Source organism: Phaseolus vulgaris, chromosome 6 (assembly GCF_000499845.2).
Source record: "Phaseolus vulgaris cultivar G19833 chromosome 6, P. vulgaris v2.0, whole genome shotgun sequence".
NCBI classification, from domain to species: domain Eukaryota; kingdom Viridiplantae; phylum Streptophyta; class Magnoliopsida; order Fabales; family Fabaceae; genus Phaseolus; species Phaseolus vulgaris.
The window spans coordinates 24,605,776-24,735,105 of record NC_023754.2 but is presented as its reverse complement, the minus strand read 5'-3'; the positions used below and the strand labels follow the sequence as shown (position 1 = coordinate 24,735,105).

General features: G+C 30.9%; 17 protein-coding genes and 2 long non-coding RNA genes across 24 annotated transcripts; 12 read left to right on the top strand and 7 right to left on the bottom strand.

The window, feature by feature from the left end:
• Nucleotides 1–5,158: 5,158 nt before the first annotated feature.
• On the top strand, nucleotides 5,159–7,053 carry LOC137833144 (uncharacterized). The gene is made up of 2 exons (XM_068641508.1): nucleotides 5,159–5,517; nucleotides 6,917–7,053. Exon 1 carries the CDS (start codon nucleotides 5,182–5,184, stop codon nucleotides 5,488–5,490), a length of 309 nt encoding a protein of 102 aa, XP_068497609.1. The 5' UTR covers nucleotides 5,159–5,181; the 3' UTR covers nucleotides 5,491–5,517; nucleotides 6,917–7,053.
• Nucleotides 7,054–9,263: 2,210 nt separating this feature from the next.
• Nucleotides 9,264–10,375, top strand: LOC137832147 (uncharacterized). Its single transcript, XM_068640169.1, has one exon. The coding sequence runs from the start codon at nucleotides 9,441–9,443 to the stop codon at nucleotides 10,146–10,148; it is 708 nt and encodes a 235-aa protein (XP_068496270.1). The 5' UTR covers nucleotides 9,264–9,440; the 3' UTR covers nucleotides 10,149–10,375.
• Nucleotides 10,376–13,472: 3,097 nt separating this feature from the next.
• LOC137832146 (putative protein FAR1-RELATED SEQUENCE 10) lies at nucleotides 13,473–16,320 on the bottom strand. Of its 2 annotated transcripts, XM_068640168.1 has the most exons (5): nucleotides 16,209–16,320; nucleotides 14,867–15,920; nucleotides 14,337–14,780; nucleotides 13,956–14,254; nucleotides 13,473–13,893 (listed from the first exon to the last, which is right to left on the bottom strand). In XM_068640168.1, exons 2-5 carry the CDS (start codon nucleotides 15,884–15,886, stop codon nucleotides 13,890–13,892), a joined length of 1,767 nt encoding a protein of 588 aa, XP_068496269.1. In that variant the 5' UTR covers nucleotides 15,887–15,920; nucleotides 16,209–16,320; the 3' UTR covers nucleotides 13,473–13,889. The 2 variants fall into 2 exon arrangements, with proteins under 2 accessions (XP_068496269.1, XP_068496268.1); XM_068640167.1 differs by having other exon boundaries at nucleotides 13,473–14,254.
• Nucleotides 16,321–23,976: 7,656 nt separating this feature from the next.
• On the top strand, nucleotides 23,977–30,726 carry LOC137832145 (microtubule-associated protein 70-5). Of its 2 annotated transcripts, XM_068640165.1 has the most exons (12): nucleotides 23,977–24,087; nucleotides 24,205–24,450; nucleotides 27,633–27,718; nucleotides 27,994–28,059; nucleotides 28,152–28,322; nucleotides 28,414–28,584; nucleotides 28,669–28,824; nucleotides 28,932–29,078; nucleotides 29,371–29,442; nucleotides 29,521–30,099; nucleotides 30,179–30,327; nucleotides 30,425–30,726. In XM_068640165.1, the coding sequence occupies exons 2-12, from the start codon at nucleotides 24,351–24,353 to the stop codon at nucleotides 30,441–30,443; spliced, it is 1,716 nt and encodes a 571-aa protein (XP_068496266.1). In that variant the 5' UTR covers nucleotides 23,977–24,087; nucleotides 24,205–24,350; the 3' UTR covers nucleotides 30,444–30,726. The 2 variants fall into 2 exon arrangements, with proteins under 2 accessions (XP_068496266.1, XP_068496267.1); XM_068640166.1 differs by lacking the exon at nucleotides 23,977–24,087 and having other exon boundaries at nucleotides 24,303–24,450; nucleotides 27,954–28,059.
• A 1,948-nt stretch (nucleotides 30,727–32,674) lies between these two features.
• Nucleotides 32,675–35,175, bottom strand: LOC137832144 (pentatricopeptide repeat-containing protein At4g16390, chloroplastic-like). Its single transcript, XM_068640164.1, has one exon. It carries the CDS (start codon nucleotides 35,057–35,059, stop codon nucleotides 32,936–32,938), a length of 2,124 nt encoding a protein of 707 aa, XP_068496265.1. The 5' UTR covers nucleotides 35,060–35,175; the 3' UTR covers nucleotides 32,675–32,935.
• A 3,288-nt stretch (nucleotides 35,176–38,463) lies between these two features.
• LOC137832143 (pentatricopeptide repeat-containing protein At4g16390, chloroplastic-like) lies at nucleotides 38,464–40,955 on the bottom strand. The gene has a single exon (XM_068640162.1). The coding sequence runs from the start codon at nucleotides 40,844–40,846 to the stop codon at nucleotides 38,696–38,698; it is 2,151 nt and encodes a 716-aa protein (XP_068496263.1). The 5' UTR covers nucleotides 40,847–40,955; the 3' UTR covers nucleotides 38,464–38,695.
• A 4,982-nt stretch (nucleotides 40,956–45,937) lies between these two features.
• On the bottom strand, nucleotides 45,938–47,944 carry LOC137832153 (heavy metal-associated isoprenylated plant protein 39-like). Its single transcript, XM_068640174.1, has 4 exons — nucleotides 47,770–47,944; nucleotides 47,320–47,636; nucleotides 46,989–47,070; nucleotides 45,938–46,815 (listed from the first exon to the last, which is right to left on the bottom strand). Exons 2-4 carry the CDS (start codon nucleotides 47,329–47,331, stop codon nucleotides 46,154–46,156), a joined length of 756 nt encoding a protein of 251 aa, XP_068496275.1. The 5' UTR covers nucleotides 47,332–47,636; nucleotides 47,770–47,944; the 3' UTR covers nucleotides 45,938–46,153.
• A 5,049-nt stretch (nucleotides 47,945–52,993) lies between these two features.
• LOC137832142 (heavy metal-associated isoprenylated plant protein 7-like) lies at nucleotides 52,994–57,194 on the top strand. Its single transcript, XM_068640161.1, has 5 exons — nucleotides 52,994–53,188; nucleotides 53,395–53,545; nucleotides 53,965–54,161; nucleotides 55,383–55,473; nucleotides 56,503–57,194. Exons 1-5 carry the CDS (start codon nucleotides 53,180–53,182, stop codon nucleotides 56,853–56,855), a joined length of 801 nt encoding a protein of 266 aa, XP_068496262.1. The 5' UTR covers nucleotides 52,994–53,179; the 3' UTR covers nucleotides 56,856–57,194.
• Nucleotides 57,195–59,146: 1,952 nt separating this feature from the next.
• Nucleotides 59,147–62,350, bottom strand: LOC137832141 (SNF1-related protein kinase regulatory subunit beta-2-like). Its single transcript, XM_068640160.1, has 4 exons — nucleotides 61,704–62,350; nucleotides 60,747–60,925; nucleotides 60,304–60,466; nucleotides 59,147–59,660 (listed from the first exon to the last, which is right to left on the bottom strand). The coding sequence occupies exons 1-4, from the start codon at nucleotides 61,917–61,919 to the stop codon at nucleotides 59,334–59,336; spliced, it is 885 nt and encodes a 294-aa protein (XP_068496261.1). The 5' UTR covers nucleotides 61,920–62,350; the 3' UTR covers nucleotides 59,147–59,333.
• Nucleotides 62,351–64,937: 2,587 nt separating this feature from the next.
• Nucleotides 64,938–66,987, top strand: LOC137832140 (acyl carrier protein 3, mitochondrial). 3 transcript variants are annotated; one of them, XM_068640158.1, is made up of 3 exons: nucleotides 64,938–65,117; nucleotides 66,045–66,276; nucleotides 66,467–66,987. In XM_068640158.1, exons 2-3 carry the CDS (start codon nucleotides 66,082–66,084, stop codon nucleotides 66,653–66,655), a joined length of 384 nt encoding a protein of 127 aa, XP_068496259.1. In that variant the 5' UTR covers nucleotides 64,938–65,117; nucleotides 66,045–66,081; the 3' UTR covers nucleotides 66,656–66,987. The 3 variants fall into 3 exon arrangements, with proteins under 3 accessions (XP_068496259.1, XP_068496258.1, XP_068496260.1); XM_068640157.1 differs by lacking the exon at nucleotides 64,938–65,117 and adding an exon at nucleotides 65,194–65,222; XM_068640159.1 differs by lacking the exon at nucleotides 64,938–65,117 and adding an exon at nucleotides 65,301–65,576.
• Nucleotides 66,988–71,089: 4,102 nt separating this feature from the next.
• LOC137832139 (nuclear transcription factor Y subunit B-3-like) lies at nucleotides 71,090–72,514 on the top strand. The gene has a single exon (XM_068640156.1). The coding sequence runs from the start codon at nucleotides 71,761–71,763 to the stop codon at nucleotides 72,301–72,303; it is 543 nt and encodes a 180-aa protein (XP_068496257.1). The 5' UTR covers nucleotides 71,090–71,760; the 3' UTR covers nucleotides 72,304–72,514.
• Nucleotides 72,515–75,198: 2,684 nt separating this feature from the next.
• LOC137832138 (nudix hydrolase 2) lies at nucleotides 75,199–79,774 on the bottom strand. Its single transcript, XM_068640154.1, has 9 exons — nucleotides 79,324–79,774; nucleotides 78,264–78,460; nucleotides 77,504–77,569; nucleotides 77,230–77,367; nucleotides 76,710–76,787; nucleotides 76,572–76,622; nucleotides 76,414–76,448; nucleotides 75,852–75,960; nucleotides 75,199–75,444 (listed from the first exon to the last, which is right to left on the bottom strand). The coding sequence occupies exons 1-9, from the start codon at nucleotides 79,433–79,435 to the stop codon at nucleotides 75,244–75,246; spliced, it is 987 nt and encodes a 328-aa protein (XP_068496255.1). The 5' UTR covers nucleotides 79,436–79,774; the 3' UTR covers nucleotides 75,199–75,243.
• Nucleotides 79,775–81,192: 1,418 nt separating this feature from the next.
• Nucleotides 81,193–83,530, top strand: LOC137832137 (trihelix transcription factor GTL1). Of its 2 annotated transcripts, none has more exons than XM_068640152.1 (2): nucleotides 81,193–81,642; nucleotides 82,546–83,530. In XM_068640152.1, exons 1-2 carry the CDS (start codon nucleotides 81,425–81,427, stop codon nucleotides 83,315–83,317), a joined length of 990 nt encoding a protein of 329 aa, XP_068496253.1. In that variant the 5' UTR covers nucleotides 81,193–81,424; the 3' UTR covers nucleotides 83,318–83,530. The 2 variants fall into 2 exon arrangements, with proteins under 2 accessions (XP_068496253.1, XP_068496254.1); XM_068640153.1 differs by lacking the exon at nucleotides 81,193–81,642 and adding an exon at nucleotides 81,817–82,053.
• Nucleotides 83,531–87,623: 4,093 nt separating this feature from the next.
• On the top strand, nucleotides 87,624–87,998 carry LOC137833546 (14 kDa proline-rich protein DC2.15-like). Its single transcript, XM_068641889.1, has one exon. It carries the CDS (start codon nucleotides 87,624–87,626, stop codon nucleotides 87,996–87,998), a length of 375 nt encoding a protein of 124 aa, XP_068497990.1.
• Nucleotides 87,999–91,621: 3,623 nt separating this feature from the next.
• On the top strand, nucleotides 91,622–93,776 carry LOC137833545 (uncharacterized). The gene is made up of 3 exons (XM_068641888.1): nucleotides 91,622–91,952; nucleotides 92,037–92,876; nucleotides 92,952–93,776. Exons 1-3 carry the CDS (start codon nucleotides 91,622–91,624, stop codon nucleotides 93,653–93,655), a joined length of 1,875 nt encoding a protein of 624 aa, XP_068497989.1. The 3' UTR covers nucleotides 93,656–93,776.
• Nucleotides 93,777–108,835: 15,059 nt separating this feature from the next.
• LOC137833143 (uncharacterized) lies at nucleotides 108,836–111,182 on the bottom strand. Its single transcript, XR_011084686.1, has 3 exons — nucleotides 110,830–111,182; nucleotides 109,784–109,899; nucleotides 108,836–109,090 (listed from the first exon to the last, which is right to left on the bottom strand). It is a non-coding gene; the product is annotated as an uncharacterized lncRNA (long non-coding RNA).
• A 3,223-nt stretch (nucleotides 111,183–114,405) lies between these two features.
• LOC137833544 (14 kDa proline-rich protein DC2.15-like) lies at nucleotides 114,406–114,738 on the top strand. The gene has a single exon (XM_068641887.1). The coding sequence runs from the start codon at nucleotides 114,406–114,408 to the stop codon at nucleotides 114,736–114,738; it is 333 nt and encodes a 110-aa protein (XP_068497988.1).
• Nucleotides 114,739–118,477: 3,739 nt separating this feature from the next.
• Nucleotides 118,478–118,789, top strand: LOC137833543 (uncharacterized). Its single transcript, XM_068641886.1, has one exon. The coding sequence runs from the start codon at nucleotides 118,478–118,480 to the stop codon at nucleotides 118,787–118,789; it is 312 nt and encodes a 103-aa protein (XP_068497987.1).
• Nucleotides 118,790–120,266: 1,477 nt separating this feature from the next.
• On the top strand, nucleotides 120,267–121,566 carry LOC137833142 (uncharacterized). Its single transcript, XR_011084685.1, has 3 exons — nucleotides 120,267–120,346; nucleotides 120,498–120,572; nucleotides 121,397–121,566. It is a non-coding gene; the product is annotated as an uncharacterized lncRNA (long non-coding RNA).
• Nucleotides 121,567–129,330: the final 7,764 nt, after the last annotated feature.

The following is a 129,330-nucleotide window of genomic DNA, read 5'->3' as shown; positions in this document are numbered from 1 at the left end:
ACTGGTTTTACCTACAAATTAAACTACTGTTTTAACTAAAAGATATTTTTTTAAAAAAATCTTATTATTTTATAAATATAATTATGTTATAGTTTGGTTTTAATTAAAAGAAACTTTATAGCCTTTTACTTTTTTATTTATTTAAAGTTAAACTTGAAGATGAATATTAGTATAGACATTATATTATGTACATTAAGTTCTTTTGTAAGTCTTATAGCATTTTGAATAAAAATTACGTATTTATAAATAAAAATATTAATTTAATGTGAATCACACGTATAAAATTCCTTAAAATTTAAGAAAGTTGTTAACAATTTTCTTTAAATTTAAGTAACCACTAATATATGACTTATATTAAAATAATAATTTAATTTATGAACAATAATTCCCATCAATTCTCGTTAGAGAATTTATAATTTTTTTAGTTATACTTTTTTATTATTATTATTTGTAAAGGATTACAATAACACCTATGATTCCTGTAATTTTAAAATATATACATATTTTTATAACTTTTAAATAAATATTTAATTTTCACAAATTTTAAATAAAAATTATACGAATTATATTTATATTTTATTTAAAAATTAGTCGAAACATATATGTGTAATTATCTCTGTGTCTAATTTTTTATGATTATATAAAAACAATTGAAATGATTAAAAATTTAGTTATTATAATAATTATAAAAAATATAAAGAATAAAATCACAAGAAAATATGTAAAATATCCTTTTTTTTGGTAGATAAGATATTAATCATATAAATTGAGAATTAAAAATTAAAAGTTTTAAAATAAAATTTTAAAGATTATAATAAAAAAGGATTTAGTTGTAGAGAAGTTACATTTATCTTTCACAAAGTCCTTTATTTAGAAACACTTTAATTTTTTAAATTACTAATAAATTAACATTTGCGATCTTTTTTTATTGTATTTATACTTTACTGAACATGCATAAATATAATGATAAGCTAATAAATATAGTTATATATTTTATATTTGTTTAATTAATTTATATTATTTTTATATATGTTTATAAGACATTTGGTGGCTATACAATTTTAATGACATATTTATTATATAATAATTAAAATAATTCAAAAAAAAATTATAGCAAATTCTTTAATAAATGTATCTATTTAATAGTATAGCAAAAATAAATGTCATTTACTAATTTCTACAAAGTGAACACGTGTTTTTTTACCTTTTAATAAAATCATTTTATAATTTAAAATTTGGTGATTAACTTTTTACGTATTATCATCATTAATTATTTTTTTTATTTCAAGTAACAACTTCTATTTTGTTTTCCTCAATTGTTTCTTCTATTTTTTTTCTCCCTCATACTTTTTTTTTTAAATCTTACTTTCATACCTTATATATTTTAAAATCTAATCATATTTTGTATTTTTTATTATATTTTAAATAAAGTAAGTTCATCTTTATTTTAGATATTTCTTGTCTCGTTCTTTTCATTGTGCTTTGACCATTAATTTTGTTGGAATTAGATAGTGTTTCTCTCAACTTGGTTAAAGTTATTCTAAAATTTAATGATGTTTGGATATCTTATTTTAGGATTCTAAACTTTGGAGTGATTTTCCTACTTGAGTTAAAATTTCCTTGAAATAAGAAATTACAAGGTAAACTGGTTTTGTCTTTCAATAAAATCTTAGGTTAAAAGATTTCTAGATAAAGGTGATGCGGTCACAAGTTTCAAATTTTTTTTGAGAGTTTGTTTTATTAATAATTTTAAAGTTTAAACAATTTGAAAAGTGATGGATTGTTTATATTTATGTAATGTATCTAGATATCAAATAGTACTTATGAGAGTACACAATATTTATTGAAAAATAATAAATATATCCTTAAGAAAATATCAAACTCAAATTTACATAAATATTTATAAAACAATAAAAAAAACAAAATATTTTTTATAAGTTAAAATAAATTATACTTAATTTATTCATAAAATAAAAATTATAACTAACTAATATAAAAAACTTTTTATAAACTAGCTTGCATATAAATTAATTTAAAGTTTTTAAAAACGCAATGTACTTTTCCTTTTTATGAATATTTTTATAAAGGAAAGTATCCAAACATGGCATATATATGTATTGAAAGCAGTTCAGTTTTTCACAAAAATGGAAGGAAAAAAAAGGACATGATGATGGGGTGGTGGGCTCCAGAGGGTTAATGAGAATGAAGGAAGGGAAAGATAAGGGATGAAGAAGATAAGGTTTGGTGAATTGTAGGTAGCAGTAGTATGGTTGCTGTCAACAACACCTTCATTTTCATCCACAAAACACTTAGTGCTATACACCACAATTTTAATGGGACACTATGAGAAGCACCAGAACATGAAAAACCTTCAAAATCACTCCTTAAGACCTTCTCACCTTCTATCATATATACCTAACAACACATGCATCTTCAAAACATTTCAAAACATCTTCAAAACGTTTGGGGTCTGCCACTGCAAAAATGAGCATTTGAGGTTTGTGAATCCTTAATTCAGTCTCAGTTGTGGAAGAGGTTTGGAAGAACATCAAACGATATGGACAGTTTTGAGTTGGTTAACAATTAACCTCTTTTCTGCTATTCTCAACTACAGTTGTCTTTAGGATACCATTCATAGTAGATAGTTGGAACATGTTTGTTGTTTTCTTAGTTTTTCCAACTTAGTATGAAATGTGAGATGCACATAAATTTTACGCCGTGAAGTTGAGAATATTTAAGACAGAGATAAGAAGAAGAAAAAAAAGAACAAAGTTGAGAAACGAGTAATGCGATAGAAGTAAGAAACAGTAATTATAAAATTATTGTAAAAACTTGTTACTAATTAGTGTAATATCCCCGTTTTCAAAGTCGTAATTTGAATAAGACAGAGGGAGGATACAATGATAAAAATAATTTAAATAATATGTTTGTGTGAATGAATGTATTATATAATATTATTTATATTTTAGAATGATTTATAATATAATATCATTACATATTTTGAAATATATTCATATATATATATATATCATTTAAAAAAATAACAGCTGTGACTTTTATTTTTTGGATTGGTGAATCCAAAATCTAGAATTACACTTGAGATTATTACCAATCCAAAAACTTAAAGAAAACCAAATTGGTACAGAAATAAAATTTTAGATTGCTAAAAGCAAGTGACCTTTGGTTGTAAATTAGGTTCAGACTGGCCCAGTAATAGAACATAACCTCAAAAGCCCACTGGACTAATGATTATAGATATTCAGTTTGGGAAATTGTCAAATAGACATGCCTTACATTTTAGTGTTATATAACGCTACTTGGTTAAATATATATTAAAATTTTAAGCAAGGCTAAATGGATTTTAATTTTTGATAAAATATATCAAAATTTAAATATATAAAAGTAGGAACGATAATAAAATGATATAAATTTGAAATATATGTATATCACCTAAATATTTCTTAAAATAAAATCACAACAAAATATTACAATATTATAAAAAAATTAATTAAAACTGGTATATATATAATAATAATAATAAAGAAGTCGTTTAGGTTTAGGTTCAGAATGATAATAATTCCATTTCATTATTTGGGCTATTTTCATAATTAACGTGCTAACGTTAAATTGATTTAACTTTTTTTGGAAAAATATATTAGAAGTATTTAATTTATTTTAATTTAAATTCTTATACATTTAATCAAATTTATTTGATGAAAAATTAATTTTATTCAATTGGAGTAGAAAATTTGAAAAACGAAAATCATTGAAAAATTTAATAATTAACATTTATAAATCAATAAAAAATTAAAAAGGCAAATTTTACATTGATTTTTTTTAAGAACATTTTATAAGTTAACATTCAATTTTTTTTGTTTCCACCAGTGAAAGTTTATGTTTATAAGATATAAAATTAATATTTTGTCCTTAATTCATTTTCGTATTTTATTGTTTTTATTTTAAATTAAGATGTCTAGTGTACTAATATATTATTATAGTTATTGACTTTTTCTTTTTGAATTTGAAACCAATCTGGTAAAAAAATCCCAAAAAACTATAAATTAACATTTAATCTTCCTTTCATTCTTATAATTTTTTAAATTATTTTTTTATTTTATATAAGTAGAAGAAAATCATTAAATATAAACTAATATTAAAAAAAATAATTAGTATAAATTCTAAAATTGATAGCTAATTAGATACCGATTAACTAATTAAATATCAATTTATAAATTTAGAAACTACATATAATATCAATAATTTTTTTAAGTTTATAAAAGAGTATTTTGTTAGTGACTAATTTTTTTTTCTAAAATTAGTTTTTATTTAATGATTTTTCAGTAATATGTTATATAGTAAATTATTTTTAAATTTTATTTTATCAAGAAAAAACAATAAAAATTATTATTTATAACTTTATAAAGAAAATTTTCAGAATAGAAATATTTAGTTTATTATATATTTAATTTATATAATTTCATATTGTCACTAAAATTTTTATTAATAATTTTTAGTTTTATATTTATCTTTTTACTTTTAATATTTTCATGAATATCTATTTTTTTACATTGTATTGTCCATCATCTAGTTTGACCTTAAAAAATTTATGAATTGCGGAAAAAATATATTTTCTCTAAAAATAAACAGACCCATAAAAAATATTCTGATCGTAATTAGAAAGCTATTGATATATAAAGCCACGGTCATGGACATACATTTGCTATAGCATTAGGCAAATATCAATCAAAATACCAAAATTTAATTAAATAATAGAAAGTTTTAAATTCTTAATATCTGAAATACTTTATTATTTTCTTAATTCTTTAACAAGAAGCAGCGTCCATAAAGTAATCATTGATAACAGCACATAATAAGGTAGCAATTAAAAAATAGATGAAGAACCAGCGAGGACAACTTGACCTATTAAGATACTCCAAGCATCCCCACCCACATATTTCATATATGATAGCTCTCAGGGCAAGTAACAACCCAATTTCAAACATCACATAAAATATACGAATACTAAATTCATAGACATGTCGTAAGGTTCTTAATTTCCTTAATTAACGCGAATAATGCGCACTTTTTTGTCTCACACAGATTACATTGTGCACCTTCTCCTATATATATTGCTTGTGTCCATGCAGTATCCGTTTTTCATAGGAACATAGAATTTATAAAATGGCTCTTAGATGGCTTCTCCACTCAGCTTGCCATCTTGTGGGGTACCCTACGGAAGAAGAGAAGAGGAAGGAGAATGAAGGGGACCCTAATGGAGAGGTGAAGAGGGGGTTGTGTCCTTCAAACAATTTGAAGGAGCCTTGTTCAGGGTTTCAAATGCCACTTCACTATCCACGCTACACCAAACAGGAGTATGAGAGCATGGAGGAGTGGAAGGTGGAGTTGCTTCTTAAGCAATATGGATTAAGTATAAAGGGCAGTGTTGATGAGAAGAGAGCTTTTGCAATGGGAGCATTCTTGTGGCCATGATCATCATCAACACTGTGTTTTTTCTCTGTAAGTTTTCAAGTTTTGTGTACTTGACCGTGGTATCTGATGATAATGGTATGGTAATATGTGTCCTTGTCCACGTACGCTTGTGTTTGTTACTGTGTTTATGTTGTGTTTTTGGGTTGAGGTTGTTCATGGTGATACGTGTCGGTAATGGGGCACTTCTGTTTATGTATGGCTAACTTTTCTTGTTCCCCATTATTGCTGTCTTACGTAGTTTATGGTGAATAACACTAGAAACTAGTCTTTTTTTTTATTATTATCAAGAGTAATTTTAATGATGGTTTGTTTAAGGTAGAAATCAAATGTTAGAAAAACGTAATAATGGAGTGATCCTACAGGACATTTAATTTTTTTATTTATAAAAAATGTATATTACAAATAATCTAAGTTTTTTTAAAATATTTATATTTGAACTCGAATAGAATTGTGTTTGAAAGATTGGTGGTACTTGTCATGATACTTGTTATCACAAAGCAAATATAACTGTGACAAATCTTAAATTCCAATATCGAAATATTTGGTAGAAGAAAGAATTATAATTTTCTAAAAATATGAGATTTAAAAATTATATATATCTTTCATCTTGTGGTTTTAATTTATTGTTCTCAAGAATGATTATTTTCTCACAAAAAAAATAAATTCTACAAACATGTGAGAGTGTAACTTTTCTAAATTTAAATAAAAAATTTAATGAAGAAATTCCGTATTACTCTTATTAAATATTTTAATATGGTAATAAAATAAAAAAAATAAGATTTCTAGAATTTTACTTAAATATTCTTCTTAATAATATTTTTGGTTAACCAAATAAAATCTAATTATTTTTATTGCAAGTAATCGCGATTTTCAAATATGAAAAAGATTCTCTATCATCACACGTTCTTTATTAGTAATTTAAAATCCCGAATGATATTTTTACCATATCTCTCATGTTAAAAACAAGGGAGCAATGACAATTTTTTCCATACATGAGAAACGTATAATGTTCTTAAAAAAATTATTTTGAATTAAAATATCTACAATTCTGATTATTTATCACATTAAATAATTTAATAAATATAATATGATAGTTTTATCGGAATAACCGGGAACAATTCCGTGATACGCTTGACTAAAAAGTTAAAAAAAGACTAATTTCCTAAGAGTGTTATTTCTATAACACAAACGAAACATGAAAAATAGCATTCTCTTCGAAAAATTAGACGTTTAAGCACTCTCTACAAGCAAAAATATGATAATTTGAACAGTTATTTTATTATCAAAGTATCATTTAATTGGTTTGAGTTGAAGAAGATTATTGATAAGCACAACAACTCAACAAGTGAAAAAAACAATGCTCACAATCTGTGAACAGAAAAGTTAAAAATTGTATTAACGTTACGTTCCTTTCTATTTATAACAGAGTTCCCATTGATGAACTTGTTACGAAAGAGTTAGTTGTTGTGGTTGGGACAAGTGTATGGGGTTGGATAATAATGGAATCATTGTGCATGATTCAAGGATTCAAGCTTCAAATATTTGGTTCCAATTGGAGGGGTTGATTAAACTATTTACAGCACAAACATGACACGTGGTGACATATTGAAAAGCTTTTGGCTAGAGAAGCTTCAACATTGATGATTAAACTATAATTATTGTACCAAAAATATCTCAATAATTGTGGAATGACTACGTGGTGCTACATTTCATCAGAATTGCCTTAGACCATTTATCAACTAAGATTAATTTCCTTTATAAAGTTTTTAGTTGTTCTTACCTTCACATGTGCATTGATCGAGCCTATTTAAGTGAAATGCCATTTTCTTTGCTCATGCATTTGCACCTTTCTATAAATTTTCTATACTTTAGAATTTGTAAATACATTTTGGAAATTGAACAATGCTTTTATTTACAAAATTAGTCCTCTATTATCTTCAAAATTTGGTTTTAATCTCCCACAAAGTCTTTCGTAAAAGAAAAGTTTTTCTTAATGTTTATTTTCCATTTAGATACTTGTAATACTTTTTTAAAGTTGTATTAATTTTATTTACAATTGCTATCTTATTTTCGGCGTGGGATGAGGAAAATGTATGTCTATATGTACTTTTATATATATATATATTATTTTTTTTTTATCAACAATAAAAATTAAAAAATATGAAGCTCTCAGTACTTCAATCCATATATAGTACAGAAGAAAACCACTTAAAAAACCACGTTAAAATCAACAAAAATCAGAAAAAATTGGCTTTCGGATAAGTGATCCAAGCCCAAGATTTTTTCTAGATCAGAGTAAAAATTTGAATACTGTCCGATTTTTGTTTTTTTGAAAATAATGTCATTTTTATGATTCCAAATAGTCCAAACAAAAATAATTCGTATAATTTATAAATTTAATTGTGTTTTCTAATGAAGGCCAAATATTCATAACTCTTTTAATGTAAAAGTTACATTTTTTTATTCAAGATACACTTTTTAAATGGAAATTAACAAGTTAGAGACTTGATTTTTTTGTGATTTTTTATTGTTTTCCTTATTTTCTTTATGGAACGAAAAGGAAAGGAAAGATTTTGGTAGAAGAAGGAAACCATTTTTTCTATCATTTTACACATATCATATTTCTATCCTTTTTTTCATCATAAAGCCAAAATGATTTTTTTTTATCAAAGCCAAAAGAAAGAAATTCACTCTTTCTTTTAATAACAAAAGGATAAATTTTTTCATCTCTCTTCATTTATTTGTTTCCCTAACTTTCTATAAATATTAGGAACATAATAAGTATAATTTGAAAGTTTCATATTAAGTATAAAAGAAAAATACATAAAAAAATCATAATTTTAAAATAAAATAAAAATTATACTTTTAAAATTTTGAGTTGAAAGTAATGCTGTAATTAATATCATAAATAAGTTTTCTCATGATTTATTTGTCTTAAATATTCTTCCGTGTATAAAAAAAAATATTATTATAGTTGACAGGCACTGCGACACGTTTTCTCTTGTAATAAACCCCTAACAGCATTTAAGCTATGAAAAAAATGTGTTGATATGATTTATCTTAGAGATTGTAAGAATTTATCTTATACGAGTTTGCTTTAAAGATCACAACACCATGCTCTATCAAATGTATATCCCAATTCTCAACACAACCTTTTTTTGTTTCTGATAAAAAAAATCCCTTCTGATAAATCTAGAGAAAATTTATATATTCTCATTATCAGAACAGATTAAAATTCAATTATGAGAACAAATAAAAATTACAAGTTTACGTATCTTATTTCTATTGATAGTTTTTTTTTTCTTTCAAATATATCTAAGACAAAAAGCATGAAACAAATGGTAACATGGTAGCCCTCAAATGATAACGTGTGATGGGTCCACAAATTTCAGAATGTACACAAATTATTGAGTACGCATTGTTGAGGGAAATTAAGCACCAAATCATTTTTTTCTTTTACCTAGCTTACGAGGAAGAAAAGTGACACCTAGAACCTTCACTTCTTTTCCATTATTTACTTCCAATTCTTTTTCCAGAATGCTTAGTCTCTTTTATTTTGGTCTATCATACTGATGTCAAAATTTGAGATTAAGAACACAATTTGAAACTTCCAATAATGTTATGTAATTATGACTAGTGTTGAAAATTTTCTTGTGCATATCTTTCTCGTGTCCGTACCATCCATAAAATTAGGCCATTTGGCTAAGTTACGTAACAACCCAATAAACCATAGCTTTAGGCTTAGTATAAATAGATGGAGCATGAAGTTCAGTGTTCACTCAACACCACATAAGTACACACCAGGACACAAATTTATAGAAACACAATTCATCATTTACTTCAAAATCATCTCCTCAAACTCTCACAAATTTTCAATCACGTAATATTCTCTGTTCTTTCGTTGGCAAAAGAGTCAGCTAGGAAAAAAAGGTAGCAGCTAGCTACCCAACATGGATCAAAGCCAAAGGAAGGATCAGGTTTTGATGGGATATTTCAACAACAAACAGTTTTTGAAAAGAACTTTGCAGTTTGTTCTCTCAGTTTCTGTGTTTTCTGTTTTCGTTTGGTACTCTTCTGGCTTTTCCATACACCCTCAGTCGTTCAATGCCTACTTCTCCACGTGCCTTTTCTCCATGTTCACTCACACCCTTGAGAGAAAATACATGTTCCTCATTTGCAACGGAATCCTTGCATTTGTAGCCAAGACGGCACTCGTTAACTCTTCAGATTCTGACTTCGATAAGCTTCTGCCTTCCAATCTGTCAGAGACAAAAACAACAACAGTTTCTGACATGGTAGTTGCCCCTCTGGTCGAAGGTTTTGCGTCCCCAGAGAATGTTTGTCTGGTGGTTGAAGAACAGAAGGGGCCAGAGGAATACAGTGAAGAAGTTTATGAAGACCAAGAACAAAACACTTTGTGTACCAAAACCGAAGGAAGAGAAAGTGGAGGTTACATTACAGAAGAGGAGATCGAAGAAGGAGAATCAGATAGTGAGGTTGAGGTGGCAGTAGATGATGAACTTGCAGAAGCAACTACTACAACAAATAATGAAGAGTTATTAAATACTGATGAACTGAACAGAAAGTTTGAAGAGTTCATAAGGAAAATGAAAGAAGAGATAAGAATTGAAGCTCAAAGACAGCTTATTGCAGTTTAATTAGTACATTTTATATAATAAAAGATGACAAAAAATAAAGTGCTTCAGTCTATTTCAAATAACTAAAGCTTATTGCAACTTAGCCACTTTTGTTTGCATATGCAGAACTATGCATGTTTTCCATATCTCAAAAGCTTCTCTCATTTTCAGTATGCAGAATTTATGTCATGTCGTTTTTAAGTTGCTGTTGCGTTGAATCTTAGCCCAATAACCTGATCTTACTTCTATGTTCCTCTCGTCTTGTCTTTCTTCTTCTATATTCTCCTTAATTTACAATTGTTGATTCTTTTAATTCAGACTCTGAATAATAAGCACATCATCCATACAACGAAATTGAATATGAACTTATATATGATTCAATATCTCAACTTTTTTTTTTATCAGGAAAGAAAGAATCAATTAAATTGGACTCAACTTGCATTATAGAAAAAGAGAATGATATATTCCAAGAATTTTCCACAAAGAATACGAATGATTTTACGAAGAATTTCTTTTATGCGAAGGAAATACAGGGAAGGACAATAATGTAGAAAAGAGGCACAAGAATCAATGTAGAAATTCATATTACAATTGATCAATGATTATACAAAAAAAACTGTATCTCAATTGTTGAAATTAAAAAGAAAGACAAAGTTCAGGTCAATAGCAGAAATTATGATATTTCTTTAACTAAAATGAATAAAATATTTTTATGGCATAATATTTTTTTTAAGAGAGATTGAGTAAATAATTAAGGAATGACTTATTTCTTTCTTTCTGTTGTGTGAAATAAGTATTGATGTTTCGGTGTAATTAATAATGTATCATTATCTTAGTTGTTATGTTTATTTATAGTATTTGATATTTTTTTTTTACTATTGGATCTAAATTAAAACATGTGTTGCACTTAACATTCTTATGATTTAATTACAATTAATACATGTTATAACTAATACATTCAAACTTATACTAGTTACAACATGTCCTGAGATCATGGAGTACGATTATGAACAATGCTATTTTTCTCTAAATATTTCACAAACGCGCTTCATCTTTTTCTATTATTAGTCTAAGTGTTAAGAAAATTTTAAGTCAAAATAGTATCTCTCTAAAAATATGGCAGTTAACCCTAGTTTCACCATAACTAATTAGTGATTTTAGGGTTTTCTTGTGAGATTTGGATAAATATATTTTTTATGATTATTAATTTCTCATATGATTTTTAATATTTTTTTTTAATTTTAATTTCTTAAAATGTAAAGACACTTATATGTATATGTATATATATATATATATATATATATATATATTAGTAATCAACCAAACTTTAAAATGACATCTAAATTAAAATTGTGACCATGGGAAATTTGCAGCAGTTAATCCAATTATTTCTTGTCAGATTCTGTAATTTTCTTTCTGTGTAAATATGTAACACAATTTAGCACTGTGTGGTTTTCTTTTCTATTATGCAGTTTGTGGAAATAACAGCCGTTTTTGTTTTTGCCAGAATAGACATGTTATTTGTCGTTTATTAGTTTTTTTTATATCAGTTTTGTCGTCCATTCGTTTTCATTATAACTTTCATGAATTTCTTAATATGCTGAAACGCAAAATAAATTGCAAACAATAATTTTCCATGAATACAATCAACATATTCCCTGATATATAAAACATTTGAAAAACTCATGGCTAAGAGAAAGTGAACAGTGTTATTCTTGATCAACCTTTGTATTGTTACCAAATACCATGGACATGGTCGCTAGGGAGGGACCCTCTTATATTGAACATGAGGAGTTGATGATCCAAGGAATCACGTCAAAATATGATGCCAAACACTTACCTGTTCATTCTTAAAAGGAGAAATCTAGAAAGGTCAGGGACACTAGCATGATGATGAGGGTGAAGCCATGCAACTTAAGAACACAAAACCAATTACATTTGTTTGCACATGTTCCAACAAATGGAATTATAGAAGCGTACAACATAATTTAATGTAGCATGGATCACCACAGCAACCATCTTTAACAAAATAACAACTCTGTTGAAAACTTTGTCTGATAAAAATGACATTTGATTGTAAAAAAAACAATTGCACAACTCCCAGCCCTATGTTCATTCATCAATCACTGTCGTGGGTCCAAATTTTCAGCTAAGATGGGAGGAACAAATAATTGAAGAGAAATGTGGCCACTAGTTCACTCACATACAATTAACTAGATCAACTCAAAGAAGCTAGTTCATATTACATTATATCAATTAGCAGAAAAGATATATGAAAACACAAAAAATGTGGTATTGATCACTAAGACTCCGACAGACGTATCAGTGGTGAACCTAGAGAATTATCACATTAATTGCTAGTAAATAATTTCAAAACTATTAGATATATTTACTGGAGATAAAGACATTTTATAGTTTATAGTTTATAAGTGAGTATAAATCTAACCTTATAAGTCGATTTTACAAGATTGAATTAGGTTTAAAGTTCACTTTTTAATATGGTATCAAAGTCATTTAGAGTCTATCAAGCGAGAAAGGGTTTGTTGGCCTTATAAAGTCATCCGCTATCAAACAGTTATCAGATCACCCATAATATATAGTCTCACGCATGAGTTGGTAGCCTCGACACGAGACGAGTATGTTGGAGATCCCACATCGACTAAAGATAAAGACATTTCATAGACCTTATCAAGTTATCCGCTATCGGGTCGTTATCGGAACACCGATAATATATAGTCCACGCACAAGTTGGTAGTCTCAGCGTGAAACTTTATATTTTAATTTTTTTAATTATAAAAAAAGTAAAATTACAAATTTATTATTGTGTTTAAAAATAATTAAAAAAATAAACATGATTCATTAATTTGTGCATTTTAGTTTTTTTTTAATTAAAACATTATTTTCTCTGTTGTCTAAGAATTGCTTTAAAAACAAATACAAATTATATAATATTGTTGGAAAATGAAAAATTATCATACTTATTTTTTGTTTTAATAAAAAAATAAAAAATAATTGTAATTATAAAAAATGTGTAGAAAATTTTTGAAATACAATAAATATTAATAAGTTAAAGCGAAATTGACAAGAGAATGTACCATGCATAGTAGAAAAAAAATATATTAAAATAATATTTCAACAAATAATAACAATTATCCACTCACATATCTATCATTTAAGAGTTACAAAATTCTTTAAGAGTTACAAAATTAATGAAGTTGATGCTGGACGACAATTCTTTCAAAGACCCTTTCAATACATGAAGTTGATGTTGGCGACAATTTTTTCAAAAACTAATACAATGTGTTGATATTGAAGTTCATGATTTTTATATTTTCCTCCAGTGTCTCCAAATTAAAATATGATTCTTACTCCCTCTTATACATTGAATAAAAAATACCTTATACAATTCTTCCCTTCTCTCTTACACATGAATAATTATTATTGTGCGTACTAATGCAACAAATAATAACCGAATGTACAGGTAGAATAGTCACTTCCTCAACTAAACATCCAAACTAGTTGGTTGATGAGACTAACATGTTCATGCAGACTCCATCAGCCTCAGGGAGATTTCTAACCTCGTTAAGAATCCTAGTAAGTTCTTTTGTCAGTTCTTTACGCACATACTCAGATCGCTCCTTTGTAATTGATGATTCTTGAAATAAAGTTTCAGCTAGGGACTGATATTCTTGAAACCATTCCTCTCCAATGCCTTGATTATTATCATCATCATTAACAAGTAATGAGCATTCCCGTCTCCATCTACCTAAAAAGTATTTATCAGGTAACTGAAAGTAGTTTTTTATTACAAATACACGAAGAGCATGCCTGCATAGTATTCCTGAAGATTCAAACTCCTTGCAAGAGCAGTGTATCTGATCATCTTCAACCAACCATATTACAAGCCGTTCTCCGTTCATCCTTTTGAAATGCCGCACAATATACGATCCATTGGCCATTTCGGATGCAGCATATTGCATGGACAGCAACAGCTCTTGCTGCAAGGCATTAAAAGCAAAAGGAGTGAGAACACTCCGTGCATGCTCTTCAATCGGTATGCAAGTTTTGAGCTGAATAAATTGAGTCTCCTTAAGTGCTTGATGTTGAAAACTTGCAGAAATGCCAACCTGCAAGCATAAGAATGATAAGGAAGAAAATCATTAGAATGGCAAGTTAGCATACAAGACAAGATACCTCTCGCCAACATACCTGCTCAAAGAAGCTACGCAAACACGTATGAGCAGAGAAAATCCTTTTCAAAAATGCATCTATAGACTTTGAGTAAGCCATTGTCGCCATTCGAGCCAGAAAGTAACCTCTTACATAGGCTTGGGCCCAGGATTCTCGGACAGTATATAGTAAATCAGCATGTTTATCTGAACCAAGTCCAAACACAGAAATCATCTGGCTCCACTGAAGTTCAAATTCCTCTGTATTCTCAATGTGAAATAAGGCATCGAACTCAGATTTAAATTCTGCATACCGAGAACCCAGAGTAGGAGAAAACCAACAGGGTACCTTGTGTAGAATATTCCATTGAGGAACGACATGTTTAGTTCCTGGAAATTCACTTAGAATCGCATCTTTAAGTCCCGGGTCTAGATCAGTTAGAATAGTTTGTGGACATCTTCCTCTCATGAACCTGACAAAAGTCTGTATTGAGGAATAATCACCATAAGAGGAGTTTTACAGAAGAACAAGTAAAATCTTATCTTATACAGAGGATGCTAGTAGCAAACCTGTAATGCCCATGAGAAGGATTGAGGTGTTTCATCCTGCAATAAAACACAACCATAAAAAATAGTTCTGCCGTAGCTATCAATACCAAACCATACTCCAAAAAGCAATCCATAAGTGACCGATCTATAAGAAGTATCAAAATAAACCACATCACCAAACATAGCATTTGCATTAACTGAGTCGCCATATGACCAAGCTACATTTTCAACCTTATCATTCCCATCCACAGTGAAATCATACACAAACTCATTATCTGCTTCTTTCATCACTTTGCACGCCTCAAGAAGTTCCAATACATCATTTTCCCTTTTCTCACTGAGCAATGCCTCATTCTCTAGAACAACCTTCTTGCGGTTTTGAACAAAGTTCCTCACATCCCTTTCCAAGAAAGGCAGATGGCCCCCTTGAATTCCCTTTTCCTGCTCAAGCATTTTCACTATCCGATGAATTGGAAACCCTGCCTTGGAGAGCAAGAGTATACGCTCTTGATCAGCCTCGTGAATTTTACGATACGCGGGCAAAAGACGCACTTGATCATCTTCCAAAATTTCATGATTGTGCACATTACTAAACTGCACAACGAACCACTGGGAAACCCCTTCTACAACTTCCTTGGATAGATACATCTTCGCATCACATCCACACCTCACTGATTTCCTATCTCTATGGTGTTCTCCATTAGGCTTCTTCTTCACCGGGGCAAAGCCGGACCGGTAACAAACGAAGTCACGCTTGTAAATCCCCAACTGGGGGCTAATTCTAGACCTTTCCTTCCTAATAGAGAACCCATTCTTCCTAGCAAAATTGCCATAATACTCAAAAGCATCATCATCACTCTTAAAAACCATTCCAACATAGGGAGTAATCATAGCCCCAGAAGATGCTTTCTCTTCCTTCACCAATTCAGGTGCCGCAGAACCCTCTTCAGAATCACCCTCATACGTAATATAACACTTCCAATCTCCACAAGGGCATTGTTGCCTCCGAACACATAGGTTTTTAGAAGGTATGGATGTCATTTGAACGGAGTGTTGAAATTAGTCAGTTTCAAACCTTAACAGACCCGGAAACAGGAAGTGTCAAAAAACAAACTAAAAACCTTAACATGAGCAGAAAATAGTAGAAAATCGAATAATGGGCAAGGTAAATAATAATAAAAAGATTTATTTTCTTATACCCAAAAATTCCCAAAGCAGATATTGAAATTGGCAAGATAAACAGGTTTTGGGCTGACAGAAAGAGAAGCTTGAAAATATTGGAAACAAGGAAAATGAAAAACTTGGTTGAACACAGAGAAGAAGAGATTTCAAGAAAATTAATGAAAGTGAGTGAGTGACATACCACAGAGCAGGAGTGCAAAGAGCTGAAACCCTTGTTCTCTGGTTCATCGTGTTCCGAACTCCTGTTCTAGTTTTTTTCCACCAAAAAGAAAAGGAATTCAATTTGGGCTAGTTTGTTTATTGGGCCTTCAGTTGAAGGGAAAGAGATGGGTCTGGATCTCATCCACAATGGATTTTGATTCCTGCACCATATAAATATTTTAGACGGTTTCTTCCTGCACCTACATACCTTTTTCTCTAACCTCCATAAATTTTCGAATTTCTAAAAATGTCCCTCTATAATATTTCGGATTACATAATCTGAAAGTCATTTTTCAAATTTATAATTAGCTTCTAGATTATGTAATCCAGAAGCTTTTTTTAGATGCATGATTACTTTCCGGATTACATAATGCGAAAGTCTTATTTAGCTTCCGGATTATGTAATCCAGAAGTTTTTTTTAAATGTGTTCCAGATTACATAATCTGGAAACTAATCTATGAGATGAAAAAAAAGGATAAAAATGTATTTTCATGGAGGTGGCAGAAGAAAATATGGAGGTGTAGGAAGAAACAGTCATATTTTAAATCCCCAAATTACCTTTGGAATTTTTTATTTGAAATAAAAGAGTGTGAATATTGGTTTTTTGTACTGGTTTTGATGAACAACCAACAAACTCAGGACTCGTACAAAGCACTCAAAATGCCCAGAATTTGCATCCTACAATCGCCGAAACAGTGTTCTTCAACGAGCGGAGGAAAAGAGCCAAAATCCTAAGAATTTTTAAAAACTTATAATATTGACTTTGTTAAGAGGAAAAAAAGGTAATATAATTATTTTGATCTTTAATCAAAATTGTAATTTCATCTCAATTAAAAAAAAAAAAACACTTATTAACCAGTATCTATGTTGTATCTAAGTTTTGTGTAGAGCTAAATTGTCTGCTTGGGAGTTAAGACAATGGTTCGATACATACTACTGACGAGTTTTAATTTAGAACTTGCTCAAAAGGGAGGAAAAAACGTTGTTCTTCTGGGATAATGTGATAGAATTTCTCAAGGGTGTAGAACAGGTATCAAGTTCCTTTCTGGACAAGTTGATGTACAAGATGCAACTTTCTCAAGTTCTTATTCTTGGGCCTATTGGTTGTAATGTCCTTATGTGTGCATATTTTAAAGCATTCATGTGCTATCTTGCTATTGTTCTTATGGGCCCAAAAAGATGTTATTAGCATAAAGTTTGATGTGCATTTTAAGTTAATTTTACTTGAGAGAAAAAGTCAGATTAGTGTTATTTCAGGTTTCAAAATTACCAGGGGTTGGTTATACAAGTGATGCCACCAATTGTAGAAGATTGAAGAACAATATTCCCTATGCATGCATTTATTAGTTAATACATCTATTCAGATTTCATTACCAGTCATATAAATTAGGCAGTAAAAACATTGATTTCTTGAATGATATAAAGTTTATTTGTTTTTAGAACTTCTCTAATAATTTCAACACAAGTTTGCAGTTACATGAGGTAACTCTTGCGGGAATGATATTATTTCTTAAGTTTACAAATAACAAGAACAAGGATATGCCTTGGAGAGGAGACAAATTTGTTTTTATCAATCACATTGAATAGCCACATATTCATAGATTTCAGAAACATAACTTATATGCTTTTCTAGGTATTTTTGTCAAACAGTAAAAATATTCTCACAGTAAAAGAATGACTTAAAAATAAAAACAATGAGATCATGCTTCATAAGCTACGTTTTGTGGCTGTCTAATTAAGTTGTCTAAAAGCCTTAATGTAGTTTTTTATTACCTGCTGAAGTGCCTCTTGATGAGTGTCAATCATTCAAGTCCTTGACTTATATTATCCACTCAAATTAAAAAAATATTTTAAAATCATTTTTTCTTTACTCTGCACCATAACATAAAAATCACAAAATTCCTTTATTTATATAAATAAGTTCTGCTTTCATTAACCTATGCACCTGGTATACAGAATAGGAAAATTGTTTCAGATGTGTTGTAGTTACTCTTAACTTCTCATCTTAACTCCACTCAGAAAGAAGATTAAAACTCTCAAATTTTAAAATCCTAATCCATCGTATAACTTTCTGTTCTTCAATTGTATTATCATGTGAATTAAAAGTAACAAAAAAAGCACTAATCTAATCCAAGGCTAGGTGATTGAAGTAGCCAAGGAAGGTGCAAAAGGTAGATTTTCAAACACTTAATGCCAAAACTATCATGTTTTAGTCAGAGAGGCATGAGATAAGGAGACATAGATTAAGCTGAAGAAAATTTTGACACACATCATTTCCAAAAGTTTACCTTTGTTTATTTTGTTCTTGTTGTTGCGTCAAATTTAAGCATATTGGATAAATACAATACTCATGTCTCATGTTAGCAGCTATTCGATGAGAAAGAGCATGATACACAGATTTTATACTTGGAAGTTTCTAAGCCCATCTAAACTGCTACACCCTTCATTTACTGAGAACTTTTTGAGCCTCCTGAACATGTTCTGTCCTTCCTGCTACATAATCCAATATTCTTTCACCAACTTTTTCACCATGATCTTCAGTTGGGAGTTTTGAAATGCCTCCAAATGCTATAATTGCCACCAAAAAGAAAGTAGTGGAAGCAAACAAAGGCCAAAAGTAGGCCAGAATGGTGAAAAAGTGTGGAGTAGCATATAACACCAAAGAGAATGATAACAAAACAACTATTGCTATGGTTATGTGATATCTATATTGTTGAAGCTTTTCTGATATATCCATAAGAGAGAAAGAGGGAGAAAAGAGGAGGGAAAATGGGAAAGGAAGGTGAAGAAAGAGATGTTGGGGGAGAAGGATACTGTGAGGTTATGTATTCTATAACAAGTTTAGTGTTGGCAAGCATTATATATATCTGAAGAGATTCTACTTTGGAAATAATGGTCTCAGTGATTTTCAAAGTTTGCTTGACCTATTTGCCACTTCTTTTCTAAATGGCACATATTTTTCCTAACCTATCTTTCCATTAATAAGTGGACTTGAATAGAAAGCGTAAAAAATCTTGAATAGTAAATTTAGTTTCTATCTAACTATTATGGTTAAGTTGAGAACACACTTTGAACTTGTAAAAAGGACTGAACATGATTTTTCACAAAACATACATATCTAAGAAATAGAAAGTCTCAAATTGAAGATTAGTTTTGTAAAATCCCAGGAAGAACCAATGACATAAGTTTTATAAACTTTATGAGAGTAGTAACTGTAATGGACGGTCATGGGCGGGGAAGGGATAAGCCTTTCAATTATTGTTTTGAGGATCAATTTGAGAAGGGCCTATTAGTTAATAAAATGAGGTGATGAAATGCTTTTGGTATAGATTCTTGATTGGTCGGTTTGTGATTCTTTTCGGAAGTGGATGCTTTTAATTAGAATTTCAGAATGAAGATTGGCCTTCATAAAACCCATATCTTCTTATTCTTCTCTTTCGTAATGTGTATCAAATAACACCAACATTATATTAATATTTATAGAATTATGATTTTTTTTTAGAATCTCATAACATATATGGAAAAAAATTATTAAGAAGTGAACTTTAATTTCATAAAATTGAGGTTTGTTTTTTTTACTGTGAAATATCTTAATTTTTAGTCGATATGAGATCTCCAACACACTCTCTCATGTCAAAACTATCTAGTCATGCGTGAGATTATATATTATGGGTGGTCCAATGACATCCAATAACGATGACCAGATAAGTCTAACAAACAATTACTAAGATAGACTCAAAATGACTTTGATACCATATTAAGAAATGTACTCTAAACTTAACTCAATCTCATAAAACTGACTAATAAGGTGAGGTTTACACCTACTTATATATTATAAAATGTCTTAATGTGAGATCTCCAATTTAAACCTACTTATATATTATGAAATGTCTTTTAATGTGATCTTCCACTTAAACGTATTTTTTATCTATCAGATAAAAAGAAGAAGAAAAAACATGCAGGATAATATAAAATAAAAAGTATGTTTGTGAGTTTGAGGTAAGGGGTAACCTTCAACCTCATAGAGTAGATGAAAATTGTGAGTTGGTTTGAGGTAGGAGGTAATATTCAACCTATGAATCAGACAATGACAAGAGGTAAAAGTGAATCAACACTAAATCATAAGGAAATTCTCTTTTTTCCTTCAGACAATGAGCACAGATCTGAGACTTGTGTTGTGTGGGTCAGTGAGTGCTTGAAATTTGGTTATTGTTCTCTTGTTAGCAAGAACCCTAAGCCCACCAAAGATTAATTTGCTTTGGTTCCACGCATTCTCTTTCAGTCCATTCTTCAAACTCCGTTGCATCATGCAGAAGTGGACATTCAAGGACGCTTCACAAAATGAAAATGGGCTGAAATCAGCAAAAGCCCAATCTTAATGAATTTTTCCATTTTTCAATGCAGCTTCTAGATTTAATAAGTAGTTGCATGTGATTTACCAATTTCTCTCTCTTAATTAACCTGCTAATTTTTTTACTACTGAAAATTTGGACTATGGCCTACTTTTCATTTAACTATTGGAGAAATATATAAGAAATTTACATGTACAAATATTTAACATCACTCATAAAACAATACCTATAATTCAAATTAATTAAGACATTTTTTTATCATGAATTTCTCTCATTTTACTAAACCATACACTAATTCTATTTGAGTTTTTATTATGAAATAGCACATAACTTTGTTCAGAAGAATGTGTAATTTTGTATTTTAATTTTCACTTAAGGAAAATGTAGCATCATCTCAATAATCTTTTCGAACATTTTTCTTCCTTACTAGTTTTTCATGCTTTCACATTACAATTGGTGATAAAAATAAAAACATCCCTTTCTACAACTACCATTACATATATAGTTTCATCTTGTTCATCTTCTATTAACTATCATCTTTAAAGAATCCCAATCAATCATTTATTTGAATATTCCGTATTGCTATGATATATGTAAATGTTTTTCATGAGTTGTTTGTAGTGATAATAAATTGCTAAAGTTCAATAGATGCACAACAACCACTTTTTTTACCGGCAAGAATTGAACATGCATTCTAAAAAGTTTACAATAATTCTTAAACATTGTTCAGCTAATTAAACTACACCATCTTTTATGTAATCAAACATTTCTGAAATATGTACACACACACATATATAATTAAAATTAGGCCTTAAAAAACATGTTGGTCCTATTATTAAACTGAGGATGCTAGTTGAAATTATTGAATGTTTTTTATTTCAAAAAATAAAAATGATTTAAAAAAAATTATGGTGATGGGATGCTTATTTTGAAAGAGTATTAATTGAAGTTGAGTTGAATTAAATTTGTTAACATTTAAGTGTTTTAAATAGGAATAATATATTGTGCTAAGGGACAAGATGAAAGTATTGAGTTTAAGAACGAATAAAGTGTTAAAACCATTATAAGTGTCCATCCAAATCTTCTGGTTAAAGACATTCATATTGCAAACCTACCAATTGAAACCAACAAAAACATATGCCATTAAGTGAACCACAACAACTGTAGGAACCCTCTTCCGTCACATCATTATCCAACCATTTTTAGCAACACAGAACTTCAACCCTTTTAATCTTCTAACACTGTTCATTGGGCTTTCATTGCAAACCCTTGGTTGTTGGTGAAGCCCTCCATTTTGTTGTCTCCATCCAAACAAAAATGGGAAAAAGAAAAAAAAAGAAAACATCATATATATTTGGCTTTCACATGGTGTGCAGTGCAGGAACCGTAATTTTTCTTCTTCTTTTTTTACTTTATTTAATTATTATACTTTTAAGCTAAGATGAGAGCTTCTCTGAATATTAATCCAAATTAATTTATTCTTGGAAGCCACTTTAATTAGTTTGTCGCTTTCAGAATTTGAGTCCTCACACTCATTCTTTTGTTAATTCAAATCGCAGTCTTTTCTGAATGATTTTCATTTCACCAAGTAAACAAAAGTGATCTCAGAACGGTTTTAGCGCTTAAGCAATACAATAGTCTAAAGTGATATCCTTCCATTGACACAGACACAGATATATAGAATACGACAACTTAGGAGAGTTCAACTTCAAACACATTTCTGAGTTTGCCAATACAAGATATATAACTTTCTGTTCATTCATGCACAATTTTTTTGTAGATTCAGTCCCTCTTCGTACACAATGAATCTGACAAGAATTTCAGAGTATTGAATTTGAACCCAAAAATTTACTTCTTTACCTCAAAAGAATTGTTTTCTAGCCAAGATTTAAAACATAGGCTTATAACCCTTTAGGTTATGTGTGATGCAAAATGAAATTCTCATACTGTTAACACCACTAGTTGATATTTGAGAGTGAAGCAAAATGTGTCAGCAGAAGAACAAGGATTGAAAGGAAATAAAACTGCGACCAACTACTGCAGCACTTGTTATTCACCAATATATGACTGAACCTGAATGTTACTGATCAGAAGTGAATTTAGGTTATTGAAAGAATTATTGTTGCCGACAATAACATGCTCAATTGGCACTGGTCCACATCTTTGATGTTCTCCTTCCCTGCTGGCTGTATCCTATGTACCCTTTCCCAGTGCCAACAGTAACTTCATCAACCTTGCTTTTAACTGTATATCAACTATAGTACATACTCAAATTTTTCGTATACTTCATCATTTCGAAATATACTTCTTAAATAAGAAGTAAAAGTTTGTGAAGTGTAGAGTGGGATAAAATATGAAAAGGTCAAAAACGAAAAAATTACAAAGTGTGAAAAAACAGATAATAAAATATTAAAAACATGAAAAATGGAGTATTTTTATGCGATTTTTTTTAAATATTAAAGAGATTTGCTAACAAAATTATAGATAATTAATTGTGTTTTAAATATATTAGGGTTTAATTAACACTGATAGGGCTGTTATGAGATATCCTGATCTTGCTACTTATGAGATATCCTGATCTTGCTACTTATGAGATATCCTGATCTTTCTATTTATGAGATATCCTGATCTTGCTATTTGTGAAGGTATTTTTCGTGAGTATGAAAAATTTATTGAAGTTTTTTCTATGTTTCTTTAAATTCAGACTCCTCTGATTGTTACTTATTGAAAATATTTTATAACAATATATGATGACAAATAAATATTGTTACTTGAAGGCTGAAGACCTATCTGAGATTCTAAGATCTTAAGCTACATGATGACTAACTTTAAAACTTTTATTTAAAAATATATATTAGAGTTTAATATATCGGAAATATCACAAATACTAAACGCTTATATTATATTAATAAAGAAGCACATGAAAGAGAATTGAGATGTGTAGAGAACTATTAATATTTTATTAATATATGTTTTTATATTATAATAAAATAAAATAATTTACTTTTTCATATTTTGTGAAAATATTTTAATTTTTTTATTTTAAATATAATTTCTTTATTAAGGTTTTATTATTTTTTTTTAATTTAAAATTTATCTTACTTCTTGTTTGTATTTCTAAAAATGTTTTCTTATATTAAATTATTTTATAATTTTTTATTTTACATTAACTAAATCACTTACAATTTTTTCATTCAAATTTATTAATTTTCTTCACTTCTTTTCTTTTTCACCCCCATCCAATCCAAACAAACCCAACAAATTCTTGAACTGTGACTTCTCACTGTAACTTTTATAACAATTATTTCAAGATTTGTACTAATTATAGTTTTGATAGTTAACCATACACAGAAATTAAACGGGAAAACTAAAAGAAAAATAGAAAGAGGGTAACTGTTGCTGTCAAGCTAGAATTAAGGAGAAGCTAAAGTAGAAGCATGCTTATGCATTTCATTTGTCAAGTTTAGTTTGCTTCAGTGCAGGGAAAGCTCGTTCCTCTCTTTGCGGTCAATTAATTTCTTATACGAACACACTTTCTTTCTTCTTCTTTTTCCTTCTCTCATCATTATTATTATTACTATATTCTACCCTTTTAAAATCATCTTTTGTTGTTGGTGTTCTAGGATTAAACCTGAACCAGTGCACTTGTCAGCATCAGGTAAAAAAACCAAAGCACACAAAAGAGTTATAAATAGCCACTGAGCAAGCCCCATTTTTTGTTGAACAAAGGCTATTGGTGTGAGGATTTGGCCGCACTAGAAAGAGAAGAATGGTGGCCAGCGAAGAGGTATACAGTGGGGAAGAACTTCCTCTTGTCCAACCAGATCCTGTGGGGTTACAGATTGATCGTTTGCAAAACCAGCTCACAGGTTCATATCATAACTTTTACTTTCTCTTCTTCACCATTATTCTTTTTAACTTCCTTTTTCATAGTCTTATCATGTTGCAGTATGCGAATGGGATTGACTTTCTTGCAGTTAAGTCTATGTTTTGAAACTTTAGCAGACCTGATTTGGATAATTCTCATCATCTACTCACAACAAAAGAGATAAAACCAAGAGTTTATTTGTCAACTCACACGGTTTACTATCTAAAAAACATGCTAAACAAAGTTCTTGCAGTTTTTCATTAGATCACTGTGCATAAACTTTTAATGCACATGGCTAATTTTCACCTTAATAAAGTTTAAGTTATAATTACTTAATGCACCTCAAGTTTTGAATAAGTTAGATAAAATAACTTCTCAATATGATAGTACAGAATTTTTTTAGGATAGAATATATTAATCTTTCATAAGACACTGTTTTGCTTGAGACATAGAGATTACAAAAATCTTCAAGAATTTAACTTAAACAGCTGATTGTACACAGTTAGATCACATAAGTTTATTTTAATTTGTATGAGAACTTTTATCTATATTTTGTTTTACTTTAAATAAATTGAAAATTTGATCCACAATATTATCTAGATATAAACTTCAATATCAAAATTTAATTAAAAATAAATTTGATTGAATTGATTTATGTGTATAGAGCATAGATGTAAACATGGTCTTAATACAAATTAGTTTTAGACTTATAATTACTAAAATATGACTTTTCTTATATGATATTATTATTATTAAAATAATAATATAATATAAAGTTGAAATTATCTCTCCATATATATATATAATATATATGTGTGTGTGTGAATAATATTTTACTGAATGTACAAGTAATAAAATGTAACTTTGACGTTAAGAGTTAAAACTAAATTCAGAACCAAACAACAGCACGTGCAGGACATTAAATACTAAGCCTATGTTTTTGGAAATACGTTGGCAAGATGTTGAACGTATGTTGAGAGAAGCACAGCTTTATTACTTTTTTTAGTTGAGCATACGTTCACACCCTCCAAACTGAGCTTTGCCTTCCTCAATGCTTAAACAAACAGAAACTTCAACTTTTAAGTAAACTATGGAGTTTAAATGCATTTTATATATCTTGAGAACTAAGGACACATTAAGTTTAAGTACATGTTTTATTGTTTATTTTATTAATTATTATAGAAATGATGGATGCATTGCTTTTAATTCTTTCTTATTTTCCATTACAAGAAAATTATTAAATAGAAATTAATTTTAGAGAGAAAAATAATTAATTACTTTATTGACTAAATTAGAGAGAAACTAGAAAAAATTGGTTTCTAAATTAACTTGTATTATTGTTAAATAGTTTATAAATTGGTATCTAATTAGGAACCAAGGTTTTTCTACCAAATTTAGAATCTAAATAATTGGTAGCTAATTAGATACCAATTTATAAACTATTTAACAATAATATAAACTAATTTAGAAACTAATTTTTTTTTTGTTTATAATTTAGTTAATATAGTAACTAATTATTTTTTTTTCTCTAAAATTAGTTTCTATTTATTCGTATTCAAACTTTAATTAAGATGATGACAACAATATTACTTCATTATTTTCTTCTATTTATAAATTCGAAAAGAAATAAGGTAAAAAAATAATATAATTGTAATTATTAGTAAGAGAAATAAAGTATAAATTAACATAATAAAATAATTTTAAAACACCATAATCCAATAACAAATAAGATAAATTTGTTATATTTTGAAGGGTTAAATATTTTTTCGTTCTATATTTTAAAAATTGGTTTTTTTCCTTAGTTCAAATTTTCTTGTAAGTATTTGTAGTAAAAAAAAAATATTGAAACGTATTATTGTCAATTTTTTAGAATGTGTCATTGACAATTTTTTTACGTGACAAACATAAATTTTCAGTATATTTTTTAAAATTATTTTATACTCAATTATTATTGACGTAAATGTTGTAATATTATTTTATACTCAATTTAAAAAAATTACTATACTTATTTCAATAGTTTCATCATTATAAATATCGAGGAGGTCAAAAATTATTTCAAAATTATCCTATCTTCAAAATTATCTTAAAAATCACGCTAACAATATTTATAATTAAATAATATTATAAAATACCATTAAACTCTATAATCAAACATAAAATATACCATCTTCTTTCTATCATTCAACCTTCTTCTTTTTTGCCTCAAAATAATTTATATGTTAGAATTTCAAAGTGTAATTAGTTTCTTCTCTAATTATGCCCTTGTGTCATAGCTAGCTACCATAAGGAGATAAGTAAAAAAACTGTAATATAATTTATCACCACTTTTAACTAAGTTTTTTTTAGTTAAAATATATCCATTAAAAAAATTTAAAATCCATATGCATTAACCTTAAGTTCTTAGAGATATAGGAAAAAAAGTAGTATTACATAAAAAAAATCTCTACAGTTTCAAAAACTAGGTTTTATATGTTTGGTTTCAGTTTATATTAATATTAATTGCTTGAAATAGGAGACTTAAAAAAATTGTTAATAGGATAAATCTAGTTAACTAGTAAGGGAACCGGAAGAAGCATGTTTGTTCACAACTAAGAATAATTTAAGTGAAACTTAAATTGATACTTTTTTAAAAGTGAGAAAAGAAGTTTCTTTTTCCTTCAAAATTAATTGCACTGTGTTAGAAAACTCCAAAGAAAGATAACTTGCAGTATATCAAAGAACAGAGATTAATCAATAGAGATGGGGTTTTAAAAATCAAAAGGATATATTTTTGTCATCATGGTTAGTTGTCAAAGAAAAGGTATATATGATAGCTTGTATATTGTTAAATATTTTTCACAGATCTTAGTTAATGATGGCATCAATTTAAAATACGATTTTGACTTAAGTAAATAGTTATGTTTAACTTATGTTTCCTTTTCTGCTTATAATGTCTCATGAATTCATTTTTCGTTGTTTCACTTTATGTGTTTATTGCCTTGTTGTAAGATTTATTATTATTTGTGTAGAGGGTTTATTTATTAAACTCGTTTTTGAGTATTTCCCTAAAAATCTAATTTATTTTTCTTTTCGTTCACCACAAAATGAAAACGAAGAATAAATTATTATAGTGAATTTCTTTTTTAATCTACTTTATTTAAATTTGTGTTTCACCTATAAAATTATGAGTGAACCTCATTGCAGAAAAGGCCAAGGAACTAGCAACTTGCCAGAGTGAAATCAAGGCCTTGAGGGCGACTGAAGCTAAAAAGGACAAGGCCATAGAAGAGGTATTTCTTTTTTAATTTAACTGAAGTACACTTGCAATGTATAATGATTATTTTGAAATCATAACTAGCATGATTTCTGATTGGTTGATTGTGTCAAAATCTTTAGGCATATTGATATACAGTTCAGTTTTTGAGACTGTTAGTTGATTAAATCAGATAATTGTTTTAGATGTAGTTGATTGAGTTGCACAACGATACATGTGTTTGTTTATAACAAGATATACAAATTTCTCAGTCACAAAACAATGGCTGTAATTATCATTCTTCAATTCCAGCTGAGAAATGAAGTGAGTAAGCTGGACGAGAGACTTGGACTTACTCAGGATCATCTTAAACACAAGGTACACCAAACTGGTACTAATATCTCTAGAAACTTGGAACCGTGTCAAACCATAGTAAATTCTAAAAATGCATATGCCTCAATTTTATGCAGAAGCTAGAAATCAAGAAACTGACAGAGGAAAAGAGAGATGCATTGGCCGCACAATATGCTGCAGAAGCCACTCTTAGAAGGCTACACGCAGATCAGAAGGAAGATGATTTTGTTCCTCTTGAAAGTGTCATTACTCCTCTTGAGGCTGAGATTAAGATGTACAGGAATGAGGTAGTAATACTGCAATTTCCACCAAAGACACTCTTACAAGGAGTGAATTGTGAATAATAATGAAAATTCTAACATTCATTTTTGCATTCAGATTGCAGCTCTCCAAGAAGATAAGAAAGCTTTGGAACGGCTCACAAAGTCAAAAGAGGCAGCATTGCTTGAAGCAGAGAAGATTTTAAGAACTGCACTGGAGAGAGTTTTAATAGTTGAGGAAGTTCAGAATGAAAATTTTGACTTGAAGAGACAGATTGAGATCTGCCAGGCATACTTTTTATGATTCCATTTTCACACGTAGTTTCTGTAGTAAATGTAAGTACTTGGCTAAATTACAAATTTCCATGAGCAGGAGGAGAACAAAATTTTAGAGAAAACGCATCGCCAAAAGATTTTGGAAGTTGAAAAACTTAGCCAAACGATCTATGAACTTGAGGAGGTCATCTTATCCAGTGGAGTCAATGCTAATGCTGTTCGCGATTATCAGCGACAAATTTCTGAATTGCAGGTAGACAATTCTTATGGCTGCTGCCATTTTGAACTTGATTTTGAACACATTGACTTTCTTCATTCTGGTTGATCCATTTAGTGACATAATTTAACACAAATTTTCAGGAGGAGAAGAGGACACTGGAGAGGGAACTAGCAAGAGTAAAAGTTTCAGCCAATAGAGTTGCAACGGTTGTGGCAAATGAGTGGAAGGACGAGAATGACAAGGTCATGCCTGTCAAACAATGGTTGGAAGAGAGAAGGATAATGCAGGTATATCTTCCCATAAGAATCTTCTTTGGAGCTCATGTGGTTCTGCCTATTCAATCCAAAAACACTACTACTTCTGTTAGTGACACAGCTTTTCCTTCAGTAAAATCAAGACTATGATGCATAAGAAAATAATTAAAAAGTTCCGAAGTCCATAAAGAAAAAGAAAATTTGAACTCTTGACTATACGTTAAAATGCTGAAGAAGGCAACTCAAAAAGGATTTTTTATTGTAATTTTTGGTCATTTGAGTGAGCAAAAAAGTTTTATGATCAAGTATGTCCATGCATATGCAGGCAGAGATGCAACGCTTGAAAGAAAAGCTAGCTATATCAGAGAGAACAGCAAAGGCGGAGTCACAATTGAAGGTAACTTTTTTTCCTTTCATGTAAGCGTGCAGATACAGTTTTTAGTGATAACTAATGTTATCTGGTAATTTTTCTCAGGATAAACTGAAGCTGAGGTTAAAAACACTAGAAGAAGGCTTAAAGCATTTCTCAAATAGTTCAAATTCTGGATCTGAAAAGGCACAGAAGTCTAACATCTTAAGCTTCCTAACGACCAATGGTGGACTGAGAAACAGATCCACATCACAACCAAGGGGATCTACTGCAGGAAGCTCTTTGTTCCCAAAGACAAATGTAAAAAACAACATCGAGAGTGTTACTGCGAACCTAATACCGGGCAGCATTCTAAGAAAGAAATGTAGTTCTGCAGAAAACATGTTGAAGAAAGGAATATGGGCATCAAGAAATAAAGTTGTTGATAGTGATGAAAAAGAAAATAAGATGCAGGTGAACACAGGCATCAATTCAAATAAACGCAGTGATGAAAGAGAAGCAGCACAAATTAAAACCACAGTTGAAGATGATGAAGACTCTAAAAGCAATAGCTGTAATGATTTAGGCAGCAATGACGTGGTCTCAGGATTTCTGTATGATAAGCTTCAAAAAGAGGTCATCAATTTGAGGAAGTCTTGTGAAATTAAAGAGAGTAGTTTGCATACGAAAGAAGAAGAAATAAAGGTACTAGTAACAGCTATGCCCCCAACCCTACCCCTTAGTACTTTAGAACTGAAGGTAAGAAATATCCTTTTATTTTCAGATGCTCACAAAGAAAGTGGATGCACTGACAAAGGCTATGGAGATAGAGTGGAAGAAAATGAAAAGGGAAGCAGCTGCTAGAGACAAGGAGGCTGCTTCAATAAAATCAGATGATAACAGGAAAATCAGACGCTCAAACTCCTCCAGAAGGTTCTGTAACTTTTTTCCTTTTGAATGACCAAAACCTGTGTCTGTTCTTTGAGATTTATTGATACTATCCCTTAACATTTTTATAAAAATACTGCAGGATGATGAAAGATCATTGAAGAGTCTTTACTTAGAGAAACTGAAGGCAATTTATTAATCAATGGGATCTTTGTGATTTTTCTTTATAAATAAAAAAAACAAAAATTTAGTGAGGTAGTATGTTGAAATAAAGTTCCAACGGGGAAGGCTGACTCTGTACATACTACATACACTAAATTTAATTGGCATCCTTTGTGCTGTTATTGTGAGTATTGCATACATACTACACACGATTGTCAAATGTATCTTCAGAGAGATGAAACATGATGAACACATGGAAAATAATTGAATTACATTTCTGCATTTCGTGTATCAGAAAACTTATTTACCAAAGGTTATCATAAAGCAACAATTCCTGAATCCTGAGTGATTTTGAGAATCATTCTAAAACATAAAAAACTTATGGTACGAACGAGTACGACAGTAAACTCACTTATAATTGAGCATTTAAGGATATATCTAAAAACCACTAAGCAGAAGCAGATTATATTCTATCATATAATAGGAATAGCGTGGATAATTTCCTTAAAGTAGTATCACTTAAGCAACGGAAATTGACAAAATCTCATTCTCATTGTTAATCCAAGAACATGAACAACAGTCCGCATTCAATACTCCTACATATTCTATGCGTGAAAAACTCTTTATAAGAGAAAAAAAGGGATGTATGTTGCTAATCTTTTGTTTTTTCTTCCCCTGCTGCTATATTAAAAAGTTGAGCAGGTAAACATCCTTAATTTACTGACAAAATACAACCTAGCATCTTTCAGAAAATTTGCATAAACTACAAATAAACTTCATTACACAGCTGATGATGGGAACTTAAAGAGCAATCTTCCCATCGTTTAGTAGTTATGCACCTCCTGAATGGTTGGCAAAGATGGAAACCATTTTTGGCACCCTCTCAACCCAGAACTTCGCCTGACACGAGCAACTCTGCGTTGGATTTGGAACTTCTTTGATCCACGTAACAGCAATTCCAATTCTTCTGCAGTCACCACAATCTTCACACTCCTAGTCTTCAACTTTCTGTTGTTAGTTGTCCTACAAGGTACCAAAGGCATATCAGATTGCAACATAAATGGTGCAAGCTGGTAAACCTCCCCATGCTGCAGCTTCCTACGCACCACGATGTAACGCTTTTTAGAAGCAGATTTCATCCTTTCAACTGCCACTGGGGTATCAACCTCTACTTCTTTTCCTTCAATTAGAGGACATCTGTTTTGCTTCTTTGGTTGAGAGTGGCAAGCCATAAAATTCCCCATTTTGCATACGATGAAATGAACAAGGACTCACCCTTATATGGAGAGAGTTGAGTCAATTTAAGTTGGATAAAATATTAACGTGCAAACCATCATTGGTCCCATTCCTTTTGTTCTAAGTATTGACTTCTTTTAAAATAAGAATGTACAGAAGTGTTATGCTCCATTCTGTCGAAAAGCCAAAATGAGGTGTGACTGGACAGGCACTCAGGTCCATGTAGGACTTGAAGTTGCAAGCACATAACTCCAAAACTATTCTCTCAACAAAGTCAAAAGCCCTTTATTCGTTAATTTGCCAACCTTTGTCCAGACAATTAATTATTAAATATAATAATAGCAGTACACTCAAACCATAAACTAAAGTCAATCCCACATGATAAAACAATTGACAAAAAAAGGTCAACCGTCACGTTCAATGTAAAGGTCAACCTCAACCTTCTTTTCAGTTGTATATTGAGCTGTAGCAAGTGCATGTGGAAATACTAGTTAATATAATTTTAGATAAATATTGTTCTATGTTAAAGAATTGATTTTGACTTAAAAGTAATTTTAAGCAGCTTTTGTGTTAGGAACTTTACTAACCAGTGAGATAAAATCATCTAAACATTAATGACATCACTTTAAAATTAATTTTACTAACATTGATCCAAACACACAAAATTGAAATAGTTGAAAAGTGGAAAGGACTACGACACTTGATTCATAGATTAGAACAAAGCCATGTCATTGTTTTCTGTACCATAATAAAAAAATTGCTAGGCTGTTTTCACTTTGTTGATCTCTACCATCTCCTAAATTTGCGGTCCTCAATTTGAGGATATAGATGCTGGCCCTCTAAACCTGCTTTCAGTTTAGAACAAGAGGTATCAGATTTTGTTTGTTTATGTAGAAAAAAGTAGGAACATGCGCCGCATCAACCTTGTCAAAATGAGAAACGCTTTAGTATACAGACTAGCATAAGACCAACTTGCACCCTGTGCACCTGCCTGTCCTGGCCAAAACAATTCCAGTACCCATTTTTATTCAATCAATACTACTAATATCCAACAACATTCGGGATTGAAATTCATCAGAGCCAATAACTAATTACTTTCTAGATATTAATATCAGGCCGCTTTCATCATTCACAATGTAAAACATCCAAAACAAAAACAAATTTCCAGAAACTACTTATACCAAAATTTTCTCCAGCGGTATAGGAAAATGCATAAAGTCAACATGCCAAGGTTGCCTAATAGTAAACAACAATTTCATTGGGGAAGAGCCACAGTTGAGCCCCTGGACTGCAGCCATGATGTGGCTGCTTCACTGGTAGCCAAAAACCAGCCATCCTTATTGGCAGCCTTATGGAATGGAGCTTTAAGTTCCTTCAGATATGATTCAAAAACAGTAGGCAAAACTTTATCTGAAAGCCTGTGTTTCCCATGCCCAGTGTTGATTCCAAGTAGTGGTGGAAGCTCTTCCCCCGATTCCAAAGCCTTAGACAAGTCATTTATCCAAACACTTAAGGCAGTCAGAGCAGCTCCAACTGAGAGTCTCTTTAGATACAGACACCACTTATCTTGAGACCTTGACTGTATATCAGTATATATCCGAAGAGACAACCCGAGATCCAAAAGGTCACGAGCTCTGTCGGGCACATCCAAGTTCACACAAAGATCAATTAAACAATTACACATGGACTTTTTTACATCAGGTTCAGTTGAATTAAAAAGTTCTAATGCTTCCTTTCTAAAATGTTCACCATCCTCGTGCTTTTTCATCAAATAACTTAACACAGACCCAAGCACTGGATTAGCCTTCTCAATGCAACCTGCGAGCTTACCAGGTTCTTCTTTTGGTACTTGGGACATTGCATATAGAAGACAATCACAGAAGCGACCATCAGGACTGATGCCCAAATCCATGAGCTGATTAAATATCTTTACAACATCATCAGTTCGCTTGGCTTTTCCATAGCAATGGACAAGTGATGTAAAAACTATTACATCAGGCTGAAATCCAGATTCCATCATTTCATTGAACATGGCTTCCATCTCTGAAATTTTGCTTAGGCAAGAGTACATGTTGATCAAGGATGCATATGTAAATTTGTCTGGTCGGCAAGTCCCAGAACTTTTCATGTCTTCAAAAATTTTAACTGCTTCATCCACACAACCAACATTAGCACACATGTCAAAAAGCATGTTATAAAGAAATACATCGATATCCTTTCCTTTTTCCTTCATTTCCTTGTAAACTCTCATCGCATTCTTAATGAACCGGGCTCTACAATAGGCTTGTAACAGAGCTGCGTAGGTAGGCCAAGTTGGTGACAATCCATTATTTATCATCTCCTCATATATAGCTTTGGCTTCTCTGGCTCTCTTAGCTCTTCCCATGGCATACAACAGAGCATTATATGTTACCAAATTCGGCTTCGCACCAAGAACCTTCATATCATTGTAAACGTTCAAGCACTCATCATAATTCTCTGACATCCCAAACATCTTAACCAACCCCGAGAACACCACCGTGTCTATATGCCATTTCTCTGCTTTTGCACGATCGTACAGTTTCAAAGCCATGTCAGCATTACCAGTTCTTGCATAAGCATATATCATGGACGAGGACAAATTATTATCCGGTTCACACCCGAAAGAGGGCATCATCTCAAACCACTTCACAGCCTTATGTGGCAAAGAACACATGGAAGCGCAGCTAATCAAAGTTGAAAAAGTGATGAGATTAGGGTGGACCCCTCTTTGAAGCATTTCATCAAACAGCTTCTCTGCTCCTTCGAAATCCTTAAGCTCCCTAAACAGCTTCATGGTAACGTTGTAGAGAATAACGTGACTAGATGGTTTTATCTTCTGCTTGAAGTAGTTAACAGCGAGGAGTGCATTGCAGGGATTCGCCATGGCATCGAGAATAATGACGGCATCGCGTTCTAAAATGTTGTCCCCTAAAACGTTGAGGATTTCAGAGACGTGTTCGTGGGTGGGGTTGCATGAATCCAGAGACTTGGCGAGTTTGGTGAGAGGTGATGACATGGCATGAGTAGAATTCTTCCAAAGCTGTTTGGCTCTGGGGCTTTTGGGATTGACCCAGATGGGATTTTTTGATAAAGATGGAGATTTTGCAACTGGGTCGTCGAGTTTTGTGTCTTGTAGAGTGTTGGTGGCTTGGAGCAGGGTTTTGGGTTTAGAGAGGAGAGGAGAGAGTCCATGGGGGGCAGAAAAACTGAGAAGTTTGAAATGCCGGGAAGAGTTAGAGAATGAGATAGATGTGGTGATGGAGATGGATTTGCGATAATTGAGGGCATGAGAAGGAGGAGGAGGATAAGGGGAAGAAGACGATGAAGAAGAAGAGTTGAGAAGGTAAGATTTAGCCATTTTCCTTCCTTCTATCACACTGTGGGTACTCCAGAGTATATGATGCTCTGCTCAACAATGAAATTTCCTTTTTTTTTACTCTAACTTCATTTATTGAAAGAAGATACAAACTCATGTAGATGCAAGAGTGTAATAATATTTAATATTTTATAATACATTGCTCCCACCAATACACGATTTTACATCTGAAATTATAATGATACTTTATCAATTCTTATTTTATATATCACAAATTCATTACGTATAAAAAGAGTTATCAAAATATTATTAGTTAATCATAATCTATATATATATAAAGATTCTCCGTAAAAAATCGTTATCAATTCTAAATTTCGAGTATTTTGTATACTTCATAGTTATCAATTCTAAATTTTGAGTATTTTATAGTTTGTGGAGTAGTTTTTTTCTTATATCTTCATCTCTTAAAAATCATAGTTGTTATTCTTTCTTATCATTTGGTTTCTTAATCTTTCTTTGTAAAAAAATATGAATGAATGACAGCAGTTGTTTCTTTACTGATGACTCAATTTGTGACTGTGACCTCCGTGACCAATATTTGGTGGACGATCATCTTTGAAAAATGTCTCGTGTGGGAGATCTAGATGGAGATGTGAGAGAGAAGCAAAATAACTTATTCTTTTTAACTTCAATCACATCCTTCTTCATGGATTACCTATTCTTTTCATCACAAACGTGACATCGAAGCTTCTCCAAATTCACCAATAAAATTTTGAGTATATGATTTCTGATGTTATCTTTCTCGTGTGAGGCAGGGTAGAGGTTCGTTGCATTATGGATAAATGACCATTACGGAAGATTGAATCTTCATAACTTAGATTTGCAATGGTAACCTTTCGCAACCAGACCTCTAAATTTATTGTTTGGAGGCGATGCTCACACTCTTTTCTTGACATGTTTATTTTTATTCTTCTTTGTCAAATTAATCATTCTTTTATTTCATTTTATTTATTCGTTCAATTAAATTGAAAATTATTAATAAATATTAAGTATTAAATTTGTTTCTTTAATATTATAATAATATTATAACTTTAAAAATAATAATAATAAAAATAAAAAATACGAATATACAATTTATTTCCGCTAATTATAATAATTTAAATAAGGTATAATTTTAAATAAAACCAATATGTTCTTTATTTTAGTTTCTAGTCGCTCTCCATGTAGAAACAAATAAATTAAAGAATATATATATATATATATATATATATATATATATAAAGATTAAAACATAAAAAAAAGAAAAACTTCCATTAAAAACAATACTAATACACATTTATTGCAAACTATTTTCATTGTATTCTTAATATAAATTTCAATAAAATTGTTCTATTTTAAATTCCGTAACCTGACATTTAAAGATATTAGACAGCAGGACCTTTAAAATTTGTGTTTAGACTGAAAATAGACATTTTAAAGAGATTGAAATGCAAATATTTTGTACATGTAGGGATGAAATAAGTAATTAAACAACAAATAAGGGGAACATATTGATCAATTCACTTTCTCGGCGTAATCATAAATAAATTACTCGTGATTGGATTAAGAGATTTTTAACATATTTAAAATCAAATAATTGACGTCAAGTGGATTTTAATAAACTCTCTCATCAATCAAAGATGAATTTTGTTATATAATATAACTAAATAGTTATTAAAAAAACTTATTCATAAGTTTTAGTTTTAAAATAATTAAAATAAAAAAAATGCATTTTAAGCTCCTCCCAAGTTTTATCAAAATAAATTAAAAACTTATCAATTTAATTACAAGAGTCAGTAGAAAAAAAGTAGTGTCACTGGAAGCATTTTTTTAATATGAATAACAGTTTAAAAAAAAAAGTATAATCTTAAAAAATAATTTTAAAAAAAGTACGTGTTAATTATTTTCAGGGAAGAATTTAGGTAGTTATAATTAAGAATAGTAATCATGCAGTCACATATTTATTAAATAACTTTTGTTATTAAAATATGAAATTATATAATTAAAATTTATAAACTAAGGTAGTTACAAAATAAGTTATTAAAAAATAAATTTGTCAAATAAAAAAATGATATTAGAGATAATTAAAAAAAAGTATATCCTTTTATATAATAGTGTATATAATCGCGGTTAGGAGATAGTATTAAAAAAAGGTAAAACTCTATAAAATGTTAATTTATGCTTAGATTTTAGTTACAATATTTGAATTCATTTTTCATTTTTCATTTAATATTGCTAACATGTTTGATATTAAAATTTATTTCAAATTTCAATTAACTCAATAGTTTGAAATTCAAATAAATACTATTTCATTTACTTTATGTTTTCTGAGAAAAAGTCATTTACTCTGTATATAAAAACCATAAATTATATTATTGTTGTGCTCCAAATTTTAATGACACATATAATTACATCTTATGCAAATTCAACTGACTTAGTTTTTAAAAAAGTATTTCAAAATTATTTTAACATTTTGATCTTTTAATAAGAGTGCTAATAGTAATTTGGTAGCAAATCCATGGGAACAAACTCTTACTACAACACATTGCACATTAGTGGGCCGTTATGTCTCAAACACAGTACATAAAATTTTCAGGTTTTTTAAAATAAACATGAACAGTCACAAACCAAAAATTTCCAATTTACATTTCCAACACGAAAAAATTACATAAAAAAATATTAAACTCTAAACCCTAAACACAGTAATAATAAAAATTACATCAAAATTTTAAAAAATAAACCTTAAACCCTAAACACAATAATAATATTTTTTTATTGGAAATAACAACAATTTAGGACTAAAAAATAATATTAAAATATGTGTTACTATTTCGTGCCACCTTATTTATAATATTTGAAATATAATTTGGTGCAACTCCTTCTTGATGAAGACATACTCTCTTTTTATTTTCCTTGAACTCTATTCTCAATTTCTAATACTATTTATCTAAAATAATTCAGATATGCATCCACTTTGTTCATCCCCTCTTTTATAAATATTTTTAATAAATTTACTATTCCATTTCTTTTAACTATAAACAACTTACAAAAATAAATAAGTAAATAACCAAAATAATAAACTATATATTTATATAAACATAATTTATTATTAAAAAAATATGAGTCCTTACTGATGGCATAGACAAAGAATGTTATAACTTAATCTTCCTACAATATTTGAGGTGAAACATTTTATACTTTACCTACTGCTCCTACAATGCCCTGTAGTCTAACAATAAACATCAAATGTATCTGGCTCGGATAAGAGATTGCAAGATATCAGTATCAAATATTTCAAGAATATGTCATCTATGGATAATTTGATTTGGAGTTATGATGACCCGATTGCAGTATTTGGTTTTGGTTTACAAATGATGGCAACATCAAAAATAGAAACGTAGAACTAATAAAAAGGAAAATTAAGGCCATGATATTAGAAGCATGCATCTCTCTAGATCATGGAACAGCTGCAAAGAAATCTAGCCACTACACTAGATACTAGTATCAGGTCTTCAGTTACTCTACAAGATAACTGAAATTTTAATAAATATACATATCTTGAATCTACTAATGCAAAATTTCCCCTAAAGGAGAATAAAAATGCATAAATAACATGGCATATCATTCTTAAAACAGACACTATCCACTCTGAAAGGCCACTGTTGAACCACCTGAAACCTGAAAGTTCAAATCAGAAATTGATTCAGTTGAACTACTAGACTCCAGCCATGATATTGCTGCATCCCTTGTAACCAAAAACCAGCCAGACTTATCTGGAGCCTCATGGAATGGAGCATTGAGTTTCCTCAAATATGATTCACATACACTAACCAAACCTTTGTCTGAAACATACTTGTGTTTTCCCTGTCCAGTATTAACTCCAAGTAGAGGTGGAAGGTCTTCCCCTGATTCCAATGCCTTAGACAAGTCATTTATCCAAACATTTAATGCGGTCATAGCAGCTCCAATTGAGAGTTTCTTCAAATGTAAAGACCACTGATTTTGAGATCTGGATTGTAAATTTTTATATATTTCAAGCGTCAATCCCAAGTCCAGAAGGTCGCGTGCTCTGTTCGGCACATTCAGGCTGATACAAAGATCAATTAGACAATTGCATAAAGGCTTCTTTACTTTAACATCAATTGAATTAAGAAGTTCTGATATTTCCTTTCTAAAATCTCCATCACCCTTCTCTTCCACCAAATATCTTACTACAGAACCAAGCTGTGTATTAGCCTTCTCAATGCACTCTATTATCTTACCCAGCTCTTCTATCGGGGTTTGAGTCATAACATTAAGAAGACAACAACAGAATTGAACATCTGGAACAATGTCCAAATCCACGAGTTGCTTAAAAATCTTCACAACATCATCAGTTCGCTTAGCTTTCCCATAGCACTGGACAAGTGAGGTCAGAACATAAATAGTAGGCTGAAATCCAAACTGGATCATTTCGTTCAAAATTCCTTCTGCTTCTGAAACCTTCCCATTGCAGGAATATACCGTAATTAAGGATGAAAATGACAATCTGTTAGGCTGACAAGTCCCAGAACTTTTCATGTCTTCAAAAATTTCAACAGCTTCATCTATGCAACCAACATCAGCACACATAGCCAAGAGCCTGTTATAAAGATCCACACTCATATCCATTTCCTGCTCCTTCATTTCCTCATAAATACCGAAAGCATCGTCACTATATTGTGCTCCAGCATAAATTCGCAAAAGAGTAGAATAGGTTATAAAATCCGGCGAAACCCCATCAGCTACCATCTCTTTAAATATATTTTTGGCCTGCCAGGACTTCTTACTCCTGAACAAGCCACCCAGCAGTGTGTTGTATGTCACCACGTTAGGCTTCACGCCAAGAACCTTCATTTCCTGAAAGATTCTCAAGCCCTCATCATAGTTCCCTGACACGCCATGCATTTTAATCAACGATGAGAATGTGGCTGCATCAAGGCTCCATTTCTCAGCTTTTGCACGATCATACAAGCTCAAAGCCATATCAACATTATTAGTTTGTGCATAAGCAGACACCATAGCCGAGTACACCATGGCATCGGGTTCACACCCGAAACTCCGCACTTTTTCAAACCATTCCACAGCTTTATTGGGCAAGGCACACATCCTAGCAGAATTAATCAAAGTCGAAAATGTAATGTTATCAGGTTTAACCCCTCTTTGAATCATTTCATCGAACAGCTTCTCTGCGCCTTCAAAATCCCTAGACTTCCTAAACGCCTTAAGGGTGACGTTATAGAGAACCACCTCGGTGTCTCCGGCGGGTTTAATCTTGTCAAGGAAGTACCTGAGAACAAAGTCCGCGGTAACGGAATTCACCATTTTGTCAAGAATGAACACAGCGTCACGTTCAGAAACATTGTCTCCTAGACCCTTCAAAATTGTGGACGCATGTTGAGCGGTGGGAGGAGCAGACGAGTTCAATGACTCGGCGAGTCTGGTGAGGTAACTGTACCTGGAGCTCGACGATTTGGTTCGGAAGTGTTTGGCTCGAGGACTGCTGGGATTAACCCAGACACGGGTTTTTGATAAAGACGAGGAATTTGCATCTGGGTCGCGAGAAACAGCGTCTTGGTGTGGCGCGAGGGTGTTAGGGTGGTGGAGAGAGGCTTTGGAGTGAAGCATAAGGCGTTTGCAGGAGGAAGTGACATTTGAGAATAGGAAATTGTGCAGAGAAGATGAAGAAGAAGACGATGAAGAGAATGAAGAGGGAAAAGATTGACGATTATGGAATAGGGAAGAGTGAGAGCTGCAAATATGAAAAGCCATTTTGCTTGGTTAGTCAGATACACACAAGTGTTTGGGTTTAGGCCTGTCAACAATGGATGTATTGTTTGCGCGCTTGGAGAGTTAACAGGGACGAGGATCAAATGTATTATTCTTTAATCTAATATATTTAAAACTGAAAAATCTCTTTAATAACTTGCCCATAAACTTGTAAAAATTATATAGATCGTATTTAAAGAAATTTTATATTGTATAAAAAATAAATTTTAAATTTAATTCAATTTATAAAATCTAATAAATTAAAGTTTACAATCATTTATATATTATATGAAATTTTTAATACATTCCTATTCCTTTACATCTTTAGACTTACGAACAAATGTTTTTTATATATTATGAATAGTTTAAAAATAGACTCATTACTTACAAAGTAATTTTCTATTAATAAATTATTTTTACATTTGTTTTTTTATTTAAATTAAGGAATTTTTTCTTCACTCTTTATCAAGTTTGATGAGATAATTACTTAATATTGAACTAACCCCTGTTTGCTTATATGGATATACTGTTCACAGGCAAAGAAGTGAGGAGATATCAGCTATTTGGATCTATGGTTGTGTGGGGAAGAGAAGGAAAATATATACCTGTGAATAGTAAATATCATCTCCTCTCAAAATGAAGAGATGTAGAGGGAAAGTCATGTCAATATCTCCTGTTTCCAAATTTACCCTCATTTGAATGTGTCACAATGTTTCATTTGAATGTATTAATATTTAAAAAAATTTATTGTACAATGTTTAATATATATATATGTAATATTTAAAATGAAGAAACAAATCATCATAATAAGGAAGTTTTAAGTTTGTTTATTATTTTATAAAATATAAATTATGTAAATAATGATAAACCAGTGTAAAAAAATATATTTAAATAAAATCTTCCATTTATATATTAGTTATTATAGTAAATCAGGTTATACTTATTTTTCAAGTTCTAATAAGATATTTTATTAAATGTGATTGGATTTAGTTTTGTTTAAAGAAAAGAATATACTATATCTAATTAACACTGGAAATATTACCTGATTTAGATCATGAGCATCACCAATACTATACATTTTTTATTTTATTTTATTCTTATTTTTTATTATAATTTTTTATGAAATCCTTTTTTATGGTTAATTAAGTTATATTTTTGTTGTTGTAGTATTTTTTAGATTGCTTTATTGTGAGATTTTTTAATATTAAAAAATAGTAATTTTCTATTTATATAAAATATGATTTATTTTCTAATTTTATAGTATATGTTTAATATTTAAAGAAATTATTTGAAGTTATGTTTTTATTTAATTTGTTGTTGTGTTTATATTAATATGTTTCTATGTATAGTTATTATGTTTATGAGTTATAATTTATTTATGAATTTTTTTTCTATTGTTAATTACGTTATATTTTTTTTAGTATTTTTATTTTTTATTACTACATGGTTTTTAATATTAAAAAATAATATTTTTTTATTTATATAAGATTTGATTTATTTTTGAATTTTATAACACATGTTTAATATTTTAAAGAAATTACTTGAAGTTCAGTTTTTATTTAATTTGTTGAATACATATTTTTATTTTAATTATAATTTTTATGTTATACATATTACATTTAACATTTTTTTTCTATTTAAAATTTTTAAATCTACGAAATATATGAAAGTTGTTATTTTTTAAACAAAAACAACTTATTTTATTATTAATTTTTTTAATAGACAAGGGTAAATGAGTAAAGTAACATTTCATATCTTTAAAAAAATTTAAAATTCTCTCACAACCACCACATCACTCACAAACTCTCATAAACTTTTCTCACACATCTACCTAACATACTTCAATTCAAACACCCTCACTTTCTTCACATTTTCCTTACACATTCACTCTCTCAAATCCTCACACATCCCTTTCCTAATCCAAACAGCCCAATTCCAAAATTACAAATTTCTCAACTATTATCAAAATTCTTAATTGTCTTCATTATTGAGATAATCATTACCATAGCACTTTTTAAAATATGTTTTATTTGGTACTAACATTATTGCTTATTGTGTATTGTGTTTGAAGACAATTTCAAGTCTCCTCAATAATTTCGGAAGTGTAAATTTTTAGTTTTAGAATAACTATTTCGCTTTTAAGTGGGATTTGATTAATGTGTGAAGGAGGAGTTACATAACAACTATAACTTCATTTATTTTATCTCTTTCAAAAAGTTAATCCATGATTTATTTATTTTCATATAATAATATTAGTGTCCACTCCGTTCGTTGATCAATGTGTGAAAAATGTCTCACCTAATATATAATGTCTTGTAATGTGAAAGAGCGTGACATTCCTCATTATAGGTTTCATGTTTCTTTAAATAAGTTTTGGTATAATCATTATGTAGTTTTTGTTGTGTATTTGGTTTATATATTAGATATTGTTGGAAAAATCAGAATTAATTCTCCTTCTTTGTTGTAGATACAAAATAAACACCTACCAAAACAATAAATAAATAATAGAAAATAGAGCAAAATAAAATAATGACATTGAGAATTTTTAACATGAGAAACCTTTATCAACTCGAAAAGTAAAATCTACGGAACTTAGTCGAGAAAATGTTTATACTATGAAAGTAGGATTACACATCCGTTTCTCTCACTCTATGAGGATAACACTTAATTCCACCTAACAAGATTGAATATAATGTCTCTCTATCATCTTACTAGGATATTTATTCTCTTATCTCTCTCTATGTTGCTCATTTTTCTTGCTTGCTTATCTCTTCATCACAAAATCCCTTTATATAGAAATGAGAGGAAGACTTATTCATTAAGAGATAATGAATAATTAATGTTTGTCATATTTTCAAGATACCTTGAACATACTATCTTCAACTTTCTAGGTTGAGCTTCATAATTTTCCAGATAAATACAATTCCAAGACTTTGGAATATCCATCATTAAATATACTCAATGAATCAATTACCAATATTCATTGATTATGGTTTTCCACTAAATTAACGAGGATTCCCTATAGATAGTGGTTGAGTTATGGTGTGAAACTTTTTAAGAGAATGATTTACATCCTTAATAATAAGTGTATCAAATAATACATAATAAAATAAAAAGTCAAGATATCATGTTCGCAAAAGATTTGTATAATATTTAACAAAATGCACAATCCTTTATTACCTAGACTAATTAATTTATGATATTGATTTAATTCTATAAGCTTTCCTTATCTGTATTTTGTTTTTTTATGAATGTAATGATTTTTTCTTTAATACAAAAATAAATGATATCACAATTCTAGTACTCATAGAGTGAAGGAATGAAAACTATATCAGTAAAATCATAAAGTTATTTTATAATGTTTTGTGTTGTGTGTGTATTATGTATACTTGGAGATCAACCTAAACTTTTGTGCATGTATAGTGTGTTGAAAAACATATTAATATGCTAAAGAATGAGAATAGTAGAAATTAAAATAAACAATACTTACAATCAATAATATCAAGATAAAAAGATATTAAAGACAAAATTTATAAAAAACTTAATAGAAGTTAGAACTCCTTATAAAAAGACGCAATATCTAAATAGATAAAATGATCATAGATTTCTCTCCCAATATACAATAACCTGTTAAATTAATCACATGCTAATAAAGGATCTCCAAATCTTATAAATTCCAATTTTTTTTAAGAGTATGTAAATATTATTATTTTATTTATTTAAATGTTATGAAAAATGGATAAACAATCCTAACAGGAAAGAAAAGTTATTATAGAATAAGAAAAAAATTTATTGATTTAAAACAAAAAAATATTTGAAATAATATAGAAATAGATAGTTTTAAGTTTTTTTTAAATTGTAATAAGAATTAAATTTTGTGTTTTCAGTTTATGAGGACACCTCTCATTCAATTCATGTAACATACATAGTTTTAAACTTTCATAACAAATTAAAATAAATATTTGTATGAATAAAAATAATTTATTTATTCGATAAATAAAATATTTTTTTATTTATTTTGGCTATTAATAAATTGATTTTCAAGAACTAAAATATTTTAAAAATGAATATATTCTACCTATGTTATTACAGTGCAAAATTTAGACGATAATTGTTTGTGATGTGAAGAACGTGACGGTGCCGACACGATTCTTGGTTCTGACTTTGTAGACTTGTGATTATGGTGATCACATGGTGTTAGTAACTCTAAACACTACTTTACTTATATTTTTAATAATGCTAGCTTTTTTATGAACATATCTGTCCAAAGCATGTGATGATGGAGGTTGAAGAAGGTGACAAATTTTGGTGGCATGGTAGCTTCCAAAGAATTTAGAATGAAATGATGATGCTTACACATTAAGATCACCCAATAATTGAGTTTTGGTTCTTTATGGTGTATCTTCCTATTATTTATTATTTATTCCTTCTTATATTGCCTCATCATGCATCATGTGATTAATTCAGAGACCCGTTTTGCTACGTCCATCATCATTCTACACTATTCTTTTTTTCAAAGTTATTTTTTTGGTGTTTGATAGAAAATAAATGTGAACTTTGGTAAAACAGACTATTATTGAAAGGTAGTGCTTTATATACTTTTTAAAATGAATGAAAAGAAATAAAAACATTAAAAATACAAAAAGGATAATAATAAATAAGGGAAACTTCCTTTCTTTCCATTCTTTAATATATTTGTTCTATTTTCATCATAACCAAAAACAGCATAAATGTCGGCGGATGGATTTTTGTATTCTAATAATACCTTTAAAACCTTTATTTTTTGTGTGTGAAACAAGTTTTCATACCTCACATTTCAGGTTCATGGATCTAATGAGGTGGGAAAAGGGCAAGGAGAAAAAGAGATATGGTTGTCAATTTGTCATCATTCTCTTCTTAGGTCATTCATCATTTATCACTAACTACTAAAATTTTCTCAACTACAACAACAATGACAAAAACTATTAATTCTCATCGGAAAAGCATATATAATCTAATAAATATAACAACTTATCTAGGTCTAGTGGGTGATGTTGGTTAGAAAGTTATTCACTTTCAGGAAAAATCAATTTGAAAAAGGCAAATCAAGATTCCTTGTTGGTAAAGAAACCTTATTTTATTAACTCATCAAACGTACAACAAAACATATTTGTAGTATATCATTTATAACATTTGATTATATAACCCTTATTTTTTCCTCTAATAATAACACCTTTTGAATTTTAAATAAGGAAAACAAAGAAATAGTTCAAATGGATGAAGTTGAGACGACGTGAAAGGGCATCATCATTTACAGATCCAATAATGCAATCACATAATTGCGCAGCCTGAAGGGTTCTCATCGCTGAAATATTGGTCACAGCGGTTGTTCACGTAACAGGGCCTGCCACCACCGTAACTGTCATAAACCGGCCTTGCATTGTACCCGTCGTAATAGTTCATGGGCCCACCGTATTCGAAGAAAGGCCCAATGGGCCTGCCTTCATAGCAGGGAGCAGGAGCATACAGCATCCCAACTGGAACCGCCATCGGTGGTGCTATATGTGGCTGAACGGGTAACGGAGCAGGTGCGGGCTTGGCTTTGGGCATCTCCGCCTGGGGCGCGGGCTTTTCCTTGGGCTTCTCAGCTTCCTTTTTCGGAGCCTCTGCTTTGGGCTTTTCCCCGTCTTTCTTTTTCTCAGGCTCAGCCTTAGGCTTCTCCCCGCCGTCTTTCTTACCGGCTTCCTGTTTGGGAGCATCAGATTTAGGTTTCTCCGCGTCTTTCTTTTTCTCGGGTTCGGGCTTGGGCTTGTCGGCCTCCTTCTTCTTCTCAGGCTCAGCGGGCTTGGGCTTGGGCGGGTCCAGTATCTCAATGCTCTTGATAGAGCCTCCACCTTTGTAGCAAAGCTTGTCCCTGATTTTCTCGGGGCTACAACACACCACTGTAATAATCACCATGTTTTCCTTCTCACTGAACCTCTGGTCCCGAATTTCTCTTGTTCACAAAATTTCAACATCCAAAAAATCAACTCAATTTGACACCCTCATACATCCAAAAAATAAATGTATGCAAATGTCAAAATTTTCATGTCACAATTAATCGTGATTTTAACGTATAGATAATACATGTAGCAGAGAAAATTAAAGCAAGGGGTGATGAACTCACGAGGATACTTAGCGAGAACTTTCTTAACCTTTTTGCAGCATTTCCCGCACTCAAGGTCAACCTTGAGTTTCATGAAGGTCACCTGATTAATGTGTTCAATAAAACCACCCATCAGAATTATTTATAGTAGTGAACCAATCTTACGATTGTGGCATAGAATAGAAGAATGGCTTCATCATTATGCTACAAATTGAAGCAGAAAGTAGGAAATTGAAATCACATTTTGACTTTGTAAACAAGAACAAGATGTAAAGGACATTAATCCAAAAGGGTTGGTTATGGAGATAAAAAAGAGAGAGTGATAATTGAGATGGCAATGAAGGCTGTTTACCTTTTCAGCCATGTATGTGGATGAAAAGATCAGATCTGAGGCCGAGATGAAACGCAGAGAAAAGTTATGAGAGCAGCAATAGGAAGGAAAGTGATAGAAAAGCAAACTTAATAAGGCATTAGCCCACCAGGGCAACGAATCAAGCAGCAACACGTAATCCCAGAAAGTTGAATTTCATGGTGAGGTTGTATGAACACTTGAGAGGGTGGCCAGAAGCAGAGGGTGTGTATGCTGTTTATACTTTGCAATTCAGCACGCATGTGCTGTCTTTGATTTACACGCCCAATCTTGTTGACTCAATGCACCTTCCTCAATCCCTATAAATAGCAAGCAATTAAATGCCATACGCTATGTATGTGTGCTACAAAATATTCATCATGGTTAATTTTAATATTACTAGAATTATGGGTTTTATGAGTTTTGTTGTGTGCAATAAAGACCATGCACTACCTCATGCCGACCGTACACGTGTCTAGAGGGAAGTGTCTGAATCGCATCTATAATGAACCATCTATAATAATGTCAGAGTTGTGATATTTGTAGTACAGAAGAAGAGATCATGCTCCATTGATTGGTCAGTAATGAACATAAACCAACCTATGGACATTTAATCATGTTGGAGGGTGGAATTGAGTAAAGCCATCTCTACCTAATTAATTTGGTTGTAACTTTGGAGTTTAGAGTTGTCCAAATTTGTGGGCTCCAATTAATCCACATTTTTCTTCCTGCCACTCAAACCCAATCATATCCTCTAACTGAATTCATGGTTGGTGCTTCCAATTTCTTCTGCCTCGGTTAGACACTGAAGAAATATGGTTTTTGATCTTCTACTGGGTCACCTAACTAATCTAAAACTTGAAAGATTAACTTTTTACCAGACTCATAATATGGGACCCTTTTGTTCTGTAACACACATCCACATTTTGTTGTGCTTGTCCCCATTATTTTTGTTTCGATTTTGGCGATTGTATTTTCTCTGATTCTGTCTGTATCTAATTCTTAAAAAGCTCAATCTAAGGTCACACGGAACATTATGTTTTTGGTTACAACCGCTCTAAATTATTACGCAATGAAACATGACATGATAGATTGCTTATTGGATGTCCACAAGTTGATGATAAGTTTACATGGCATGATGGACGTGGATTTGGATGATTTTAGTGTCTTCCAAAATCTTCTTTGCCACATAATTGTAATTTTTATGCTAAAACACTACTTAATGAGCTGTAGTCGAGTTCAATGAATATGAATTATCGGTGTAAAGTTTTTACACTATTAATCAATCACTCTAATATAAAAAAATAATTTCTAAAAACTAATAACTGATTATAATTTTAAAAAAATTAAAAACTTACAGATAAAGTTCATGTATAAATTTGTAACATCTTTGACAATGGGTTGGACAAAAATCTCATAAAGACCCAGCACACAGATAAATCAAATCCAGCCCGGAAAAGCAGATCCGGACTAACCTAATCTGCTTCAGAATATTTTTGGAAAGAAAAATCCGTAATTCATTTTAAAAGGAGTAAAATAGTCTTCTTCAAAAATAATGGGATGCATTTGTTAAGGGTGCAGGAAGAAATAGCCTCTAGCCTCTGCTAAAAGATAAAGTGAGCTTTATCGGATGATAAGGCCCAGAACAAGGATTAGGCTTCAAAATCTCGTAGGATCCAACACTCAAAAGCGGTTCGAGTTACTTTTACATAACTTCTTCCTCTACCACCATAGTTTCTTACTGCACCTACATACACGTTTTAATTCGAAAATTACCCTTCACCAAAAGGTGCATGATTGTATTTCAGATTTTAATATTTTTAATCCAAAAATATATTTCAAACTTTAGAATTCAAAATATACTTGTATTCTAAATTTCAGAATTCAAAATTCAAAAGTATTTAAATTCTGAAATTCAAAATATATTTTCAAATCATTCAAAATCAGAAAATTTCTTTCCAATCTTAGATTTTGAAAACAAATTTGTATTCTAAAATTTAGAATTCAGAATTTTAAAATTCAGAAGCAAAGAAAGACTGTGTCAATGAAAAAATAAATAAAAAAAGTACAAAATTATCATCTCATGTCTTTAATGGAGGAGGTGAAGAAATCACCTACTTTTATTCCCTTTTTTTTTCCATGATTCCATTTTCAAGTCACTGAAAGCAAAAGGGATTTTCATGATTTCCATATTAAATTTATCTTTTTATTTAAAAATTATAAATTGTTTATTAACTGGTTATAGCCCATTTACGGGGCCTTCCACTGAAGTAACATAATTTATCTTTGCATAATTGTGAAATACTGAAAAAGTTGTTCATAAACAAGTTGGAATAATGAAAACAAATAGAAATAGTAAAAGTTAAGTTTCCAAGTGAGAATTTATCTGAATAAATAATAATAAAATATTTTTGTTATAAATTATGATGATAAGTATAACAATTCAAAATTTATTAAAAAGTGAACTTTAAATATAACTCAATTTCATAAAATTTGCATCTACTTATATACTAGAAATGTTTTAATCTTGAAATGTTTTAATCTTTGACGTGAATCTACAACCTAATAATTGAATTGAAAGAGAGAGATTAATAGAGAGACATAACCCATTAGATAACAAACAGAAATAAATTGTTGGAATTCTGCATTGCACTGACATGCAGTTCAAACTTATTTTGAAAGACAAATATGGTGTAAGAAAACGTACCACACAGAATCTAGTGTAATCTAGACAATGGGTCCTCAGAAATGCAGGGAGAATCAGGTATCTGGCAAAGCTTTATCAGAATCAACAAATTTTCATGTGCATAATGCTTTAAGGAAAATTAAACCTTTAAATAACACTATAGCATAACTTGCATCATTAGTTCTACCAGCACAATCTATGGATTAAAATATTTCTAAAGAATAAAGGTTGAAGCATCCACTTTTGATCTGAGATGAAGTGCATATATCACTCTAAATATGAATACAGATCAAAATATATAGTAAGAGATATAGATGGGTGATGGATTTAGATTCTCCAACAATTGTAATTTTAATTTCTGTCATTTTTTTTGTTGATAATGGCATGATATTTGAATATTAAAGTGAAGGTATATAGTGGATATTAAATTGTTTGTCTTTTAAGTTTGTATTTACAAAAGTTTGTTTAAAAATAATTTTTATATATTATAATTTAATTATTACTATATGATCTTTAATAATTATATTACAATTAGATAAATATAAAAAAAATGTAACACATTTATCTGAAGAATAAAATAAAATTGGCATATATTTAAACTAATAATTCATAGAGATCTTTTTCAATTATAGTTACTTATATAGGTACATTATATTTAATAAAACAAAGTGATTTATAAATTTGTTTCTCCTAAAATAACTAAAATAAATAATTGTGTTGAGTATAAAAACAATTCACGACTGTGAAACCCTCAAACATAACACTGGAAAAAAGAAAAAATATAATTTTAGGGAAGAATAATGTAAAACACTATAAAATAAATTATCAAGAATCATACATAATATTATTTTTAAGTGTTTCGATTGAAACTAGATAAATTTATTATGAATAATATCTAAGACAAACCTATAAGTTTAATATTTAACTAAAAATAAAAAATAAAAAAATGAACTTATTCTATCAAGTTTCTGATCGGATAATCTTGTAATTTTTGCTACTATGAGTCTAATGTCGAACTCCAATTATCAAACTAAAAACAATGAGAAGGTTAGAATCTTAAAAAAATGAAATGAAAGAAAAAAGAAAATTTATTAAGAGATTATTATTTTTTAAATAAAAACTGAATAATTGAATTTTTTATTTATATATTTTTTTCATTTTAATAATAAAATATTCAAATATCATTTTAATTATACCACTACTATTCTAAAACTATTTTTCTAAGTACATGAGAACTCATTCAATTACGATACACATAAGACCTCAATAGTTGCTCAAAAGTTAAAAAAAAAATATACAGACGCTCATCAAACTTATCCGATGATGAGAAATCATTAGGCTGATAAAAAAAAAAGAGAAATCATTAGACAATGTCCGATAATGACAAACTGCTATACGAGCTATAAAACTTGAACTAAACCAAATGTTCAAGAAAGAAGTATATATGTGTCCTACTTTACGGATTGCTAAGAATTTATTTTACTAAAAACTATTTCCTTTAATAAAAACTATCTTTTAATAAAAGGTTTCAAAACATTTTTAATTTTTGTCCAAACTTATTATTTAACACATTTTGATTTAATGTTTGATGAAATAGAACGTAAGTATATTGTTAACATTTTATTGAAATTTACTATGAATAGTTTTTATTTTTCAAAAAGGGCCAATTCAGAACATCAATTCGACCTGCTGCTAATTTTACACGATCACCTCAAGTTCTCTGACTTTTGTATCAGTATCGTAACCTTTTCCAGGATTGTAGCCGAATCACATAACAGTGTTACACTGTCCCGTGAAATCAGCCACGTATTCAAATATATTTGAATTCTCATTTTAACTTCATCATCTTATAAGACAAACAATATGTAAAATATTTTTATTATTCGTGTGGATTATAATTTCCTTTAATTTACCGACTTATAATGTTCAGTGTTGGTACTTCTAGAAACTTCAATTGGGACACCCAAATTTATTGCACTAGCTGTGAATGTTTTGAAGCTAAGTCGTTGGATTTTTATTTACCAGTTTTGATTTAATGAGTGCACCCAATAGGGAGATCATTTATGTGTCCCACAATTTCGCTATAAATTCAACACCAACCTTATAAAGAAAGGTTATACGTCATTTTATATCATTATTATGATTATAGTTATAAGTACTCTTATTTAGTATAAATAATAATCAATAAAATAACAATGTTAACCAGTCATGTGCTGTTAATGTGTTTAGTTTGTTTATTATAAAAAAAATTAGTAGCATAATTTTTTCATGCGGCTAACGTAATTTTTTTTTTAATAAACGTTCATTAAATAGCCATAATATTAGAGGCAGAAGTATGTATGTTCTACCGTACTGAGTAGAGAGGTGAAGGAAGAAAATGAAGTTTGACCAGTTATGGTTTTGGATTCAAATTTTGCAAATAAAAAAAATGTCAGTTCTAGCTAAAAAAGTAATGATAAAATTCCTTTATTAAAATCATCTCATAAATACATTAATAATACTTTTATTTTTTTTTAACTTTGAGTTTTTTTAACGATTAATAATACCTTCAGAAAAAGCATTTGTTTAAAATGAATTATGGAAGAGTTTTCACCAACTATGTTGGTCCACCTAGTAGTGGGTTGGGTGAAGTTGAAATTTCAAAATCTATAGATAATTTTTGGTGAATAAAAAAGAATATATATATTTATTTAGGAAAATGATAAGTTATATACAATTGATATAATAAATTTAGAAATAAATATATAGTAAATTTGTAATTAAATTATATGAAAAAATATTAAAATAATAATATTAAGAATTGTAACTAGTAGTTATATAAAATATGTGAATTATGAATGTCTAGCTTTCCATTTATTTATTATTTATTTATTTGGTGAGGGAAGTTGGAAAGTCTATGAAACACAGGAAGTGAAATGAGGGTACATAGCTTTGTGGATGCTGAGTCAGCCATATGGTGTTACATTAAACGGTCCACCTCAGATTTTCAGAATCCCCACGTTAATTTAATGTGCTTTTCCTTCTTCTGTCTGAATCTGTAACATGCTAGACAAAGAGTGAAAGCAAGAAAGAGAAATAAGAGAGAAACCAAACAAGAGAAGAGCATCAATTGCTACCTCCAGTATATTACACCACTGCAACATTTCTGAAGCAAGATCACTGTCCATTATCACACAAATGGGTGAAGTAAGAGTTTCTCTTACACAAAATGTCCATATTTATTCTTAATCAATCTGTCTCTTTCCTTTTTTCAACAACTTTTTCTTTGAAAACGAACTTTATAATGTCTGCTCTGTGATGATGGCATCATTATCGTGTAATGCATGACATGTTAGTCATATGGAGATTCATTTTTCACTCAGATCTTTTCTATTTTTAACTGATGTTCTAAGAACAAGGAAGAGGAAAAGAAAGAAGAAACCACAGAGGAAAAGAAGGAAGAAGAGAAAAAAGATGAAGAACCTCCAGAGATAGTACTCAAGGTTGATATGCACTGCGAAGCTTGTGCAAGGAAAGTTGCAAAAGCATTGAAAGGATTTGAAGGTCATTTTAATTAAATAATTTAGTTTATGCTCTAAGCTACTCATTTAATCTAATGAATGTACATCCATGAATGCAATTACATGAGAATCAAAATTCAAAAAGATGTCTGTACGTTACTAGTTTTTGAGGATTAGTGTCAGCTTGTACTTGTTAGTCTCTTTTTTTTCCCTCTTTTTCATGTTAGAGGGGTCTGCTATCTATGATTGGTTTTGAATTTAACAGCTTACATCTTGAAGTAATTTCTCAGGTATATATTATTCACAAATTTTAGAGGTAATTTTACACATGTCCATTTAAACATGTCCATTTAAATGGTGATAAAAATTCATCATGCATTATAGTTTAAAATTGATAAAGGTGTAGGAGGTGGAAAGATTAAGACTAACAAAATTGAAGTTATAATCTTTTTTGTGAGATAGGAGTGGAAGAAGTGACTGCTGATAGCAAGGCAAGCAAAGTGGTAGTGAAAGGAAAGGCAGCAGACCCCATAAAGGTGTGTGAGAGGCTACAAAAGAAAAGTGGTAAGAAAGTGGAGCTCATTTCTCCTTTGCCAAAACCTCCAGATGAGAAAAAAGAAGAAGTCCAAGAACAGCAGCCAGAGGAGAAAAAAGAGGAGGTAAATCATTCCCCCCCTTGGCTCATTATCTCGATCGGTTAATTTCTAGATTAGACATAGCAGTTCTCCTTTTGCTAATTTGTTGTTATAGAGATTAATTAAGGATGGCATTCACCTCAAGAGATCTTCTATGTGCAGGTTTGGTTTCGTGCTGTGTAATCCAAAATGACTCTGAAATATGTGAACGAAGTAAACAAATAAGTTTATGCAGTTTACTTTTGATTGAATATTTTACACTAAGTTTTACATATTTAGAATAAAATCACTCAAACATCAGTCACTTCGCTATCATAACCATGCAAAATAAATTTGATAAAGTTCACTAGACACAGTAACCCTTGTACGTTTATTATTTTTACCTTGTTGATTGAGATGAATGGGGGATGGTGCATGATAAACATGATGACCAACATGGTTACCTTACAACAAAGTGAAAGTGTGAAATGCTTTGAATTTTAGTTTGCGTAGTTTGTTATCTTTTTGTTTCTTGTTCCTGTTGTTTCCAAGGAGGATGGATGCTACGGTAGCATGAAAGTAACGAAACAAAGTGAGCAGAATGATGGCACTCTCCCACAAGGCACGTGTAACGAGGGAAACGGTGGTGACAATTAAGAGGACTTGACCCCACCCCCTTTTGCAACTTGACATGCATGTAGTTTGCAGCAAAATGGGGTCACCGTCACGGGCTTATTATATATCCTGTTTTCACTTTTTACCGTGCCCACCCTGTGGAATAGGGAAGGTGATAACACTATATGCTATATGCCATACACTTCACAATTCTTAAGGCAGACGCTTAAGTACAAACAAAACCATGTGAAGTGGAAATAACCAGAGTCACTCTCTATTATGAGCACATTAAGGCAGTTCTGTGAGACTGGTCCTTTGCAAACTGTGTTTTGGGGACGAAGATTGTAGTCTTTGCTTCCTTGGCTTTTAGTATACAGTGGAAAACCCCACATGGCCCATTCACAAAATAGACGTTAGTGGAAGCACTTAGAGGCCTCTTTTATTACAGTAACTTAATTGCCACAACTAACACGTTGAACATCTAAATCAATTAGGGATATAATCAAACATCTTCACAGTAGTTGAATATTTTTTGTATGTATATTCCAAACTGACACTGCTCATACGTTAGTTTCGGCAAAACTAATAAATATTTGTATGTAGGGTTTAATCAATGTAAAATGTCTCATTGTTGTCTCAATTGTTTGTCAGCCACCTCCTGTGGTTACAGTAGTCCTCAAAGTTCGAATGCATTGTGAAGCATGTGCTCAAGTTATACAAAAAGGAATCCGCAAGATTAAAGGTACATAGATTCACGTTCTCTCTTTTTCTTGGTATTTCATGATCTCTCTATGCATAAAAAAAAACGATATTTTTTATCTCTCTCTATCTTCTGCAATGAATTATTGATTGCTCGTGCGAACTGTCTCCCCTTCCCTTGTGCACTCGCTATCTTGGAACCTACATATTTAAAGAGAATTCTTTTTTCTTTGAATTTACTCACTCCTTATTTTCAAATTTATATTGATTTCATAATGACGAACATGCACTTCTTTATAACGTTTTCTATTCAATTCATTATTTACTGATAATATATATATATAAAAAGAACTTGATTATTTTTTATATAAAATCTTAATCAAACGACATGTGAATAAATTTCAAATGCAAAACTTTCTGATATAGGCGTATTCCGAACACACTTTTTGGTACACTAAGTGTTGGATAAATTTCATGCGGATCTCACCAAAAAGATCAAAGTGTGTTTTGGACTTTTCAGTAAACTCAAACGAATTTCTCTCAACAAGACAACAATAATAGAGAGTGTACTAAAAAAACTGTCACTGTCTCTGTATTTAAAGCTAGGTTTATTAAGAAGCATAACCCTTGGCGCTGATCCCGTTGCTTTCAAAAGTGTGCTTGATTTCAAGGTTCTTCATGTAGCCTTTTGACCGTAAGAGTTGTGATGTTGATCTCGAGGATTATATATTAATCTCACTGCCAATGCCATATATGCCTATTTTTGTGTGTGAAAAATACCATACATGTATCTTAACTGCGTAAAATTTTGCATTTCAATGCTGATTTATGGGAATGTGGGGTAGAAGGGGGTGTTACATGATGTTGAAAGATGAATATTTAATATCGTCAATTCATGGTTTCAACTTTTTTTATGTAGGGTATTACTTTAACTGGTAATATAAATTAAAAACAGACGTTGGCATTTAACTCGTGCTTTTAATTTAATTAATCTCTGAACTGTAGACTCTAATAAAAAATTCAATGATTTGAAAGCAATCTATGACATGCTAACACGTATTGATTAATACAGGAGTGGAATCAGTGGAGACAAGCTTGGGAAATGATCTAGTGATAGTAAAAGGTGTGATTGACCCAGCAAAGCTTGTTGATTGTGTGTACAAGAGAACCAAAAAGCAAGCTTCTGTTGTGAAAGAGGAGGAAAAGGAAAAGAAGGAAGAAGAGGAGAAGAAAGAGGAAGAGAAAGAAGAGAAAAAAGAAGGAGAAGAAAGCAAGGGAGATGATGGTGAAGAAGAGGATGATAACAAAGCTGAGATCAAGCGAAACGAATACTTGCCATCGAGATCATACGTTGACTACTTTGACTACCCTTATGATTCTCAGATTTTCAGCGATGAAAACCCAAATGCATGCACTGTAATGTAGATCAGTCTTATTATGTACTAATTAACTTGATGTTTTAGTAGCTGATCATCAAGGGAAGCAACTTCTTGGGCTGTGCCTGTTGTTGGAGCGTGGAATAAGATGCATAGTAGTGATGAATATTTTGAGGCTTTGTATATGATTTCAACTGCATCCCTCAGAGTTGGCATTTTCTATACAAAGAAGCTAGATGCCTCTGTGTTTATGAGCTTTCTACATATTTCCTTCCTAAAGGTTGGCCAGAATTTATGCAGTGTGTACTGAATTTTGGCCTACATCTGCAATTATGTGTACCTATAATGATGATATTCATTAATAATTTCAACTCATGTTATGATAAAACTTGCTACCCAAATGCCAAGCCACTTCAAGCAGAACTTCACTGAAGTATTACTTCCAAAGAACAGAATTCACAAGCTTCTCTTTTTTTTACAAAATATCAAATTTATTGGTTGAAACAAAACCCAGATAGCCCATAGACTAATAACATTATATCGATTCAAGGAAATTTAACTCAGATTCTTTAAACAAGATCCTATAAGGAGTGTTATCAATAAAAACAGTATGATTAAAAGAAAAGATTTTATCAAAAGTGACTAAGCTTAATTTCAAATAAAAGTGACTAAGCTTAGTTTCTTGCCCTACTGTTCAAGGAACTATAAGGTTGAGGGTTGTCCTTTATACGGACAGCTGCTGAGTTGGGTAGGGTCCAATTATTGACCAAAAGATTAAAAAAAAGTAGGAACAGTATTATATGGTCTTTCCTTTTTAAGCACTGTTAGAAGCCCCATAAGAGAAATGCAGTCAGTTAACTACTAATGGAACAAAATATAACTTCTAATTATGACGCCTTGCGAGTAGCAGAGCTCGTGATGTTAACGTATTCTAAGTCCTCCAACAACATTTTTTACTAATCTTCTTACATGCTTAATAAAATAATTATAAAAATATTTTTTATGTTTTCAAATATTATTTATTACACATGCTTTTTATCTAGTGTTTTCTATATAAAGTAACAGCAAGGCACAGTGTTATTGATTTGAATATAAACCAAAAAGGATGTGTTAGTTGCAATGTCATGAGTTTTGCAGAAAGAGGATGATGCAAAGTAGTGCCGGGGAACCTAATTCCAAAAGGAATATGATGCATGCAATGCAATCTACGAATCTCTGGAGTAATGGGACGTTTAAGATAGCGAAGGTGATATCAAAATAGATGCATGGAATTAAAAAAGGCGAATCAGGGGCACTTTATTCTTGTAAAAGGTGGGGTTAACTGCTTTTTGAGTTGGCAAAAGCAAAGTAAAAACAGAAATGCCATGACATAGACTTGCAAGGTTTTCTATTTTTGTTTTTTTGGTGAGTCTTATAATTGTGTAAATTAATCCATCGTTTTAATGGGGATACAACTCAACTTGCATAACTCATTAGATCAAACAGCGGCTATAGCAGAGTCAAATAGTGCACCGCGGGAGATTTTCTGCTCCAGGAAAATGACAATGCTCCCACTACGTGATTCAATTTACAGAAATTTTTTTTTTAAACATTAAGTAATATTTTTAAAAAAAAAATTAAAGAGAAAACAGAAGTTGATTCAAATTTGTTTCCAGTAACAAATCACGTTTTATAAAGTGAACTTGATTTATGATAACAGTTTCAAATAACTTCTACCCATAATCAATGTCTCTAATTATATTTTAATCTTCTGATGATTTTGAAAATATCTGACTATTTTATGATTCTGACTATTTTGAGAAGTTGTAATAGAAACAATTATTATTCTTTAGAAAATGATATGTTTGATGAAAAAAGCTTAAGCAAACATGCCTTTATCTCTGTGTAGGAGACGATTTAATCTGAAAACTACAATTTAAGTCACCACGGACTCCATTGATTTTTTTGAAAACTCCAGAAGCAACATATTTTTGTATAATTCATGAAATTGAAGCACAACTAAAACCTGTTCTAAAACCCATAACATCAAGATTTCTGAAAAATAATGGGATCTAGATATTTCAGGTGTATGCCTTGCCATATGCCTTTCAGTAATTTATTATAAATATGAAACTTTATCATAAAAATTAAACATGCATAATTCACAGACATACATACACATTTGTGAATGACAGAAAGAGGTAGGTGAATATGAACAGTAAACGAGATTAACCCAACAAATACCATGAAAATACCTTTTTTTTCTTTCCCCTTTTATTTTAGTGATTAATCAAAATTCCTAGATAATATGTACCAAAAAGAAACGTACCAGAAAAAAGTTCCTACAGAATAGCCATCAAATGATGTAAGAATGAAAACTGAATTGCATGATGAATAGCCATCAAGCAATTGACATTATATGTACCACAATGTTCACTTTCATGTAATGATGCTTATGGAGCTTAGAATTTCTCACTTATAGCCGTACTGGTCGAAGCTATATTAGCTAAAAGGATTTAAAAGACTACACAGTCCATGTAATTTATGTTTACCTCTGCAAAGACTTGTACAGCACCACAGTCACATATTTGGCTAGAAACCGATGAGTTGTACCAAGTGCAACCACTGAAGGGCTACCCTTCCCTTTCTGCATGTAAAGATGATTGAGCACTACATGCTGAGGTCTAGCTGTAAGAGGTTGGATTTCCATATTTGTTGACGGAATATTAAGAAGCGTCATTTGCAAATATGGAGGAACCAATGGTGGCTCCTTTGCATAATCTTCGGAACTAAGTTGTTGGTTGTTATAACTAGAGTCTGGGGATTTAGGAGGTTCAAAACTAGAAATGCTTCCGATGTCCTCAGGAACATAATCCTTTATGTAATATACAAAATTGTTAGTCTCACAATATAGATGTCAGTAAAACATAGTGCAGACATTACTTTTAGTAGTATAAGATATTCATGAAACCAATTTTATCATCATCCTCCCATCCCCTGGTTAGGAATTGCAACTTCTATCATCACCAACTAAGTTTTACTAGAGTGACATGAGAAAAAGTTGCATGTATAAAGTTAAAAGAAAATAAAATGACTCTAAAAGAAATGGATAAACTGATATCTAAACTGCTATAAAAATTCATTCCATGGATATTAAGGATGGTTATCTAAAAAACAAATGAGACTTGCAAACTTAGGTAGCCACGAAGTGAAATAGAAATGAGTTCAGGATCATATACATTGAAAACAAAGTTCTTGCAAGAAGAGAATATAATCTAACCCAAGAACGACAGGGAAATACATTCTAAGGACAAAACTAATGCGAGCTACACTAAAAACGAATTTCAAAGTTCAAAAGAAAAATAAGAATTCGATAACTTGAGAATCAGAATTTGATAACTTGAGAAAGATAAGGGAAATATTTCCCCGCAAACAGGGTTCCTAATCAATTAGATAAGTTTGCACAAAATAACCATCATATGTCAATTTTGATCACAAGTCTATTAACATAAGAGTACCTGCAAGTCCAAAATGTTGTAAGCATTACCCGCATCATCTTGAGCCCAAGGCAAGTCAGGTGCATACCTCCACTGGCCATCCACAACAAATCTAAATTGGTATACACCAGAGGGCAACACTTTCATTATTGTGAAATCCTTCCCTGATCTCTGTAAGGACATTCTGATCAACCACGAAATTAGCCTCTAAGCAACAGCTATAACAGACTTCCAAGATAGATGAAAAGGGCATTAAGTATTCTTTTCTTCTGTTTTATGATTTCATCTTCAGTTAATATGTCTTCACTAACAATTCAAAGTCGCCACCTTGTTTTTCTTTGGTTCCAGCTTTCAAGAATTTGTAAATGAAACAATAAAAACGAAACAAGGTGACGAAAGAAAGACATATCAACAGAAAATGACAACAAAAAACAAAGAAAAGCATTATCAAACACATTCCAAACCTTGTTTTCCAATTATCCCATGATCCCTCCACAGCCACTTCTTTCCCATCATAACTCCAAGTAATCATCGTTGGAATTCCTAATTCACTGTACATATCCTCATACCCTGACGTAGTCTGCATCCAGGAAGGGCTTGGAGTATGCATCTCATCAGGTCTTTGTAGTGGAACCACAGGAACCTAAAAACAGAGAAAGAGGAGGGTTAACAACAGCCAAAAACAGAATTCCAAAGCCATACCTAAACACAGACAACAGCCAAGCAAGTATATTCAAAGCAAACGAAAATTCAGAACCAAACTTTACAGAGACCAAATAACACATCTTATATGATTGACAAGAAAACATCACATAGCCTCCCATGTCCACGATCAACCTACTAGGAGAGAGTAAGGGGTAGGGTACTTGATTCCTGAACTGGACAAAAAATTCAGAAGATGCGAATATAGTCCTTTAATGCGATCCCAATACATTAACCAAATTGCTTCCCAGTCACAGCAACACTGAATTAGGTTCCCCACACATGCTAATTGATCTAACAACCAAAACCACAGGGCGAAAGAATGCAACTCCAAAGTAGTGAATGAGCAATAGAAGGGAAAGGAGTTGAACAGCTTCGAAACTCAATAATCCACCACATGAACTTGCCAATTAAACAACTAGTCTAAACCAGGAGGTCTTTTACAATCTCAAAAAGCTAAAAAAAGTTACATGATTCACTCTCCAAAACGGGTGCACTCTGACCTCATGGCTTCTACACGCCGAACCCATAAACATGTACCAACATTAAATCAAAACATTAGACTTTGGCAACTGATTAAGCCATGAGAAGGGAGGTTAGGGGGAGAATAAAGAAAAAAAAAAAAACTTTTTTTTAACAATCTGGACGAAAACAAAAGATAACAAAAAAACCCATATTTAGCGATGAAGTGTAAAGGGCGGGAAAAGGAAAGGAGTTACTTGTGGGGTGAACATGAAGGGAGATTGGGTGGCTCTAGGGCTAGCAGGAGGAGAATGACCCATCATATCGGAAGGCGCACGATAGCCAGGGTTGGCGGACATGCAATCGACGACACCGTGAGTAGTAGCAGCAGCAGCAGGTTCGTCGTCTTCTTCTTCTCCTTCGGTCTCAGAGGGAGTACCGTTGACATCGTCTCTCCCATTCACATTGCCCATGGTAGTTGTGGAGGGAGAGAGAGGGAGGGAGTAAGAAGAGAAAGGGAAAAAAAAGGGAAAAAGGAAAAAAGAGAAAGGGAAGGGAGTGGGGTAAAACAATAATTGTATGATAGTAAAAAAGAAATGGGAGATGGGTGGAAAGAAGAAAGAGAAAGGAGTTGAAGGTGGGGAGTGAGGGAGTGGGGTAGGGTATGGTATGGTAAGGTTAGGAGTGTTGTGTTCTGTTGTGTTGGGTTTTGGGGATGGTGGTCACGTCATCATAAGGAGCTTATATTATGTTCTGTTGTGACTTTGTGTTGTGTTTGGCGTCTTCCCTCCGACGGCATGGCAGGACGTGAAGACTCCTCACTGCCGAGTTTCGGGCTCAAAAAGCCCAAGCTGAAAGAAACTGAGTGCAGTATTCAAATGGATCACTTCTTAACAATTGGCCCGTTCGGTTGGATGGGTTATGACTTACTAATATAGGTTGTGGTTGGCACATGAATTTAAAGGTTTTAAGGGAAAAAAAATTATTGTTAAATATCTTAGGTCTCCTTTTAAAATTTTGAATCATTTTTGTTACCTTCTATAAGAAAAGGAACAGAGAATGTAAATAAGTAAGAGAATAATGAAGATGAATGAAATTGAGAAAAAATAAGGTGATTTTTTAAGTGGAAGAAAAGTTATTTTAAATTTTTTAAGTGATTTGATTTATCATGAGAACATAAGAGAAGTATGGGATTTAAAAGATAAAAAAAAAAAACTAATTAATTTTGTAAATTATTTATTTGAATTGAGATGTCAAAACTTGTAAAAGACTTTTAAATAAATGAGATATAACTTAATGTCACCTTATCAAAGTATTTTATAATTTTTTTTTGTTCAAGTTCATGCAGTAATAATTTTATGTGTTATTATTTAAGAGAAATGATTTTAAGAAAATATATAATTGTTTAAATGAAAAAAAATTTGTGGATCTTAGAAAAATTTTATTGAGTTGTCAATTCTTTATTATTAAGAGTGTCTTAAAATTAACACCTTATAAAGAGAAAGTGAAAATGTACATTCGAAAATTTTAGATATAACATTTCATTCAAATAAGATGTGTTCTTTGTTATTCTTTTACTAGTTGCATAGGTGTATACTTGAAAAGATATATAAATGTCAAATGTTAACAACTCTCAATGTTAATCTTACTCAATTCTACTAAAAAAAAATAATTGTCATTCCTCAAAGTCTTCCAAATTTTGTGGCATGAACTACATATCACCTTATTATCACCAAATTTATGTATTTTTATCAAATGAAACACGAGTTTGAGATTAAATAAGTGTGATACCAATATGGTGGAGTTTTCTCTATCTATCTCACTTATTTTAAAAGTTTTAAGAGTTAATTATTTAAGGACAAATACTAAAAAATTGATGTTCTAAAAACTTTATTTTGCTACTTTGATCATAATTTTTAGTTTCCACTATATTAGAAAATAATTTGGTGAGATTGAAGTTTTGTACCTAACATCTTCCTTTAAATAGTAAAGATATCATTTCAATTCCTTATATGAAGGATCACAAAATGTAATATTATTAAGTAAAGATTATTTTTATATCCATTTTGGTAACAATGTGTGAAGTGTGTGAAGTGTTTCACAAGTCTTAATCTTGTATTTCTTTATTGCTCATAGACATCATGTTAGAAATCTTTTTTATAAAAAATTAAAGGTTGAAATTAGAGTTATACTAGTAGATATTATAGTTAACTTGGAAAGGACAACAAAGAAAAAAAATATTAATGTTTGTTTGTTTTCCGGTACAATGAGGGAGGAGGGAAGGAGTGATTATTGTGTTTATTTCAATAATTTTGAGAGTGAAGAAGTTGATACGAAAGACGGTAGAGTGTTTTTTCAATTTTCATATTAATAAAAATATTTGTGATGATTTCATGTAGAATTGCATTTTACCCAAATATTTTTGCACATGCATTTTATTATAATATACAATATACAAAATTAAATATTACATAAATTTATTTAACAATTTAAAAAATATTTAATTATAATATTAATAACAACGTATAATTATAAATAATGAAAATAATAAAATAACATTATAATATCAACAATACATATATAGTTGTATAAAATAACAAATATATATAATAAATATTATTTTTATTATTTTTTATACATATTCTTATACATTCTTTCTAATCTTCACAAATTCAGTCCCTCACCTTCCCCTAAATCTCTTCTTCAATCCAAAAGAATTGTTCTCAGAGAGAAAATTGAAGAGAAACAAACAATCTTTCAAGATCAAGTTGCACTTATTCTAACCTTCACAACTACTTAAACACACAATTTCTACTTATATCTTATCTATATAGCTTGTAAACACTGAAAATAAAGTTAAGTTTATATTAAGATTTTCACAAAATATTTCAAATGATAGAAATGAGTATCAAACATATTTTTAAGGCTTAAAAGTGTATTTTGAAATTTTCCTCAAATTTTAGCATATCTATATTGAATTTAATCTAGTAAAAGTTGGAAAAAAATATGTTTCACACAATCTTTTTTCAAATCTGAATATTTGTCATATAAAAAAATAATTATAATTTTCTAAAGTTTCAAATTCTTTTTAAAAAAAACTCCAAAATTTCCTTACATTTTTTATTTGAACCAACACACCCTTGTTATGGATAGTTGGTTTGGCTTTAACAACACAAAATATAAGTTTCTGACGTTATAGATAAACAGACACTTTTATCTATTTAACTTATTATTTATAAATTTAACATAGTCTACACTTATAATATAATAAAATGTTTAAAAAAAATATTTTTTAATAAAAACGAAACAAATGCAAATGTTCATTTAATTAATGGAAACTTTGCATTATGTTTTTATTAAAAATTGATTATAATTTTTGTTATTAAATTGAGTGCGTGTCTCAACTGGACTATTTTATGTTATGGGAAAATACATTATTACTCAATAAAGAAAATAAAGTTAAAGTAATAAATTTTGTTAAAATTAAATAAAACAGAGCTGCTATAGGTGGGGTTCTCAACTGTGTAGAGAAGGGTCGAAAGTGAGAGGAGGCTAGTAGGAGCGTGCAAGAGTGAGCTTGTGAAATAAGAGAGTGGCATTATATCAAACACCTACCAGGCCACTCATTTGTCAGCATATCTGACAAAATCACTGCCACTGCGCCGAATCTCGTGAGTGCCCACTTCCCTATCTTCCTCTTTCTACATTTTTCTCACTTCCAATCTCATTTCCACTCATACTCTTTCATTTGGTTGCTATTTGATGAATGCTATGCTGTGAGTAGGTTTAGCCACTCTAAGTTTGTTATATTATATGGAAACATGATATAACATTTCAGGTGCATGTGCAAAGTTGTTTATAATCTATCCCTTTCAAGACAGTTTAATAGAAACGAGTTGTTGTTGAACTGTGACATGCTGTTTGCAATGTTACCTTTGTGGTGACCCTTGGTGTTTCTTGGAATTTCCCATCTTCCTTGACCCTGACGGAATGTAATGCATACAGTTCCTGGTGCCAAGGAAAGAGGGACAAGACAAGCACCTTTCCTTGTCTAATTCTTTTATTGGTTCTTACCAGAGGGTGATATTTTGTTTGACAAAAGACCTGGCTAATGGTGTTGGCATCTCAGAGTTGAGTCCTTTCAAGTCTTACATCATGTCCAGTCATATATATAGCTTCTAGGATCCTTGCTGCTCATAGACTATGGCTTAGGTCCCTTTATTTTTCCATGTATTTGCGTTTTTGGCTGATTTTGATGGGTTTATGCAGTGCTTGTAGTGTTATAGACTTCAGAGTTTTTTTAGCTTCAACTAATTATTTTTGGGAAAAAACCTATATGCAATATCTTAGACTCCTTGTATGTTGTTCTTTAATTAGAATTGATCTTTAACTTTCGTAATTTTCTTGATTGCAAAACAACTCCAAAGACACAGTCAAGATTGCATCTGTTTTTTGCTTATACTATTTGTGTGGAAGTATTAGCAGTGTTTTGAATGAGAGGATGGAGAAAAAAGTCCTTTATTATCCTCACTTTAATAGTTTCACTCTTTAATGACACTTCTATGTTCTGAAACTAATAATCTTGGATAATTTTGAAGAGTGCTTGCACTGCTTGGATCATTTGCTGGTTTGAATATGCAAAGCATAAGGAAATCTATCTTGAATCAAGTGAATTTGAGGAGGTCAGCTGAAAGATGGCTTTTGGCGAGGGATGAAGGTGCGAATATGCAATTGAGATATTGGTGCTCTGCGACAGCTGCCAGTTCTGATCAAATACTGGACCGAGTAATTGCACTGGCCAAGAAGTTTGATAAAATCAATGCCTCAAAGGTATAAAATTAATGGTCGAAAGAGAATTATCATTTGATATAGCTATATTTAGAGCTGGATAATCCATTTTTCTGTTTTTACTATTCATATGTGAAAACTTCAAAATATTGCTGAATCATTTTTTATGCTGAAGGATAACATTTTGGGAAGCTTGTTATTACTTCTAGAATTCTACTCGACCATTTTGTAGGTTACTGAAACAGCTGATTTTCAAAAGGACTTGAACATGGACAGTTTGGACCGAGTGGAACTCGTTATGGCCCTTGAAGAAGAATTTTCTATTGAAATTCCTGATGAGAAGGCAGATAAGCTTGCTTGCTGTGCTGATGTGGCGAAATACATAGCAGAGGTTGATCAGAAAAACGTGGAAAAGCCTTAACTTCTTAATATTGCTTTGTGATATACATTCCAGTTTTTTGGCTGTCTCTTTTAAGTCAGCTTAGTTACATATATGCATACTATCTGCAGTTTGGTTTATTGATTTTGTGGTAGTTATTGGTAGAATGCACAAGAATCCCATTATCCATGGTGATCTTTGAATGTTGAAATGCACTCCTTTGAAGAATGTGGAGTAATTGACCATCCCAATTTATATTTACCTAGGCTATATTTACCCCCTTCAATTGGGACCTTATTCTACTTCACATCCTTCAAGAATTGAAATCAATAGTACTTACAAACATCAAGAATACTTGACTTTCTACATTCCAATCTATTGTTGTATTTACAAAATATATATCTCAGGTAACTCTTGAATTTCATCTATATATTTTCCAAACTGATGATAATTGTTCTTGAACATTTTGGATGGTGAAGTTGTAGTGCTACCTAAAAGTGCCATCCAAGGGTACCATGGTTAATTAGGAAATCCTAATCTTATGTACGTGGCGTGTAATCTCTTATTTTCTACTCGCTCTTTGCCTCTATGGCGAATGCTTAAACCTTATCTTTCCTGAATTGCAGATGCCATTCTCAAAGAATAGCAATCGAAATCCCTTCTGTCTCTTGAAATTAGTAGGGAATCCCTTTGGAATCCAATTATACTCTTGACTTCTCAGATTTTTCATTATATAAAATTGATTCAACTCATTGATGTATCTTGAGAGAAGAACTCGTGTTGTTTCTAAGGATTAAAATACATGTCTTCATAGTTTTGTATAACATTAATTAATATAAATCATGAATATTAAATGGAATTAATATTGGAGAATGTGAGACCTTTTTTTAAAATATTTTTTATTATATTTATTATATAATAACATTTACTATTATTCTCTAAAGTAAGCTTTCCATTTTGAAGGGTAATCTCAAAATGTGTTAATAAAAAAAAATTAGAATACCTCAAGCTTTTCTTAAAAAACTTTTCACAATTAAGTTAATTTTTTGTCACGTTAGAAATTTAGTTAACGCAAATCTAATCTTGCGTATACGAATCAATAAATATATAGGATTCAAAAAAGTAAGCATAAAAAAAGAATTAAAAGGTAGAGTAACATGAGACAAAAAAAATAAAAATTATTCCGATCTCCGTTGTATTCAACATATTACAACTAATACAATTCTTGACTAAACCCAAACATTTATTAACTCCTTTTGAAATGTTTGAAATGTAACAGTGAGGCCGCAAAATCAATATTACTTATCGGATCTCAACGTTTGGTCAATCGTATGTAGTCGAAACACACGTCTATCGATTTGACTGATAGTTTAAGACAAATTACGTTCGATCAAAGTTAACAAAGCTAATTCTTAATTAGGAGCTAGATAATTTAGTCTTAAACTCAGTCCAACTCCTTAACCTGATCCACTGATCCAATAAGGAAAGTCCACCATAGATAATATAAATAACGCACATTTCAAGAAATAGGTACGTCATTATCTACCAAACTCTGACAACCGAGTGTTGAACACTTTGATTGACTTTAGCGTCGAAGTGCCTTCTGCAGGTATCCCGTTCGATGCTTACAAGAAGACCGAGAACCAAGACTACGAAGGAAAAATACAACCGACCGATATAAAGAAGGAAGAGAAATCCTCTTAACAGCTCTCTAGGCCCCAACCCTTATACAAGAACATGAAAAAATTAAAATATTGAAGAATCCTTTTACAATTACCTTTTGAAAAGAAATCATTTTTCTAAAATCTAAAAGATATAATCTGAAACAATGATAGATATAATCTGAATTGTGATTAACAAAAAAATAAAACTATAAACCCCAATTATTGAATTTTTTTTTATAAAGAGAGAAGTAAATCGAACGGTCTTCTTAAAACTTTGTTAATGTCCTATAAGTTAAGTATTTTCTAATTACTGCAAATATTCCTTTTAGTTTGATGATAAACCAATATAAAGGTTTGATTTGTATGAGATTTTTGCTATGAAGTTGGTACTCATTTACCATTAGAAGTGTCAAAATGAATTCAAGTATTTGGTTGAACTAGATTCTATTGGTTTAAGTTGACTTGAGTTGGATTGAAAACAATATAATCTTTTAAATATAAATAAATTAAAATTTACTCATTTAATTAGTATAATAATCGAATTTAATTATTAAGATGAGTTTAAAGTGTTGTGAAATTATGAGTCCTCTTCCGCTAATAACAAACTCAAGTTGTAATTAAGTAGTGGGATGATTTATTTGATGAGCACAATGACCTTAAGAATTGAAAAGTGGGACCCACAACTATGATAATGTGCCAGGTGGCTCAACGTGGTGTAATAAGAACAAGTCAACAGTGTCAACGTATTTGTCTCATGCGGAGCGCACCTACACTCACAACATCTCATCTCATCTCATCTAATCTCATCACAACATCTCATCTCAACTTCTCATCACAGCTGACTGAAAAACTTCACAAACCCACCCCCTCTCTATAATCTGATTGACTAAGATTTTTAATAAATTTTTAAGAAAAAATTCACAAATTAAAATTAATTTCATAAAATAAATTATTTATCATCTTTTCAAGAATTTTTTTTTTTTTTTTTTTTTAAATTAAAATACATTTATGTATAAGTTAACGTGTAATTTTTTTAAAAATTTATGCATACATTAATTTTAGTATATAAAAAAATCAAGTTCATTTATTAATTTTCTTCTTTAAAAAGGATTTATGAAAATAAATTTGTATAAATACTCTTAAGTTAATTTATATTAAAAAATTACATATAAAGGTTTTGTTTTTAATTTATTTATAAGCTAATTTTAACTTGTGATAAAAAAATGTATTTTATTATTATTTTTTGTCCAACCCGTATTCTCTTTTATCATTCATATTGTTTCTCAATTTCTTAGTTTAATGATCGTGTATATAAGAGTTTTATCCGATAATTTCAACATTTTTGTGATGCTTTATTCGTAATAAGATATTGAATCTTAACCCAGAACAAGATAGATGTATATGTATTATCTGCACTTCAAGATCATAGACTTAAATATAAAAAACATATATTTTTTTATTCAGTTTAAATATTTTTAATTTTTTTAACCCCAATTCAGTTTAAAATGGAATGAGCACTTTTTAAATATTTTAATATATAAAAAATAATATTTTCATGTTAAAATATTTTAATCAATATTTAAAATTTATTTTAAGTTATTAATTAATTTTATTTACAACCTAAACATAATTTGACAATCACCCTAAAATTTTGTTACTATTTTAGATTCTGCTAGTAATTTCGTTATTAATTTTGTTTTAAATATTTTCTCAAAATAAAAGCTTAAAACAAAATTGGCAAGTGACTTCTCTCTTAAAACTCAAGGTAATTTGATCATAAACTTAAGTCTTGTATATTTGGTAATTGATCATAAAACTCAAGGTAATTAGTAGTTATAATAGATAAAACTTGATAGTTAATATTAAATATAAATTTAGAAATTATTTTATAAATTTTTATTAATAATATAAATTACTTTAAATACTAATAATTTTTTAATTTATAAAATTATATATAAATTAATCAACATAATAATTACATTTTGTCTCAAAATTAATTATTATTTTCTTGTAGGTATTAATATAATTTTTTTCTTAAGATTTGAATTTCATATTTTTTTGGTATGAAAATCTATGATTTGGCTCAAGAACTTAAAATGAATTTCTTTAAAAATAAGTTATGATTTAATCAAATTGAACTTTTCTCTATTTTTTTTATTTTTTTGCAGAATCCAAAATTAATATTTTAATTCAATTTTATCCTGTAGTTTTTATTGTATTTTTAGAATTGTATACTAAATATTAAAACTCTTGGTTAGATGATAGATAAGTAAGCTCGAGAGAGAGAGTGGACTTTGATAACTTAAAAATTGAGTGTATGAATTTTTTTGTACATATTAAAATGTCTATAATAGTGTAAGTTAATTATTAAAATCTATGTAATATATATAGTGTAATACCTACAAAATCAAGATTAACAATTTATTTAAATAATTACACGCAATAGATATTGTAATATATAGATTATTAAATGGTTGAATTATAAATATTTGATAAAATTAATTAATTGTCCGGTTTTATAAATTTTATATAACTATTAATTACATCAGTGAATGCAATGTTTTCCTTTTTCTGTCAAAAGAAGTAAATATTATTTAAATCATTATAAATTACGATTTTGTTAAACAAGCAAATATTATGGTAGTAACATATTTATTTCTGTTTTCAATTTTGAAAACGACTATTTTTTTTTAATTTAAATTTATAATAAATATATATTTTGATTAATAATTATAATAATAATAATAAGAAGAAGAATAATGTGATAAAGTGATTTGAAGGCTAGGCTTGAAGTTTTTGTCTTCATAGCAGATGGAGCCGTCCTACAGAAACAGCTTATAAGCTCTTCTTCCCTTTACCATAATTCAACACCCACGTGTTTCTCCATCTCTTTCCTTCTAATCCAACGCTAATCATCAACCTTACGCGTCAACTACTTAATTAATCACATAAACCAACGCCCACAAATTAGCCACGTCTCTTAGCTAACTACACTCCATAATAATTAAGCAAAATTAAAAAACTCCAAACACCTTAATTATTCCAATTCTTCAATCCAACAACACCCACTTCTCCCACTCCAACCCCCATTTTCCAACCTTTCTTATTTAATTATATCTTCTCCCAATTATTCACTCTCAATCCAATCTTAATTATTATATACCTAGTCAAATACTATTACTAATACTTTATATCTATTTTCTCATAATATACACATATCTTTATTTAAATAAAACAATCTTATTCCAATCAAATATCTAAATTTATGACTCAGTTAATTATTAGAATAATTTTGTATCAGTTATTGTACTATAGTTGTAGTAAGTGAGTTAATTAATACTTTATATATATATATATATATATATATATATATATATATATAGAGAGAGAGAGAGAGAGAGAACATAGAATAAAAAGAGTTGTGTGTATATAATAAGTTTGTAGGTGGTGGCGTTTGTGTTGTTGACTATAGTGAGTGAGGTTATGGCTGAGTCTGATAACGATTCAGGAGGGCAAGCCGGTAACACGAATGGAGGCAATGAATTCTCAGGGTGCAGAGAGCAAGACAGGTTCCTTCCCATAGCCAACGTGAGCAGGATCATGAAGAAGGCGTTGCCGGCGAACGCGAAGATCTCGAAGGAGGCGAAGGAAACCGTGCAAGAGTGTGTGTCGGAGTTCATCAGCTTCATAACAGGTGAAGCATCTGATAAGTGCCAGAAGGAGAAGAGAAAAACTATCAACGGTGATGACCTACTGTGGGCCATGACCACACTGGGGTTTGAGGAGTATGTGGAGCCTCTCAAGATTTACCTGCACAAGTACAGGGAGATGGAGGGGGAGAAAACTGCTATAATGGGAAGGCCACTGGGTGGTGGTGGTGCTGGTGATCAGAGGGATGAGGCTTATGGCCATGCTCATGGCCATGGAGGTATGGTACCAAACTCTATGATGGTGATGATGGGGCATCAGGGACACGTGTATGGATCTGGGAGTGCTGGCTCAGCATCTTCTGCAAGAACTAGATAGTAGCAGGTTTATGCATGTGTCTGTTTAAGCTTAATTGATTCTATAAGATGATTATCATTATTTATATTCGTATATGTTTTGGTTTAATTGCTTGTTGAAATTTCGTCGTTGAGAATATAGACATTATATATCATGGATGATGGTGATGTGGCATACACAGAATTTTTGTATTCTTCTTTATGTTTTTATGTGTATTTGTTTGCTGATCCTAGTATGGTGGTATATAGCTTCAGACATATCTTTTTTCGAAGAAAAATACATAAGGAAAAGAAGGAAAATATTTTGGCATTATTTTTAAATTAACCAGCAACTACTGCTGCTTTATCTTCTTTTTTTTGGAGTAACCGATGATTGTTGCATGATATGGTGTTGTATAGTGGTGTAGCATTTTTGTCTTCTAGTTTTCCAATTTTAAGAAGTTAAAAAATAAATGAAGCATCTGTGTTACATTGATATAGATACTTTCCTTAATAGTGAACTGGGTTAATGACTACAAGAGGGGATAAAGAATCGAGTAGCTAAACTAGTTTATATGCAACAAAGAACACTCAATATAAATTATTAGGTCTTTTTTAGAAAAAGGCTTCATATCTGAATGAGTATACCAAAAGGGTTTTATTAAGTTAAAGTTGACTTTACTGATATACGTATACACAAACTTAAAAAAATAGTCTGTCACTCTTAAATTAATAAATAAATATAAATATGTTGGTGAAAAGAAATGTTTAAAAAGGAAGGGACAAGCAGCAGCGTATCAAATGGTTTTCCCTAACTGAGTACCAAATCATGGGATTAATATCTTCGGTCTTTAATATTTTTTAAATAGCTAGGTTTAATATTTTTGTTTTCATCTATTATAATATAAAATTATTTTTTATTATTAATCTAAATTTTATATTAGTATAAAAATATTAAAATAGGTATTTATATATATGGAATTGATTTAATTTAAAATTCTATTTCATCAACACATTATTAATGTAGTTCTAAGGATGTCGTCAATAAAAATAACAACAAATTTTTTAAAAAATCTAATAATAATTACACATACAAAAGGATCTGTCTCAATATTTTTATACTATAGATACTTGAACTTGAATGGTAAGTTTCAATCAGAAACAAAAATTAATTTATCACAAGAATAACAAAATATATTTAACCCAAAATAGATTATATAAAAAAACATAAATAATATAAAACTTACATATGATATTTATTTTATAATTACTTTAAGAGTACTTAAAGACAAATAGTTGGTTATATAAATGTTTCTTCATCAATACTTTTAAGACAATTGTTGACATGACTCTTTTATTTATATCAAGCATAACTCATATGGAAGTAACTGTCATAAAAATTGAAGATAATTCTAATTAAAGTAATTTACATAAAATGTTGTTATGAATAGCTTGAAACTTTCACAGTATGTTTATTATTGAATGTAAGTGATCCGCTAGAAAATAATACGTTAATAATCAATAAAAATAATAATTGCATAATAGTGATACAAAACTCTCCCTGTTATTTTAAAGAATAAGAAATTACATAGCCAAAAGATTCTGTCTTTCTAAGTAGTCCTAATTAGTTAAAAGATTTTGAATGGCTTACATTATTTGACTCGAGTGAGATATTTTTGCATGAATGAGTTTTGTCAAATTTTGAGTAGGATAAGGTTGTTGTATAGACTAGATTATCTAAATGTTGTACAAATTGAAGTGAAGGGAAGTATTGTTAAAGTTTGACGCAAAGTGTAGACAAGCATTGAAGCAGAAACAAGAGACATCAGTTCCGTGTTATTCGGATGATTAGGCTTTTGCTTCAATCAGTGGTATCAAGTATACATTTTTCTTGCCTCTACTTTACGCTTATTCTTCATGTCTACCATCTATACATATCTAAAGAGACAAAGGTGTTAGCATCAGAATTCAATTGTTTAAAGACGAAATATCTCATATGGTGTTGGTGAAATAATTGCCCTTTGGTCAAGGGAATGAATATATGGTCCCCGAAAGGACGTTTAGGCCATTGATAATTGCCTTAGGTCAGATTCTTGTGTAAAACAATAGTAAGAAGGTGGAAATTGAAGCAAAATTATAATGTTACAAGGCCACGAGGGGTTGTAAATTAGATTTCTTCCTTCTGAAGAATTAGGGGTTGTCTATTGACGCTTCAACTACATGTGAAGGCATGGCCACACAAAAGCCTTGAATGGATGATGGATTTTGTTACTTAGTCAAGATAGTGGACGATTAGTTTTGAAAATTATTACAATATAGGTGAAGGGCTGAACAATATTTCTTCACTACTGCTATTCACTGTCCATGGTGGGTCTACGTGAAATCATAAACTGTTTTTCTCTTGCTCTTCAACCATTAGTAGGGAAAGTGAAAAAAAAAACCACTTGGTAAAACATACCGATGTGTATCTTTCTAGTTTCACGAGAATGTAACGTTTGATTAAAGAGGTTGTGTTGAAAAGAGGAGAAAAACAGGGAAGTAATTGGTCCACTCCACTGAACATTGCCTTTCAGCACTTTGATACTAATAAAATAATTTAGTGCACTGCGCCAAATGTGCGCGCATGACAATCAGCACTAACAAGCTGCTACCAAAGTCACGGATGATGTCAACATTCATGCAAGTTCTCTTATGATGTCTGCATAGTTCTCTTATGATGTCTGCATGACTCCAAAGAACTTGCAGTCACACACTTCTGCTTAAAAGAAGAAAATAAAAAGAAAAGAAAATGCGTTGAATCATCATGTATTACGTGAAAAATGATCGTTTGTCGAATGTTAACTTTTTCCTAACCATTATCGGCAGAAACTACATTTTATTATCAATGAAATTGCTTTCAAATTTGGCTTCCCTGACGAAGAGCAGCATGTTCACATAATGAATCAAATGAAGTAATTGAATGTTCTTTAATCTGTGATGATTATCAGGAAGAATAGGAGTTCTTTAAGGTCCCAGCATTCAAGTACAAATAATTCTTTTGATCAGAAAAGTTCGATGACGTAGATACAGGACAAAATCCAGAATATTGTCCACCCATCTTTGCCAAACATGTATCATTTATGTACTTCAGAAGCTCACTCTTTTGGACGAATGGCTGGGCTGCATATTCCTCAAATGGCATCCACTGCAGAAAAATAATCATAAGAAAAATTGATATTTGCCTTTGTCTATAATGATTTTACATTTCCTTGGGATCCTTTTTCAAAGTATAATTTAAATTTAAAAATATTTGTGGTCTCTATAGTTTGAAAATGATACTATGTTTTAGTTTTGGGGTTTTGCTAACCAATGCACACAGACACCGGTTAAAGATTTAAAAAGAAAAAAGTTTTCATCAGAAATCATACGAGAGCCTATTAAAAAATATAGAGAACACATTCTTACTTATCCCAATAAATATTTTCCTTTTAATTCCTTAACTACTGGTTAGTATTTTCCTTAATTTTTTACTCTCAGTAAAGCATTGGACATTTTAAAAGATATGCAAAACAAACTGTAATTACTGCTTGGCCTCAACCATAATTGGCATACCTGTGCATCCAGTATCTCAAATCTCTGTGTTTGGATGTTAAAAGAAAGAGGCCGCAACATGCACACGAAGAATAAGTCTGACTTCTCAAAGAATGAATTATGACTTTGTCTGTGGATCAGATATTTAGATGAAAGAAGAAAAGAATTCTCAGTCATTCATATTGCAGACTCACAAGAATTCAAGAAACTTCAAAAGAAATAAAGCACTAATTTATCAACAAGTAACAAAATTTGCGTATATAAATATTTCAAGCACATATTCCCTCGGAGACAATGATATAGCTAAAATGGATATGCTAACATGGGCAAACTACTCTTGCAAGACACCGCAAGAACTAAAAGTGGATCCTGCAGCTGGTGTATCAATGTGATCAAGAATTCCCTCATCTCCTGTAGGATTTTGGATTATATGATGTTGCCCCTTCTTTCCTTAGTCTCTATTGCCTACATCCATGATCAATGAGATCTGAACATTCTATCTCCTATTTGAAAGTCTCCAATATCAATCATAGAAACTTCCCGTATTCAAATTGCTACAATATATTCAAAATAAACATGCTACCTGAATGCTAATACTTCCACAAATTCTGAATCAATCTGAAAATTGAGAGAACCCATAGCAATTAGACTTCGAACAACTGTAAACTTTACTGACACTTAAACATATAACTGATTTCAGGACTAGCCACATTTAATTGGTAAAGCAATTAGATTACTTACCCCTGTTTCTTCTTTGACCTCTCTTACTGCTGCTACACAAATATCTTCTCCCTGTATAGGTTGAACGAGTATATTATATGCACACAGTATAGAGTTTTATTGTTACACCATAATGAGGAATATATCCAACACATCTACCTGATCAACAACTCCAGTTGGCAATTTCCAAATTCCAGTTCCTTGAAATAGTCCACTATTCTCTTGAACAACTAGGACCTAAGACCATAAAAGTAGAAAGTGAAATGTTGATCGCGAATAAAATTAAATTCTTCAGACTTTATATTAGTAAGAGAAACATTTTATTATTTTTCCAATGAAATTTCTGACAATGGACCTATCAGACAGAATCTGACAAAAATACAAATAAGCAGGAGCAATGGGTCAGAAAATGAAGAGACAAACTAAAATAAACAAATAGACAAACTAAAATAAACAAAAAAATAATCTAAATGTACTAGCTCCTTTCCAGAACAGAATGAAACACACAAATTAAGTTTTGTTCCTCCTCATCTATGACATTATCATTTTATCAAGATACAGGAAACACATAACAATATTTATCAAAGGCAAAACCCTCAAACAATAAGAGATTCCTTCGATTTAAGTATAAGCCTGATTATGAAGTTGCACTATATTGTGATAGACGGTGGGGAAAAACCTCTTGTTTTTCATTCATGAGTAATGAACCAACCCCCACCCTGTGTGTGGCATTTGCAGGAATAGTACTTGGACTGTCAGGAATCCAATATACAAGCATTAAATAATTTGGTTCAGCATGATGATACCAAAACCCCTCCTGCATAGAAGTGTACCGGAAATATTAGTTGATAAATAGAATTGATACCTGACAAAATTAATGGAACTCCAATTTTCATCAACTAAACTTATCAAGCACAACCATTATAATTAAGGTAAGCAATAATATTAGTCACCTTAACTAAAGCTTCAACTAGACTGGCTAAATGAATAGGTAATTTTATCCAAACACCCTTCTTGCCCTGCATGACAATGTTGATTCATTAATTCACATATAGTGATGGATTCTGGATTCTCAGTACAGATAAACATGCCCAAGATTTGTTGCATATATCTGACAAGCTTATTAGCTCGTTTAGCAAAATAAAACAGACAGGAAAGTGAGATTAAGAAAAAAGAAGGAAGTGAGTTAGATAAAAAGAGAAGAAACTTTGGCAAAACAAGAAGTAACTTCGATAAAAATAAACATGAAAAACCTTAATGCAAACTCAAAAGGAAAATTGTTCCATATCTTAATTGCTGAACTAGGATTATGAGGGCCAGCTAACATATTTTTTTGAATAACCTACTAAACTTAACTAGAAGATAACGATCTATACACCTGAGTGACACGTTAATGACAAAAGAAGAAACTAAAGTCACTTAAAATTAAAACTTCATGTGTGTCTGATGGATTGATGATACACATATGCTATTTATTGCTACACAAGGAAATAAAAAAGAAAAAACGGATGGCCAGCACACGTACATGGAAATTATCTATATATCTGGTTTGTGTGCTAGTATTATTTAACATGAGTCCCTAATCATGCATAGTTTTTTAAATGAAAAAGCCTTATATTTTATTAAACAATTCACCAGTATGTTTTGATCAATGAATGATATCAAATATGATATATTAATTACATTAAGCAACTAAGTAGAAAGATAATCTACCAGCTGCTTCCAGTGAGAAACCGAAGCCCTAAGGACTGGGATAAATGCTGAAGAGTCCATAGGATGGTCCAGTTCCACAGTAACACCACCATAATAATCATCAGTTGATGTTAATAGCTTAATCTGTTGAGCTTGATCTTCTGCGGAAGTTTCTGATGCAATTGCTGATGAAATTGCGGATAAAATTGGATAGGAGACTTTTGGGAAAAATAAAGAAAACCAAGTTAAAGTAATTCTTCTCTGGGAATGTTGCAACTTGTAAAAAAACTCACTAACAGCATATTTGGTCATGCGTCTGCTATATGCAATTTGTTTACGCCTAGTGAAGCTATTAGAGATTTGCATGGGTGACATGATTTCTTTTGCTCGAAAATATATTTCCTAACATGCTATAGTAGTGGACAATATCAAAAGCAGACAGCCACTCTTGATTGCAGAAATGTTGAGTGATGTGTGCGACAATGAACTTGATGATTCTCTAAGCTAAAATAGGCTACACACACACACACACTATTTAGAATGAACTAGCAAAGTAAAGGTTTACCCTGCCATATAATCGCAAAATGTCATCTATGATAGAGTTATTCCAGAGATTATTTTTTGACTAAGTTCAATAGTACCTAAGCATATATACTTGTGCTCTAGAATCAGGAGGATATTGGTGAGATATACAATAAGAATATATCATATAACAACACTCCTCATGATACTGGAGACCCCCAAAAAATACGCAATGGCAAGCCACACAGTGAGGTCTGCCCAGCAAATGCAGATCCAAACCGAAACCATCACGGTATGCGTTTGGACTAGTTATTAGTAACATTCAATTCAAATCAGGATATCATAATAATAATAATAAAATTTCACTAAATTATACTAACAATAAAAAAAACAGACACGCGCTTTAGAAGTTGGAACCAATAAAAAAAGGTGAAATTTTGGCAGTGATAAGCGATACCCAAAAGCGAAAAGAAACAGAATTGGCAAACGGGTCAGTATTAATCCGACAGAGCAAATATTAATAAGGTGGTTTGGTAAATGGTTTCAGTTAAAAACATACCTCTTGAAGTTGGTCTTCTCCCTTGAGATATGAAACGCAGAGAAGTTGTAAGATAGCGAGGATTCCTATTTGAGGAAAAGAGGAGTGAGAGCTTGGGAAGTAATCTGAGCATGTTGTTAACGTGAGAGAGTGAATCCAAACCAAAAACCACAGAGAAGACGTTATGGTAACATTTGTCTGCTTAATTCATTATTGGGTTTACCAGACAAGTAATGAACCTGCGAGTGCGTTAGGAACTGAAATTACTGAATCAAAATTTAACGTTGAAGGTTAATGGAGTGAGATCGGCGTGTTATTTGTGTTTGTGTGAAGAAAATGAAAAGTTAAAACCAAAAAGGGCATCCGAAATAGTGGAATCCCAACGACGGAAGGAATGGAAGCGGTGGAGAAGTGGACACGCAAGCGTAGGGATACCCTCGCCATTATGAACCAACAAACGGTCACATCCGTAATTCAGTTTGAGAGCTTAATTTTTAGTGTTTTTATTAAATTACAATTTTATTTTCTTCATTTATCTTTCTTTTATTAGTAAATTATCTATTACTTTCTCGAAAACTCTTTTTAAATAGTGTGTTTGTCTCGGATATTAGTAAAATCTCTAATTTAATAAAATATTAGTAAAATCTCTAATTTAATAAAATATTAGTAAAATCTCTAATTTAATAAAATATTTATTAGATTTCTGATAATTCTAACACGACTTAAACACAATTTTAAAAAAATGAAATATATTAATTTTATTATAATTACAAAAATAAAGAAAAAATCACTTTAAATCTATATAACACAAACACCGATAAAGATACTGATACGATATGGACACAGATACTGATACGTAAAATCTCTAAAATGTAGGATACGGATACACAAATCTATATATTATATAATTATGAATTATATAAATTGACAATAAAAATTTATGTGCACAAGTATGTTCCAAATTATTTTTTGGAGAAAAAAATGTTTTTCATGACTGGTTCACAATAATTTGTTTATTATTTTTATAATCAGGATCACAAAGTTTGAATTTTTAGAAAATTAATGTATTTTTCCTTTTTAAATTTGTGTTAAAATTGTACTAAAATTATCATAAATCAAATACTTTTTGAATTGGACACTTCACGGATTCGTGTCCTACATGTGTTATACGAGTATCGAACACCGACACACCATTTAAGAGAAGTGTCTGAGCTTTATAACTTTAAACTAATAATAAGAAACATCTTTCCTTTTGTAAAAAAATTGAAACATATTTATATATATAATTTTTTATTATTAATTTATATAATTTATAATTATATAATATCTAGTATTTTTATTTTTAATATCTCAGTATCTATCCGTCGTGGTGATCTGTAATACATAATCCACATGTTTATAGCTAATATTTAGATTTCGAGTTTGTGATCCATGTAAGAAAAAAACTCAATTTCACACGTAGTAAAGATATGAAAGCCTATAATTTTCCTTTAATGAATAGTTTTACCCGGGTAACAAATAAAGGACCCCAATTTACAAAACAGTCTTGTTTTATATAAACGATAGGCTAATTTTTTAAACAATGTGAAAACAGAAATATCTTTAGCCGACATCTTTCTACCGACACAAAATTTGAAATTCAATCGAAGACTGTACAAAAACACCTTAACGAACTAATGACATTGTCTCCTGTTTTTACCAGAATCCAAATCTCTAAACTGTGCACTAAATATTTAACTAGCTTAATTTAAATGTGAAAATATTATTATAAGAGTTTTTTTTAAGAAAGATGCATTTATTTCAGTTTGAAGGGATAAGAAATGGAATATGTGTCTTGCATTATTTAATTCTCTTGGACATTACACGTACCTAAAAGAAAGGGTGTAGTAAGAAAACATTTTGGGCACATAACCATAACCATAACAAGTTACAACAGTGCATGGGCATGTGGTTCACTTCATTTCTTCTAAGTTATAAACTGATTTACCAACAGAGTAACGCAGTAGTCATTTTACTTACCAATCAATAACCACACCATTCTCCTTCACTTTTCACCCCTTCTCAAAACCCTCGCGCCGCAATTTTTTTCCCCTTCTTTTCCTTTTTTTTTTTTTACCATTTTATGGACCTCTTCGCCGCCGATCACTTCCCCATCCCCGACCACGTCGCTCCATTTCCCGATTCCGGCGACCTCTTATTCCCGCCCGATCCCCTCTCCCACCGACACAACCCCCAGAAGCTCCGCCCTATCCGGTCTCTCCCTTCCGCCCTCAATGCCCATCCTCGTCCGCCCGATCCGATTGCCTCCGGGTCGGGTCACACCCCGAGCCACGAATCTGAGTGAGTCCTTTTCTTTTCTCCCATCTTTACCTCTGCTTTTCTTGTTTTTTAATCTCATCAGTTATTATAAAAATCCCCTTTTATCTCTTCCGTTATTTTTAATTATTAATTGGATTTCAATTTGTGTGGCTTTATCTTTTATTTTATGTTTATATTATACCCTGTCTTTGCGGGATGGGGGCGGAACGAACGGTCAATAAAGTGATTTCCTTTTTTATTTTTTAGTTGATTGAAAAAGTATTGTGATTGGCGCTGGTGGCAGAGTGTGTTGTTTTTTTGATGGGTGTTTGCGATTAGGTATTAGGCACGAACTTGTGCTTAGAATATGTTGCATTGCAGTGTTGTCCACTTGATGCTATACGCTCTGTGTTGTGTCTTTATGAGAGAGAAAGAGACTGAGCCCACAACTTGGTACTACTATACATCATTCTTTTCTGATTCGAGAATGCTTTGGTTTGTGATATTGTGCTTTTGGTGGATAAAAAAAATGCATCGTACGGTGTATTATTATTTTGATAGTTGGGTCAAGAGTTATGTTTTATTTGCACACGAGTATTTGTAGTATATAAAATGTTCTGTGTGGTAATTGACAAACAAGCCTTGTGGGCAAGGTCTTGTTGGAATGGAACCATTTAACCCAATGATTCAGCATCCCCAACTACTGATAATTAGTTACCTTTTATTTACTAACGGGAGTTGAGTGTGGTGAAAGGGTTAATCTCTTTCAACATGAAAAGTCAAGGTTCAGAACTTTACCAAAATAGTTGTGTTGTGTTTCATTTGTTTCCTGAGAGTGTTTCGAACAAGATTCAGTCTGATAGATGTGTGAAATCAAAACAGTCTTTCTTGACAGTTTTAAGATTGGTTTGGACTGTTCTTTTGATTTGTTCTTTTTCGTTTCAGCTCGGCTTTGGATGCGGAGGAGGAAGATGAGGATGATGACAATTCATCAGCAAGTACTGAAGGAAATGGCCCTAGAAAGAGAAGGAGAAAGACGGTGAGAAAGCTTGAAGGTTTTGTGAAGGATTTGGTGACAAAGGTGATGGAGAAGCAAGAGCAGATGCACAAACAGTTGGTGGAAATCATAGAAAACAAGGAAAGGGAAAGGATTAAGAGAGAAGAAGCTTGGAAGAATGAGGAGATGGAGAGAATTAGAAAAGAGGAAGAGGCTAGAGCCCAAGAAAAGTCTCGAAATTTGGCCCTCATATCCTTCATTCAGAATCTGTTGGGCCACGAAATTCAAATCCCCCAACCAGTAGAAGCATGCAACAAAAGAGAAGAGAATGAAGTTGAGGTGAATGCTCAAAAAGAATTTAATGGTGATCCCAGTAAGAGTAGATGGCCTGATGTTGAAGTACAATCACTTATCACAGTGAGAACTTCATTGGAGCACAAGTTCCGTTTCATGGGATCGAAAGGGTCAATATGGGAGGAGATATCTGAAGCAATGCATGGCTTGGGCTATAATCGGTCTGCAAAGAAGTGTAAGGAGAAGTGGGAAAACATCAACAAGTACTATAAAAGGACAATAGGGAGTGGCAAGAAAAGGCGTCAAAATAGTAAAAGTTGCCCTTATTTTGATGAGTTGGACATTCTGTATAGAAACGGCCTCCTAAGTATTGGAAATGCCTTGAGCAATACCACTGATGCTCCCCAGATTGAAGAAAAGGAGTAGAGTGAAACTTGAATACTACTTGATAGTCATAGATACGGCTTATGTATAACTTCTTTCACTTCAGTATTTATTTAGTCATTCTTCTTTTGAATTTCCCCACTGATTACTTTAGTGGACAATATACCATCCTTCAAATATGAAGCTCATTGGGTTAATATTTATAACTTTTTGGTTGGGTGGTGGCTTATAGCAATGAACAAAGGTGTTTTCTCACACTATAACTGTAAGTTGTTGATATTGATTTCAAAACAGTAGAAAAATGGCAAAGTAGTGCAATATGATTTGTCCTTGTTATTTAAGGTTTTCTAAGTTTGTTAACAATTTGAGGTGAACAATTTAAATAAGATGAAATCTTCGATGTAAAAATTTCATTTTATACCAGTATAAAAATTTCATAATGATATAAAAAAGTTAAAACACAAAAGTTTGAAAAAGTATATATGACCAAATATAAGTATTTAGAAGATCTCAAAGTTATGCTATACACCACAATAAAACTACATGAACTTTTCTTTTTACGAACTTGCTTTAGACAAAATGAATAAAATTTTCAACCTTTATATATACTCACAAAATAAAAATAAATTAGTAAGGTAAATTGAATTTTTTTATATATGATAAGTGTAAATTATTCAGTAAATTTTTAAAATTATTCAGTAAATTTGTAAACTATTGACTATTTTAGTTTTTAATTATTTATTTAATTGCGTCTTTGAACTTGTATTTGTTTTTTTAATTAAGTTATGAAAAGAAAATAATTGTCTAAACTAACTGTGTAACTTAATTAGAAAGGAAGAATCCAATTAAGTCACCAACAATACTTTTTAAGTAAATTATTTTTTGAGATTTTTCAATGAAATTAGCTCCTTAAAAATTTGAACAATACCTTTTGTGGTACTTTTTAGGACACATAACCACTCATGAATTCGTCTTTCAATTTTAAAAAAAATTATGACCTGTGAATGTAGATCCTTTTATATGTTTATTACAACTCAATTTAGTCTAGCATTCACATTAACCTTGTTTCAATTACACCATTATACATCTTTGTACAAGCATCATAATAGTACATTGGATAGGTTTGTTTTTGCTAATTTTTTAATATTCTTTAATGATTTTTTTATGTATTTGACTATTTTTTATTTTAAAAGAATGAATTGTTTTTAAGAAGTAAATTCCATTGGCTTTTTAAATAAGGAATTTTAAAAAATTACTTATTTTATAAATACTTAGTTTCAGTTTTATATTTTTTTCAAATCCTTACAATAAACTATAGAATGTTTTAAACTCTAAACTTATTTATTGTTAGTGCTTTAAATTTTTATTTTCGCACTATCATCTTCTTTACGTTCGCACGAACAATAAGTTTTTTTTTAAACAAATCTATTAAGGAATACAAGTAATTTATGTTCTTCTTTTAATATTAATGTTTCTACCTCAAATTTATTGAATATAATGAAGAATAATAAAGTAAAATTATCAAAATTATGTATGATTCAATGATAGCTGAATTATTTAAAACATATAAAATGGGTTGATTGAAAAGGTATCATTTGTGATGCTATTTTTAACCAATAAAATCATGTATGAAGACCATATAGTACTAATTAGAAACGAAACGAAACTTCATTGCTGAAATATTAAACTAATGTTCACGTGTTATGATATGACAAATATATGTGACATAATATTTCATTTTTTAGTTATATAGTGACATCTATTCGAATCTTTTTATAAAAAAAAAAATAGTAACATATTTTTAGTGTTTGGTGGGAAAGTAAAGATTCAAAAGTTACATGTAAAAGGTCATCTCGATGACGTATATAATTTGTCTGTGTTTATAAACATTAGTTATTTCAGTTACATATCATATATAAAGATTTTATTTTATATGTTATTAATATAAAACATTTTTCATAATTCATTTTATATTTTATTAAGTATAACTTTTGAAATAGTTATTAGCTAATTTTCAATTATATAATTATTTATATTTGAATTACGGGAAAAAATCTTCATATTATTAATATTTTAATTAATTCGTATAATATTATATGTAAAAATTAATTCAAATATTAAAAAATTTGTAATAATTTATACCCATTTTCAATTAACTTAGCTATAACCTTGGTTAATTAATGATCATATGTAAAAAATACTATATACTTATACACACAGGATGCAGGAAAATGCTTGTTTCATCCAGACTAATTATTTTCCAAAAAAGCATTTGAAAGCATACAAAGACACTCAAAAATGGATTTTTTTTAATCATTTTAAGGTTACTTTTTTCATATATAAGAATAATCAGGAATTGAAAATTAAGAGAGGAACTCATAATGATTCAGAGCAACCACTTGTTAGTAAAAGATATGTTTTTTGTTGTTGTCGTTTTAGTATAAATTATTGCGTTTTATCCTGCATACGGAAGAAACATTACAGGAAATAAATGCATTATGATAAGGGTGTAAGAGTGAAATCTATAAATTGTAATTCTCATAAACATACAAATTTATAGACTATTCTCTCATTTGCATATAGAGGATATGCTTATATATAAAAGGTTATATATGTTTTTTTTAATGTATTATAATATAAAATTGATTTTTTTTTCTTTAATTTAAACTTTAGATTATTTAGATATTTTAGTTTAAAAAAAATTGGAATGAATTTTTTCTATGAATTCTTAAAATATTAAAAACTGTAAATTGAACACTAAATACTTAACACTAATTATAAATTAGTCGTTAATTTTTATTATATCTTTGCAACTTAATTGAAAGGTTAGAGTCTAACTTAACTTGCCCAATTAAGTCAACCCAACTTATGTGGTTCAACCAAGTTTGACATTGTGCAACATAAGTTTGACCTTGGTCGACCTTGTGTGAGTCTGAATTAACATGGTTTGATCTAAACTTGGTTTGACAAGAACTTGACTTAACTCGAAATGGCCTAACTTTGTTTAGAAATGAGATTGATTATAGTCAACTCTATGTGGAATTGACATGATTCACCTCGATGCGGGTATGACTCAATTCGACCGAATGTGGGTCTAACTCAATTTAGTTCCACGTGAACCCAATTTTACTTAAACAAATCAAAACCTAACTTGACTTGGCCCAATGAGAGTCTAACTTGACTCGACTCAACCTAAGGTGGATTCGACCTGACTTGAATAAAGGTGGGCACGACCTGACTTAGCTCGAGGTGGGTCTGACCCGACTCCACTCAGTCCAAGGTTGACCTAACTCTATTTAGTCCAAGGTTGACCCAACTCGATTTGGTTTGAGGTGCGCTTCATCCACTCAACTTAACGTGGATTTAACTTGACTCGATTCAGCATGGGCCTGACTCTACTCAGCCTAACATAGACATAACTCTATTCGATTGCTAACATAGCCCCGTTTTACTCAACTCAACGTGAATTCAATACGAGTTGACTTGACATTGGTTTGACATACCAAAACTCGACTCGATCTGACATGAACGTGACTTGACTCAAGCTAAGGTAGACCCGTTTTGATTCAGCTAGAGGTGGACCAAACTTATTTGAGACTCGACTTAAATTTCAAAATAAAAAATTTATCCAAAGCTCAAATTTTCTAAACACAAACTGTTTTTTTTTTCTCAACGTAAAAACGAGTTAGAATACTGCTTGTTTTCCGTAACATTTTATTATGAGAGACTCAAGGAGTTTTACCTTTAGTTTAACATTTTAATTGTTTTCTTTTTCTTTTGTGAAGACTTAGATCTATACATTTTCAAGCAAAACTCTCACATTCAGCAATTTAAAAAATATAAATATGATACTGGTATCATGTGTGTGTTCGCGCACATGCCATTCAACAAATTATTGTATCCGTGCCCATTGCACAATCAGAAAGCCATATAATTTTTGTTATGTTGTTTGTGTGATTTCACTTATTATTGGATGTAATGGAAAATAAAAACGAGCCAATCATACATATTTGCTTTGTGATTAACGTCATGAAGTTATTATAATAGTTAATATCTTTATACTATAGTATAAATATTCAATCCTTTTGTCCTATAAAGAGAAAAAACAAAATGACTAACTGTGCATGCAGTGTTTCCATTATCATCCCTGGTGTTGCCCAGGCAGGGTGCCAGCTTGTGAAGCATCTCAATTATAATCCCATAGGTTCACGGGTTCTCCTAACTACTAATTTAAAACAAAATACACCAAAAACCACTAAATTAGTTACCTATAAAACCCCCCTCACACTTCTCTAACTTCCACCAAACCCTAAAACTTTCCTTTCTCATATATCCTTACTTTACTCAAATGGCTTCCAAGGGCACTGTTGCCCTAGTCCTTTGTCTCACCATGCTTTCCTACACCATGGTGAGCTCAACCTACATCCCTGTAATCCCAGACCCATCAGTGCCCTACCAAAAGGGTACATGTCCTATAGATGCAGTTAAGTTGGGGGTGTGTGCTAAAGTGTTGAACTTGGTCAATGTTAAAGTGGGGTCACCACCAACCCTTCCATGCTGCACCCTCATCAAGGATCTGGTTGATCTTGAAGTTGCTGCTTGCCTTTGCACTGCCATCAAAGCTAACGTCCTTGGCATCAACCTTAACCTCCCACTTTCCTTGAGTCTACTTCTCAACAACTGTGGAAGGGAAAGCTCCAACATTGGTTTCCAGTGTCCCTAAATTCATCTTGTCTTCCTCATATTTCGCATCTCTTTATGCTTCTTTTCTCTCTTCAATTCTTGCTGTGCTCCATGTACTATTTTTTTGGCTATGCGTCCTAAATTCTCACTCTTTCAACGTTGTTTCTTCTACTATTGGATGTAGGATTACTCATCATCCTCGTTGTCACCATCTTTGATTGCATGTGTAGAAGCTGTGGCACAATAAAGTTTTGTCATTGTGACTCTTATTTTAGGAGAAATTTCTCATTTGGCGTGAAGCATATTTTTAAGAGTAACCTAAAATGCTTTGTTTAAGGGTTAGCTGTATAACAGGTTAAATTTGTTACATAGAAAATTATTTGATCGAAAAGGGTGACAACTGTTGTTTTGTGTGTGAGCAAATTACATTTTACTGCTGTAATTTTGTTGACTGACGGAATCTAAATGTGATAGAATATTATCCTTTGATCGGAAGAATTAATTAACCGTAATTTACTTTGATAATTCTGTTAAAATGCGATGGAATATTTGACTTGAATGTGTTTAAACATTTTATTTAACTCTGAACAACTATAACCATAATTTACGTTTTTGCATAATTATGATTTCAATAAGCATATCAAATTCATTATACATTAAAGATGTGGATCGAATGGGTATTGGTGCAATGTGAGACTTTGGAACATGGGTTATAAGGAAGCTCTAAGCATCAATAATATCAGAATTGATCTTTCCCACCTCTGATTTGTTCGTGATTTTTTTTTTCAGAGACAAATTGTTTGTGCTATAGCGTGCTTTGCTTCTTTGTTTTTTACTTTCTAGTTGTACCAAGTGAAAACCATTTGGTTTATCATTATTTCTAAACAATGTCGTATTTATTATAGTTTAATAACTCCATAGACATTTCAAATATTAAATTAACTTATTTCTGACTTTTATTTTCTTTACTTCCAACTGGTTCATTAAGCTTTCCCTTTTCCACACAATGAAAGCCTTTATTAAGTATTAAAAAAAACAAGTAAAAACATATAATCATATTATATGAAGGCCATATTTTTGACGAGTTCCTCCCAAAAGTATTTTAAAAATAAACTTTCCTTCAAAAATTTAAATTATATGGAAGTTAAAAAAAAAAATTAAACAAATTATATAAAAGAGCTTTCATAAATTTGAAGTTAATTATCCAACAGTTGAGTTAGTGGTATGCTCATATATTATGAGGAAAATTTACTTATAATAGAAAAATTGTTAACTTATATAAAAAAAGGGTTGAGAAATGTGTCTCATATAATGTGGAAAACGTATGAGAGTTTAATATACAGTTAAATCTTTAAAGGCCACTTTAATAATTTCACGTGTATTTTGAAAGTAAGATGGACGTAAATTTAATCTCACAGTTTAAATATAGGTAAATAGGTTCTAGCTGGCTATAGCTAGAATCAAGTTTGAATCTTTGTAGCATTTGCCTTGTGTATTTGGTATTTGGTTGTCTATTTTATTTTAATAGTTTTTTATGCATAAAATATAGGTTAGTAAATATCATATAATATTTAAAATTAAAAAATATATTCATTGTAATTGTTGAACTTAAAACTTTAGTATAATATAATATACGTAAACATAACTTATTTTTATTAAAAAGGTTTTTGGCTTATGATTGTAGTCACTCAATATTATCAAACTACAAACAATCAGTGCAACTGAACTTTCTATAGCAGATTGTAGAATTTACTATCATACACGAAAGTGTAAGTAATTATTGAATGTTCTATTTTATTTTACTTGGTTTCCTTATTTTAGTATAATGAAAATAGTTTTTGATTTTAAATCCAATTATATTTGAACCTGGAAAATGTTTAATTTTCTATTTAAATACGGCATAATTTTTTTCAAAACTTATATATCATTAGATTGCAGTTTAATTTTAAACTCTTGATAATTAATTTACAATTAAGCAATCCTGGACTATTGATACTACCCTGGACTCAGGGTTGTGTTTACATTGTTTTCTCCAAATAGGAAAATATAATATAGTAATGATATTTTGAAAATCGTGGTTATTTAGATATAAATATATATAATAAAAGATAAATTTATAATAAAATGATATAAAAGATATTAAAATAATAATATTAAGGATTATAACGTGATTGATTGTATAAAAATAATAAAATTATTAATCCTATAATATTTAAGAGCAATATGTATATAATATTTTAGAACAATATATGTGAAAGGGCACCAGGAACGCACTAGAACCATAGCCACTCTGTGCTGATAACCTGCAAACAAAATATGTAAAATAAAGTCACTAGCAGTTCAACTTTCTTCTATAGTTCCACCCTTTCACCTATGTCTTCTTCCTAACATTTTTCTTCTCTTTCATTCACACTCGTCCCTTCCTTGCTTGTCTTTATAGCATTTTCACCTACTACCATATATAAAGATAAAAAAATAATTTATAATCATGTGAAAATATCGCTAAAAATATCGTAAAAATAGAGATAATGGGATTTAAGTTTAACTTAATTTAAATTTTTTTGACATAATAAAAGAAAATTCTTTTCTTTTCTTTTTAATTTCTTTTGTATATAGGTTGAAACATTTCTAATATCTCCTTATTCAATATTTTTTCTATAAAAGAATCTAATAAATATTTTGTTCTTGAATTTCTTCATAATTCTTCATGATCCCAATGTTCCATATCTCTTGTCTATCTACCAAATATATGTGAGATTATGTATCATAAACTCTGCATAATCCACACCTGTTAATTTGTATTGTTGTTTAAAATATCTCAAGGGAACATGTCTCCTTAATTCAAGATTATTATAGAAATAGATTTTGTGCTTATAATTGTGGGATTATTAATTGGATGAGAAGTGTACTCAGAGATTTCCAGCTAGCATTTGTACATGTGAAGGATCCTACATTTCCTTGAGCCATTTTTTGGCTTGTTACCATACCTATATCAGCTTTTATGTTGCTTTGTAATGCTTTTTGGATTGTAAATTTCGTGAAGAGGGTTTGAAGTTTCCTTTTAATTCATTTATTCATTTGTTAATAAAAAAACTATTATTATAGGATTAATAGGTGTCTTAGTTTTGCTGGATGTTATATATCTTGACCATTCTTTCATGTTTTATTGTTTAGACTTTTGGAAAACATATTTGAATATGATATTACAAGATCAATGCTCCGATCTGAATTGATGATATAGAAAAAAATACTTAATCAAGAGAGATAAGGAATTAATAACAGGAATCACTTCTTGAACAAAAATTTTTATTGAACAACTTTAACCAATAAGATGATAAACAGGATTAGGAGGAAGAAGATAGGAATCCCATACGCAAGAAGAAGAAGTAGTATCTGTAATTGTATCGCATATTTATTTGTTATTATGTATGAAAGTTTATTGATATATAATATTATAGTGTCCACGGGCATATATGCACGTATAGCAGGCACTAACGGAAACGTCCTTCACTTTTTTAAATACACACAAACACAAACCTAACCTAAGATACAAAGTAAGACAACAGAACACGATGTTGAAGGTGATGCATATTTTGTTCTTAATTGCAACTGAAGTTGTTTGCATTGCGTACACCACAACTGGCAATTAGGTTTCTCATACGAATGGTTAAAAGAGAAGATAGTATTTCAGGAAAGGTGGCCTTCCCATTGGCGCACACGCACCTAGCGACTTCAGTAGGAGGACGAGCAATGACAGAGGAGCAACAAACTCTGTTTACCCCAGGTATCGGAAGTATATTACTTAAAAAGGGTGTGCAAACACTAAAAGTTAGACAAGTTGATGGTGGTGGAGGGGGAGGACGTGGTGTTACAGGTGGTGGCGGAGGTGAGACAAGTGGAGGTGGTGGTGACTTAACAGGTGGTGGAGGAGGTGGAGGCGGAGGGGAAACAAGTGGGGGTGGTGGCGAAGGTGAAACAGGTGGTAAGATAGGAGGTAACAATGGTGGTGAGATTGGAGGTGATAATGGTGGTGAAATAGGAGGTGATGAAGGTGGTGAGTCAGGAGGTGAGGCTTGAGGTGGCAACAATGGTGGTGAAATAGGAGGTAATGAAGGTGGTGATAATGGTGGTGAGGCTCGAGGTGGCAACAATGGTGGTGAAATAGGAGGGAATGATGGTGGTGAATTAGGAGGTGATAATGGTGGTGACTCTACAGGTGGCAACAATGGTGGTGAAATAGGAGGGAAGGATGGTGGTGAATCAGGAGGTGATAATGGTGGTGACTCTACAGGTGGGAACAATGGTGGTGAAATAGGAGGGAATGATGGTGGTGAGTCAGGAGGTGATAATGGTGGTGACTCTAAAGGTGGGAACAATGGTGGTGAAATAGGAGGGAAAGATGGTGGTGAGTCAGGAGGTGATAATGGTGGTGACTCTACAGGTGGCAACAATGGTGGTGAAATAGGAGGGAAGGATGGTGGTGAGTCAGGAGGTGATAATGGTGGTGACTCTACAGGTGGGAACAATGGTGGTGAAATAGGAGGGAAGGATGGTGGTGAGTCAGGAGGTGATAATGGTGGTGACTCTACAGGTGGGAACAATGGTGGTGAAATAGGAGGGAAGGATGGTGGTGAGTCAGGAGGTGATAATGGTGGTGACTCTAAAGGTGGGAACAATGGTGGTGAAATAGGAGGGAAGGATGGTGGTGAGTCAGGAGGTGATAATGGTGGTGACTCTACAGGTGGGAACAATGGTGGTGAGTCAGGAGGTGATAATGGTGGTGACTCTACAGGTGGGAACAATGGTGGTGAGTCAGGAGGTGATAATGGTGGTGACTCTACAGGTGGGAACAATGGTGGTGAAATAGGAGGGAAGGATGGTGGTGAGTCAGGAGGTGATAATGGTGGTGACTCTACAGGTGGGAACAATGGTGGTGAAATAGGAGGGAAAGATGGTGGTGAGTTAGGAGGTGATAATGGTGGTGATTCTACAGGTGGCAACAATGGTGGTGAAATAGGAGGGAATGATGGTGGTGAGTCAGGAGGCGATAATGGTGGTGACTCTACAGGTGGGAACAATGGTGGTGAAATAGGAGGGAATGATGGTGGTGAGTCAGGAGGCGATAATGGTGGTGACTCTACAGGTGGGAACAATGGTGGTGAAATAGGAGGGAAGGATGGTGGTGAGTCAGGAGGCGATAATGGTGGTGACTCTATAGGTGGGAACAATGGTGGTGAAATAGGAGGGAAGGATGGTGGTGAGTCAGGAGGTGATAATGGTGGTGACTCTACAGGTGGCAACAATGGTGGTGAAATAGGAGGGAAGGATGGTGGTGAGTCAGGAGGCGATAATGGTGGTGACTCTATAGGTGGGAACAATGGTGGTGAAATAGGAGGGAAGGATGGTGGTGAGTCAGGAGGTGTTAATGGTGGTGACTCTACAGGTGGGAACAATGGTGGTGATTCTACAGGTGGCAGCAATGGTGGTGAAATAGGAGGGAAGGTTGGTGGTGACTCTATAGGTGGGAACAATGGTGGTGAAATAGGAGGGAATGATGGTGGTGAGTCAGGAGGTGATAATGGTGGTGACTCTAAAGGAGGCAATAATGGTGGTAAAATAGGAGGGAAAGATGGTGGTAAATCTATAGGTGGCAACAATGGTGGTGAAATAGGAGGTGAGAACAATGGTGGTGAGTGAGGAGGTGATAATAGAGGTGGCAACAATGATAGTGAAATAGGAGGTAACGATGGTAGGTGATGGTCATTAGTGTGTGAGCTAACCATGGGAAAGAAAAGGAGGTAGAAGGAAAGGAGAAGGACAACGGGTGCAACAACACCCTTTGAAGCCATCTTCCTTTCGGTTTCTCCTTGTGGCTTTAATATGTGAATAGGTATTGTTGGTTGTAAAGTTGAACTTTGGGAGAGAATTTATAGGCAAAGCGTGTGAGTGTGTGCGTGAGTGTTTACTTTTTTTTGCGTTGAATGGATTAATTTCTTAAATTATAATTAAAGAAGGTTGAATTTTGGCATATATAGGTAGGTAGCTAGAATCTTTAAAGTTTGGAAGAAGACCATATTACCCTAAATATATAATTTCTTATCTGCCGAAAGTGACATAACAGTGCAGGTATTGCTTAATTTCTTCATACTTCACAATTTTTTATATAACCATATTATAACTTTTAATATTATTATTTAAATATTTTTTATATTATTTAATTTTAAATTTATTTTTTATTATATGTATTTATTTTTAAACCTATTACATAAAAAAAAGTATATAACTCTAAATATTATAAAGTATCATTTTTCTTTCTGTATATATAAATATCAATTCAGGAAGGCATAAGACTGTGCCTTAATTATATTTGCGTTTCTTTGTTGTTTGCTGCATTGTTTATTTGGGTTTTTTTAGTTAGCTGAAATAATATAATAAGTGTATTTGGGTAAACAAATTAGCTAATTAACATCATTTGCGTGACAGTCTTTTTCACTGAGTACAATTGTCAAACTAAGTTTGGCAAAAACAACAATATTATTCAGAATCGCAAGCATTGGACTAATTTGAGTAAATTATATGGATAATAAGTTATTCTACTAAATTTTTTTCTAAAGCTTTCAAAAAAATAGTAAAGATATACATTAACTTAATGAAAATAATTGAATTATTCCCATACTTAAAGAACGGTATATAATTGAAGTTTAGTCATTAATTGTTATATTACTAAATTGGAGACTACTTTATAGACTAAAAAATTTGTTGGTTTCTAAATTAATTTGTATTATTGTTAAGTAATTTTTAAATTGGTATCTATTAACTACCAATTATTTAGATTACAAATTTGGTAGAAAAACATTGGTTGCTAATTAGATATCAATTTAAAAATTATTTAATAATAATAGAAAGTCATTTAGAAACCTAAAAAAAATTTAGTATCTAAAATGGTCTATAATTTAGTCACTATAACAACTAATTATTATTTTTTGTCTCTAAAATTGATTTCTATTTAATGATTTTCTTGTAGTGTATGAAATGAGTTTTAAAATTAAAATATAATTTTAAATTATTTAAAAATTAAATAAGTATTTTTCAATTCTTAATCTAGATTAAAAAATTATAATTTATTTTATCAATAATGAATAAAATGAAATATTTGAGTCCAATTTTATATATATAAAAAAAAAGTTGACTAACTCACATAGCCCCCAAAATATCTACACAAGTATAAGTCTTACGAAAGGTCCCACAAAACAATTATACCTATGTAACCGAAAAGATGAAAAAAATGAAATGATACAATCATTGATAAAAGTAATTTAAATAAATAAAATAGAAACTAAAAAAAATATATTAAATAATAAAATATAAAAAATAATTAGTCAATAATAAAAAAAGAAAAAATAATTAGTTAATATTGACTAAATACTATTTTAAAAAGTAAAAAATTATTAATATATAAAATAATTTTTATTATTAATAAAAAATTATAAAATAATTTTAAATCAATATTTAAATTATTTATCAAATTTTTAATTACTAATATTTTATATTTTAAATTATTCTTTTAATATAATAATAAATATTGACTTAAGAATATAAAATAGTTAGTTAAAATTTGAGTAACTAATAATTAAATATTAATTTAAAAATTATTTTATAATTTTTTATTAATAATACAAATTTATAATTTTATAATTTATTAATATAATAATTAATTACTTTTGTATTTAAAATTAATTTTTACTTAATAATTATTAGACTTTCATTTTCTTTTATAGAACACTCTAATTATAATTTTTTTCTATGCTTAAATTCAAACCTTGATATAACACATAAATATTTATATTGGAAAATGAAGCATGGCAATGTCATAATTATGATAATATAACCCATAACTCAAATATGATTATACATTCATCTTAACTTTAAAAGATACATGGAATTTTATATTGAACTTAAAATATTAGAACATTAACTTGTGTTCCTAATGATATATCTTGATATAACAAATTTAAATTATTATTCTTAAAAATATGATAACTTATTTTTTTATTAAATGTAATACATCTTTTAATTTTGTTTTCATTAAGTGAAACTAATACTTTTTCTTATATGTTTAGTTATATTTTGTATCTAGATTTTTTGATTTTTTTTATAGGGCTTCAATGTTAGACATCATTATGCACCTTGACATCTCAGCTAGGCGGACACTCTAAGTAAAAAATAATCATCTGTCAGTGTCATTACATAAAAAAAAAATATTAAAAAAAATAAAAAAAATAAAATACAAAAAAAATATAGAGAAATTAAACCAAAAGTCATATGTTAAAAAATTATAAGAATATACTAGATGGAAGCTTATTATACCAATGGATTGAGTCTCTATGACTAAATTTGTTAGTCAGTTTATCCGCACACGCATTCCCCTCACGAAAAGTATGATCCCTTCACGAAAAATATGATCCCTTCATGAAAAATATGAGTAACCCTAAACCTTATTTTCCTACCGTCATTAAGACAAGTATTTCACCGATTACGGAGTATCCATGGAACGTTAGTCATACATTAATAAAACTTATCTTTTTGAGTTTCCTGCATAACATATATATATAACTCTATCAAACAAATCAAAACAATTATGGTTAACCAGACACTAATAATTATACTATAAGATAATACTTGAAATTCCTTCAGAAAAAAAAACATATTTACATTTTATAACTAATTTTTTAATTGTTTCTATTCCAAATTATATTTTTTATCATAAATATCTAAGAATTAGTTTTATTTTTATCCTTTTAATTTTTTAGATATATTTATAATATACTCATAGAATATATTAAGATTTAATAGTAATTAAAATAAATTTTAATGTTGATCCTCGATAATTTTTTATATATCAATTTAGATCCTAATTTTTTTTAGCATAACTTTTAAGTAGCTTACACTTATAATAAAATAAAAAAATAAAAAATGATAAAATAGTAACATAATATAATAAGAACATATTGTAATTAAATTATGTTAGATTTCAGGTTAAAATTGATGTTTCTAGGACTATTTTGGTCATTAAAGATCTCACTTTTCTAGTAGGTAATTCGAAGTTTCATGTGGAATGATATGTTTAATTTCGATGTGCTTAAGTTTTTTGGTATTAATACTTGTAGTAGTAAAGTTTTATCTCCTATTTTTGTTCGATGGGAATTTCCTTCTCTAGGTTGGGTTAAAATACACATTGATGATGCTGCTAGGAGTTCTCCTGGTCTTGCTACCCTTGATGGTATTTTCTGTGGGAGTATGAGAAAATTTATTGGTAGTTTATCTGTTTTCCTTGATGTTCAGACAACTATTCAATAAGCTCAAAAGATGGGTCTTACTAGTTTGTGTTGCATTTACTGTTATGACTAATGTTGTTTTGTAATTAATAGGTAGAACATTTCTCTTACCTACTGTGAGAAAATAAGGTTTAGGATTTCTCACATTTTTTGTGAAGGAGATGCATGTGCTTTCATTGAGAGTATTTTCATTGGTATAATAAGTTTTCATCTATTATTTTCTTAGAGTTCTTTATTAATAAGAATAGAATACTTATGTATCGTTTTTGTTAATATATAGATTTTAGTTTAATTCTCCTGTATTCTCTCATATTTTCTTGTATTTTTTTTTCTTTTAATAATTAATATTTTTTACGAAGTGATAAATGATTGTTGTTTTTTTTATGTGTCAACCTAACTGAAATATCAAGTTTCATAATAATTTCTAACATGAAAATTTTTATAAAAAAATAATATTCAACAACTTTTCATATAATATAAAATTATCATATTTTATCTTATTATATTTGTACACTAGCCGAACCTAACATTTTTAAAAACAACAATTATATTTAACAAATTTTATCTCTATGTTTTACAAAAAGAAAAATTTTGAAACTAACTCAATAATTTACACTACCTAGAGCTGCAACCAAACCAAAATTTACATGAAACTTATTTTAGCAGTAAAAGGAGTGAATTTTTCCCTTAAAATAAGTTTTTATTTTATAGTTATATATAGTCCTAAATTTGGTAATTAAAAAAAATAAAACACTCGTATTGGTTATTTTTAATAAAAAAAACTTATTGGAAATACATATTATTAAGAATGAAAACTATTTAACTTTAATGGAAGCTTTTATAAAAAAACCTGGTGTTAAAAAATAATTTTTAATGAGGCATAATTACATTAATTCACTTCATACTTTTTATTTCTAAACTAATATATATATATATATATATATATATATCATGCATCACTTTATAAGAAATATAAAACTAAGAAGATAATTTATTAATATTAGTCTTTTCGAAGGGTAACGTATATAATTTTCTATTTTTATCAATTATTTTTTACTTTTAGTGTAGAAAATACGAAATAGATTTTAAATACTACAAATTAAAATTAAAATACTTGATATAAGCGGATACATTATAATTGATAAATTATGTATTCCATCAAAATATATTAATGAAAGTATTAGACTTGCCTGCGACGGCAATTGCAATTAAATTATGTTTTGTTGACCTTCCATAATTTATGTTATTATGCCAAACCCTAACAAGCTAAGAGTCTTTTTTGACTACATATCTTATTTAACACAATTTTATTATTGTAATTTTTAATAAAATTAATATTTAATGCTCACATTATATATTTTTGTTAACATATATCTAGTTAATTTTTTTACTATTGATACTTACCTATTTAATATTCAGAAAAATAAGTTTATAAAAATAATTATAGCTATAACTATTTTAAATATATTTTAAAAAATCAAGTTGGTGTACATTAGTTAGTTATCCTTGTGAAATTTACCAATGTATACTTTTTTCATTTTAGCATACAATAACCCTAATTATATTTAAAGTGTATTATAAATTAGCCATTAGTTTAATTAAATATTAATGTAGAATATAAAGTAATTAAGAGCTAAAATTTTGATAATTAATATTAGATATCAATTTAGAAATTACTTTATAAATTTTTATTAATAATTAAAATTACTTAAAATATCAATAATTTTTTTTAATAATAATATATAAATAAAATATCAGATTATTATTGTGTAACTTTTCTACTACCACTTACAATTATTTATAATTTACACGTACAATAAGTTCATCAATATATATATATATATATAAAAGAATAAGTTATTTTAAATTTTAATATATAATATTTATATATAACATGTGCATGTATATCAATCTCATATCATTAATTACAATTAAATTATTGTAATCAATAAACAAGACTTCTCATTTATATCTCCAAATGAATATCTCCCTATAAAATATTATTATCAGAAAGATGCATGAATGTTTATATATATCTATAATGAATAGTATAATGTATTATTTGATGTCTTCTGCAATATTTGTATGAAGTATTTTCCACACAAAAATTAACATGTGATCCATTAAAAATATCATTACTAAAAGTTGACCTTAATTTTTATTTTTTTTTATCGGCGATAATGACCTTAATTTCTTATGTTATAATAGTTTATTCACCTGCTATTTAAATATGATGCACAAATTTTATTCAACTTCTTATCAGATGATGTCTCACTTTACATATGATTGTATTATTAGTAAAGTATAAAATATCTTGCCAGACACTCTTCCATATCCTTCACCACACACTCTCAAAGAATGATACTTATGAAGGACACCAAGAAAAAGAAGAAAATGAATGAAATTTTTAATAGAAATTAAATCCTAAGCTACACATTTTGAATGGTTCTTTTTGATATTTATCTTATTGTCTCCTTATTTATAATATGACAAAACAACAAAGTCATACATCTTTTGAGAGTATGGAGAGTTTAGAAAAAAAAAAATGAGTTTTAGAAAAATGCAATTATCTATGAAATATTGAATAAACACATATAAACTTTATTTATACACATCTTGTTATTTATTTAAAATTTAGTTTTGAAAAACCTAATGTATTAGAGAGATAAATGGTTTTAACACACTACAAGAAACAAACTGCGCGTGCAAAGCATATATTTTTTCCATTTTTATTCTTTTACTTTTTTCTTTAACTTATTTTAATTTAATGATTGGAGAATTTATTATTTATGGATGAATTACATAAAATGGACTAGACTTTCTAATATTTTATAAAAATCCTAAAATGCATACAACACCCACACTTTACTTTTTCTTCTTCATTTGCACACAGAAAGAGTGCTCTATCAATAGTGGTGCTACTCCATCTCTTGTCACACGAAGGTGTTTATTGGTGGTGTCTTCGATGACTTGGTGGTGATTCGATAATTTCTCTTAGCGATTCTCTGTCCGGAGAAGAAGGTAAGTTATTTTATTTTGGTTTTCGGATCTATAGTTTCATTTTTATTGCAGATTTTTATTTTTCGCAGTACATATGTTGTGATTCTAGATAGTGCGACCCGCTAGGTTTACAGAATGGGGAATCCAAACTTTGTTTTTTGTCTTCCAGAATATTGAATCCGCAAAACTCTCAAATTGGTGCATCCTTCAATCTTCTAGATTGGTGAGTCCGGTAATCTTCTAGATTTGCAGATCATTAGTATGTTTCTGGAATTAAAAATCCGTAATGCAAAAAATGCATTTTGGATTCATAAATCCATAATTCAATAAAATGCAGGTGTCCTTTTTCAAATAAAAGGTAAAGGCTAATTTCGGAATTAAAAAAAATTGTGGGGGTGCAGGAAGAATAACGTAGGGGCAGGAAGAAATCCATTCAAAAGGACATGAGGCCCACTATATTTTTATTTACTTATTATTCAAATTTTTAGAATGGGCTATTACATGGCTCACATAAAAAACTATTTTGGGTTTAGCTGGCCCAATTGAAAACGCAGAATTAAATAAAAACCATGTTAATTTAAACATAACTGTCAGCTAGCAAAAAGTTTATAGGAAATGGTAACGAAAGAAACTGGGTCTACAGAACAAAAAAAACTCCCCACAAGTTTTAAATAAGGAATCCTTATTAATTTTTCATTATTTTATTCTTTCAATTAAGTTAGTTAGGTTTCTATAATTTTTTTTATAAAAGTGTTTTTTTTTAAATAAAAGCTTTCATGTTAGATATTACTATGCCACTTAAGATCTCAGCTAGGCTGACATCTCAAGTAACAACAATCATTTACCATCACATGAAAAAAAATATTATTAAACAAAAGAAAAAAGAAAAAAAAATACAAAAATACGGGGGGACTAGACCAAAACCCATATGTTAACAAAAACGATACATAGGTAGACTATACCTATTCATAAAGAATTCTAAGAACAGACAAGGTGGAAACCTATTATACCAAAGAAAAGGTTATCTATGAAAAAAATCCTAAATTAGCCAACTTATCAGCACACGCATTTCCTTCACGAAAAATATGAGTAACTGTAAACCTAATTTTCTCACAGCAATTAAGACAAGCATTCCATCGATTACGAAGCATCCAAGAAACATTTGTTCTAGCAGTAAACGCAGCACAAACCAAAGCAGAATCACATTCCAGCTAGACATTAGTAAGCCCCATCTTTTGAGCTTCCTCCATAGCATGTATAACCCCATAAAACTCAGCAACCAGAGCAGTCTGAACTTCAAGAAATGCAGAAAAAGCTCCAATAAATTCCCCCATACTCCCATGAAAAATACCTCTGCAAGTAGCAAGACCAGGATATCCCCTAGCAGCCCCATCAATGTTAATTTTTACCCAGCCTGGTGAAGGAAACTCCCATCTAACAGGAAGAGGACGTAGAACTTTACCAGTACGAGTGTTAATACCAAAAAACTTTAGAACATTGAAATCAAACATATCATTCTTCATTTAAGCTTTAGACGAATTACCCACTAGACAAGTTAAGTCTTTAATAACCAAAATAGCCCTAGAAACCTCAATCTTATCCTGAAAACGAGCATAATTCCTCATACGCCATATCATCAAAATAGAAAAAGTTATCACAGCTAGCTTAACTAATTTAACCAACGGACTGCCATCACTCTTAATAAAAGAAAGAAGATCATCCTTATTAGAGAAATGATAAGTAGGAAAAATGTGTTGAACTCAACTCCAAATACGCAAAGCATTAGCACATTCAAAAAATAAATGTTGAATAGATTCCTCGTGCTTTTCACAAAGCGTACACATAGAACAAATATGCAAACCTTTATTTTGAATATGCTGATCTGTAGGAAGCCGCCCATGAAAAACTTTCCAAAGGACAAGAGTTTTGGAAGGCGGAATATATGAAGACCAAATAAATTTACTCCAACCACAGGAAACCCCTGGATCCAAGAAAAAAGTCCTAGCTGATTTAAGAGTGAGACGACCAGACTCATCTAGAATCCAATTAGGAATATCCTGTTCCGCCCTAACCATGATATGACTAAAAAGATGAGGCATCTGCTGTAAAGACAATGGAATATTCCAATCACTACCTGTCCAAAACTGAGAGACTGTATCCGGAATACTAGCACCATTAGATAATCCTGCAATGTTTGCTAAAGAAGTAGTAGCACACCATTTATCATTCAAAAAATTAATAAGAGAACCTGTACCAACAGTCCAAGAAGTATAATCAAGTATAGTAGAATAAAACTGCTTAATTCCAGGCCAAAGAGATGATGATCTATAAACCATTCGAAACTCATATTTTGATTTAAGGACCCTAGCTTTCAAGAGCAGAGACCAAGGCTTGTTGCTATAAGCAAAGTTCCAAGCAAGCTTAAGAAGATAAGCATTATTTTCATGGTGAAGGTTAATAATTTTCAAACCTCCATTCTCAAGGGGAGAACAAATCGTATCCCAATTAACAGTAGCTATACCTTTTTTCAGAATATCACCAGTCCAGATAAAATTTCGACACCACTGTTCAACTTGCTTAAGAAGAGAAACAAGCCATTTATACAAATTAAAACTATAAGCTAGAAGACCCGTAATCACCGTATCGACCAACTGAACTCGACCCATCATGCTAAGAGATTTACCTTTCCAAGAAGCTAGCTTCAATTTGACTTTATCAGCCAAAGGTTGAAGAAAACGACCCCTTGGAGCACCAACAAAGATAGACACTCCTAAATAAGTGAAAGGCAAACAACCATGACTACAAGAAAGAATACGCTGAATTTTGGTGACAAATCTTGTAGAATTATCCATGGTGAAAAAACTACTCTTAGAATTATTAACATATTGACCAGAGAAATTACCATATGTTTTAAGAAAATTTCTCAAATTTCTAAGAGACTTAGTATCCGCCCTACAGAAAATAAAAATGTCATCCGCATATAAAATATGAGAGGGAGTGAGAAAACCTTGTGGACTAGCCATATGTAGAATCTTCTTATCATTCACAAGCTTTGAGAGACCTCTACTAAGAACTTCCTCTGCAAGACAAAAAAGTATAGGAGACAAAGGATCACCTTGTCTAACACCTCTACTACAAGGAAAAAAACCCACCAAACTACCATTTATTCTGATAGAAAGCATAGCTAAACGGAGAATAGTACTAATCCAACCGACAAACGAGGGGTGAAAACCAAAGCGTGACAAAACTGATAGTAAAAACTTCCAACTTAGAGTGTCAAAAGCTTTGTGAATATCAACTTTGTAAGTCACATTGCCATTGTTTGCTTGGAGTATTTATAAACAAACTCTTAAATAATATCTGTTGTTTGCTTTATTCAATTCTTCAACGACTCGTGTTAAAATAAAGCATGATGTACAACTTATCAAAAATGAACCTCTTAAAGGATAATTGTTGTAACAGCGCTTTTTAAAAAAAAGCTACAGACCCCTCTCCCGTGCCATTTTCTTTTCTCTCCCAATCTTCATCTATTTTAGAATCTGATCATACCACGCTGTAGCTGAGGAGTTAAGAAACATTTCTACCCAATCAGATTTTCAAACAGAGTAAGTTCATTTTTACTCTAAAGATCCTTTGTTCTCTTTTATTCCTTAGAATTTAGTCATCAATATTGGTGGGGTCAGTTGAGAAGTTTAATCCTCTCAACTTATTCTACTCTATACTGAATTTTTGTTCTGTTTGAATAACTTGTATTAGGCCCGTAAATCTTAAAGCTTATCTAGACTGTGGGGAATAAAATTATAAAAGTTGCTTGGAAAACAAGCAATTGAGGTAAGGGAAGCTAAATTTAATTTTTAATAGCACCCTAGGATAGAAGATCTGAATGCGGAAGGGACGTGGTCCCAATATTCAATTTTTCTTGCAGGGATGTTGTGTGTTTATATATTGGGTTGTTTGTTTATATATTATTTAAATTTGTAAAAATATTATATTTTGATGGTTTAATATTTAAGTGTTGTTTTTTATGTTAATTACGCTTTTGAATATTGTGGATCACTTTTTGAATGATATTGTATGATGGAATGACATGGAATTGAATTCATACATTTGGGATAATGTATGGACGGATGTTTGTTGTGTATTAAATATTGATGCCTATGGTAGGACTTACTTAATACGAGTTTTCTGGAAGACGTTGTTTGTTGAATATTCTGGATGTGTAGATCCATGTGAGATCTACGTGATTGATTTATGTTGGAATTTGAAGAAGATTGAATAATTGAGAAATTGACCATGTAATTTGATTTTCTCTTTTAATTTAATTTCGTATATTATAAAATTTTATTTTCACTAGCTTACCCTTGCTTTTTGTGTTGTGTTTAAACTGCGATGACTGCACTATGTACACGAGCAGATGACCATCCAGGTGCAGGAAAGCCTTAGAGGTTTCAGAGTTTTATTTTGAGCTATGGATATGTAAATATTTGTATTTCTATAAATCTTAATCATGTATTAAGAATGTTTTGAAAAACTCCAAGTTTTAGAAATACGTAGAACTTATATTGTAATAGTTAGATGTTATTTTTTGGGGTGTTACAGTTGTTTTATTTACAATCATTCAAATTTATTTTTCTGATTACTATATTATTTTTATTATGATTTTTTTAGCAAATTATTTTAAAATAAATGAATGTTAAAAGATTATTTTCCTTAGAAAATATAAGATAATATTTATTAACAATTATAAGTTAAAAACTTGTTAATCTTTATGCAATTTCCCGGTCAAAATCAACAAGGAAGTGAGTTGAAATTTTACCTCTTTTTTTATTTCTAATTAATGAAATTTATTTTTGATAAGTTTTTCTTCCATAGGAATTTAAAAGATAATGTTTCCAATTTTTTTTAAAAAGAAACTACTTATTAATTTTAGCAAAAACCTTTTCTTAAAGAGTATTTCCATTACAGTTTTTACTTTTTGACTCTATTTGTTCTTTAAGCAGTGTAGAGATTATAAGTATATCCCGTTGATGAGTATTTGAAAAAAAAAACCTTCAATAGGTACCATAACATTATCTAAAAAATATAAAAAAAAAATCACAAAATTTAATAAACATGAGTAATATTATAGTAGTGAATGTGTCACATATCCTCATACCTAACACACATTAATAATCACTATCTCTATAAACTCAAATATTAACAAAATTAACTAATTTTATGATAATAAATAAAGTTTTTTCATGACATTTATTTTTTTTAATAACAGTTAAACAATTTTTTTTCTGAAATGTCTTCAATTGAAACCCGATACTAAGAATAATGAAAGGGATTATTAGAAATAAAATTTAATTAATTGAAGAGTGTTTTAAATTTACGATACTATCATTAAATATGATAAAAATAATTAAAATATGTTGCTATTTTTAGTGATATACAAGTGTGGAGGGGTATTTATAATTTTTCTCGCACATATATTACTTTAATTATTAAAATGTTAAAATATACCTTTTTTTTTGCAAACTAACACTACTTCTGAATATTTATGCTCCCTTCTTGTGACTATTTTATTATTATTTATTTAATAACAAATATAATTAAATAATTTAATTTAATATTATATGATTATTTAGAGTTGGTAAAGGGTTGTAACGGAGGATATATATATGTAAAAATAGATTTTTTTCTTTAAAAATAGGTTTAGGCATGAATATATTTTCTAGAGCTATTCCTCATAATCAATAATTAAAAGTAAGTTTTCAGTGCATGCAAAAGTTGTTGGTAATTAAAGATTATAGTTATAATTAATGGAGAAATTGAAAGAAAAAATCAAATAATTAATATTTTATTTGGATCCACATATATATCGTGGATGAAGAAAATAATACAAATAAAAAATAGTGCGATGGAAAAGGAAGGACAGTAACTAAAAGGGAAGTTTTTGTAACTAAACCTTGAATATTTGTAGAGCCTATGGCTTCGAGGTGGAACACATCAAATCAATTTTTCTTCTTACCAGACATGGTCTTAGTAAAAAGTATGTCTTGTTGTTTAGGGTAAAATTGATTCAGTCTCAAAACCTCAGGTTCATTAGAAGTGATAACAAGTAGTTATTGCATTGAATTGAAGAATTTTACAGTAAGTTAATGTTTTCAGGGTATAATCATCGAAGTAAATCACTTCACTCCAAAATGAATTTTAACCAATTACAAACACCTATCCAAACACACTAAATCTTGTTAGCCTAACATTTTTACAAAACAAATGTTTCCCAAAAAGAAATGTTAACAAATGCAATTTCAAGTTCTCTAATCTAATTACTTAGTATTTGGGTTCAATCTCAATGTTAACGTGCCACTAGTACGCTTCTTATTTAATGCGGTTCAACGCTTAAATGCATTTGTAAAAAATGTGATGACATTTTTGAAATTATTTTGATATATAAATGCGGTTATTTAAATAATTACATTTGTAAATCAAGAGCTTCAATTTACAAATATATTAATATACAAACAAATATTGTATCACATCAATACAATTAAAGTATAAATTTTTCACTTATTTGTTTTCCATGAGTTCACATACTTCACTTTATCTATTTTTTTCCTTTTTACTATCTTTCATATCTAAACAAACTATTAGGAGTTTCAAACTTATACTTGTACGCGTTCAGTTATTTTTGAGTTTGTAACTTATTTAATTTTTTTTATTATTAATCTATATATTTAATATATTTTCTTATTATTTTTAATTTCTTTTTTATCTATTATTGCTTGTTGTACGTTATTTTAATATTTATTGGGTTATTTTGTATTTTTTATATACTTCAAATTAAAGAAAATTGAACATATAAATTTAATTAATTAATTTTATTTTACATAATTAAGTAAGAGATAAAATTTGAATGATATGCAATGAAATAAAAAGTTGAAACTGCTCAAACATAAAAAAAAATACCTATGTTTGTTGATTAAATTATCTTACACCAAGCCATAATACATCTTTCTAGACTTTTTTTTATACATGAAGCTTACACAAAGGTTCTTACAACTCTCTTAATATCTAATATCTAAAGTATATGTATTATAGGATATTGATACAAACGTTATAGAAAAATGTTAATATTAATGGTGTCTTCTCTAATTTTAACTTTTTATAGAGATGAATAACCTTTATTTTGTCTTTGTCTGTTATGATTCTTTCTAGTATTTATTGATTGATTATTTCTTTCTTTAGCTAAGCTTAGAATGAGTATACAACTTGTATATATTCAGACTATTCATTATGATTTTAAGATAATAAAAGATATATTCATTCTTATATCATTTGTCTTCCTTTTTCACTTCTTTTATCCATCTCTGTTTTTTTTTTCATATTTATTCTATTTTATAATATGACATCAGAGTCATTTAAAGTCTATCCTAACGAGTGTTTGTTGGGCTTATCGTGTCACCCGCTATCAAGTCCGTTATCGAACCACCCATAATATGTTGTCACACGCACGAACTGTCATTCTCGGCATAAACTTTTGTTTCACGTAATTTTTTATTGGGTAAAGAAAAAAAAACAGAGATGACGGATATTACCTATTTGCTGGAATTAACATAATTTTATCATATTTTACCTTCTTTTACTTTCATACACAACTATAAATACAAATGTATATGATTAATAATGGTATTGATTATCTCTGGATCATGCACATATGCATTTATGATTAATTCAATTTTTTATTTAATGTAATTAATTTTTAATCATAACTATTTTGTAAATTAATTATATTTTACAAGGATATGCATGAGTCAATATTTAGAAAAGTATTGTTTTTTTTTTAATTTTTTTAATCATTATATTTAAACTCACAATATAAAAAAATTATTAATAAAAATTAATTTTATGAATAAAAATAATTAATTATTGACTAAATTAAATATTATTTATAAATTATTTTTTTATATTAAAATAGTTTATATTATTAATAAAAAATTATAAATTAGTTTCTAAATTAATATTTAATTAATTATCAAAATTTCAGATCACATTTTTATGTCAATACTAACTTTTAAGACTGTGATTTTATTTAATCCACATATTAAAATACAACACTTACAATATGATATAAATAATCAAAGTTTTTGTGAATGTGGTATCACTACAAAAAAAAATGTATATTGTGGCGGTTATTTTCGTATAAACTGGCGTTTATAACCGCCACAATATACGGTTGTGGCGGTTTCCCAAACCACCATAGAACTGGCCGCCACAAAGTTTAATGTGGCGGTTTTACTCTACCCGCCGCAACACCTGCCACTTTAAACATAGTGTAAATAATGACGGTTTTTATATGTAATTAGTGTCGGTTATAACTGACACTATTTACATTCATTGAAGAAAATTCTAGTGCCATAATCTGCGTAAGTAGTGACGTTTTTAATTGACATAATTTTAATTCTGAATAAATAAATTTAGCCACCACTTTTTTATAATCTATTTTATACAATTAACCTAAACATAATATATTTTCATAATAAAATAAAATAATGTATAAAGTTATAATCATCCATTCATTTCATTGAAAATTAAAGCACACATAATATTGTTCAAAAGTTTATACATATTTGAAAATTAAAACACATAAAAAATTCATAAATCCCTAATCAAGTTTAAAATTACAACACATAATTGTTCAAAAGTTCATCATCAATTTCATATAATCCAAAGACACGCTTGAAGATCCTTACCACCGCATCCATTGTAGGGGAAAAACTGTCTCCGTCTCTTCCTTCCCGAATACAAGTACCTATGAGAAATATTAAAAAAAATTAACCAAATTAAATATAGAACAGAAACTAATACACAAATATATAAAGGTCATCATCAAAGGAAAAGATACGAAAGAGTAGATTTGCATGCATACATTTCTTATTTTAACAACAACATACAGAGCAACTGAACTATAGAGTTCGTTTCCATTCACTCTTAATAGGAAACTAAATAACATTCTAGGCACATACGCATGAAGATTCAATACAGGGGTCACACTGATAATCCACATGGACAAGTATAAAAAGAAACACTTTGACATGGATTGAAAGACACAAACCACTTAGTAATGAAGTTAAGATAAAATTGAAGTTGCACAACAAAAGCAAATATAAAACCCAAAATATAACACCAACCAAAACACGCATTCAATGTGACGAAGGCATAAATAAAGCAGAATGTGAAGAACGCAATGAAAAGAAATAGACCTGACAAAAAAACTGAAATTTGTGCTTAGCTTTTCTCTATCCTTTCACGGACCAGACAATCAATAACATATATATCTGCATATATTTATTAATCTGGCAACAATAGACTTGTATCATAATTTTTCAGCTCAATTGGATAAATGAATGGTTGTAGTAGAAGGAAAAATCCACAAGTTCCAAAATTCACAAAGTTGTATTTTCATTAAGATAAAATGTATAAAACCATGAAAACTAATTCCTACCAAACCATCACAGTTGTTGAAATAGTGCCTCCAAAGTGCCCTTAATTTCTTTGACCCTGCAACATCCCAAACTATGAAAACAACATTCTTATGCTGAATCTTCTCCACATTAAAACCTGCAAAAAGGTAAAATTTATAAGCCTTGAACAAAATACCAATAGTTCAGTTCTTTCTAATTTTTCTTCTACTAAACTGAAATGTTAACAAGATTTCTCTAGTCAATTCACACAAGTGCTAATAGATATTTGTCCATTTCAATTACTAACAAAATTAAATAGACATAGAAACAAAAATATGTAGATAATTGACAAGTAACTATTTGCATCTTTTGGGTATCAAGATCGAATGGCTTAATTAGCTTATACCAAGAAACCTGCCTACAATAATTAAATTATGAAATTATAATGAAACCCAACAATTGTAGGTACAGTAGATAAAACTTCTCCAATATGGAGCTTGTACATTATGGTAGTTTTGCTAGCATCACCACCTAAACCAAGAAAATGTTTTAAAAAGTGTAAATACGAAACTCATCTAAAATTGATGAAGAATTTCATCATCTCTTTTGCTGATTAATCATGACGATAACAGGATGTTAAAGCAAACTATTCAAAATCAAACAATTGAAACAAGACCAAACGTACAAAGAATGACATGTATTAACCTAAACAAATATTATATAATAAAACAGAAAAAGAAAACATTGAAACCACAACATAATGAAGAACAATACCTTATCCACATTCGATAATAACAGGAAGAGTAAACAATCTCATGAGAATGCAAAACTGAAAAATGCAGAATAAAATTAAAAATTAAGAGTAATCAAGGAATTGAAATTTTCCATGATTTGTTATACCCTTATTACAACGAAAACCCTATTTATCTCTTTAAACAAGGTAGCAAAAACGATTGTAGGATGGAACTGATGCAGATTCATTCTACTTCTCTAATACCCACAATACAAGTCTCCAACTAAATGTAGCGGACACATTATGTACGGCGTCGTGTATGAACAAAGAAACAAATCTAAAATCGAAGTTTACCTCTCGACATCGTCTATGAAGGAAGGAATGAGTGACGACCTGCGAAAGCTGACGGTGAGGATTCGTGGTCATTTCTGAAGGTGACGATTACGCAATTTCGATGATAGGGATAGGGTTCAAACAAAAAAATTTGCAATGAGTTTCAGAGAAAGAAACCGTTTGCAATGAGGTTCAAAGAGATGGTTCAAACGTTTTGGGAATGATAGAGTCTGATACTTAGGGTTTGGGAATCAAAGGGTTTGAAATTTACAAAGGTTTCAGAGTTACAAAGGTTTTTAGAATGAAAGTTTGACAAAATTTTGTGGGATTCCAAATAAATTTTTTTGGAGGGAAATAACTTTTGGGAAGAAGAGTAATGGAGGGAATGCAAAATGGCGGAGGAAACGGAAAAGTGCGTGTATTTTATAAAATGACAATTGTAAATGTCATTTCCAAAAGGAAATTGTGACAGTTATTAACCCGCCATATTATACAGATAATTATGGCGATTTTTAATAACCGTCATAATTTACACGATTTTTTTTAGTGTATTTGGTATACACTTATAAAATAATTATTTATTTATTTAGATAACAGTTTGTTCTTTAAAATAAAAATGGTGTAAAGAACCTGTCTAAAGATATTATGAAATTTGTAAAGATAAACTATATACGTTGTAGCATTGGTAGTGTTTGAATCCAAATTCAATATTAATGTTTTGAATGCAATTAGTTTCCATATATTTTAATAAACTTTACGTGTGATTATTCATATATTGGTATTATTATTTTAATTGAATAGTTAGTTACTCTTATTTTGTATTGTATTTTATGATTTTACGAGAATTAATTATATATAGACAATGACTCTAAATTTTACATAATGTACATATATTAAATCTTTGTTAGTTTTCATGTTTTAAATATATTTAGGTATATAATATAACAATACACTAAATATAATATTGTAATAATAATATGTAATTACTGAATTGTTGTACGTGAAATTATTTATTTTGGGATCTTACGAATAAATGTAATACATTTTTTTATTTGGATAAAATAGTTATAATTTTTATTTTTTTTATCATTTTTCTTCTATCTAATACAGTAAATATGTGTAAATTACTATTTTACATAAGAAAACACAAACACAAAGGTGTAATAGAAAAAAAAAATATTCTTAAAATTTTAAAGATACAAATAAAAAGTAACATTATTTATAGAATGAAGACACATTAAAAAGAAACGGATAGTTTATATATGTAATAATTAATATACAACATTAAACAATGAATTCAATTTATATATCTTCATAAATACTACTACATTAGTATTTAAAGCTACATTTAAGAATTTTGTTTTACAGCTCATGCATTTAAGACTTTCTTTTACAACTACTACATTTACGACTAATTCTCATGTACAATTTATTACTCTCAATTAATAAATGGTTTTAGTTATAAAAATTTAAAATTACATCCATTTTCAAGTAAAGATAATCAAATGCTAAATAATTTTTTTTAATATATAATTAAGTAAAAATAAAAATATAAAGATTAAGATTTTGAAATTTATTTATCATTTACGCAAAACTGAGTATACATTTCTTATAAATGGTGAGATTAGGGATAACAAAAAATATTGAGAGAATCAGGATATATATATTATTTTATTTTTTGATAAAAAATATCATGTTAGGTATCAGTATGAAATTTGACATCTCAATTAGACTGACACTTCAAATAACAACAATCATTTGTCACCACATGCAAAAAATATTATTAAAAAAAAAGGAAATAAGTAAATATGGGAGACTAGACCAAAACCTATATATTAACAAAATTAATACATACGTAGCCTATACCTATTCATAAAGAAATATAAAAAAACAAATAGTAGATGAAATTCTATTATATCAATGAAATCGTTCTCTATGAATAAATCCTAAGTTAAAAAGCTTATTAACACAAACATTTCCTTCATGAAAAATGTGAGAAACCCTAAACCTGATTTTTCCACATTAATCAAGACAAGTGTTCGACTTATTACGAAGCATTCAAAGAACATTAGTTATAGCAGTAAATGCAACACAAACCAAGGCAGAATCACATTTAAAGTAAAACCCATCTTTTGAGTTTCTTCAATAGCATGCATAAATCCATAAAACTCAGCAACCAAAACAATCTGAACATCAAAGAAAGCATATAAACCACCAATAAACTCCTACATATTCCCACGGAAAATACCTTCACAAGTAATTAATAAGACTAAGAGAACCCCTAACAACACCATCAATGTTAATTTTAACACAACCAGGTGAAGGAAACTCTCATATAACAGGAAGACAATGTAGGACTTTACCACTACGAGTGTGAATATAAAAAAACTTAAGCACATTGAAATCAAACATATCATTGCGCATAGAACTTTTAGACGAGTTTCTCACCAGACAAATGAGATCCTTAATGACCGAAATAACTATAGAAACATCAATTTTAACTTGAAATCTGGCATAGTTCCTCATACGCCATATCATCTAAATAGAAAAAAATTATCAGAGCAAGTTTAATCAAATTAATCAAAGGACTACACCGTCACTCTTAATAAAAGAAAGAAAATCATCCACATTAAAGAACTGAGAATTAAGAAAAATTTGTTGAACCCAACTCCAAACATGCAAAGTATTAGGATATTCAAAAAATAAATGCTAAATAGATTTTTTTTGCTTTTCATCCAACATACACATAGAACATATATGCAAATAAAAAAAATAGTTTAAAAAGTAATAAATCCTTTATTCCAAATGTCGTGTTATTACCATTAAAAAATATTAAGTTTTTCTTTTAAATTTGTCGTTAAATTAACAAATTTTATTTAAAAGGTTATTTAAAAGAAAAAATGCAAAAAATAATGTATTTATTATTATTGTTATTATTATTATTAATTCGTGTAAAATGGAGGTAGTAATACATATATTTATAACTACAAACACATTCATTTTATTTTAATTAACTGAAATGTATCAATAAACACGAATAAATTTCTTTTATAAAAAAGAATATAATAAAATAAATTGAAACATTCAATAAGTTTAAATACAATATTTGACCTCATCGGGAAATTAAACATATTAATTAACACTAATAAATGGTGCCACCGACTGAAGAAAACATAGTTCCTTTGCTTGCATCGTTTTGTAGTTAGAAAAAAAACCACACTTTTGTTTAAGTAAGAAATTTTAATTTAGGATAATGATATTATGGGACTTAATCTATTTTACACCCACAACAAAATATTAATATTTTTAATAATAAAAAAATATTTTTAATAAAATTTAAAATAATTAAAATATTAATATTTATTTAATGAGATGTGAAATAGAATAATGGGTGTCAAATAATTCTTTTTCTTTAATTTATTACGTTTATCTTGTAATTTATTTTCTTAAAACTTTTTTTACTATATGAGAATGAAATAGTCCTTTGTTGTGTTGTGGACAGCAGCTATAAATTGTCTGACAGAGTTGAGTCCTAGCCAACACAAAGAAGAGCAATTTGTGAGCAATTAAGGTTTGAAGAGAAATTGTGTTTAGAAAATGGGTTCCAAGAGTGTTTCATCCATTGCCCTTATGCTGTCTCTCAACCTCCTCTTCTTTTCCCTGGTCAGCTGCAACACCCTAACCCCTGCCACTCCAGCACCACCTAAGTGCCCGAACTTGCAAGTTTGCGCCGACATCTTTCTGCACCCTTTTCTACCTCACCATAACTGCTGCCCCCTCATCAGTGGTCTTGTTGACCTTGACGCCGCCGTGTGCCTCTGCGACGTTCTGAAGCTCAACCTCGGTGGAATAAGCCTCAACCTAGACATTCTCGTCAACATTCTATTAAACACCTGTGAACGCACACCCACCACTTACCATTGCAAATAAGAACATACACACACATAGATCAATTGTGGAAATACAATGTTGTTATTGTTCTTTTCCAATTTCCCAATAATTGAATAAACAATTTAAATGCGGAATTGAGAATAACATGAACGAGAGTGATATATAAGAAAATAGACTTTACAATTTATTAATTAAGATTGTGATTCTTTTGCTGAAGATGTTTTAGATCTTTTATATGCATTGAATCATAATTTATTGGGTTCAAATATCTTGAGTTATGTATGGACTCTCTCTAATATGTCTACTAAAAGAATCCAACATTGAAGGTGTAGACGCATTTCCTAGTCTGAGTTTTCAACATTTATAAAATACTGAAAAAAATAAATTTTTAATATATTTCTGATAGTCCGGGTATAATCTTTGATAATATAATAAATGTTTCTAAATTATTAAGTTATTGAAATTTAGTTGAAAATTATTCTATTATTAAATAAAAGTGATTTAAGTATAACTTATTGTTATATTATCTAGTGTGAAATATAATTTTACTGATATATAAATTACTTTGAGATGAAAAAAACTCTTCTATTTTCCTAGTATTTTGACACAAATTTAATACATATTTATTAGGTGTGTTTATTTATAAATTTAAAATAGGACTAATATGAATTAAATGTAATGTTTTCTAAATATATTATTAACATTACACTACAAGAAAATCATGAAATAGAAACCAACTTTTAGAGATCAAAATAATTAGTTACAATAAGAACTAAAATAGAGATCATTTTAGAAACTAACAAAAAAAATTGGTTTCTAAATTAGTTTCTATTATTTTCTATTATTGTTAAATAGTTTCTAAATTGATATCTAATTAGCAACTAAGATTTTAGATATCAATTATTTAGTTCCTAAATTTAGTCTCTAAAACCTTGGTTTCTAATTAGATATCAATTTAGAAACTATTTAACAATAATAAAAAATAATAGAAACTAATTTAGAAACCAAATTTCTTTTTAATTTCTAAAATGGTCTCTAATTTAGTTACTATTGCAACTAATTATTTTGGTTTTTAGAAATTGGTTTCTATTTCATGATTTTCTTGTAGTATTATGTGAAATATATAATATAAATAATAATATAAAATTTAATCAAGTTTTGTCTAATTTAATTAAATAAGATGCAATCATATAATTTAAATATTTGTATAGTAGTTTAAATAACAAATATTTAATAATTAATAATATTTTTTATTTTAAATAATATTCATGTTTAGAATGCGTAAGTTATAGTGATTCACAAGTTAAATTTTGTAAAAATATTGTCTTATATATTTTTAAATCATATATATAGGATCACTTTTAAACCATATTTTTTTATTATTTCATTTATGTATTTTAAAATTAATATTTAAAATATATGATGTAAATAATGAATAATTTTATAAATATTATTTTTGAGAGTGTTTAAGCACGGCTCAATTCCCTATCTAGCACCATTTACATCTTTATTTCCCTATCTAGCACCCTTTTGTTTTTATTTCCCTATATAGCACCCTTTTGTTTTTATTTCCCTATCTAGCACTCTTTTATTTTTTATTTCCTTATCTAGCACCATTTTAAAAATAAATAAATAAATAATAAATTACTATTTTTTAATAATTTTAATTTTGAATGCATTAAAAATAAATATTTTTAATGTTTAAAATAATTAGAAATATAATTAATGAATAAATAAATGAGTTTTTACAAAATAAAAACAAAAAAGTAATAAATTAAAAATGTTTAGTTTAAAATTATTATTTTTAAAAATGAAGAAAATAAAAAATTAAACTCTACAACAACATAAAAGTTGAATTTATAAACATACATTAGTATTTATTTTTATTATTATTGATGATGTAATCATGTTAATTTCAAGTAAAAAATACAGGACATATTTTAAAAAAAAAAACAAAGTCAATTAGTATTAATTAACAGTGGACACATAAATAATATTAAAGTGTTTACCTAAATGCAAAATTCTAAAAAAAACTAATACACATGTTACACTTAATGCTTAAAAATGAGACCAAAAAAATAAGTATAGAAAATAAAAACAACAACAATAAAATAAAAACAAAAAATAGATATAAATAAAGAATGACAGAAAAAAAAATAACAACTAAAAACATAAAAGATATAAAATAAAGGCAAAACAAAATAAGATAAAGATAAAAGATATAAAAAAAATTCAAACAAGATAAAGATAAGAGATATAAAGCGATATTAAATAAGTATATGTTGATCATAAAAAGGAAAATAAATAAAAGATGATCATTCATTTGATATTTTCTTCAGCGGTACATTAAATAGTTTGTGCAAAATGAAACATAATTAATGACGAGAATTGCACAATCCAGTAATTTTTTTTATAATTTTAATTTTGAATGCATTAAAAAAAATATTTTTAGTATTTAAAATAGTTAGAAATATAATTAATGAATAAAAACATAAATAGAAATAAATAAAGAATGGCAGAAAAAATAATAATAACTAGAAACATATTAAATGAATGATCATCTCTCATTTATTTTCCTTTTTATGATCAACACATACTTATTTAGTATCGTCTTATATCTCTTATATTTATCTTGTTTTGATTTATTTGATTTTTTTTATATATTTTATCTTTATCTTATTTTGTTTTTCCTTTATTTTATACCTTTTATGTTTTTAGTTATTATTTTTAATTCTGCAATCTTTATTTATTTATTTATGGTTTTTGTTTTTATTTTATTGTTGTTTTTTTATTTTCTAGACTTATTTATTTTTGCATTTTTTTCTTCTCATTTTTAAGCATTAAGTGTAACATGTGTATTAGTTTTTTTTAGAATTTTGCATTTAGGTAAACACTTCAATATTATTTATGTGTCCACTATTAATTAATACTAATTGACTTTGTTTTTTTTTTATAAATATGTCCTGTATTTTTTACTTGAAATTAACATGATTACATCATCAATAATAATAAAAATAAATACTAATGTATGTTTATAGATTCAACTTTTATGTTGTTGTAGAGTTTAATTTTTTATTTTCTTCATTTTAAAAAAAAATAATTTTAAACTAAACATTTTTAATTTATTACTTTTTTGTTTTTATTTTGTAAAAACTCATTTATTTATTCATTAATTATATTTCTAATTATTTTAAACATTAAAAATATTTATTTTTTAATGCATTCAAAATTAAAATTATTAAAAAATAATAATTTATTATTTATTTATTTATTTTTAAAATGGTGCTAGATAGGGAAATAAAAAATAAAAGAGTGCTAGATAGGAAAATAAAAACAAAAGGGTGCTAGATAGGAAAATAAAAACAAAAAGGTGCTAAATAAGGAAATAAAGATGTAAATGGTGCTAGATAGGGAATTGAGCGTTTAAGCACACTTATTAAACAACTATATTTTTATGTTTAGACAACCGTTATATATATTCGGTCTAGTGTTGTCAAAAGTCAATAAATTTTGCAATCATGCTTGGTAACTTGAAATGTATGGATAAATAAAAAATAACAATTATATTAATTAATTTCAGATTTTTAATTTAGTTAATAATAATTAATTATTTTAATCTTTAAAATTAATTATAATTTAATGATTTACTTGTAACTAAGGATAAGGATGGTAAAATGTTGAGAAAAACAAATATCCTTTGCATATAAATTGGCAAATTTCAGGTGTCTTGCAGAAGAGAGAAAACTAATCAGTATATTTCTGTGAATCTGTTTGGAAAATGGGTTCCAGCAAGAGTGTTGGCCTTGTTCTGCTCTCCATCAACCTCCTTTTCTTTTGCATGGTTAGGTCACAGGCTGAGGACAAAAATTGCCCTGATATGCGTATTTGCTACAAACTTTTGGTGCCCCCTCATTTAGCAGACGGTAGTTGCTGCCCTACCATGGCTCATCTTTCAGACCCTGATGCAGCTGCCTGTCTTTGCGCCGTATACAAGCTCAAGCATGGTAAAACATTTCTCCCCCGGGACGACCTCATCGACATACAATTTAACAACTGTGGACGCAAACCCCCCCATTACCATTGCGCATAACAACACAACTAATGTATTTTCTTTATCCCAGTTTTATGTAAAGGACGTTACTGTTCGCGTCTCTGCGATCAGGACTCAATAATTTCTTTCCAATAAAGTTACGTCCATACATAATGCTAATTAATAAATAGATAAATTGTTCCAATGCAACTACACTCTTCTTCATCTCGTTCATAGCCTCTTCTCTCCTTCCTCTCTATCATTTTTTCAGGTTCATCGGCATGTTACGGAAACTTTAATCAACCAAAATTTAGTTTTAACTTTTTTTATATTATTTATCTCTGAAATATAAATTTCACCCCACATTCTTATTCGTTTTATCTGATTTAAATAATTTTTAAATTATTATTATATATATTTTTATTTTTAAAAAAGAAAAAAAAAATCAACTAAAAATTATAAACCAACAATTTCAATTTAGATAAAATATACTAAATAAAATACACTAAAATTATCAATAGTATAATTACTCTACATTTTATTTAAATTAGAATTGTCAATCCTATTAACAATTTTAATAAAAAAAATAACATTAATAAATTTAGTTAATGTGTATACAGCTTTAACTTATAAAATTTCATTTTCGTAATTTTTTCCTATGTTAGGACATTTTAAAATAGCCACCACACTGGAAATTTTATTATATAATTGAGATAATTCATACAAAACTTTTATTGAATTAAAATAAATTTTAAATATAAATAAATCACTATAAAAAATTATTAAACAGAAATCAATTTTAGAGATAAAATATAATTAATTACTATATTAACTAAATTAAAAATTATTTTAAAAATTAAAAAAAAAAAAAATTTAAATTAATTTTTATTATTAATAAATAATTTTTAAATTAAAATTTTAACTACCAATACTATCGTTAACGCATATATCTTTTAGTAGCTTTGGCTCACCACCCACGCACCCTAACATGTAACCTCGCATACTCCAGAAAAAGATTAAAAAGAACTACTCAAAAACTTCAATCACCTAGAAAAATCCATTATCGAAATATAAAAATTTAAAAGTTGATCCTCATCTCACAAAAAATATTGAGAAACAAGAAACATAACTCAGAACACTATAAATGAATGAAATTATTCTATTAGAATTTTTAATAGTTAAAAAATGATTATTCCTTACCTAATTGAAAAAATATGACAAATTTTCAGAATCTTACAGAGAAGTCAAAAGATATTTAAAAATAATAATGGGAAAAGATGGAATGTTTTCATAAATGAAAACTAATAGTTAAAATTTTAATTTTTATATATACTAAATTATAAAAACTAACATTTTATCTTCTTTTTTTTAAATATTTTTGTTAAACTAAAATTATTAGTGTAACAGCGTGTTTTTTTTAAAAAAAACACCAACAGAAGCTTTGCCCCCCACCACCAGTGCCTTTCATTTTCTTCTTTTTCTCTCTCTCTCTCCAATTCTCTTCTCTCCCTCTCTTTTAATTTCTCTCCCAAACTTCATCTATTTTAGAATCTGATCATACCACGCTGTAGCAGAGGAGTTAAGGAACATTTCTACCCGATCAGATTTTCAAACAGAGTAAGTTCATTTTTACTCTAAATATCCTTTGTTCTCTGTTTTTCCTTAGGATTTAGTCATCAATCTTGGTGGGGTCAGTTGAGAAGTTTAATCCTCTCAACTTATTATATTATATACTGAAATTTTGTTCTGTTTGGATAATTTGCATTAGGCCCGTAAATCTTGAAGCTTATCCAAACGGTGGGGAATAAAATTCTAAAAGTTGCTTGGAAAGCAAGCAATTGAGGTAAGGGAAGCTAAATTTAATTTTTAATAGCACCCTAGGATAGAATATCTGAATGCGGAAGGGACGTGGTCCCAATATTCAATTTCTCTTGCAGGGATGTTGTGTGTTTATTTATATTGGGTTGTTTGTTTATATATTATTTAAATTTGTGGAAATATTGGGTTTTGATGATTTAGTATTAAAGTGTATTTTTTTATGTCAAATAAACTTTTGAATATTGTGGATAACTTTTTGAATGATATTGTATGACGAAATGGTATGAAATTGAATTCATACATTTGGGATAATGTATGGACTGATGTTTGTTGTGTATTAAGTATTGATGTCGGGATAATGTATGGACTGATGTTTGCTGTGTATTAAGTATTGATGCCTATGTGGTAACAGAGATCTCCGAGCTTCACTGATGATCTAAGTCACATAGACTAAGATATCAGGTGGTGAGAAGCTGATGGGGGAGTTCATGCACACCGTGACATATGAGATGCACGGCTTGGGTTGTATTGAACTTACCCTGATCCTTTCTGTTGGATTCGCTGGTAATCTTTGGATCAGGTGTTAGTCTCTGGTAGGACTTACTTAATACGGGTCTTCCGAAAGACGTTGTTTGTTGAATATCTTGAATGTGTAGATCCATGTGAGATCTATGTGATTGTTTTATTGTTGAGATTTGAAGAAGATTGAATAATTTGAGAAATTGATCATGTAACTTGGTTTTCTCTTTTGATTTAATTGTGTATATTATAAAATTCTATTTTCACTAGCTTACCCTTGCTTTTCTTGTTGTGTTTGAACTGCAATGACTGTACTATGTACACGAGCAGATGACCATACAGGTGCAGGAGAGCCTTAGAGGGTTCAGAGTCTTATTTTGAGTTGTGGATATGTAAATTGTATTTCTATAAATCCTAATCATGTATTAGGAATGTTTTTGAAAAACTCCAAGTTTGTATAGAAACTGGTAGAACTTTTATTGTAATAGTTATATGTATTTTCCGGGGTGTTACAATTAGTTCTCACGTGTGACGGCAGAATCAGGCTAAAACAATGGACGGAGAGGCATGTCTTTACATCTAAAAGTTATGTACACATATATATTTTTCAAAATGATAAAAATACATATAATAAAAATATACATTTACAAAGGAACATAACTTTTTAAAACAAAAAAATTAAAAAATGTGAAAATTAGTTTTGTATGTAAGAAAAAAAAATTAAATTTATAGTAACAAATATTTAATATATTCCTTTTAATATTTTCTTTTACAAAAGTATTTTTTTGTGATCGATTAACTTAATTAGAAATTATAGTTTTTATGAAAATAGTATTATTTGTAAAAAGTGTTGATGAAGGATTTTCTCGTGGATAGAGGAAAATAAAATAGAAAAATAATATTGTATCATGGTCATGATTATAACACGACATCTATGATTTTCCCAAATTTATTCAATAATTTTGATTTGTTTTCTTCCGTACCAAATTGTAAGACTTTGTTTTGAATTTTTCTGTTACACTTCTATATGACTTTTCAATTATTTAAAATTATTAGGCAGAAATTAATTTTAAAATACAAAAATTTAATATATTAACAAAATTATATATTATTTTAGAGATTAAAAAGGTTATTGATATTTAAAGTAGTTTGTGATAAAATTGATGCAATTTGTTTTGAGTGTTTAATGGAGATTAATGGAAGGAAACGGAAAACTTGTAGATTTGTGGGGAAGCATAGAATGATCATGGAAGTTCTTAGTTTGGGTATGAGTTTTACAATGTGCAAAGGTTAAGGAAAATGTTAGACGAACTTTCTTGAGTTTTTAAAAATGCAAGAAGCATCATAAAAGAGAGACTTGGATAAGTGTGCTGAAAATTTTAGAAATACAATTCATATATCAATCAAGTCTAGAAATTACAAGATGTGATTCTCTTATTTATAATCTAAAAAGACTCTTAAATGATTAATGAGTTCTCAAAAATACTCTTCACTCCTAACATGTCACGTCGAAATCCTATGTATAGAAAGTTTTTCATTCCTATCTTGCCATGTGATAAATCTTTTTACAAAAGACTCTTCATTCCTAGCTTGCCATGTGGCAATCCTATTTACAAAGAGCTCTCCATTCATAGCTTGCCATGTGTCTTTCAGTGATTTAGAGAGTCATGGAACCCTAAACCCTAAACCCTAAAGTCATGTACCTTGTTAAGGAGGTTGAATAGTCAACATGTAAAAAAAGAAACGTCCAAGATAGTCTTGTTACGAGAGAAAGATATTTATATTATAAGGTTAACTCAGAAATATAAAAATATCAAATATTATTTTATTATTTACATTTTATACATAAACAAAGACAGATAATATTTCTGAATTTTTCCAAGTTTAATATGTCCTCTGGTCCACATATAAACTACTTTAGCTATAAATAATTTTTTTGTCTCTAAAATAATATCTAATTTAGTCAATATAGTAACTAATAATTTCTTGTTTATAAGATTAGTTTCTACCTACTGATCTTCTTATAGTGTTTATTATATTTATAATTGATCCTGCCGGCAACTCAAACGTGGACGAATCGCTTCGTAGCACTCTCTGCCCCGCCTACGCGACTGCGTCTTCTGCAGAATCACCCTCCGAACTCAGATGATCTTCAAATGTGACCTGCAAAACACACAGACGGCGCCTCTAACGGCCGTTTGCACTCCGACAATCAAGTTAGTCCAACAGAACCACCAGAAACTGGAAACTAGTAATGTGTGTGTGAGAAAAAACTTGCACTCTGTTTTTCGTCTCTCTTTTTTCTCCTCCCCTCACTCTCACTCTGATTCTTCTTTTATCTCCCTCTCTGCTTTTGGGCATAACAGAATTCTGTTATGCTTTTCTGGCATGTGTCAGAACCCTGTTATGCTTTTCAGAGAAAGCGTACCTTCAGAATCAGCAATGGGGAGCGTGAGAGTTTGCGCATGTCTGCGCTTGGCTGTGCCTGTCTGTACCTTTAGTGGTACGGAGTGCTCTTTTGTCTGGACCGCACCCCCCTCAGATGATGACACGTGGGAGCCTGCAACTCACATCTAACCACACACGCGTCACTTACTGGAAGGGCTCTAGCGCTTCTCTTTGTGGGCCTAAGTTAAGCCCTCGCGGAGTAACGTAGGATGTTTCTCCTATCTGGGCAGATCGCATACTCTTGGGAGAACGTCGGGTGTGGCTGGTCTAGGCACACTCACCAAACGTTGCTCTCTGCGTATACAGCTTACCCTTCACGATGCCTTGCACGTAATGGGTTGAGGGAATCACCAACCACTGGCTGGTTTACTAGTTCCCTCAGGCCACTCTCGTGCATGATTCCCTGAGGTGTGCACACGCGAGATCCATGCGTAACGCTCTCGCTGGGAACCTCATTCCCAGTTTAACTGCGTGTAACACGAGACCCCGATGACAATACCCCGATGACTGATCAGTGTCTATTCGCTTATCGCACTCTGCCTCCAGGCGCGAGTCTGGGAACTGGTCTGCTGGTGGTCACTTGGCTACTGACCACCGATCACCATTCCGGGTGATCTATCCCCCGACCTCTCTCCCGCCTGATCTGTCGGTGGTAACTTGGTTACTGACCACCGATCACCTCTCTTGGCGATCGTCCCCCCGACCTCTCTGCCACCTGGTCCACGTGTCACCCTTCGAGTGGTCCACGTGGTTTTCTGCTGCTGACGTCATCGACTACCGATGACCGATCGGATCACAAGCCCCCCAGTCTCGAGTCGAGAACTCGTTCTCCGCGAAGAGACTAAGTGGTCGCGCCCCCAGTCCACGTGGCAAGTGGGGTCGCCTCACGTGCCACCTCACGTGCTGCCTCTTTAACGTTTGGGCTTCTTCTCTTAATCCCGCGACACGTGGCCCCATCAACGGCCAGCGCTGCGCGTCGCTAGCGCTTCTCTTATTCAAATTGGCGCGCCCTTCCACTGTTCCTTCATCTTCTTCATTCGACTCCCAGACTCTCTGCGAACTTCTCTTCTGCGCACCCATCTTTCTTCAAATTCTCTGCTTCCCAATCTCTTGCGATCATTCAAAGGTATGGTTTTTCTTTTCCCTGGCCCCTTTTTGGTCATCTTTACCGATTGCATTTATCATTCTAGTTATCATGCATTCATCTTCCCCATTTCCCTCTCTCGAACCCGCGCTAGGGTTTTTTCAGGCTCTTACTCTGGCTTCTGCTTCTTCTTTTCATTTGGGCATCTCCTTTTCCTTTCCCTTTCCTGTTTTCACCGAAACATTCATCATTCCTCCTTCTCCCATTTATTCTGACTTTTTGTTTTTCCTCCATTTGCAGCTATCTCACGATGGCTCGCTTGAAACAAACTGCGCGCATCATTGCTTCTTCTTCTGGTGCACAGCCCTCCGCGAGTGCGCCAGCTCCACCACCGCTTGTGGCTACCTCCTACCACGACAATGCCAGGGTCTACCAATGGGCTCCCCTGGCATTGCTCGCCGAAACCTCCACTCTACTGCCTGAGGGCCATCTCCAATCCCTGCTAAGTCACAACCCCGATGAGCCTTCCTGCTCTATCGACAGGGAGAACGATTTCAATATTCAAATCCGCATCCCTCCTCGAGGGATGCCTATCTGCGTAGATGACAGGGCCACCAAGGGGGTGCCCTTTGTCTTCATCTATTCCGCCATTTTCAAAAGACTAAAGCTGCGCCTCCCTTTCACTTTCTTCGAAAAGGAGCTGATGATGGAGTTAAACGTCGCGCCCTGCCAACTCCATCCAAATGCCTGGGCCTTCATCCGGGCGTTTCAAATCCTCTGCAGTCATTTCGGGCACAACGCCTCCGTGGACGTGTTCCTTTACTTCTTCGAAGCGAAGAACCCTGGGGACAGGTCCTGGGTGAGCCTGAACGGGGTTGCTGGACGGGTGCTCCTGGGCCTGTACCAGCAATCCTTCAAAGATTGGAAGGGCAGATTCTACATGATATCTGCTACCCCTCAAAGTCCAAGCCTGCTCGAGGGGTACCCCCTCTACTGGGTTCTTGGAGTCGAGTTCAAGAAATCCAGGGATCTCGAAGCTATGGCCCCCTATAAGCGCGAGCTGTGTGGGCTGCTCCTGGGGGCCAAGTACAACTCCGCCCGCCTCATCAAAGATGAATTTGATGTGGTGGCTCTGAAAAAATATATAGGTAGCTCTTCTTGCACCTCTTAGGATACTTGTCTCTTCTCTGGCATGTTTTTATGTGCTTTTTGGTTTACTTGCATAACTTGGCCAACTAACCCTTCCCTTTCTCGTCTATGCAGACTCAATGACGGGGAAAGACAGGAGGCTGGCCCTGCTGGAGCTTGCCAAACGTAGGGGAGCCAAGGGCACTGGCTCCTCTTCTTCCACAACAGAGCCCATCGCAGCCCCTCCACTCTCGGTCGCGCCAGCTGAAGGCCCCGAGCCAGGTAAGAAAAGGAAGAGGCTGGTGAAGGCTTCCGCTTCAACCGCTGCTGCTACTGCTGCTTCAACTGAAGAGAAGAGCTCAGGCTCTCCTCTAGTATACCGCCAAAGGAAAAGGTCAGCAGTTGAGGGGGCCTCATCTCTCCAGCCTTGAGAGATTGAGGTGGTGAAAGTAGAGGAAGGGTCTTCCCCTCCTCCCTGCGGTCAAACTGCCACAGAGCCCACCAACCTTCCTTCTCCAGGCCACCAGCTGCCTCCAACTACCCAACTGCTATCTTCCCCCCAGCAGGCCAATCACCTGGTCCATCCGCTCATCCTGCTGGGGGCGCTTCTGCCCAGGCTGGGGGTGCACCACCACCTCTGCTGCCAATCTCTAACACCGCTGTTGAATGTGGTGGGTCTAGCTCGCGCCCAAGCGCTTCTGGGGCCACCCACGAGAACTTCAGCAGGGTCATCACCCTGGTTCGACAGCTCATAAGCAACCGGGAGCTTGTCGAGTGGAGTGGTGATGAGGTGGATATGCACCTGGCCAAGCAGGTGGTGCTCTCTCTGGAGTTTTCCACCCAACATCGCAAGCAACTAGCCCTGGAGAAGAGGGTGAAGGATCTTGAGCACGACAAGGAGTCACTGCGAAGTGACTTCGAAGCTGCCCAAGGATCTGTGGAGTTGATGCGGGGCATGGTGGAGAAAGCTAGGAGGGAGTACCTAGCGCAGGTCCAAGAGACCATCAAGACAGAGATCTTGATGGGGGAAGCTGTTAGCTCCTTGGACTGCACGGTGGTGGAGCTTAAGGCCGAGACTTCCTCCCTGCGCCAACAGAACACTCAGCTATTGGGGGAGCTCGAGTCCGCCAAAGAAACAGCTGCAGCTGGAGAGAAGAGACTCGAGGAGGTGGCGGGCAAACTGTCCGAGGCGGCCTCCTCCCTTGCTGCCATTACCACCGAGAGGGATGCTGCAGAGGCCTCAAAGCAGAAACTGGAGGCGGAGAATGCTGATTTGATGAATGTGGGTGCTGATGCCCTTACAGACGGATTCGAGCTAGCACTCGAGCAAATCAAATGCGTTCTCCCGGACCTGGACCTCTCGCAGTTCAGCATCTACCATGAAGTGGTGGATGGAAAGCTCATCCCCCCTGCTCCTTAAACCCTTCTTTTCTCTGTAAATTTAGCTTCTGTACAGTTTTTCTTTCTTCGCACTTTGGGATTGTATAAGACTTGGCTATGAATGTAAACTCTCAATTTGTATGAGCTTCTTTTGTTGCATAAGTTTCTTCCCTTGTATTTTCTTTGAACTTCACTTATCTTTATGTGCGCGACTAACTGTTAGCTAGCTTAGGTTCAGCGCGATCTTGGGCTTTACCTTTCCTTTCGCACACGACTAAGTGTTAACCAGCTTAGGCTTAGCGCGATCTGCTTCTCTTACTCTTTTGCTTCTACTTGATCACGACTGGCTATTCCCTCAGCTTGGTGTTTAACAGTCTTCGTGCGCTGCTTTGCACCACTAGCCAATTATTGACGACTCATCAGTGATCGCTCTTTAGTCTTTACTTAGCTTTCTCTGTCGCTCTAGCGCTAAGTGCATAAAGGACTTTGACATCGATCGCTCAAGGTGATGCCTCGTCTTGGGGAAAGAAAAGTGTTTCTCGCTAACCCCTTTTACTCTCCCCAAGGTCATCACCCTTTGGCGGGTTGAGTCGCTCATTCCCTGTCTCACTCCTGGGGTGAGAAGGGTTTCTGACTAAGAGTCTTACTGGGCCAATATTGGTGTATGCCAAGTGGGTAAGGACGTTTTGTCAAAACCTTTCCTTTCCCCCCCTTGGTCTTACTAGCACCCCTGGCTTTTCAAACCTTTAACTGCTTGCGCTCAAACCTGGGGTGAGGAAGACTTAGATCGGTGCCAGTACTTGCGCCTAGGGCAAGTAGGGCCTAACCAATCACCTGCACTTGCACCTGGGGCAAGGAAGATTTTAACTTTAATACTTGAGCACGCTTTATATGCTGGAATTTTTTCTTTAATTGGGTGGCCTCGTTAAAAACCCTCCTTAGGGAAAAGAGTGCCCCCTTGTCTGTTCAACTGTTTCCACCACATACAAACATGCATCTTTTAGCGCGAGAACGCCTATTACTGTACAACTTTAACTGAAATAAAATTTTAAATGGGTGGCGTTCCATGTTCTGGGGATTGCTCCTCCTTCCAAAGTCTCTAGGCGATAGGCTCCGTTCTCTAATGTCTCCACCACTCTGTATGGGCCTGTCCACTTTGGGGATAACTTGTTCTGCATGTCATTCTGATGCGCCTTTCTCATCACCAGATCACCTTCCCGGAAACGCCTGGGCCTCACTTTAGAGTTGTGCCTCCGCTCTACTCTTCTCTTCACAGCTTCGGCACTGACTCTGGCCTCTTCCCGCACTTCGTCTAGCAGATCCAGATTCACCTTACGCTCTTCATTGGACTCTTCAGCAACGAAGTTCAAGAATCTGGGAGAGCTCTCCTGTATTTCCACAGGAATCATGGCATCTGTCCCATAGACAAGGCTGAAGGGTGTCTCATGGGTGCTGGACTGTGGGGTGGTGTGATAAGACCATACAATTATGGGGACCTCCTCTGCCCAGCCTCCTTTGGCCTTGTCTAGTCTTCGCTTCAGCCCCCTGAGCAGCACTCGATTTGCTGACTCCACCTGCCCATTTGTTTGTGGGTGCTCCACTGAAGCGAAAACCTGTTGTATCTTTAACTCTTCACACATCTTCCTCAGCTGATGACTTGTGAACTGGGTGCCATTGTCGGAAACCAGCCTCTTGGGTATTCCGAAGCGGCAGACAATGTTCTTCCAGACGAAGTGTTCGACTTTCTGTGCGGTGATGTGTGCAACTGGCTCTGCCTCCACCCACTTGGTGAAATATTCGATGGCCACAATGAAGAACTTCATCTGCCTTGTCGCCAGGGGAAAAGGTCCTAGGATGTCAATCCCCCATGTATGGAATGGCCACGGGCTATGGATGGACCTCAACTCCTCAGGGGGTGCCTTGTGCCAATCTGCATGCAGCTGACATTGTTTGCATCGCTGAGCAAACCTTATGCAATCTTCCTTCAGCTTTGGCTAGTAGTACCCCGCGCGGAGTACTCTACTTGCCAAAGCGCGACCACCGACATGGCTTCCGCACACCCCCTCGTGCAGCTCAGACATGAGTCTGGTGCATTGCTCGCCGTGTACACAGATTTGCACAGGGTGAGAAAATCCAAATCTAAATAGGCTTCCATCTATAAGAGTAAACTTACTTGAACCCCTCTTTATTCTTTTTGCCTCTGCCAGATCGAGCGGGAGTACAC

Bases quoted from the DNA above. Each gene is read 5' to 3' on its own strand.
- LOC137832144 (XM_068640164.1), bottom strand. From the start codon at position 35,059: ATGGCTAAATCTTACCTTCTCAACTCTTCTTCTTCATCGTCTTCTTCC.
- LOC137832147 (XM_068640169.1), top strand. From the start codon at position 9,441: ATGGATCAAAGCCAAAGGAAGGATCAGGTTTTGATGGGATATTTCAAC.
- LOC137832145 (XM_068640165.1), top strand. From the start codon at position 24,351: ATGGTGGCCAGCGAAGAGGTATACAGTGGGGAAGAACTTCCTCTTGTC. The intron at 29,079-29,370 runs GTATATCTTCCC...ATGCATATGCAG, and splicing joins AAGAGAGAAGGATAATGCAG to GCAGAGATGCAACGCTTGAA. The intron at 30,100-30,178 runs GTACTAGTAACA...TTTTATTTTCAG, and splicing joins CGAAAGAAGAAGAAATAAAG to ATGCTCACAAAGAAAGTGGA.
- LOC137832153 (XM_068640174.1), bottom strand. The intron at 46,816-46,988 runs GTGAGTTCATCA...TGTGAACAAGAG, and splicing joins AGTTCTCGCTAAGTATCCTC to AAATTCGGGACCAGAGGTTC.
- LOC137833545 (XM_068641888.1), top strand. From the start codon at position 91,622: ATGGTTAAAAGAGAAGATAGTATTTCAGGAAAGGTGGCCTTCCCATTG. The intron at 91,953-92,036 runs GTAACAATGGTG...GTGAGGCTTGAG, and splicing joins AACAGGTGGTAAGATAGGAG to GTGGCAACAATGGTGGTGAA. The intron at 92,877-92,951 runs GTGGGAACAATG...GTGATTCTACAG, and splicing joins TAATGGTGGTGACTCTACAG to GTGGCAACAATGGTGGTGAA.
- LOC137832139 (XM_068640156.1), top strand. From the start codon at position 71,761: ATGGCTGAGTCTGATAACGATTCAGGAGGGCAAGCCGGTAACACGAAT.
- LOC137832142 (XM_068640161.1), top strand. The intron at 53,546-53,964 runs GTCATTTTAATT...TTTGTGAGATAG, and splicing joins AGCATTGAAAGGATTTGAAG to GAGTGGAAGAAGTGACTGCT. The intron at 55,474-56,502 runs GTACATAGATTC...TGATTAATACAG, and splicing joins AGGAATCCGCAAGATTAAAG to GAGTGGAATCAGTGGAGACA.
- LOC137833543 (XM_068641886.1), top strand. From the start codon at position 118,478: ATGGGTTCCAGCAAGAGTGTTGGCCTTGTTCTGCTCTCCATCAACCTC.
- LOC137832140 (XM_068640157.1), top strand. The intron at 66,277-66,466 runs GTATAAAATTAA...ACCATTTTGTAG, and splicing joins ATAAAATCAATGCCTCAAAG to GTTACTGAAACAGCTGATTT.
- LOC137833144 (XM_068641508.1), top strand. From the start codon at position 5,182: ATGGCTCTTAGATGGCTTCTCCACTCAGCTTGCCATCTTGTGGGGTAC.
- LOC137832138 (XM_068640154.1), bottom strand. From the start codon at position 79,435: ATGCTCAGATTACTTCCCAAGCTCTCACTCCTCTTTTCCTCAAATAGG. The intron at 78,461-79,323 runs GTATGTTTTTAA...TTTTCCCAAAAG, and splicing joins GAGAAGACCAACTTCAAGAG to TCTCCTATCCAATTTTATCC. The intron at 77,368-77,503 runs GTGACTAATATT...ACTTCTATGCAG, and splicing joins TAGTTGAAGCTTTAGTTAAG to GAGGGGTTTTGGTATCATCA.
- LOC137832143 (XM_068640162.1), bottom strand. From the start codon at position 40,846: ATGGCTTTTCATATTTGCAGCTCTCACTCTTCCCTATTCCATAATCGT.
- LOC137832146 (XM_068640167.1), bottom strand. From the start codon at position 15,886: ATGACATCCATACCTTCTAAAAACCTATGTGTTCGGAGGCAACAATGC. The intron at 14,781-14,866 runs GTTTGCTACTAG...TCCTCAATACAG, and splicing joins CCTTCTCATGGGCATTACAG to ACTTTTGTCAGGTTCATGAG. The intron at 14,255-14,336 runs GTATGTTGGCGA...TTATGCTTGCAG, and splicing joins TGCGTAGCTTCTTTGAGCAG to GTTGGCATTTCTGCAAGTTT.
- LOC137833546 (XM_068641889.1), top strand. From the start codon at position 87,624: ATGGCTTCCAAGGGCACTGTTGCCCTAGTCCTTTGTCTCACCATGCTT.
- LOC137833544 (XM_068641887.1), top strand. From the start codon at position 114,406: ATGGGTTCCAAGAGTGTTTCATCCATTGCCCTTATGCTGTCTCTCAAC.
- LOC137832141 (XM_068640160.1), bottom strand. From the start codon at position 61,919: ATGGGCAATGTGAATGGGAGAGACGATGTCAACGGTACTCCCTCTGAG. The intron at 60,926-61,703 runs GTAACTCCTTTC...CTCTGTTTTTAG, and splicing joins CCTTCATGTTCACCCCACAA to GTTCCTGTGGTTCCACTACA. The intron at 60,467-60,746 runs GTTTGGAATGTG...GTGGTTGATCAG, and splicing joins TGGGATAATTGGAAAACAAG to AATGTCCTTACAGAGATCAG.
- LOC137832137 (XM_068640152.1), top strand. From the start codon at position 81,425: ATGGACCTCTTCGCCGCCGATCACTTCCCCATCCCCGACCACGTCGCT. The intron at 81,643-82,545 runs GTGAGTCCTTTT...TTTTCGTTTCAG, and splicing joins ACCCCGAGCCACGAATCTGA to CTCGGCTTTGGATGCGGAGG.